Source organism: Astatotilapia calliptera, chromosome 3 (assembly GCF_900246225.1).
Source record: "Astatotilapia calliptera chromosome 3, fAstCal1.2, whole genome shotgun sequence".
Taxonomy (NCBI): domain Eukaryota; kingdom Metazoa; phylum Chordata; class Actinopteri; order Cichliformes; family Cichlidae; genus Astatotilapia; species Astatotilapia calliptera.
In genome coordinates this window covers 15,129,562-15,272,572 of record NC_039304.1, presented here as the reverse complement: position 1 = coordinate 15,272,572, position 143,011 = coordinate 15,129,562, and the positions used below count along the sequence as shown (strand labels likewise).

The 143,011-nt window shown below is 40.3% G+C and overlaps 8 protein-coding genes and 2 long non-coding RNA genes across 12 annotated transcripts; 2 read left to right on the top strand and 8 right to left on the bottom strand.

Annotated features, from left to right (window-relative positions):
• Positions 1–33,701: 33,701 nt before the first annotated feature.
• Positions 33,702–36,694, top strand: LOC113012871 (uncharacterized). The gene is made up of 2 exons (XM_026153283.1): positions 33,702–36,304; positions 36,514–36,694. Exons 1-2 carry the CDS (start codon positions 33,765–33,767, stop codon positions 36,692–36,694), a joined length of 2,721 nt encoding a protein of 906 aa, XP_026009068.1. The 5' UTR covers positions 33,702–33,764.
• A 5,326-nt stretch (positions 36,695–42,020) lies between these two features.
• LOC113018682 (uncharacterized) lies at positions 42,021–44,787 on the top strand. Of its 2 annotated transcripts, XR_003271840.1 has the most exons (5): positions 42,021–42,049; positions 42,197–42,430; positions 42,542–42,648; positions 44,324–44,528; positions 44,611–44,787. It is a non-coding gene; the product is annotated as an uncharacterized LOC113018682 (long non-coding RNA). The 2 variants fall into 2 exon arrangements; XR_003271841.1 differs by lacking the exons at positions 42,021–42,049; positions 42,197–42,430; positions 42,542–42,648 and adding an exon at positions 42,820–42,966 and having other exon boundaries at positions 44,140–44,528.
• Positions 44,788–64,057: 19,270 nt separating this feature from the next.
• Positions 64,058–66,556, bottom strand: LOC113012830 (probable serine/threonine-protein kinase clkA). The gene is made up of 3 exons (XM_026153202.1): positions 66,490–66,556; positions 64,646–65,902; positions 64,058–64,128 (listed from the first exon to the last, which is right to left on the bottom strand). The coding sequence occupies exons 1-3, from the start codon at positions 66,554–66,556 to the stop codon at positions 64,058–64,060; spliced, it is 1,395 nt and encodes a 464-aa protein (XP_026008987.1).
• Positions 66,557–67,515: 959 nt separating this feature from the next.
• LOC113012824 (putative mediator of RNA polymerase II transcription subunit 26) lies at positions 67,516–78,032 on the bottom strand. The gene is made up of 3 exons (XM_026153176.1): positions 77,985–78,032; positions 68,518–68,694; positions 67,516–67,941 (listed from the first exon to the last, which is right to left on the bottom strand). The coding sequence occupies exons 1-3, from the start codon at positions 78,030–78,032 to the stop codon at positions 67,552–67,554; spliced, it is 615 nt and encodes a 204-aa protein (XP_026008961.1). The 3' UTR covers positions 67,516–67,551.
• Positions 78,033–95,595: 17,563 nt separating this feature from the next.
• LOC113018677 (probable serine/threonine-protein kinase clkA) lies at positions 95,596–101,965 on the bottom strand. 2 transcript variants are annotated; one of them, XM_026161980.1, is made up of 8 exons: positions 100,183–101,878; positions 98,519–98,583; positions 98,280–98,428; positions 97,988–98,175; positions 97,760–97,821; positions 97,418–97,605; positions 96,930–97,298; positions 95,596–96,839 (listed from the first exon to the last, which is right to left on the bottom strand). In XM_026161980.1, the coding sequence occupies exons 1-8, from the start codon at positions 101,800–101,802 to the stop codon at positions 96,754–96,756; spliced, it is 2,727 nt and encodes a 908-aa protein (XP_026017765.1). In that variant the 5' UTR covers positions 101,803–101,878; the 3' UTR covers positions 95,596–96,753. The 2 variants fall into 2 exon arrangements, with proteins under 2 accessions (XP_026017765.1, XP_026017766.1); XM_026161981.1 differs by lacking the exons at positions 95,596–96,839; positions 96,930–97,298; positions 97,418–97,605; ... (2 more) ...; positions 98,280–98,428; positions 98,519–98,583 and adding an exon at positions 101,893–101,965 and having other exon boundaries at positions 100,288–101,108; positions 101,166–101,807.
• Positions 101,966–105,917: 3,952 nt separating this feature from the next.
• Positions 105,918–110,614, bottom strand: LOC113018680 (mucin-2-like). Its single transcript, XM_026161984.1, has 11 exons — positions 110,546–110,614; positions 109,942–110,002; positions 109,586–109,849; positions 109,280–109,486; positions 108,840–109,177; positions 108,301–108,362; positions 108,060–108,208; positions 107,626–107,963; positions 107,055–107,116; positions 106,785–106,933; positions 105,918–106,693 (listed from the first exon to the last, which is right to left on the bottom strand). The coding sequence occupies exons 2-11, from the start codon at positions 109,982–109,984 to the stop codon at positions 106,605–106,607; spliced, it is 1,701 nt and encodes a 566-aa protein (XP_026017769.1). The 5' UTR covers positions 109,985–110,002; positions 110,546–110,614; the 3' UTR covers positions 105,918–106,604.
• An 11,738-nt stretch (positions 110,615–122,352) lies between these two features.
• LOC113018678 (mucin-17-like) lies at positions 122,353–128,777 on the bottom strand. The gene is made up of 16 exons (XM_026161982.1): positions 128,666–128,777; positions 128,508–128,572; positions 128,191–128,384; positions 127,761–127,870; positions 127,604–127,665; positions 127,372–127,514; positions 126,955–127,277; positions 125,719–125,777; positions 125,466–125,614; positions 124,559–125,367; positions 124,406–124,464; positions 124,153–124,301; positions 123,813–124,069; positions 123,182–123,243; positions 122,951–123,096; positions 122,353–122,850 (listed from the first exon to the last, which is right to left on the bottom strand). The coding sequence occupies exons 5-16, from the start codon at positions 127,621–127,623 to the stop codon at positions 122,765–122,767; spliced, it is 2,262 nt and encodes a 753-aa protein (XP_026017767.1). The 5' UTR covers positions 127,624–127,665; positions 127,761–127,870; positions 128,191–128,384; positions 128,508–128,572; positions 128,666–128,777; the 3' UTR covers positions 122,353–122,764.
• A 1-nt stretch (position 128,778) lies between these two features.
• LOC113012801 (putative uncharacterized protein DDB_G0271606) lies at positions 128,779–129,447 on the bottom strand (the record flags this gene model as incomplete). Its single annotated transcript, XM_026153123.1, is given in 1 exon segment — positions 128,779–129,447. A coding segment is annotated over 1 exon segment (669 nt), but the record flags the coding sequence as incomplete, so codon positions are not given.
• Positions 129,448–129,519: 72 nt separating this feature from the next.
• LOC113012795 (putative cyclin-dependent serine/threonine-protein kinase DDB_G0272797/DDB_G0274007) lies at positions 129,520–130,257 on the bottom strand (the record flags this gene model as incomplete). The annotated part of the gene is given in 2 exon segments (XM_026153115.1): positions 129,520–130,005; positions 130,174–130,257. Coding segments are annotated over 2 exon segments (570 nt in total), but the record flags the coding sequence as incomplete, so codon positions are not given.
• Positions 130,258–131,208: 951 nt separating this feature from the next.
• LOC113018685 (uncharacterized) lies at positions 131,209–132,717 on the bottom strand. Its single transcript, XR_003271844.1, has 3 exons — positions 132,666–132,717; positions 131,406–131,454; positions 131,209–131,322 (listed from the first exon to the last, which is right to left on the bottom strand). It is a non-coding gene; the product is annotated as an uncharacterized LOC113018685 (long non-coding RNA).
• Between the last annotated feature and the right edge of the window lie 10,294 nt (positions 132,718–143,011).

The following is a 143,011-nucleotide window of genomic DNA, read 5'->3' as shown; positions in this document are numbered from 1 at the left end:
CCAGCAGCCATCTGGGTTTGGAGGAGAGAGACAGAGGCACAGAACTACCAAAAGTAGTATTGCTATGTTGGAAGTCCCCTTCTGCCCCATCCTGGGAAATCTGGATCAGAGACGTTCTGCATTTTAGCAAACTCGAAAAGATTAAATTCACCCTGCGCGGGTCTACGGCCAAATTTTTTAAGACCTGGCAACCCTTTTTTGACCATGTTCAGACTTTGCGGTCTCGCAATGCTCCCAATTAGCCAGCTCAGACTCTATCATATTTTATTTTTTCTTATCTTATGTTCAAGTAAGAGGCCTAAGTTTAAGTATATGGATTCTATTGTGCCTGCGTCCTATGATGGTATTTATTTAACTACTTTATACATATTTCTTTTCTCTAACAGAATTGATTTATCCCTATAACTAAGCTGACCACTTATCATGTGTGGGGTTTTTTTTTTGTTTTTTTTTTTGTTTGTTTGTGTGTTTTGGTTTTTATGTGTCTGTGTGGAGGTGGGGGTTTTGGATACTCTCCACATCTCCCTTGTACACTCAGGAACTGTTGTCTTGTACCCTAGGGTTTGTTACTAGTATTATTAGATTGGATTTTTTCCTTTTTCTGTTTGTACACCCACTGGTACTGCTATAATTATGAGGTGGGAGTGTATGTCTTATATTGCTTTATGTTCTTTAAAAAGAAAACGGCATATTGTTCAATTTGTCTTTTGTAAAAGTCGATGCAAAAACTTTAATAAAAATATCGGGAAAAAAAAAAAAAAGAACTACCAAAAGTATTTTTTATGTGATTGACTGTTGTTTTAATTCAAGCCCCGAGTGTAGAGCAGGTAAGATATAAAGTTGCATCCTAAATTCCATGCTCATGCAGAGTGTTTAGTTTATGACTTTTTCACCTGGTCATTTCTTGCTGAACGGATGGTTCGGTTGGATGATGTCTGCAACTGCAGCAAGTGTCTTGCTGACTGAATAATTTCATCTTGCATAATCTGAAACAAACACATAAAGACAGAAACAATTTATAAATTAACGTTCGATAAAATCTAAGAATTAATCATTTATTAGATACCAATATGAATATGTCTACCATAAAACTTGTGCGGAGCAAAGTTACATTCAATCAAGATGGTCTGGCATGCTGCAACTTTATAGTTGTTAAATTCTGGGTACAAGTATACATGCCCATCTTGTACGTGTTTCTCAATATTATTATTATTATTATTATTATTATTATTATTATTATTATCCTACCCAATTACATGTTTCTTTTAATCAGAGTATGCTGTTTTAATGACTTTACAATATAATTTACATTGTGTTCCTTACATTTATCCCTAATTGTATGTTATATTAATCCTATATTTCTGTTTTAATATTTACACCTAAATTTCCCCAACAAAGGATGTTTTAATTCACCACTATTTCAGTGAAACACGAGTCTCCCATCTTCCTGCTACCGGTCTGGAGTTTTTGTTCACCAAAGCACACACCAACTTCATACTGACGGACAGATCACTGCCCTTTTCCCGCCTTGTCTGACCGTGTTTTGTGGCTTTGGTTCACTTCACCTCACTCTTCCCCGTTCTTGTCATTAAATCAGGCCGTTCTGCAACCAAGGCAGCCATTCACTCTATGGCTTTATTCATGGTGTATTTTACCCCTTCACCAAATGCCATTCTTGTTTCCAACATTATATTTGCAGTGTTCGTCTATCTATCAATATCTGCGAAGTATGGTTTTGTACCGAGTATCCTATTTTCTAAAGCACAGCATGTAAAGCATAGGTGTCAAACTCTGGCCCACGGGCCAAATTTGGCCCGCAGCCTAATTACATTTGGCCCGCGAAGCCATACCAAATTACTATCAGAGATGGCCTTGTGGTATTATACAGCTAATATATATATATTGTTTAGTATTAAGCTTTGCTTGTTCCATATCCAGTTTTTCAGCAAAACGTGTTTGAGTCCATAAGAAAAGATTCATTCTCATATCTGGAGGAATAAATATATTTCAATAAATATTAACGTTAGCCCGCGACTTTGTTCCAGTTTTGAATTTTGGCCCACTGTGTATTTGAGTTGGACACCCCTGATGTAAAGGTTAGCTCGGTTAGCAGGATGCTAGCATGTAGCGCAAGGCGTGGATATTGTCTTTGAGTTAATCAAACATTTTCCTTAGTTCGAGTAGATAATAAAAGAAAAGAAAAATGAATGGGATTTTAAGTAGGACTAGGCGTTCTGTAATGATCTCTATTTAGGAGAAAAACGCACTCACCTTTAAACAGCTCTCTTTTAGGAGACACGCTGCTGGCTAACAGTGTCATGTGATCAAACAGCGTAATTTAATTGGCTGAGAGCCGCTCGACTCAATCTAGTGCTGATTGCTCTGGCTTGGATCATTCAAGTTAATCACTTTTGCAGGTGAATATGTGATGGTGAATTTTTTGCAGGTGAATTTTTGCAGGTGAATATTTAATGGTGAATTTTTTGCAGGTGAATTTTTGCAGGTGAATATTTTTGCAAGGAAATTTGGAGGATAAAAATTCTGTGTTATAAATTCAATATCTAAAAATAGTTGAATTATGATGATACTATATTTCTTCCATAGTATGAACTGATTCATCATTAACAGTACATTTGTATACGTCAAGGTTTATATACATGTCACTGCCAATTAGAAAACCTACTAAATGAGAGAAATTTACCTTGAAGCAATTCATGCATAGTTTTGTCACACAAATCCCCAGAATAAAAGCAAAAACACTGCTCACCATTTTAAGGTTTAATGTGCCACTGGCTGTTACATTTAATCTCATCTGACAATATGTCTGTGAAGGTTCTCAGTCATCCAGGTCATCGTAGTCAAAGGAGCTTGCAAAGAAAAGCGTCTGGACTTCTTTAAGTTGCTTGAAGACGTTTCACCTCTCATCCGAGAAGCTTCTTCAGTTCTAAGGTCAAATGGTGGAGAGTCCCAGATATAAACCTAGTGGGAGTAACCCCCCACAGAGGGACAAAAGGACCCCCTGATGATCCTCTAATTGCCTGAGCCAAGGTGTGAAACTGGGCGTGGGTGGCTGATTGGGACCCACACCCAGTTTCACACCTTGGCTCAGGCGTGGGAAGAAAACTTCTTTTTACAGCAAAAAAACCCCCCTAAACTTCCAAGCAAGTGTAGCAAGTACATAAGCTAAAATAATTTAAGTTGGTTAAGAGTAGTTGGGCTAATTCAGAAGATATCAGATTCGGCTCTAGGAGGTGAGTGAAGTACAATAAACATACAACCACAGATATTATGATTACAGTTATTATTTATAGTGAAAATAAAGTGCAATTACCAAATACCAATATTTATAAATTCTGCAGACAGGAAAAAGATAAAACATAATTCAAGCTTGTAAAATATCCGCTGCACAGCGGTGCAGCAACCTCCTCCAACCCCCGGCAGACAATGTCCATAAAGTTGCTATTTCATGATTGATATAAGTCCAACGCGTATGACAGTCTGTAACAGGTTGAAATTGGAAGTGTGATGATCAGAACTGAGATTCCAAGACTGAGATCTCGAAAGTGAGATTTGGGGGACTGAAAACCAGGGGGGAGAGTGTAGGCCGCAGCAGCCTCCTACCAGACCGCAGGAAGTTGTAGCTGGGGTTCTGGCTCGTTGGGCCTAGCTCGCCATCCAAAGTAGTGGTGTCGCTGTGGTCTCTCCAGGGCACCACTAGCCTGCACTATAATCACAGGACCACTATTAGCAAAATTCATCTAAATTTCCCAAGCTAGCTTTAGTTCCAGTGTACACAATAAAGTTCATGAGAAAATACAACAAATACATATCCAACCATTGTAATGAATTAAAATAAATGACAATCTCAAATAACAAAACTACAGCCACGTAAAGTGAGAGTAGTAGTAATGCAGTAAGCCTCAGCCTTAGCTATCCCATCAGCTAATAGCACTGGCATACTGATACAGGTTACAAATACAAACAAACATTCAGACTCAACTCACCATTCACTACGTGCGATGTCACATACGAGCCCCACGCATCTACCCGCGGCGGTATCAAAATACTGTTGAACGCAATCCACAATTAATTCAAAAACAAGTCAAGCTAGTAAACAGCGAAAAGCGCTCGCCCCACGTACCTGTTGCTTCCATCCGCTAACGCCTCTCCCCCGCGTCGTTTCGAGGTGACAACCCGGAAGGCATATATCGGTGCCTTGCGAATGTGATTGGTCACAACAGGCATGTGCAGACTCGCGGCGTGGCGTGCGTCACAACGCGTCGCGATGCCTTCACGGACACACTCCGGTTGAAATTTAAGATTCCAATTTAGTTATAAATGCAGTTCTTTTTATTTTTATGTGGGTTACACAAGCACCGAGTGCGCTACGACATAATGGGAAACTCACAGAGAAACTTGCGGATTCTTCCACTGACCGCTCCGGCACACCTGCACCAGGGTAAACCTCCGCCTACGCCACTCCTGCTTTACAGGTGAAAATAGAGCAACAGGACCGCTAGTCTTTGACTTTATTTATTTTCTGCTGTGTTTTACTTGCATCTATTTGAAAGAGTGAGTGTAAACACAAAAAATATTTTATTTTATGTGCTGGAATGGGCAGAAAATAGGTTTAAATGTTAAACTAATTTCTTCAAGTCAGAGAATGGGGCATATAATTAAATTTTTACTTGATGCATAAAGTTAAAAGATTAAAACTAACAAAACAAGTTTTAAAAAGACTTTTCCATTTGATTACATTATGTATGATGGATTATGCAGAAAAAGTAGAATTGGGGGGCTAGGAGGAGTGGGCCGTCCGACTGCGGTCTGGGGCCTCCCTGCTGCTGCGGAGTCGGGGTGGTCTGCCTCCCCCCACCGCAGGGAAAAGGGTAACACCACCTGGGTCTGGGTGCAGTTCCCCCCTCCAGGGGCAAGGGTACCTAGACCCGGTTAGTAGAGTACGCTTGGGGAGTGTGATCGTGTATACAGCGTCCCTTTATGTCTGTCTCCACGTCGGTTGAGTGTGAAGTACATATGAGAGCATGAGGGTGGGAATGGATGTTTGTGTCTGTGTGTGCCTGTATGTCTGTGTCTATATGTCAGGTTGGGTATCAGACGCCACCTCTCTGGGGACATCTCGGGCCCTCCAAGGTTTGGAGGCCTATCTCCACCCACCACCACTTCCACTGCCGGTGGCGGACTCCCTCAGGTATCGGTGCGTTGGTGGTTCTTTGTATCTGGGGGTGGGCGTCCGGGTACACACCGGCTCACTCCTTGGCGGCGGCTTATTGGGGCTCGCTCGGGCCACTTTGGAGGTGGGGTGCCCCCGGCCTCTCGGCCTGGGGCTCGGTCACTCAGGCACAGCTGGCTGCCGGCGGAGCTCACGGGCGCGTCACTGCAACTCCCCCTGGCTTCTGCTCCGCGGCTGCTGAATGAGCTCTCATCTGGGACTCTCCTTAGCTCTTACTGGGACAGTGGCGCGGCTGCCCCTCTGTGGGTCTTCCTTGGTCTCTTGTGTTCTGGGGGCCTCTGGATGTCTGGAGTTTTGATCTCCTCCATACCTGCTTGATACCATAGAGGACAGGGCTGTGGCTCCCCACACTCTCTAGCAGATCATTACATGGAGAAACCTTTGGAATGCAAGCATGCTGATCCACACAGGTATGCACACAGGTGTACACATGGGTATTCACAGATGCGGACTACAGCTTTCTTGGCTGCTGCCTCAAAGCACACTGTGCGCTGTCTATCTTGCGTGCTGCACAATATCGTTTATTATTTAGTAACTATTGATATCTAAGACTAGCTAGTTTATTGTGATGGTGCTTTTTTGTTTTTGTTATTATTATGTTGCTCTTTGTTGTTTGCTGTCTCCCCTGTTTTTTTTTGTTTTTCTTTCTCTCCATACAGGTGACCCAGGAGTTTTTTTTTTTTTTTGTTTTGTTTTTTTTCTCTCTTCCCCCCCTTCTCACCATCTCTTCTCCCCTTTGGTTTTCTTTCTTCCTCTCCCCCTCTTTCTTTCATTCTTTCCCCCTGTCCTATTAAAAAAAAAAAAAAAAAAAAAAAAAAAAAGGGATGACAAAGGATGAACTGAAGCTCCGCCATCACGTGATGTCACATGCTGCTGTTTCCAATGTCACTTCCAAGGAAAAAAAAACAAAACAAAAAAAACAAACAGAAAAAGTAGAATTGGGCTGAAAGATCTATCGCTTTATCACCTATTCAGGTTGTAAATCATGTTTTTAAAAAGTAACTAATTACTTTTGAAAATAAGTAATCAGTAAAGTAACCGGATTACCTTTTTGATGAAGTAATCAGTAATTAGTTACTGATTACTTTTTTCAAGTAACTTGACCAACACCGATGATATACAGTACTTACTTCTGAAGAAATTATGTTGGGACCCTGAAAAAAAATTACTATGTACAATAATGGATTTCTATACATGTGACATCAGATGAAAACTTTGGTTGTAAGATTCGAATAATTATTTGTTAAAAGCTAGACATTTTAAAATAGAATAAGAAAGAAATGTATTTTTTGTGCCCTCCTATTCCTTTTTTTTTTTTTTTCTAAATGACATCAGAAACAGCAGTATGCGACATTACGTGATGGCAGAGCTTCAGTTCATCCTTTGTCATTTTTTTTTTTTTTTTTTAATAAATAGGACAGGGGGAATGAATGAGAGAGAGAGGGGGAGAGAAAGAAAGAAAACCAAAGGGGAGAAGAGACGGTGAGAAAGGGGGGGAAGAGAGAGAAAAAAAAAAAAAACAACTCCTGGGTCACCTGTATGGAGAAAAAAAACAAAACAAACAAAAACAAACAGAGGAGACAGCAAACAACAAAGAGCAACATAATAGAGAAAACAAAGCACCATCACAATAAACTAGCTAGTCATAGATATCAGTATTTACTAAGTAATAAACGATATTGTGCAGCACGCAAGATAGACAGCGCACAGTGTGCTTTGAGGCAGCAGCCAAGAAAGCTTTAGTCCGCGTCTGTGAATACCCATGTGTGCATACCTGTGTGGATCAGCATGCTTGCATTCCAAAGGTTTCTCCATGTAATGATCTGCTAGGGAGTGTGGGGGGGCCACAGCCCCGTCCTCCAGGGTGTGAAGCGGGTATGGAGGAGATCAAAACTCCAGACATCCAGAGGCCCCCAGAACACAAGAGACCATGGAAGACCAACAGAGGGGCAGCCGCGCCACTGTCCCAGTAAGAGCTGAGGAGAGTCCCAGATGAGGGCTCGCCCAGCAGCCGCGGAGCAGAAGTCAGGGGGAGTTGCAGTGACGCGCCCGTGAGCTCCGCCGGCCCCCAGCTGCGCCTGAGTGACCGAGCCCTAGGCCGAGAGGCCGGGGGCACCCCACCTCCAAAGGGGCCCGAGCGAGCCCCAGGCCCCAGGCCCCGACAAGCGGCCGCCAAGGAGTGAGCCGGTGTGTACCCGGACGCCCACCCCCAGACACAAAGAACCACCAACACACCGACACCTGAGGGAGTCCGCCACCGGCAGGGGAAGTGGTGGTGGGTGGAGATAGGCCTCTAAACCTTGGAGGGCCTGAGGTGTCCCCAGAGAGGTGGCGTCTGATACCCAACCTGACATATAGACACAGACATACAGGCACACACAGACACAAACATCCATTCCCACCCTCATGCTCTCATATGCACTCACTCCACACTCAACCAACGTGGAGACAGACATAAAGAGACGCTGTACACACAATCACACTCCCCAAGCGTACTCTACAAACCGGGTCTAGGTACCCTTGCCCCTGGAGGGGGGAACTGCACCCAGACCCAGGTGGTGTTACCCTTTTCCCTGCGGTGGGGAGAGGCAGACCACCCCGACTCCGCAGCAGCAGGGAGGCCCCACACCCCAGACCGCAGTCGGACGGCCAACTCCTCCTACTAGCCCTCCCGCTCCAGCAGGCCGCAGAGAATGGGGGTGGGAGAAGACTCCAAACCTCCCTCCACCCGCTCATTGTAGTGTTGATGCATATGTGTTCTAAGGTGCAATTAAAACCCAGGAGGGCATGGAGCTACCTGCCAAGGAGCAGCAGGTAAGCGCATAGTCCCTCCTGCTAACCCTCAATGACTAAGTGTATTTAAAATTGAGAGGTGGGCAACGACGTCAGGGGTGAGGTATACACCCTGATGGTGATTTGGACTCCGTGATTGTGCCCACCCCCAAGATCCTATATGTATGTGTAATGAGAGTGTGAATAATGTGAATGTCTAAGTTGTGGGATAAAATTGAGGCAGAGGCAGCCAGAAGGGGACGGGGGGGGGGGGGGGGGGGTAGCCTCCTCTGCACCCTGGTGACATACCCCCACTCCAAGGCCCTGCATGTGTGGGTGGTTGTGGAGAAGCGGGAAGAGGGAGGCAGCTGGAGATGGGGAGGGAAGGAAGGGAGGGGCAGGTAACCCCTCCCTGGGGCCAGCTCCCCCGCTGACCCCAGTAGGCACTCCCACCCTCCGCGACCCGCCAGGGAAGGGGGGCCCAGGCCCATCAGACAGTGCAGTAGCGCCCCCCGGCTCCACAGAGCCCTGGACAGTCCACCCAACCCCACCACAGAGAAAACTGCACCCACCCCACCAACCACACATCTTCCAGACTACATAAGACGGTAAACGCCCAGGCTGAGATCTTCCTCCACCTCTCCTGTATCTCCCCCTCCTGCAGAGAGTTCCTGAGAGAAGAAAGCTCCTGCAAGATGTGACCATCCCCCCCACCAGTTGAAGAGCCCCCCAGGCGGCTCGATGCACCGGCGGCACCCTGCTCCAGGGCCGGGCCCCCATGCACCCACCCGCCCACAACCCCGGCAACACACCAACCAGGACCCGAGCCCCCGAGGCCCGGCCCGGGCCCCAGCCCAGAGACGGAGCGCCCCCAGAACCTCATGCCCTCCTATTCCTGTTAATGCCTTACCTGCCCCCTGCCAAAACTTTGCTTCACCAGCCCCTGCACAGTTAGCAGTAGTGATGTGCGGATCAATCCTGAAATATCGATTCCTCCGATACCAATCATTTATGTTCTAGAATCGATTCTCACATTAAAATATCGATATTTTAGTAATTTAGAGTAAATTTGTAGTTTATCATTATCAGGAACACAGTGGAAAGAAACTATAACATTCGGATTGTCTACATTCAAAGGAACTACTTCCTCTTCCGCCTTTCATAGTCATGTGCGAAATACGGCTGTATAAATGTCTCGCAGCGCCTTGGCGTGAGCACTCACAACAATGGCTGAGCGTAATTGTGCGGAAGTAATTTACCTCCACAAACAGCTGAGACGTGGTTTGAGATACATGTGGCAAAAAAGTGCTCCAAGAGTGAGGTGTTGTGGCCGTAGCCTACTAGGGAGACATTCAAAAGGTCTGTTGGGGGGGTGATAAATACATTTTACAGGGTTTATTTATCGGATAAAATACGTTAAATCACTGTTATTATTGGCCGGCCCGGAAACGGGTGTCCAAATTCAGAGGCTGCTTCCCCATACGGAAAAGAAATAGTAAAAACTTATATGTGATTACTCATGAAAGTGGCCACTTTCATGAGTAAATCAAATAAGGCTTACATGATTTACTCATGAAAGTGGCCACTTTCACATTACTTTCATACATTGTTTTAGTAAGTATCCAAAACATACAAGTTTCATTATATAATTTTTTAAGGGATCTTATATCTGTTTTCACACTTATATGCTTTTCATACAAGTTTCACACAAGACAGATACAAACTTTATAAGATTTATACATATCTTTTCCATATGGGTCCACCTGAAGACCTGGCCTTCGCGGTCTAAAGAAAGCCGGGTTGTACGTCACGAGCTCCCTCTGTGGAGGGTGAATACAACCGGGCGCTGACGTAAACTCTCGACCGTCTCACACTTCTGTTTGACGTTTATTCAGCTGTGTGAAAACCCCGGAGGAACCCTCCTGAGGGATTAATAAAGTTTAATCTAATCTAATAACTTTAATCTCAGCCAAACCGATTTACTCACGAACAAATAAAACACTGAAAAAGCCAAACAATAACATTTTTAAGTTATCAAAGTGACTTATATATCATGTTTAACCCGAGTAGCGAAAGACCGCGGGGGTTTGAAAACAATGTGTCAGTTGGCTCAGATATTTGAAGTTTACACAGCCACATTCTCACCTAAAAATATGTTAAAAGTTTTTTGCGACCCAGAAAGACAAATAAGAGTGATATTAAAACTAAGTAGCTGCCACCATTGTTGGAAACTGGAATTTTTTTTTCTCTGCCCGTTCTGTTGGTTTTTGTCTTTTGCCCTTCTCCCCCATCCCTCTTCTCAGCTGTTTCTCTTTCCCTCTTTCTTTCTCCCCTTCTTTCCCCCAGTCAAGTCTGTCCCGTATTCAGTAAGTGAAAATAAAATAAACAATAAAAGGTGAATCAAATGGACCATTACGGCAAGGCTGGGATGGTCAGTTTGGTAAAGTAAATCCGTTGGGCATCTTTCTTTGCCTTTAGACAACAATTCTGATGGCAAAAGAGCCAAACGGGACAGGCCAAAAAAACAAAAAACAAAAAAACAACCAAAACAAAAGGAAACTGGAATTGGCTGGGCCCGCTATGAATTCTGCGATATGGTTTTTCAGTTTTGTTGTCCGGGTGGAAAATCGGGAGAAATTCAGGAGAATGGTGGCGCCGGGAGATTTTCGGGAAGGGCACTGAAATTCGGTATTCTCCCGGAAAAATCGGGAGGGTTGGCATGTATGGTTGTGGCAACATCACTAACCTTGTCAAACACCTCAGAGTAAATCATATCGCAGAATATGAGGTGTGTATGTTGAGGCGAACTGAAGAGGAGGAGAGGGGCAGATGCTGCTAGGGCGAGACAGACCTCTCTCACGGAGTCCTTTAGTGCTGCAGGCAGGCAAGGTGTTCAAATAGGCACAACTTTAGTTTTTTTATTTCTATATGATGAACCCTGCATTATTAAGTGATAAGAATAAGTAATCTGATGCCCTGCAATCATTATGACGCTATAATTTGAGATACAATAAATAAAATAAAGTATCGGTATCGGATCAGTATCGTCGATACCACCCTGAATATTACTTGGTATCGGATCGGAAAGGAAATCAGTGGTATCGCACATCACTAGTTACCAGCTGTCCGCTACTTAGAAAAGGATCCTGCTGTTATTTGTCTCTCAGAAACAGTTCATAACTTCAACTCATTCATGTCACCTAAAAGGTAAACCTGTTTCTCCATCACCTGTTAAGCTCTGATAATTCAGTAAGGACATCTCCTGGTTTCATCTTCATGTTTCCCTCTCACCAGGATATTTAAGCCGATATCATGACCAACAGCTTTTACAGCTGTGGCTCCAACAAACATCAGCTGATACTAGAAAGTAATATTAAACAAATTCTAACAACAGCTGATCAAGCTTAAACGTGCTGCTGTTGTTTAATGCGACCTCCGCTGGTTTCCTCTTTCTGGCGCAAAGTGGGCAATAAACAAACAACAGAGACAGGACTTGCGGCAGAAATGCCGATCAGCTGATCATTTATAAGTTTCGTGATTGAAGTAGCAAAAGGAGAGAAAAAAAAAAAAAAAAAAAAAAAAGAGAGAAGAGGCAGCTGATAGCGTAAAGACACAGAATAACTCCAGCTTTGTGTCTTTTTTTTTTTCCCCATTCTAGCTGAAGTACGGGACAAATCGCCTTTGTTTTCAGCGCAATACGAAACGCGTAATATTAACTCTGAATACGAGAGGATTACGTTTTTTACGGGACAGTTGGCAACTCTACTAACTAACCTTATGAATAAAATAAAGTTCACTATCAGTAACATCATAGCCCCTGCCCAGCAGTATAGAAACTCCGTCATGCTAGCTAGTACACAGCACGAGTTATTGTCACTGACTGTAAAAAGTTAGCACAACGAAAATGAACTACACCAAAACTTGGTTCATATCTGACCCAGATAGACTGCAGGTCATAACTTCTTACCTGAAGTTCAGTTCACCTGACACTCGGACCGGCGGCCGCCTCGGGTCTCTCCTCCTCAGCCTCCCCTTTCCCTCATCCACCTGCTGGCCTCCACCACGTGCTAATTTTACTGAATCTGTGAAAGCTCCACCATAGCCAGTACCAAACAAGTGAGTTATTTTAACACATTTGCCAGCATCTGTCCAATCCACCATCTTTCACTGTTTTCACCTTTACGGGAAAAAAAAAACAAACAACAAAAAAACATCGGCCCATAAAAACGAAAGATTACCATTGGCCCACCGGGCAAATGCCCGGTATGCCCGATGGCCAGTCCAGCTATGATTGTCAGTTTGCAACAGATATAGTGTAATGTTCTTTTACAATCCAGGTGGTGGCAGTGCAAGAAAATAAAAAAAAAAAGCAATGTTTATTGTACAATGCTTTTGATAATTAGATTTTTGATTTCATCAGTTGTGTCACCCCTGAAAACAGGGGGGAAAGAATCACGAGTGTGATTTTGACTTTGCAATGAAAATGAACATAAATGTTTCACATTCTGTACTGCTTAATGTGACGTGGTGGAAGGGAAGACTAAATAATAAACCATAATACTAAAGTGCTTAATATACATGTATCGGAACATGTTTCCTCACCAAATGGATAATAATAGCCACAGTTCTAGCTCCTGCCGTTAGCTTAATGGCCGTTATACAGTACCAAATTGAGGCTCAAAACCGCTGTGTCTATGTGCACAAAACGACTATGATATGATTCGGCTCGAAGGACCAATTAAATGTCAGTGTGAATATTTATATATATTTCTATTTCTCGACCATTGCGCAGCATGCACGTATGATAGCCGCTAGTTCTGCACTCTGTGCTGAAAAAGAGGAAGTAAGGGCTTTCGCTTCTAAAACAGTAGGCTGCAGTGTACTAAAAATGTCTGGTCGGGGTTTCATTTTTTCAGTTAGCTTCTGCATACAGCTGTGTTCGGCACCATCTACTTCCGCAGGAAGGAGAGTGCTTGTCACAGTCAGGCAAAGCTAAAACTGCGCCTGTTTGCAGGGCAAGTTTTATGTCAATAAATGCTTTATCTGCCTCTGGTGTCCATTTTATTTCATCTTTCAGAGCTAAGTGTTTGCCATAGATCAGGTTTTGCAAAGGTTGGGCCAGCAGTGCATATTCAGGTATCCAACATCTGCAAAAGTTGCAGAGACCTAAATAACTCATCATTCTCTTACTTGGCTCTCGGTGAAGGCGGTCGCACTTTTCTCCTCTCCTCCTTCCCCTTATCTTCCCTGCTTAGCCTCTTGTGTCCTGTCTTGTCTCGCGTGCACTACTTTTCCCTTGAACAGTCTCTCACTGTCGTTCTCTAAAACCTAACAGAATTATGGATTTGATCAACTGGTCTCTGAACGCTATTGACACCCTCTTCTCAACGAGAAGTCTGGGCTCGGGAGAGCCCGAGTGCCCTGGAGGGACTTTCCCTGCCGGATACACGATGGATGGGTGGCAAACCTGGAGGATCTTGTGCCTGGCGGGACTGTCTATCGAGGACGCTGAGGATATTTACCTATTCGGAACCATGATAACAGGGTTCTTGCTGATCGGAGCTGGCTTGGCCCTGACTTATCGGAGAAATAAGAGAGCGGAACCAGCTGTTCAAACCCCCCCTAAGCTGACCGCTGGAATTGAAGCGATGGGACGAGGCGCGGCCTCCCACACCGAACGCAGCATGGGTAACACCTTGGAGACGCTTACAGCTGCCGTGAAGACTCAAACTAACACCATTGAGCGTATGATGGGATACATCAGAGAGGGGCCTGCTCACAATAACACCCTTGAGCGAAAGTTGGATAACATCGCAGAACGGCTCACTGTAGCTGTGGGGTCTCAGAACCAAAAGAATGATAACACCACGGAACAGAAGCTTGATACCATCATGGGGAGGCTCGCAGCGCTCCAACGGGAAATCGAGGCCCCAGTGTCAGAGTGCTAAATTCGCTGCTCGCATAAAGGAGAAATCAACAATATTCTACATTTGGACACCACGGCGCCAGCTGCTCCAAGGCTGGAGCCCACCAAAACAACTCCCTGATAACGACTGTGTGATGACTATTCTTCCCATCCCATGAAGGACACCTGGCTCGGCTGGAGGACTGTTTACTTAGCCTGATAGAGCGAAGGACACTGTCTCAGCTGAACTATGGACACGCACACACACACACTTACACTGATAAGCACGCACTCATCCCCCTCCCTTCCAAACGCCTTCGATGCTTGTTCCTGCGGGGGAAGGCAGCGAGTCTGCGTGCCGCGCTGAAATGATAGCATGGTGCAGGACGACTGCTGTGTTCCTTCGAATCACCCCCCACCCCCCTATCCATCCCCTGTGGCTTGTCATGTGCTCTGATGTTGTGATGTGGACATTAATGTGCTCTCTGTGCAGAGGAGTTTTTTTTGTTTCCTGTTCTCATGCTGTCCTCCCATAGGTTGCCCAGCGTGTGAAGAGGTCTCTTTTTTTCCTCTTGTACTTTTCCCAATGTTGTGTAATTTTTTCAGTGTTATTCTCCCAACGCTGCCGGTCTCCGACTGTATTCCCATGTGATGTCTTGTTGTTGTGTGTGTAAGTCGGGGGGGGTCCTATTCCTCTGTGGGGCAACCTGCATATGGCCAATAAAGCATTCATTCATTCATTTGTTGTTTGGTGACAGGCTTAGGAGCATTTTGTACAGCTACTTTTCTGCTGTCTAACAGCTGTCTGCCTAGTCCTGTCAGTCTGTGGCCAAGGTACGTTACTTCTTGGCTCCACAATTGCAATTTATGCTGTGAGACTTTATGGCCTTGCTCTGCTAGATGTTGCAAAACTGTGTGTGTTTGCTTTGCAATCCGTCTGTGTGTAGCCTGTAATCAAAATATCATCAACGTATAGCAGGAATTTACCTGGGGCAGGAAGCGTGCAAAATGACATGGATTTTCTCAGAGCTTTTCTGGAATCCCTGAGGCAACCCTATATAGGTAAACTTCTGGTTGTCAAAAGTGAATCCAAATAGCTTTTGTGAATCTTGATGTAATGGCACAGAGAAAAACGCGTTCGAAAGATCTATAACTGAGAACCATTGTTCTCTTGGTGTCACTTGATTTAAAATTGTGTGTGGATTTGCCACCACAGGTGGAATTTGTTCTGTTATGTCATTTATTGCTCTAAGGTCATGTACTAGTCGATATTTCCCCGTGTTTGCTTTTTTCACTGGGAAAATCGGAGTGTTACAGGTTGTTTCAGTTGTATTTACTAAAATGCCTGGTTTTTCCATATCTGCAATTACTGGCCTGATCCCTGTTTTTGCTTCTGTGCTTAAGGGATATTGTGGTTTAACTGGCCTGTAAGTTGTGGTAGTTTTTACTACAACTGGATCTGCTAGATCTGACAACAGAGTGTTTGTGTTCAGAGCCTAGAAGTAATCGTTCTAGGTTATACACGTCCGTGTTTCCATTGCTCTTTGCTTCTTCTTTTTTGTGTTTTTTTGTTCATTACGTTTATACCTGAGGCATTCCCAGATACCCCCTAGTTTTTCAAAGAATTCACACATCTTACATATTTCAACTTTGAAGTTAAAGTTTTCTTATTTTTATCTCTCATATATATACATACGTATGTACGTATATATACATACACATATATATATATATATACACATATATACATACACATATATACACACACATATATACACACACACATATATATATACATACACATATATATATACACACACACATATATATATATACACACACACATATATATATATACACACACACATATATATATATACACACACACATATATATATATACACACACACATATATATATATACATATATATATACATATATATATATATATATATATATATATATATATATATATATATATATATATATATATATATATATATATACACACACACACATATACACTTTGAATTGCTCACAGTTTACAGCTCTAAAACTGGGCATTTGTAAATCATGTACGTGAATTTGCATGTTGCTTTTGCAGTGTTTCAGACTCCTGCACAATTCTCCGCTTAAGCAGTCAGTTCTCTTTCCCAAATTTGCTAACTCAAACTTTAAGTTCCCACCTTATTAACAGCAACCCTTGTCCTCAGACACAAGTTAGGGCCCACTTGTCAGGTTTATGGAGACATGGCGCTGTGAACAATTCAACCAGAAACTTGCTTTGACATGTCCAGTCATGTTAACCTATAGGTTTCTTCCGACCGCTGCACCTGGAGAATTGGTCCAGGTCTGTTTTGCTCCTAAAGAAACACAACTAAGACATTTTCATTATTATCATGAGCACTTAAACTACCCGTTTCCCTCTCTCTGGTCAGAAATACCAACTCATGTTATGTGTATAAGTGTAAGCAGGTCTTCATTACTTTTCCTATGCATGTTAATGTTCAGTGAGTGTGAGCTGCTTCCTTCATTGCCTCTGTATGTTATTATCAGGTTTAATTCATGCATCTTTTCACTGATTTCTTAATTCAAAACCATCTCACTTCTGATTTTTTCAAAATAATTTCACATGTAACAATTTGTGTATGTGTGTTTCCTTATTCATTGATAGACAGCTCCCTGTGCTGTCCTCTATGCAGCTTCTGCTCTAAAAACAAATAAATAAAAATGTTTAATTCGCTCATTAGCTTAGTAGTGTCCACATATTTAAATCAGCTTCTCAATCTTGTAGCTTTAGCTGTTATCTACAGGGTTTGGCTTATTAGTTGTCATTATAAATGTGCTCTACATCTCAGTAATATTTATCTAGGCTAAATGACAAGTTTTCAAGCAGGTTAAGTGCCTCTATGCACCTAATTGGTTTAGATATTGCCTTTATTTTCTTCATCTCATATGTCATTATACTGAGTTTGAGCAAACCTTAAACTTGATGCAGACTACTTCATAACAATTATCCATCTCACATCATACTGACTAGGATACTTCTTGTCATTAATATTATATTTTTATTAATATTATCATCTTTTTCTTACTATATAATAACAACAGTATATTACAACATTTTATCAGTGTAAATCACTATACTACTACTCAGCCAATTTAATAGTTAGGATCATCTTACTCAGCAAACAGATAATTTAGAATTCATCCAATCTGTACAAATTTGCTTTTTCTCTTAACAGGTTTGTGCCTACTTTTTAGACTGGTCCTCTGTTTGCCTCATCTCAGATCCAACCTTCAGTCACATTCATTCTCTCTGTTGCATGCCGAAACAAGCAGTTTATTATTATTTTTATTTCTATATTTTATTTTGTATCCATCAAGGGCTTAGGGTGGGCTGCAGTCCCACCCTCACCCAGGCTGGAGACATTTACCTTTTCACACACTTTCCTTGGCTGAACAATGACACAGCCTTAATCTACCTTATGCATCTCTCTTTTTTATAGAAAAGGTTTTCATGTGAATGATTTCCTTTTATTTATTTTATACAATCTGGGCATGATCGTCATGCCAACTATATTTCATTGTTTAGTTCTGTTTGTAAGGTTCCTCTTAAAATAGTTACTGCAGAGGGACTGCAAACCATTTGGTTTCGTTTTGTAGAAGATTTCTTTACTAGGTATTTTATTGAGTTAAATATACAGACAGACCCGTGAAGCTGTCACTGGCACGAAGAATGAGATAAGTTATCAACATCAGGCTTCTACTTTCAAGCGATTCTTGAAAGCGATTGTCGATTTTACGTGATGACGCACAACTTAATTTCTCATTCAGCCAGTACGTGAGCTATCAACGGTAAACAATTCAGTGGAGTAGTTCAGCCACCTTAATGTGCTGTTAAATCAACTTACTCCACCAACAAAACAGTAAAAACAGTTTATGCGCGCAATTTCTATCCTATGTTAGTTGACACGTTCCGTACACTTATTTACTTTCCAGTAAAGTTAGACTTCCAGCCTTTTTTAACTGCGAAACGAGTGTCTATTGCACTACCAGTTTCGTCTTACAGGCGAGTCTCTTATTCAGACTACCAGCTTTTTTTTTTTAACCGCGAAACGAGTGTCTATTACACTGCCAGTTTCGTCTTACAAGCGAGTCTTAAAACTGCCAGTCCCCGTAGGACGAGTTTTCTTGGAACAGTGTCACCCTAAACACCGATAATTTTACGCAAGGTGTGTCAAATGTGAAATAATCACCTGGCTTCGCTGTTGCCGGCCTGTCGGGCGTCCACCTTCAAGCCCCAGCGCCGTGAGCCTGTATAACGTCGGCCAGGACCCGAATTTGTTAGGTGACGGCTGTGTGCGGACAGGGATAGGACCCAAGATGCAGACTCCAGAGAGAAACTTAAACCAAAACAGCTTTAATGCTGAACTCAAACATAACATAACTGGAAAAAGGTCAAAAATAAACTAACACCGGCGGATTGACAGAACACACAGCTAAGAAAACGGTAGATCGCAACACGGACACAGCGAAACACAGGGCTTAAATACACAGAAGGAGCAATCAGGGAATGAATAACAGGAGGGAAACACAGCTGGGGCAAATCAGAACTGACGAGACAAAAGGAAGCGTAAACTGAACACACTGAGATAAGACAGAGACCTTCAAAGTAAAACAGGAAACACATAACACAGACTCACATGCAGGCACTACAGAGGGAACAGAGACGTGGGACCAGGGCAGACACAAACACTGACTGAACACGGGGATATAGGAACTAAGGATACACAGAGACGCGAACTAGACAAGGGGATACAGGTGATAGGTACAGTAGTATGTCCATGGATAATAAGACCAGACTTAACAATCTGGTTAAAGTGGCGGGCAAGATTTCAGGGAGGTCTCAGGTCCAGCTTGTGGACTTTTATAACAGGCAGGTGCTGAGGAAGGCAACTTCTGTCCTGTTGTGCTCAGATCATCCTCTCTTTAACGATTTTCAACTGCTTCCATCAGGTCGTCGTTATAAAATGACTGCAGTGAAGACAAAGCGACACAAATTGTCGTTTGTACCTAGTGCTATTATCTTAATTAACAACACTAAATTGTAAGTGTTGTTGCCATTGCACATTGCACTTTTTTCGATGGAAAATCTAGGTTGTTTTATCAGGCTTATATTATATTATAGAATTTTTTTAATGAGTGTACGTGATGTGTTGGTTGTATGTTTGTTGTTTGTTTTGTTTTGACATACTGCGAATCAATTTCCCATCAGGGACAATAAAGTTACCATTGACCATTGACCATTGAGGGGAGACAGAGCAACTAAAGAAGACAGAGACATAAACCATAAGACAGAACTCAAAGAAACCAAAGACTAAAAAGTATAAATAATATAATAAACTCAAATACCCTGGGTCAACGACCCAGGCATCCTAACAGAATTTTAGCGTCCCTGGACTTTCAACCCTTACTGGAGGGCGCTCTGCAGAGACTTCGACGCAGGCTTGTCACGGCGTCGGGACTTGAGGAAGGATACCACTGTGAAATGGAGCATAATATTATTATTAATACCAGTCCATTAACGGCTTCGAAGGACCAATTAAATGTCAGAGATATTCAGTTAACAATAATCAACACTGAGATACTTGAGATATTTAACGTGCTGCACAGGTGAACTACTCAGAGAGCAATCACCCCGAACTGCAGTATTCGTTTATTTTTATAGGTTTCATCGTCAATATGCAAATATTATCACATTTCCTGTTACGCAGGTCCTGATGCTGTCTGTGTGCAAGCTGTGTGTGTGTGTGTGTCACAAAGTATGTGTGTTGCAGGTCAATTTCTAAGAATAATATAATGCAAGTCAACTTCTGCGGATATGTATTTCTGTACTGGTCTCTTGTCAGTGTCACAGGGTCAGCTTCCTGTTTCTACAGAAAACTGTCTGGTGAAATATGTATAACATAACTTTTGAAGCATAAGAAAATAAAACAATAAAAACTCCCTAACATTACCTATGAAATATCGTAACTTAACTATCTTAATATCCTAAATATTTTAGACCGCAAATATATAAACTTTTAAACACCTTTACCTGAAAATGGGGAAAAGAATCGCGAGGGTGACTTTCACTTGTTTCTCTCATGCAGTTGTTTATTGCAATGAGGAGAGCGCGCGAAAGCCCCCTAGTGGAGAATAGACTACTAATTACTAATCGATCCCAGAAAAGGCTTACTAGACGCAGAGGTCCCTCCGGCACACTGACCTCCAGGTCTGACTGAGCGGGTCCCTCCGGACCTCCGAGGTCCTCCGGTGGCAGGCTCGCCGATCTCCTGTTCCAGCTCGCCGAGCCCCTCCGACTGCGGTGCGGGCTCTCCCCGCTCGCCGAGCTCCTCCGGCAGCTGCGCTGGCTCCTCAGCTAGTCCATATGATGAATGGATTTCTTCAATCTCTGCTCCAATTACATCATAGGTATGGCTGCCTCTAATTCTCTTGCATGCTAGAGCGGCCTTGTTGCGTTGTAATGTGGAATTAATCCAGTGAACTGTTACACCCATAAAACTTTTATTATTTACCGTCCAGATGTCAGCAGTGGTGGAAACAAACTCTGCCTCTTCGAGTGTAGCCTTCAAGTTAGAGTTCATTTTGTCATATTCTCTCTCAAGGTATCCTACAAATGACTTTCTCTGGGGCAGCTTGACACCACTTTTAGTTGGTATTTTTTCTATGATGCGTCGGAATGATTCAGAGTCAACAGTGGAAATCGGCAACGTCCTCGACGATATAAGCAGCGACGAGCTTCTTCAGTTCAGCGGCACTAAGTCCTGTCGCTCTTACGTCTAGTTTAACCTGTTTAGCAGGAGTGGGTCCATCTGAGGTTTGCCCGGTGGAAGTAGATGTGGTAGCCACAGCGGTCACGTCAGTGAGGGGATCCTGGGGGTTTTCTGTCAATTTAACATTCTTGTGGCAGCGTGCTAGGTGCTTGCTCAGGTTGGAAGTGGAATTTTTCGACGTAGAAAAAAGTTTTCTTCCGATGCAGAGTGTACAACGTACGCTTATGTTTTTGTCGCTTTTTAAAGAGTCAAATTCAAAGTAATGTCGGTATTTCCAAGTATTAAATGCTGCACGATCGTATTCTATCCCTCGCTCCATGTTTTCTATTATTGACACACGAGCTACCACAGCCGTCGCACTCGCTTACGTCACTGTCATGAGACATTCTCGCAAAAAATCACGGTTTTTGTAACGCAGTAACGCAGCGTTCCTATGGGAAAGTAACGGTAATCCGTTTTTGCAATAGTAATCCCTTACTTTACTCGTTACTCGAAAAAGTAATCAGATTACAGTAACGCGTTACAAGTAACGCGTTGCCTCAGGCTTTAAAGATCTGTACGAAATCCAACAACTCAATTTGTATCATGTCATCTCAATGAGAACAATCTAATAAGAGTGGTTAGTTGCTGAACTCACGGAATTCACAACACCGCATAAGATTTCAAACTACAGGAAAATCACTGGAGTTATAAGAGGCAGACAACGACACACACACCCCATGCATGCTATTGCTATTTATTGTGGATTAACCTGTCAAGGGCAAGAACAAAAGAATTCTGCCTCAAATACAGGAAATCATGGCTTTCCTGTATTTCCTACATTGTTGGCATGCTGGTTAGTGCTGTTGCTTGACAATAAGAAGCTCCTGGGTGCAAATCCACAGTCTGGCTAGTTTGCAGTGGTTTCTCTCTGGGTATTCTGGTTTCCTGCCACAGTGAAAAGTCATGCAGTTATTAGAGCTAGGTTAATTGATGATTCTAAATTATCCATGAATGTAAGTGTAAACGGCTGTTTGTTTCTATCTGATAGACTGGTCAGCTGTCCGGGGTGTACCCTGCCTGGTAACCTGTCACTTCAGGGTTATTTCCCAGCCCTGCTGTAACCAGGATAAAGATAAGAGGATGGTAGTTGTTGTAGACCCCTTCAATTTTTATGGTAACAATGATCTAGACTTTCTTGAACCGCATGCAATATGAAGACAACATGTAGTATTTAAGTGACCAAGTAGTATTTGGATAAAAGTTACTGAATAGTGTTGAAATAAACTGACAGAATTGGGAAGGATTAAAATATTCCAGGAGCTCAACTTACTCCATCTGAACATGTTTCAATCGTGTTTTATGAACACAAAATGCACAGGTTTACTGAATATGAAAAGGTTGTGTTGATTTAACTCAGTTGTTTAAGTTTCTGCCAAAGCAAAACATTTGTGTGCAACCAGTGTCCACTATTGAATCAAGTAAATCCAACATGGTTTTTTTCAGTGCAAAAAGGAGTTACAATACCTGTATTCCTACACAATATTGTCCCGGGAGGGAGAAGGACTTTCTGGTAAAGTTTTGATTGATTTTTGGGGTTTTCTTGACACTAGGTTGATTTTATCAGTGAGGTTTGGATTGTTTTCTTTCTCTAAGAGAGAGAAAGATGGTTTTATGCTTGGACATGTTTGCAATGGGCCCCAGTATTGGTTATTATATGAGTATTTTATTGGTTACGTTTGTTTTTGCATTTGTTACAGTGCACTGAAATAAGAAAATCTGAGAGGTGTGATCCACCGGTGGTGATATTTTGGTATTTTGTGAGTTCCTGATTTAACAAATCAGCTCTTTAATCCAGGCCTGAGAGATTGAACTTTAAAGCGCTATAAAATATTCTTACTGGAAACAGTCGCAAAGTATTTTTCCCCATGATTATAATGGGCTTGGGAGAAATTCACTTATATGGGACATTGATCACATGAGAAGTCCTGAGCCTAAAAGGATTGCAGCGAGTCAATCCAGTCTAAAAAACAAGGAACTGTTTTCCTTTAAAATGATGACGTCATCTTGCTGGTGAGGAAGGCTCGAATAGGTTGCGCGTGAGACTCCATTATCAGCAATATCTGGTATGAATGTGTGTGGATTTATGCATGTGTCTGGATGGTGATGGACTGAGGACTAAAACTTTTAACTGACTTGATATTGAGACAAAAACGGTACTGACTTTAGAATTAGTAAATGTCCACAAACAATTCACCCAGCCTGTAAAAGAAGGGTGGATGTTTTGTCTTGCTTTGTTTTGTTTTTGCAAGAACAGAAGGATGACAGAGACTAAAGGGGGAGGCTGTAGCTTCACATGAGTGTGAACTGCAGACTTAACCCTTTGGTTGCTAATTTTGAGTTACTGAGGTCTGCATTAAGAAAATTGTGTTTTAGTAGCTGTGTTTCGATTAATGTATCACAGTATATTGTTGGGAATGTTAAATGCTAAAGGGAAGAAGAGGTTTGATTTCACTCATGACTGAACATTTTATTATTAACCATAGCAGGCCACTGTAAAGAGTCAATTAACTTTTATAGAGGAAAAAAAAAACTCTATTCCCTGTTATCCATGGATAACAGGGAAATGGTAGGCTTGTCACATTCAAAATGGAGATATGTAACAATAAACACTGGTCCCCGTCATTTAGGTCCTTTCATTGAAATAGTCAGCAATTTAAAAGCAGGATAGAACCGACAGGGACATGTGATAGGAGGTGGTGCTGCACAAGAACAAGAGCAAAATAAAGAAAAATTATTGTGTTTAGCTTTGATAAATTCAAATTAAAATGTACCATTACACTCAGAGGATCAATATGAAATTCAATATATGCTAATTTTGTATGAAGTACATGACTGATAACTGTTCTGTCCTGAGCTTTTGTTTTTACAGCTAACTTTCACTTATGGTCAAATTCTCAAAATTTGACCCCAAACTTGAAAATTCTTCAAACATTTAGAGACAGAGTGGATAAACATAATGTCGCAAACCACATAAGGATGGAGCATTTGAATCGATAAGATGGTGAAATAACACGCAGTAAAATGTTGATCATGTTGATTATGTTTATTCCAGGGTGCAGAGCAAGGTTATTATTATTAACGAAAAAAATGAAACAACGAAAACTAGAAGTGAAAAAACATTTTCGTTAACGGAAATAAAATAAAAACAAAAACAGGAAAACTAACTAAAACTGTAATGAGTGTTCACAAAACTAACTAAAATTAACTGAATTTATAGCAAAATATGTTTAGTTTCATTGATGTGTGTGTGTCCTACAATAGTCAAGGGTGAAAATGAAGTTTAGTTTCCAGATTTTTTCTTGCTGTCTCATTATGCCAGCAGGTGGCAGTACGTTAGTCGAGTCGTCTGTGTTGCTGCTCCGTCCACGCGCAGAATCATGTCAGGAAAAGTCGGGAGAAAGCGCCAGAGTCCAATTTGGGATTACTTTGAATATGACTCTGTTTTGGATAAAGCTAATGTCTGGTAGTGGAAAGAGACAAATTATGAGGGACATTTATAAAGGGAAAAATCCCACAAACTTTAAAGTGCACTTGAAAAGCTCACACAAGAAGGCTAACCTAGCTTACCTTGAAAAGGTAAGGGAGCACACTCAACCCTCATCCCCAGAAAACAGAAGCTAACCTCATGCAAGGCAGCGTGATGCACCCCGAGACAACAGGACGGGGACATCTACATAACTGTGTGAGTCAATTGCCTTCAAAAAGATTATCAATTCACTTGAACCAAAATTACGAACACCTGGGGCGGCAAGAGTTAATAGTCTCAATACCCAAGGATAAGCAGAAGAGCATGACTGATATGATGAAACTGGGATTTTGTTGCACTTGATTATTGCAAACACAACTAAAACTATAACTGACACTAATCGAAACTAAACTGAAACTAAGGATTTTCAGAAAATAAAAACTAGACTAAACTAGCAAACAATTGGTAAAAACTAATTACAACTGATATAAAATTGAAAATCTGAAGTCGAAGCTAAATAAAAATAAAAACTAATGAAAATTGCAAAACTATTAAAACCCTGGTGCAGAGATTGGCAAATCTGACCAGAAAATGTTATAAAATGGATTGTCGGAACAGTCAGCGTTAAAGTCACCTTTGACAGTCCAGACTAAGATGTCCGACGCCATGTTGGACATCTTCAGGGCAGAAAAGGGTTGGTGTGACCAAGGTGTGGTTTGGCTTGTTGTATGTATATTTCAAGATCATATGGCTCTGGATGGACCAGTTACCAGGGCATGGAAGGAGGACAGACTCATTAAATGGGGAGAAGGAATTTCCTGGGATTGAAGATCCTCTGGGTGAGTGGTTGACTGAAAGCATGCATAAAATAAAAGCTATTTTTCGTTATTGATTGGTAATACATTGATAATTGGCCACATTTACAACTGTATTGACTTGTTGTGGACGCAGTCTACTTCATGTTTAAGCACTCTAATTAACAGATTGAACATAGAGACATTAAAGGAAGAGTATGCAGCGCCACCCTGTCAGATGCCAGTCACGGTGGGGCTCAGTGATGAATCAGGTGAGCCGGATTCATGGCTGAAAATTCTCCTGGGCTGCTCGCATGGAAATTAACAAAATCAACATGAACATTGCGGATCCCCATCACGGCGCCAGCTGCACGCCCAAGGCTGGAGCTGAACAATCACTCCCTGATAACGACTGTGTTACGGCTATTCTTCCCATCCCATGCAAGGACACCTGGATTGGCTGGAGGACTGTTTACTTAGCCTGATAGGCCGAAGGACACTGTCTCAGCTGAACTATGGACACGCACACACATACACTTACACTGATAGGCACTCACTCATCCCCCCTCCCTTTCCAACACCTTCGATGCTTGTTTCCTGTGAGGGAACACGGCGGGTCTGTGTGCCGCGCTGGAATGGTAGCGCTGTGCAGGGCGGCTGCTGTGTTCGCTTCGGATTACTCCTCACCCCCCACCCACCCCTGTGGCTTGTCATGTCTTCACAATGTTGTGCTGTGGTCATTTATGTGCTTTTTTGTGCAGAGGAGTTTTTCTGTTTCCTGTTCTGATGCTGTCCTACCATGGAAGCACAGCATGAGTAGGGGTCTCTTTTTTTCCTCTTGTACTTTCCCCATTGTAGTGTACATTTCAATGTTTTTTTTCTCTGATTCTACCAATCTCCGACCTGTATCCCCATGTAATGTTTGTGCTATATGTGTAAGGTCGGGGGGGTGGGGTCCCATTTCACTGCAGGGCAACCTGCATGTGACAAATAAAGCTTTGATTGAATCAAGACAAAGATTCCCCTGCTGTGGTCAGTGAGGGAAAAGCAGGGGGAAATAAAATTTAAAAGAGGCATTTATAAACGTTTATGTGTCAAGTTTATAAACAGGATAAAAGGGGTGTTTTACTGTTATTTCAGCATCAGCATTATTGTTACATCAGAATCATATAACAAGCATTGCATTGATCATTTATTAAAGCTTTTGACATTATACTAACATTTGTGTTCCAGTGATTGTTATAACCTCAGGTTAATCTTCTATTTACGGGTGTCAGGATAATCATATGATCTTTCATTGCAGGTGTAACCATGATCATTTTTATACATATTGCAGTTTGTTGCTCATTATAGAGTTGTGCTCAAGTTAATAAGGGTTAAAAGCTACAGTCAACGCGATGTTTGGCTGATCTATGGACTGGAGTGACTTCGAGCATAGAAGGCCGCACGCACTTACATGACACTGATATCATGCTTTTCTTTGTGATCTTTTATTCAGTTATATCTTTTGCTGAGTTTTAAGTAGTGGCAGTTAATTAAACGACATTCATTTAATATTTCATACTTGATTCAGAGCATTACACACAGATCAACTTAACAATCTGCAAAACCTTGTGGCTGCATTGTTGTGTCTCCATAAGGGACAGTTGGCTCCAGGAGATAAGTGGGAGTCAGTGCCTGTCCTCGAGGAGGAGAGAATCTTCCTTTGCTGTCTCAGAAATAGTCAACAGGTTCATATTGAAGTGAAGTTCATATTATTACAGGTTTTGTTTCTTGGCAATTCTGCGGACGCAGGCTCTGGGCAGAGCCAGGAGTTGAACAGATCTAACATGACAATTAAAATGATTTCATTCTCTAACACAGGATGACAGGACTGGAGCAACGACACTGGATAGGAGAAAGTCTCATACTTTCTAAGATACGAGGTCACTAACCTTTTCTTTTAATTTTCTAACTCCGTTGATTTGACACATGGGAATGTGTTAAAAAAGGGGGGGAAGTTGAGTTTTAACATCAAACAAGGGTTATATGAACATTTTTATGACTTCATTTGTGTTTTAATAACTTAGGTATGGTAAAGCTTAAGCTAATAGTGACCCAAGAGGTTTCCGGACTTTTTTAGAGATCCAGTGAGAAGCATAAATCATTATTTCCATGTTTAAGCATTAATCATTGAAATGAACTGAATAGCGTTTAGAAGATAAAATGCCTGTGTTCATGAGAAGCTGAGTACCACACTGGAGTGGAAACCGTGGGACAGTAGGCGGAAGCAAACACATGATTTTTGGGGGGCAAATGTTAGGATTAAAAATGGCTAATTTGTTTTTGATGTCTTTTGTTAAAATGAGTGGTTTTAATAATTTTCAGACACACTTTGCAAATGTGCTTATAATGAGTTGGCACTTGGTCTTTTGAAGGTCATAAGCTTTGTTCGGCGTGATGGTCCGGACTGGGATATTGCAGGAAATGCCTTGAGTGCAGAGGGCTAAATGCAAACACGCTTACACACACATAGGAGATGATTAGAATAAGTCCCTGGGACATTCTGAATATTCTAAACCAATTCTGAATCACCACAAGGTCAGTAGATAACAACATTACATTATTAGAGCTAGGAAGAGAGGTGTTTTGGTTTTCTGTCTCTTACAGAGAAACGAACGGACACCAGACGAGGTCACAGATATACGAGGATCCTTCGCAGCAGAGACAGACGCAGTGACTGCCGAGACACCAACTGGGTTCAAGTGTCATGGCATTTGGGCTCCGATTAGTCACCTCAAAAGGATGGATCCCATAAACACAGCAATAACCATGAAGGGGTTGGCGGAAATCCAGGAACACCAGATCAACGAGGTTCGAGAGGCTCTTGGGCAAAAGGGGGACACGTTCCTGTTCCTTTTTCTGGGGGATACATAGGAAACACAGAACCCGAGGATACACAGATCGTTGTTTGAAATCGGGGCAGAATAATCCCTTGATCTGTGCAACGACTTAAGGGTTGTCTAACCCCTGAGGTTGAAGAAAGAAGAGCAGAGGATCATCCAACTGGAAGGCACTGGTAGCTGCAGCAATAAAATAAAGGCTAAAAGCTCCTTGGACAGAGGTTCTAGTCTGAGTACGTCTGAAGGGTATAAGGTAGCACCAAAATAAAGCTGTGGGAGAACTGGGGAGTGTCATCTGTACCTGCTATTGTTGTAATAATAGTTTTTCTTGCATCTGAACTGCGCAAACACAGAGGTCATCTCACATATGGTTCGCCCAACAGGGGGACAAAGGGCCTCAGGAGTGAGAAGAAATAAACTCAGCCACACTGGATTACAGGGTGTAGGTGAGCTCTTTATTCTAAAGAGCTCATCAGGGGGAGTGTGAGATTATAATATTATTTTATGCCGTGTTAGACCCCTAATTAAAGATTGTGAATTATTATGTAGTCTTAGTTTGCATTATTCTCCTGAATTAGAAGAAGGTGGTAACTATTGCATTTGTTAAACTGATTTGCATTACATTAGACTGCTGATTTATTGTGAATGAATGATATTGTTTTATGATGCATTATACTGCTGAGTTATAAGAAATACTGTTCGCAGAAAGTCATCGCCTTATTTGTCTGATTAGAAGAGAACAGAATATACTGGAGTTTTCTGCCCTATCTCAGCAGGAGCAGATAAACGGGGAGCCAAGGTCGTAGCTTAGGCGCCGTGTGAGAGAAAGCATGTGAATGTTTAAGCTTTTATGATAAGGTGGGGGCCACTAGAGGCTATAAGAGTTTGATCAATGCTCCACCATTTTGAGATCTGAGGCTGTCTGCGTACAGTGTCCATCTCCCACGCGTGTGATCATTAAAATCATTGTTTGACTCAACCCGGCAGGTGTTCTGGGAATTTCTCCTACCCCGTAAACCGTCCTACCCGTTGTTCCTGAGCATGTGCGCGCATGCGCACAACACAAAAAGGGAAGCTAAGCGCATCCGGCTGTGATTTCACGCTACTCCATTGTCATATTTGCAGGAGAATAGGTAAGTAGTAAGTATTAGTACTTTTTATTGACGTTGATACTTGATTTTTTAAGCCTTTGTGATTGTTTGTCAATATTAAAGTGAAGTCACTATCTGCTTTCTACACAAAACTGTCGAATTTGCAGATTCAGTGAAGTCTGCTGTCAAGTTACTGGACACGTGGTATTTGCACAACACTTTTGAGTCCGCAGCTTCAGTGTTTTAAGGCTGTTTCGGTAATGTCGTTATTTAATAAGTTAAATTATTTGCATTGTCAACTGCACATATTGAAGCTCATAAGAAAATGTTTACTGACATTCGTAGATATGGAGAAGAAGTGGGAAGAGATTTACGCGTTCATTTCTGCGGGCTCCTACCCTTCAGGATATGACAAGGCTCAGAGGCAAAACCTCAGAAGATATGCCTCAAAATTCAAACAAAAGGGTCAGTAATTTATTGTTAATACTAACAACTCATATATGTGGTTAAATTAATTTCTAAATATATATTGTTTTACTGATTAAGATGGCGCCGGTGAGGTCGGCTGCCGTCACGACTGCTCCGACCACTTTTTCTTTGTCTTTGTTTTTTAAGTTAGTTTTCAGCGTTTCTAAATCGGCAAAATCATCACTGTTGGAGCTATTTGTTCTTTATTTTTGTTTTTGTTCTTATTTTTGAAATTAGTTAAAGTTTGTTGTTAGTTTACTTATATTTTGGGGTTTATTTGTCGGTTAATATTTTGTTTTAAATGATTTGTTTTGTTTGTTGTTATTTTGTTAAATTAGTCAGTAAGAGCTGTAGGGCCATTTTGTTTCTATAAATAAAGAGACTGGTATAGGACCAGCATGCATTGGGGTGGGCCTATGGTTTTTTTTTACCAGAACAGGAGAAGCAGTAGGAAGGATCTTGTTATTGCTTGCCAAATGGATAAATAAACCAAAACCAAAACTCTCAACTAAAAGGTTTGGACAATGGACTTCTTTTGCCTGCGTACGAAATATTACCTCAGTGCAGCAGTGGCTTGTGGACTTTAAGTTGTGGGACGTTTGATCTTACAAAAGTAAAGGAATTGCCACTACACAAAGTAAAAAACCTTCCCGTGGACAAAGGAATAATCCTTCATTAATGGATATAAGGATTTCAAGGATCACCGTCAAACTCGAATAAAAGTTATTGGATCGTCTGGTGAGTAATCCAGACGGATTTGATGTTGAGGCCTGGATCAACATGTCACTCGTTCATCAAAGCTGGTGAGTGATAATATTGTTTAAGCCGTAAAGGAAAACGGTGAAGCTATTGGAGTTTAAAGACATAATTTCACTACAAAGACTGATGAACTGAGTTTTGACGTACTAAATTGGTGCATAATCGGATCGCTAATTGAAACATGCCAACGCCCTCTGTGGAAATGTTTGTCCGCTGCAAAAGGCAGGTAAATGGATGTCATGTTTGTACTTTAGGCTATGGACTCTCAGTGTGCTGTGCATCTTTATAAAGTTTGAAATAATCCAAGGGGACAATAAAAATGTCGGATATTAAGAGTAAACGAGAGGATGACACTGAGATGCAAGCAGAGAAAAGAAGCGTTAAATTTACGCCAAAAGGTTTGGATTTGTATATAAAGACATGCCAAGAAAAGCGCAGTTCAATGTGTAAGCAAGCATCTAAGTACATGGGGAAAATTTCTGCTTTAATGACCTCACATGGGAACGTTAAGGAAGTGTCTTCTGAATTTGGGACGTTTATTAAATGCTATCAAGATGCAAACGCTTTGCAAGAATCCTTTTTAAGTTTGCCACTGCCAGAAGATGAAGTGAAAAGGCAAGTTGCACATTTTCAGTCGAAGGTGACAGCATTCTCTGTTTTTATGGACAAAGTAAAGGTTTGGTTGCAGGAGGCGGGCGAGCCGTATACTGAACAAAACAATACTGTTCGCAATGATAAAGCTGTTGAAAGTTTGGATGAAATAAAACCTGAAGACAGTGTCTCTAATATCTCAAGTGTAAAACCACCTTCAAAAACCTTGTCACAGCAAAGTCGAATTTCATCAACATCTTCCGCATGCATTAAAGCTGCGGCTGACAAGGCAGCGCTCATGGAGCGACTCGCTGCATTAAAGAAAAAACATTCTATCGAAGCGCAAGAGGAAAAACTGAGAAAAGAAAAAGAGAAACTGAGAAAAGAAAAGGAGACATTATCCTTGGAAACAGAGCTGGCAGCCATTAATGCAAAGCTTCGTGTCTTAAAAATAAATTCAGTTTGTAGCTCTGAGCATTCTGATGGAATGAACTCTTATTTTGAAAGAGGGCACGTACAAGAAGCGCCTAGTTTAAATCCTTGTGCCGATACATTTGTTCCAACATCAAGAGATTACTCTGGTATAAATTCTGCATCTGAATCACAAGTAATCGTACCTAGACAAAGTCAAACCCAACATCAGGTTGATGATTCAGCTCAAGTGACGCAGCAAACACAGCCTCAGTCTCCTACTTTGACTGGGAATTGCACGAAGGAGATTGTAAATATTATGCAAAAACAAAATGACATCACTACTTTGCTTGTAAAACAAAACTTATCTTCTGTCCTCCCCGCCAGAAACATCCCTGTGTTTGATGGAGACCCTTTACAATACAGATCATTTATGAATGCCTTTGAAAATGGAGTGGAAGCTAAAACTGATAACTGGAGCGACTGTTTGCATTTTTTAGAGCAGTTCACTAGGGGGCAGCCTAGGGATTTGGTGCATAGTTGTCAGCACTTACCTCCTGAGCAGGGCTATTCCACAGCCAAAGATCTTCTTGAAGAACATTTTGGGAACGAAAATAAAATTGCCTCTGCATATATGGAGAGGATTGTGAGTTGGGTACCTATTAAAAGTGAGGATGTGAAAGGTCTACAGTCATTCTCTCTTTTTCGTCAAGGATGTTCGAATCTAACACAGCAAGTTGTTTATATGAAGGAGTTGGATTTGCCCTCAAATATGAGAATGGTTGTTATGAAACTTCCATACAAATTGAGGGAAAAATGGAGAGTTGTTGCCTATGAACTGCAGGAACAAAATGGTTACAGAGCAGTGTTCACTGATCTGGTTGCCTTTATAATAAAACAGGTAAAAGTAGCATCAGATCCAGTGTTTGGCAACATACAAGACTCACAATCTGGAAGCAGCTTTAAAGCTTCAAGTTCTACCAAGCAAAGGAGAAAAGGAAGTAGTTTTGCCACTAATGTCAGTACAGTGCCAGGAATCAAAACTCAATCAACTGGAAGCAGAACAACTTCCGCCGTTCTGCATAGTTGTTTGTTTTGTTCACACAGCAACCATTTACTAGAGAATTGTAAGCAGTTTAAAGCTAAAACGCATCAGGATAAGTTGACTTTTATCAAGGAAAGGGGAATTTGTTTTGGTTGTTTAAAAGTTGGTCACACAAGCAAAGACTGTAGGAGTCGTTTGGATTGCGACGTGTGTCACCAAAGGCACCCAGGGGTTCTTCATATAGAGCGAAAGGATCCAGGTGCGTCTTCGGAACAAACTCAACAGAGGACAAACTCTAATGTCAACTTTTCAACTGCAACCACTCAGACATGTGGGTATATTGGGGCTGGTCATGAAGTTGATGCAATTTTTTTCTATAGTTCCAGTTCAAGTTAAGAGCCAAAAGAGTAATAAAATTGTGCAAACTTATGCGTTTTTGGATTCTGGAAGTTCAGGTACATTCTGTACAGAAACTTTGGCAAAAAGGCTGAATGTAAAAGGTAAAAAGACCAATATCTTTTTGAGAACAATGAGTCAAGATAGGATTGTTAGTACACAAGTTCTGTCTGGTTTGGAAGTGTCTGGTTTGGAAGCAAATGATTTCATGCCATTGCCAGATGTTTTGACTCAAAAGACTATGCCAGTTTCTACAGTTAATATTCCCCAGCAAAGCGACATCGATCAGTGGCCTCATCTTAAACCTGTTAAACTTCACAACATTGATGCAGAGGTGGAGCTACTGATAGGCACTGATGCTTCCAATGTTTTGGAGCCATGGAAGGTGATAAACAGTGTGGGAGGTGGACCTTATGCTGTAAAAACAAAAGTTGGCTGGGTCATAAATGGTCCCCTGCGCACTGGAAGTAACAGTGGAAATAAAACCAACTGCACTGCTGTAACAGCCAATAGGATTTCTGTTGAGCGTCTTGAAGACATGTTGATTAAACAGTACAATCATGATTTTAATGAAAGATCATCAGAGGAGCAGACTGAAATGTCTAGAGAGGATCTGTGTTTCATGGATATTGTTAGTAGTTCAATAAAGTTTATTGGAAATCATTATCACATTGATTTGCCTTTCAGGAGAGAAGGTTCCAGTTTGCCAAATAACCTCTGTGTCGCGGAGCAGCGTCTCCAGAGTCTCAGATGGAGATTTGAAAAGGATACTCATTATAAGGACGAATACACTAAATGTGTAAACAACATGCTTGAACGAGGATATGCCGAGTTTGTGCCTGTAGATGAGTTGCACAAAGATGATGGAAAGGTGTGGTACATCCCTCATCATGGAGTGTATCATCCCACAAAGGGCAAATTAAGAGTTGTATTTGACTGTGGAACAACTTATAAAGGAGCATCATTGAACAGCCAGCTTCTACAGGGACCTGATCTCACAAACTCGCTGGTTGGGGTTCTGATCAGATTTAGACAAGAGCCTGTTGCATTAATGGCGGACATTGATTCCATGTTTCACCAAGTTCACGTCTCAGAAAAACATGTCAACTTTCTCCGTTTCCTGTGGTGGCAACATGGCAACACTTCAAGGTCTGCACAGGAATGCAGGATGAAAGTGCATTTGTTTGGAGCTGTATCTTCGCCAAGTTGTGCAAATTATGCTCTACAGAGAACTGCAGATGATAATGCACAACAGTTTCCAGCTGAAGTGGTTGATACAGTCAAAAGAAACTTTTATGTGGATGATTGTTTGAAATCTGTTGCTTCAGAAGAGGAGGCAGTGCACATGGTGAAGAGGCTGACAGATATCTGCGCTAAAGGAGGATTTAAGCTTTCAAAATGGATCAGCAACAGTCGCACAGTGCTCATGTCAATCCCAGAGGAAAGAAGAGCAAAGGAAATTAAGGATCTGGATTTGGACACAGATCAACTTCCAGTTGAGAGAGCACTGGGTTTACAGTGGTGCATAGCAACAGACAAGTTCCAGTTCAGAACCTCCCTGCAGGACCGTCCAACAACCAGAAGGGGAATTTTGTCTGTGGTCAGCTCACTGTATGATCCTTTGGGAATCTTGTCTCCCTTCAGTATGCCAGCTAAACTGTTGCTACAAGAGCTTTGCCGACAAAATTTGAAGTGGGATGAAGTTATTCCCCACTCTCTTTCCCAGCGGTGGCGTGATTGGCTGGAGGATCTCCAGCTGATTTCAAAGTTTAAAGTGGAACGTTGCATTAAACCAAATTGCTTTGGAAGACCAGATAGGGCACAACTTCATCATTTTTCTGATGCAAGTCAAGATGGGTATGGAACGGTGTCATATTTAAAGTTGGAAAAGAATAACGTCACGCATGTTGCTTTTATCCTGGGAAAGGCTAGAGTTGCTCCTCTCAAGCAAACTACAATTCCCAGGTTGGAATTGACGGCTGCAGTTCTTGCAGTTCGGGTGGACAGGCTTCTGCAAAAGGAGCTGCAAGTCAGGTTGGAAAAATCAGTTTTTTGGACTGATAGCACAACAGTACTGAAATACATCTCCAATGAAACCAGAAGATTCAATACTTTTGTTGCAAACAGAATTGCTGTTATTCGGGAAGCAACAGATGTGAATCAGTGGAGATACGTTTCTTCTAAGGAGAATCCTGCAGATGACGCATCCAGAGGTATGAGAGCTGGGGATCTCCTCAAATGTAGGAGATGGATAAAAGGGCCAGAATTTCTCTATGAGTCAGAAAAGGAATGGCCTAAACTGGATGTGGAGTACAGTGTAATTTCTGCAGATGACCCAGAGGTCAAAAGGGACCTGACAATGAATGCCATTGTGAGAGAATTACAAAATCCTACCAGCTATTTTATCCTCTACTTCTTGTCTTGGGCAAAACTTAAAATCTCTGTAGCCTGGCTTTTAAAGATGAAAGAGGTCTTGGTGTTGTTGGCACAGAAGAGGAAAGAGTTGCTTGCTGCAGGTTTGAATAAGAATGATCCGGAAGGTCAGAAAGAAGTGGAGATAAGAATGGAAAGATTTAAGACCACTTTGAAGAAAGGAAATCTCACTCCAGAAGACTTGGCAAAGGCAGAACAAGCTATTCTTCAATATGCACAACAACAGAAATTTACGACTGAAATGGCTTTAATCCGCAATGGCCTCAAAGGAGTCTCTAAGGGAAATTGTCTCTATAAACTTGATCCAGTGTTGGATGCAGGAATCCTCAGAGTGGGTGGCCGATTGAATAAAGCAGCCATGCCTATGGAATTAAAGCATCCTGTAATTTTGACAAAAGATATGCATGTGTCAACACTGATTTTACGCCATATCCATCAAAGGTTGGGACATGCAGGAAGAGCACACATGCTGTCAAAACTAAGACAAAATTACTGGATATTAAATGCAAATTCTGCTGCCAGGAAAATTATCTCTCGTTGTGTCACGTGTAGACGCAACAGAGGAAAGTTTGTTGAACAAAAGATGGCGGATCTGCCTGAAGAGAGAGTCCTGCCAGACATAGCCCCATTCACAAATGTTGGAGTGGACTATTTTGGACCTATAAGTGTTAAAAGAGGACGAAGTCTCCTTAAAAGGTATGGAGTTCTTTTTACTTGTTTCACCAGTCGTGCAGTACATCTGGAGATTGCATGTACACTTGATACAGACTCTTGTATAAATGCTGTGAGGAGGTTCATCTGTAGACGAGGCCCAGTTTCGACCATCAGATCTGATAATGCTACAAATTTTGTTGGGGCGAATCGAGAGTTGAAAGAAAGTTTGACTGAGCTGGACCATGCCAAAATTCAAAAGGCTTTTGTTCAGGATGGCATGAAATGGAACTTCAACATCCCAGCAGCTTCTCACCAAGGCGATGTGTGGGAGCGTCTCATTCGTTCAGTAAAGAATATTTTAGCCTCAGTTCTTGAGGAGCAAGTTCTGGATGATGAAGGACTCCACACAGTCTTCTGTGAGGTTGAAGCTATAATGAACGACAGACCCATTACTAAAGTTTCAGATGACTCAAATGATCTTGAACCACTGACACCCAATCACTTGTTGTTGCTGAAAAATAAACCAGTTTTTCCACCAGGACTGTTTCATCCAAGTGATTTGCATGTCAGGAAAAGGTGGAAACAGGTACAGTACATGGCAGAGTTGTTCTGGAAGAGATGGCTTTCTGAGTACCTACCTTTGATGCAAGAAAGACAAAAATGGATGAGGACTAAAAGATGTCTTATACCTGGAGATGTTGTTTTAATTGCAGACGCTACAGCTCCAAGAGGATCATGGATGATGGCGAAAGTCTTAAATGTAAACCAGGATGCAAAAGGCTTGGTGCGTTCTGTGAGACTACAAACAAGGACCAGTGTTTTGGAAAGGCCAGTGACAAAACTTATTTTGCTACTGGAAGCCTCATCGTGAAGAAAATCCTCAATGAAAATTAAGGATTTGTTTAAGGGAATAGCTCCTCCTTTTGGGACTTTAAAGTAATTGTGATTGTATGCACAATTAGGGGCCGGAGTGTTGGAGCTATTTGTTCTTTATTTTTGTTTTTGTTCTTATTTTTGAAATTAGTTAAAGTTTGTTGTTAGTTTACTTATATTTTGGGGTTTATTTGTCGGTTAATATTTTGTTTTAAATGATTTGTTTTGTTTGTTGTTATTTTGTTAAATTAGTCAGTAAGAGCTGTAGGGCCATTTTGTTTCTATAAATAAAGAGACTGGTATAGGACCAGCATGCATTGGGGTGGGCCTATGGTTTTTTTTTACCAGAACAGGAGAAGCAGTAGGAAGGATCTTGTTATTGCTTGCCAAATGGATAAATAAACCAAAACCAAAACTCTCAACTAAAAGGTTTGGACAATGGACTTCTTTTGCCTGCGTACGAAATATTACCTCAGTGCAGCAGTGGCTTGTGGACTTTAAGTTGTGGGACGTTTGATCTTACAAAAGTAAAGGAATTGCCACTACAATCACCATTGGGTACATTAGGTATGACAGTGACACTCTTGTTTCTATTGGTATACAATGTACTCACAATTCGAAGTTTTTAACTCCGGATCCGAGCTGGCCGAGTGAGATCTCGAGGGAGAACAAAGGGAAGCGGCGGCGGCCTAGAGGGAAGCGAGCCGGCGTCAGGAACAGGCTGAGAGCTCGTGCACACCGCACACCTCTGCCTAGCATCCTGCTCGCCAACGTCCAGTCACTGGAGAACAAGCTTGACGACCTCAGGGCCAGGATAAAGTTCCAGAGAGACATTCGGGACTGCAATCTCCTCTGCTTCACCGAGACATGGCTGAACCCAGCGGTGCCGGACCACGCCATCCAGCCGGCCGAGTTCTTCTCGGTTCACCGCATGGACAGGACACGGGACTCGGGGAAGTCAAGGGGAGGCGGCGTGTGTTTAATGGTGAACAACAACTGTTGCAACAGTGCGAACGTTGTTCCTCTCACACGCTCCTGCACACCAAATCTGGAACTACTGTCCATCATGTGTCGTCCTTTTTATCTACCTCGGGAATTTACATCGGTCATTGTAAGTGCCGTTTATATTCCACCACAAGCGGACATGGTCACCGCCTTATGCGAGCTGCATGAGGCACTCACACAGCACCAGACACAACACCGGGACGCTGCGCTTATTGTGACGGGGGACTTTAATAGCGCCAACCTCAAACGCGCAGCGCCGAACTTTTATCAACACATCACCTGCCCCACCAGGGGTGAAAGGACACTGGACCACTGCTACACTACGGTCAAGGACGGCTACAAGGCACAATCCCGCCCCCCGTTTGGCAAATCTGATCACGCCGCCATCTTCATGCCAAAATACAAACAAAGGCTGAAACAGGAAGTTCCGGTTCAGAGGAAGGTCGCGCGCTGGACAGATCAATCGGTGGCCACGTTACAGGACGCACTCGATGACGCAGACTGGGGCATGTTCAGAAACAGCTCCGACGATGACGTCAACGTGTTTACGGAAGCGGTTGTGGGATTCATCGGGAAACTAGCGGATGATACCGTGGAGACAAAGACTATCACAACGTTTCCCAACCAGAAGCCGTGGGTGGATAAAACCATCCGCGATGCTCTGAGATCCCGCACTGCTGCCTACAACACGGGACTCATGACGGGGGACATGGACCCGTACAAAGCCGCGTCATATAACGTGCGGAGGGCGGTGAAAGAGGCGAAGCAGCGCTACGGGAGGAAACTAGAGTCACAACTCCAACAGAGTGACTCTAGGAGCCTGTGGCGGGGACTAAGGACAATAACGGACTATAAAGCACCAACAACCGGTATGACGAACGCGGCCGTGACTTTGGCAGACGAGCTGAACACTTTCTATGCTCGCTTCGAGGCTGCAGCTAAGGTCTCCAACAATGCTAGTGTTAGCGGCGCTAACGGCTGCAGACAGGAAGATACTGCCAGCACCGGAAACGTGCTCGTCATCTCCGAGCATGAAGTAAGGAGACCCTTCAAGAGAGTGAACACCAGGAAAGCAGCAGGACCAGACGGCATCCCAGGTCGTATCCTAAGAGACTGCGCACACCAGCTAGCTCCTGTGTTCACTGAGATATTCAACATCTCTTTATCTCAGTCGGTGATCCCCACATGCTTCAAAGAGTCCATCATTGTTCCTGTCCCGAAGAAACCCCACCCTGCTTCTCTCAATGACTATCGCCCTGTAGCCCTCACCTCAGTAGTGATGAAGTGCTTTGAACGCCTGGTCAGAGACTTCATCATTTCTTCACTACCAGACACACTGGACCCACTACAGTTCGCTTACCGTCCAAATCGTTCCACAGACGATGCCATCTCTCATCTCCTCCACACATCACTCACTCACTTGGACACTAGAAGGGGGAATTATGTTAAAATGCTCTTCATAGACTACAGCTCTGCATTTAATACCATAATTCCCTCCACACTCACCACCAAGCTGGAGCATCTGGGACTCAGCTCATCTATGTGTCAGTGGATCTCCAACTTCCTAACTGGCAGACCACAGGCAGTAAGGATGGGCGGACATGTCTCAGCCTCCACCACTCTCAGCACTGGAGCCCCCCAGGGGTGTGTTCTGAGCCCCCTGCTGTACTCTTTGTACACATATGACTGTGTGGCCACTACCAGCTCCACCACCATCATCAAGTTTGCTGACGACACCGTCGTGGTGGGCCTGATCTCTGATAACAACGAGACGGCCTACGTGAAGGAGATTAGGAATCTGGAGAACTGGTGCCAGAGGAACAACCTCCTTCTAAACGTCAGTAAGACAAAGGAGCTGATAGTGGACTTCAGCACTAAGCAGGAGAGGAACTACCAGACCCCCGTCATCAACGAGTGCCCAGTGGAGAGAGTGGACAGCTTCAAATACCTCGGAGTTCACATCACGCAGGACCTGTCATGGTCCTGTCACATCAACACCGTGGTGAAAAAGGCCCGACAGCGTCTCTACCACCTCAGACGCTTGAGAGACTTCCAACTGCCCTCCAAGGTGCTCAGGAACTTTTACTCGTGCACCATAGAGAGCATCCTGGCGGGAAACATCTTAACCTGGTTCGGGAACAGCACCATGCAGGACAGACGAGCTCTACAGAGGGTTGTGCGGTCAGCTGAGCGCACCGTCCGCTCCGAGCTCCCTGACCTGCACTCAATCTACAGCAGGCGGTGCTGGACCAAGGCCAGGAAGATCGTGAAGGACCTCAGCCATCCCAACAACAGACTGTTCTCTCTGTTGAGGTCAGGAAAGCGATTCCGCTCCCTGAAGACCAACACAGAGAGACTGAGGAGGAGCTTCTTCCCGCAGGCGATACGGTCTCTCAATCACACCACCACACAGTACTGACCCACACATATGGTTCTTACACACACACTGGACATTCTGGACATTGTTTTTGCACAACACTGGTCACTATATTCTTCATTTCCAGTTAACCCTTTACAGCCGATCGGAGCGGGCACGCTCTGTTTTGCGTAACTATTTTTAAATCCCGGTAGCTCTGCAACCAAGTAAGCTAGCGCAATAATTTTTTTTGCATATGAAACCAGAGGAGTTGTACTTACATCTGATGCCATCAGCTTGTCCTAGGTCACAGTTTCCTTCCACATATAGCTTTGCAAAAACTGCATAAAAATCACTTGCAGCAACAAAAACATGATATTCCAGAAACACGCTTCGCCGATCCATCAGCTGTTTGTAACACTTCCTACGTCCATCAGCGCGAACTATCACATGACCGCATGACCTGCCCGAAACCGGAAGTGACGTCATTTTGCGGAAATGTAGTTTTTTACGATCGGGGCCTTATGAGCTTGTGTTTTACTTGTTATGTGTTTTGAAAAGTTATGTTTGACTTTATGACTTTCTGTGTCGTTTCTGGGATGCTTAAGACTCATATTGCACTGCTGGAAATAGTTTATTTTGATGCATATGCTGTTATTTTGCAAATTTGCACTATAATATTTATTTTCGTTTTTCCTGCAGTATATAAAAATTGGTGTATTTCAAAAATAAAACTATGAAGACACTCAAAATAAATTTCCTGTGGTGGGAAACTAGTTTGTGTAACTTTTTTGTATTTACAGTTTTGAGGGATAAGCCTCTTAAATTTCTCTAACTAGAAATATATGTTAAAAAAACAAAAACGATTTTCAATTTTTTTGTAGTTTATTGCACTTTTTTGCAATTTATGTAATTACTATGCACCTAATGCAGACATATTATTAAAGTTTGGGCTATAATGGTTGTATTGATGTATAGCAACTTGAAATGCTCCCAAAAATGGCTCCACAGCATGTAAAAATATAATATAAGCTCTGGCGAACTTGGTTCTATGGTAGGTCTTAAAGGGTTAATACTTGTACAGCTGCTGTTATTGTGTATATATTTATTTATATTTAGATTTCTTCATACATTCTTATATAGTTCTATATTGTGTATTGTGTATTTTGTTGTACAGTTATTTTATTTTCAACTTTAATTTATATATTTTATCTTATTCTTCCCAGTTAAATTTACCCTTCATTCTAATTTGTGTTGTACAGTTATTTCATTTTTAACCTTAATTTATATTTTATTCCTTCCTAGTTAAATTTACCCTTTTTAATTTTTCATATTTATTTCCTATCTTATTCATAGCCTTTTCCTTTTTTGTTTTCTTTAGGTCACGAGCAGTTGTCCAAGCATTTCACTACATATCGTACTGTGTATGACTGTGTACGTGACAAATAAAATTTGAATTTGAATTTGAATTTGAAATTTGCAGGTGGAGAACTCTTTGTTGGAACCAGAAGAGTAGTAAAAACCATGGATGATGCCAGGAAGATATTTCATGAGTTTCATTCATCTCCAATTGGAGGACACACTGGCACACACAAAACGCTAAATGCAGTGTGTTCCAGATTTTACTGGTTTGGTATGACAGTTGACATTAAAACATGGGTATGTATTAACTGTTTGTACTGTTGTTAAATAGTGTTTAAAATAAGCAAATTTTTTGATATCAGTTAAAAGAGAAACTGTACACTTGCAAAATATAAATAAATATGGTCAATTAGTGATATTGTAGTGAACCTGTAGGCCTGGCAGAGATTTGAAGACGCGCACACAAACTATTGTTGCTAAATAGTTTGTTCATTAGAGAATATGTCATTAAGTGTTTTTGTTTTTTACAAATGAGAATGTTGAACATTTACGTGAACTCCATAAATATTTTTACCTTAAAGATTCTGGAATGTGACCAGTGTCAAAAAGTTGGGAAACCACTAACTGCTGTGCAACCGTTGCAGTGTATTCAGGTAAATATTATGCCCCGTTTACCCATCAAACTATGCTTGTAGCTCATATTCATAAAGGCAGGAGGGTTTGCCAACTAATTTTAACCATCAATGTTAATGTGTACATTATACAAATTGTTATTCAAATTATTAATTTGTCCTTGATAGGTGTCTGAAGTGTGGGAACTTATTGGTATAGATCTTACTGGACCTCTTCCTAAAACTTCAAGCGGCTTCCAGTATATACTTACTGCAACTGACTACTTTTCAAAATGGGTTGAAGCTTTCCCATTAAAAACGAAATCTGCATCTGAGGTAGCCCAGCACTTGTGCTCCATTATATATAGACATGGCTGCCCCAAAAGGATTTTGTCAGACCAAGGCAGAGAGTTTGTGAATGAAGTAAGTGTTAAATAATTTTCAGTTACATTTGTTAACTTTACTTCACTGGGGTCAAAGATTTTTTCTTGTGTGCTTGTATAAGAAGTATAACCTTGTCCTTATCTGTTGAAGCTCAACTCTGATCTTTGCAAGTTATTGCAAATTGAAAGAAGTGTCACAGCACCATACCATCCACAGACCAATGGTCTAGATGAAAAGACCAATGACAACATAAAAAGGTATGCCTAATTTTTATCTATCAGTTTTTAATAACATTACTTATGTTATTCAAACTTAATTGTTACTTAATAATTTATTAATTTCTTTACTTCTAATTAAACTTTCTGTCTTACTTACTGTGTTTACATATTTCTATGCCTGCATTTAGAGCCCTCCGAAAACTGGTGAATGAACAGCAGAATAACTGGGATCTGTATCTAGAGCCCACCCTGTTTTCACTTCGGTCAAAAGTACATACCACAACAAAATACACACCTTTTTTTCTGATGTATGGAAGAGAGGCAGTATTTCCATCAGAAGTGCCTGCTCAAGTGCCGGTGAGTGTTTGTCAAATTCTTTCTATGTTAGAACTAAGAATTGAAACCATTTAAGAAAAAAACCCAGTAATGTCTTTATGAATATGATATCATCTTGTTTTAATTGCTAATATCTACAAAATTTTAGATTTCCAACATCATTGGTAAATGGTAAATGGCCTGTATTTATATAGCGCTTTACTAGTCCCTAAGGACCCCAAAGCGCTTTACATATCCAGTCATCCACCCATTCACACACACATTCACACACTGGTGATGGCAAGCTACATTGTAGCCACAGCCACCCTGGGACGCACTGACAGATCTGCCAGACGACAAAAGGTACAGTGACTATGTACAGTCTGAAAGTGAAGCACAACATGCAGTTAAAGAAACTGCACAAGAAAACATTGCGAAGTCACAAGACAAGCAAAAGGTTGCATACGCCAAGCGGGCCCTGAAAAAGTACAAAAATGTTGTGTACAATGTAGGGGATCAAATTCTGCTTCTAAATATGAGGAAACGTGGGCGAAAAGGAGGAAGACTTGAACCGGATTTTTCAGGTCCCTACACAATTGATGACTTCAGTGGAAAATGTGTTAGACTGAAAAACGCTGAGGGAAATACTTTAAAAAGTCTATACAGTATTGACCACATTAAACCCTATAGAAGAAGCCACCCTGTCCAAGTCTCAACTCCAACTGAATCTGTTGAGAGTAGCCCATCTTCTGAGATGTGGCCTTGCAGTCCTCAGCATCAACATGAAGCGCTGCAAAATAACAGATCCTCTGTCATTCAGTTTGCACCAAAAATAGCTCAGGTAAAATCAGTCCAAGCACCAGAAGAGCTTGTACCAGTGACCCCCCAGAAACCCAGCACGCAAGAAAAAGGTGGCATAGCTAAAAATCTCATTCTGACCGGTTGGTCAATTGTTGCCTGTTTGGCTAGTCAAATGGATAGAATGTTTTATTTTTTTCTCCCCTCTTGCTAATTTTGACCTGTTGGTCCAATTTTGGCTAATTTCTGATTTACATAAAGCTACTCCCCTCTGGCATGTTTATGTTGTTGGCCCGTTGGCCCTTGTCTGCTTGTGGCCCGTTGGCCCTTGTCTGCTTGTCGCCCGTTGGCCATTGACCGTGATTTTCAAATGGCAACTGTTATTACTAAAGAAACTTATCATATTTTGTTTTTTAGTGAAGTGGCTTTGGGCTGCAAAAGACACCGGGCGTGTGGAGGCAGTCGTTGGGCCATACAAATTGTATGACTCTTCTTTTCGCACACTGGAGGACAGTGGGTGGCTTTCTGATGAGGTAAGTGAAATAATCATTTTTGGTCCTAGTGGTGGTCTGTAAAAATAATCTTCTTTTAATCCAAACAGGTCATTGATGCATACCTGCACTGCCTCATTAGGAAACAAAAGGCAAGTAAGAACGTATGCCGGTTATTTCACAAAGGTATTTTATACAATTTTGTAATCTTTTTAAAAAAAAAAAAAATCTTGCATTTTTCAGAAACCCGTGTATCAGTTGTCTTGCGTTGTTGCAACCTCTCTGTTTTCTGGGAAGTTTAAATGTGTCAGCAAGGTAATGTAGAGGTTATATTGGTTATATAGTGTATGTTATGTAAATAAATCTAAACCTTTATAAACGTAAAAATATTCCACAGATGTTGTTTCCGGCTGAGGACATTTGGTTGTGCCTACTGAACTCTGGTGCACACTGGATCCTTGTGGTACATGTTCACACCTCATGTGTTTTTTCTCTTTTTTGTTTTACTGTTCTTTTTAGCAGCATATTCTTATTTTGAAAATGCTTACAATTGATTATGTTTACTTAAGTGAGTGTAATACGCATATTCTACTAAATACAATTTTAATTTTAGGTTGTCAAAATCTCCTCACAATCTATACTGCTGTTAGACCCTCTTGGAAATGAAGGTTGTTATGAAAGGAAAGTTATGCGTAACTGGAGGTATTCATCATTCATTAATTATCTGTTTTAGGTTGTGGGGTTTTTTTTCTTTTTATTTAGAGCAAAATGCTGGCTAAATTTTAAAAACTTGTTTTGTTTTTATTAGGAATTTTCTGAAGATGAAAGGAAAGGAAGAGTCCTGAGTGGATTGGAAAATGGAGACTCTGCCACACAACAAGCACATGGACTCCAGCAGTTGTGGAGTTTTAGTGTTGAAGGTATTTAATAACCAATTGTATTTAATGTATTTAACTAGAATTAAGTTAATCAATTGCAATTACTGTAGCATATTTTACAGTTTGCTGAACACTACCTTCTGAGTGGAGAGGTTACTAGGGTGCTGACCACTCCAGAAGCCATTGGGCTGCACCGCACTGAAATTGCTTGCGGACTGCTAGAACAACAAAGTAAGTTGAGTCATGTGCTTTTGTATTGCAATAGCACTTTCAGTTTTGTTTAAAACTGTTAGGTTGAATGTCAGTGTGTTTCTAGGTAATGCTGATGACTACTGTGTGGTTTGTTCCATGCTGGAAGCCGATCCTGAGTCCAGTATGATTGAAATGGTAAAACAAATAAACCACAAATGCAATATACAGTGGCTTGCAATAGTATTCGGCCCCCTTGAACTTTTCCACATTTTGTCACATTACAGCCACAAACACAAATCAATTTTAATTGGAATTCCACGTGAAAGACCAATACAAAGTGGTGTACACGTGAGAAGTGGAACAACAATCATACATGATTCCAAACAATTTTTACAAATGAATAACTGAAAAGTGGGGTGTGTGTAATTATTCAGCCCCCTGAGTCAATATTTTGTAGAACCACCTTTATCTGCAATTACAGCTGCCAGTCTTTTAGGGTATGTCTCTACCAGCTAGAGACTGGTAGAGACATTGGTCTTTCACGTGGAATTCCAATAAAATTGATTCATGTTTGTGAATGCAATCTGACAAAATGTGGAAAAGTTCACAGGGGCCGAATACTTTTGCAAGCCACTGTAGTAATAATTTTCTCATCAAATTCATAATGTTGGTTAACACACTTACACCCCCCCCCCCCCTTCTCCCTCTTCAGGTGCAGTGCGAGTTTTGTTCCAGATGGGTAGATTTTGGATGTGCTCAATATGACAGCAGCCTGGTCAAGTACCTGTGCGACAAATGTGCATAATTTGTACACTGTTTCTTTTTCAGTTCTTTCTCCCTGTGTTCTGTTGGATCTATAAATGTCAAATATATGTATCTGTAAATATATTCAGTAAATATATACTGTAACTATAATGGAGTGAGTTCATTGTCATAGTTTATATAGTCAGGTGTTCCAATCACTTCAGTGGTGACAGCTGTATAACTTAAGCACCTTGGCATGCAGACTGCTTCTACAAACAAGTGCCAAACCATGCTACTGTTGTTATTATAAACTAGAAGCATAATTCTGATGGGAAGAATTACGTGCCAAAACATGCTACCTTTGTTAAGAAGAGCAAGAAGCATAATTCTGACGGGAAGAATTACGTGCCAAAACATGCTACCTTTGTTAATAAGAGCAAGAAGCATAATTCTGACAGGAAGAATTGCGTGCCAAAACATGCTACCTTTGTTAATAAGAGCAAGAAGCATAATTCTGACGGGAAGAATTACGTGCCAAAACATGCTACCTTTGTTAATAAGAGCAAGAAGCATAATTCTGACAGGAAGAATTGCGTGCCAAAACATGCTACCTTTGTGAATGTGACCTACAAGCACACTTTAATGGGTAAAAAGAAGTGTCAAACCGAACTGCCTTTATGAATATCAGCTACAAACATACTCTGATGGGCAAAGTTAAGTGGCAAACAGTCATATCTACTTAAATTTGTGCTGGAATTATTGTTTGGCAGCAGAAATGTGCATAAATTACATACAGTAGGACATTTTGCCAAAGTAGGGCAGTTTGTCATATGGCAGCGTAAAATTATCCTACTGGTAGGACGGTTTGCCAAAGTAGGACTGTTTGTCAGGGGACACCGTAAAATTATCCTACGGGTAGGACGTTTTGCCAAAGTAGGATGGTTTGTCAGAACACCGGCCCAGTGTTGTTCTTTTGGTTTTTCCTCTTGTATCCATCCCCAATATTTGAATCCGTAACACATGTTAACTCTGCTTGCTTGTTGAGATGCAGATTATGCTGTAGGTAAGGCACCACAACCTTGAGAAATAACATGAATCAATTATTTAAAAATGATACTGTTTTGTAGTTTCAGACAAGCTCTAGCAACACTGGATTTTGTTAACGCCCTGGAACAGCATCCTTCACTCTTCTTCTCATCCATGTGCTACACCAAGACCAGGCTGACAGCTGATGTTCTAGAAAACATCTTCCATCCACCTGGCAGCACCAGGCGTCAGTCGAGAGTACTAAGCCACTGGCAAGACTACCTGCTTTCCGTAGAAGGTATTAAATTTGGTTGAAACTGTAGTAATGTGTATATTTATGTCAGCATAGTGTAATGGGACTTTTTTTCAGTTTATTCTCATTAGAAATAACTTTTTTTTCCTCCTTTTCCATCCTCAGAAAAAAGTGGAAATCTGTCCATATGTTTGCAACTGGACTGAGGGAAATTCCTCCAGCAGCAATTCTTATGCAAGGGGCTCCAGGTCTCAGATTTGACTTTTAATCTTTAATGATGCCATCACCTAACAATTCCTAAAAATTACTTTAATTACAAATTAAAATATTTTTGTTGTATTTATTGTGTTTACAGTGGTCCCTCATTTATTGCAGGAGTTACATTCTAAAAAATAACCCGCGATAAGTGAAATCTGCAAAGTAGCTAGCTATATTTTTTACAATTATTATAGATGTTCTAAGGTTGTAAAACCCCATAGACGTGGATGGGGTAGCGCATGTGCATGCGGTTTGTCTTTTCTGGTCAGGGAGTGGAGAATCACACTGCAAAGAGAGCTATAGGATGCTTCCTCCCACTGTTCACTGAATCGCCCATCCACAAGTTTTGCAGTGCTGGCTCAATCGTCGGCTGCCACACCACTAAGATTAGTATAATACTCTAACTCAGTAACAGACAACAGTTTGATAAAATGCTATGTAAAAAAAAAAGAAACCACAAGATTAGATTCTATAAGTTTCAAAGACATTTAGTTTATATTTTTTATATAATACAGTACATGTGTACGAATGACCGGCAATAATTCAGTCACTGAAATTATCCATGAAACTACACTCAACAAAAATATAAACGCAAGACCTTTGTTACTGCTCCCATTCCCCATGGGATGGACGTAGAGACCTAAAATTCATTCCAGATACACAATATAACCATCCCTCCCAAACAGTGGTCACAAATCAGTCCAAATGTGTGGTAGTGGGCACATCTGCTATATTGAGATAATCCATCCCACCTCACAGGTGTGCCACATCAGGATGCTGATCTGACATCATGAGTAGTGCACAGGTGTACCTCAGACTGCCCACAACAAAAGGCCACCCTGGAATGTGCAGTTTTGTCTCACAGCAAAATGCCACAGATGCCACAAGCAATGAGGGAGCGTGCAATTGGCATGCTGACAGCAGGAATGTCAACCAGATCTGTCGCCCGTGCATTGAATGTTCATTTCTCAACCATAAGCCGTCTCCACAGGCGTTTCAGAGAATATGGCAGCACATCCAACCCGCCTCACAACCGCAGACCTCGTGTAACCACACCAGCCCAGGACCTCCACATCCAGCAGGTTCACCTCCAAGATCGTCTGAGACCAGCCACCCAGACAGCTGCTGGAACAATTGGTTTGCACAACCAAACAATTTCTGCACAAACTGTCAGAAACCGTCTCAGGGACGCTCAACTGCATGCCCGTCGTCCTCATCGGGGTCTTGACCTGACTCCAGCTCGTCGCCGTAACAGACTTGTGTGGGCAAATGCTCACATTCGATGGCGTCTGGCACGTTGGAGAGGTGTGCGCTTCACGGATGAATCATGGTTCACATTGTTCAGGGCAGATGGCAGCTGAGAATGTCCCAGTTCTTGCATGGCCAGCATACTCACCGGACATGTCACCCATTGAGCATGTTCGGGATGTGCTTGACCGGTGTATACGACAGCGTGTACCAGTTCCCACAAATATCCAACAACCTCGCACAGCCATTGAAGTGGAGTGGACCAACATTCCACAGGCCACAATTGACAATCTGATAGACTCCATGCGACGATGTGTTGCACTGCATGAGGCAAATGGTGGTCACACCAGATACTGACCGGTTCTGGGTCCCCAGACCCCCAATAGCGCAAAAAACTGCACATTCCAGGGTGGCCTTTTGTTGTGGGCAGTCTGAGGTACACCTGTGCACTACTCATGATGTCAGATCAGCATCCTGATGTGGCACACCTGTGAGGTGGGATGGATTGTCTCAATATAGCAGATGTGCCCACTACCACACATTTGGACTGATTTGTGACCACTGTTTGGGAGGGATGGTTATATTGTGTATCTGGAATGAATTTTAGGTCTCTACGTCCATCCCATGGGGAATGGGAGCAGTAACAAAGGTCTTGCGTTTATATTTTTGTTGAGTGTAGCTAAGTAATTCCTTAATGCGTGTAGATTAAAGAAACGTATTTTACCTGGATAAGATTGTCTCTGATGAGTCTAAGGTACAAAACATGCCAGCGACGATGATTACCTTTTACTAGCTCCATGAGAATTAAAAATGTACAAAAAAAAATGGAGCGACATTTCTGGGTCCATTTTAAAGTTTTCACGCTGTGGCGATAGCAACCGGAAAAACAGCGACCCGAAGTAAGGGCAGACTTGAACGAAGGGTAGAAGGCTGTCCAATTTCACAGCCACTCACTTCCGTCCTAAACGGCCGTCGAAGCCCAAAGCCTGAGAACTGGCTTTGTAACCCTTTCCATACTGACAGATGGCAGTGACTTTGTTTCACAGGTGTTTTTTTAGATAGTGGCATGATGTGTTGCTTTTTGAGATCTCTTAGCCAGCTTCACTTTGTCAGACAAGTCTGTTTCAGTGATTCCTTCATTCAAAAGTTCTGCCAGTATTCAGGGTGTGTTTGTTGAAGTGGAAATAAGCTTTCCAAAAACTATGGTTAATGACACTTTCATTATCTGTTGTCAGATAATCAGTGTTGGGTGTAATGCATTACTAAGTAGTGCGTTACTGTAATTAAATTACTTTTCCACTGAAAAAGTAGAGTAACTAATTACTATTCATTTTTAGGTATTTTCATTACAGTTACTTACAATGTACTTGCGTTACATTGTAAAATAATTAAACTCACTGAATATCATTATTTAATTTCAATAATTTGTCTTCTAAACCTAGAAGTAAACTCTGCCGCTTTAACATCGCTGTAGTGCAGGTGCACGTCATTTTGCGCCAGTTTGCTGCATAGTCGTATTCGAAAGATGTCGGACTCGGATGAAGCGAGTGGCTGTTTTATGAAATGGACATATTCCCGTGTCTTCACTTTTCTGAAACAAGCAGACAAGAATATTACAGTAATATGTAACCTATGTCCTGGGGAGAAAAAACTATCGGCTGCTGTTAATAGCATGAGTAATCTACTGAAGCGCCTGACATGAGAGCATAGACGAACACTTCTGAGTGATCCTTGTTCATCATCCATGGATAACACCGCGGCAACTCCTGCTAAGCAGGCAAAACCTGATTTTACTTCAGCAGCACAGAAAGCGTCTGAAGGGGAGCTTAAAAACATGATTGCAGCCTATATTGTGGAAGAGATGCTACCGCTGCCTACTGTAGAGTCTCCGTCTTTAAAACAATTTATTTTTTATTTAAAGAGTTTAATTTCTATTGTTTGCCCACTCAAGGTTTATAGGGTTTATAGAGCCCGCGCCTTGATCCAGGCCTGACGACAGCGGCGGACCATCCGTTCAGCAGCAGGCACGTCGACCTCCGCTTCCTGATGGCTGAAGATAGGAGGATGAAAACCATGACAGACCTCAAAGGGCGAGAGACCGGTGGCGGAAGAGACGTGAAGGTTATGAGACAACTCAGCCCACACCAGGTAACAAGGCCAAAGCGACGGTTGGGCAGAGACGAAGCACCGTAAGAAGCGCCCCAACTGTTGATTGGTCCGTTCAACCTGCCCATTGGTCTGAGGGTGATAGCCGGACGAGAGGCTGGGAGACGCTCCAATCAGGCGGCAAAAGGCTTTCCAGAACCTGGCGGTGAACTGGGGCCCCCGATCGGAGACTATGTCCTTGGGGAATCCGTGAAGCCAGACGACATGGTCCAGGAGGAGCTCGGCCGTCCGTTTGGCGGAGGGGAGGCCGGCCAGGGCAACCAGGTGCACCGCCTTAGAAAACCGGTCCACAAAGGTGAGGATGGTGTCAAGACCGTCCACAGATGGGAGGCCGGTAACAAAGTCAAGGCCGACATGGGACCAGGGACGTCTCGGCACAGGGAGAGGGCGAAGGTCGCCAGCGGATGGCTGGGAGGAGGACTTGGCCCGAGCACAGGTGTCACAGGCGGAAACAAAGTCACGGACGTCCCGCGTCATGGAGGGCCACCAGAAGGCACGACGGAGGAGCTGGAGGGTCCTGTCGGGCCCTGGGTGACCAGAGAGCGGGGAGGAGTGAGCCCAGAGCAAGGCCTCCTGACGGCACCGGGATGGTACATAGAGCCTCCCAGCCGGGGTGTCAGGCGGAGGCGGTTCGGCGGTCAGGGCATCCCGGATAGAGTCCTCCAAGGGCCACCGAAGGGGGGCAGCAAAACAATGAGATGGTAGGATAGGTCCAGGGTCTGATGTGAGGCCGTCCTGGGCGAACTGCCTGGAGAGAGCGTCTGGCTTGGTGTTCTTGGAGCCAGGGCGGTAGGCGAGGTGGAAGTTGTAAGGTTCGAAGAATAAGGCCCAACGGGCCTGCCTTGGGTTGAGCTGCTTGGCAGAACGAATATGGATCAGGTTCTGGTGATCAGTCCAGATCAGAAACGGTTCTTTCGCTCCCAGGAGCCAATGCCGCCACTCTTCCAAGGCCCACTTGATGGCCAGGAGTTCTCGGTCGCCGACACCATACCGTCGCTGCGTGTCAGAGAATTTCCTCGAGAAATAGCAGCACGGGTGAAGTTTCCCATCCGGGCCGTGTTGAGAGAGGACGGCGCCAGCGCCAACATCGGAGGCATCCACCTCCACCACAAAATCTCTGGCAGGATCAGGGTGGAGCAGGACGGGAGCTGTAGCAAACCGGCGTATAAGGTCTCGGAATGCCTGTTTCGCACCAGGGGGGAGGCAGAAGGGCTTGGGCAGGTTAGCTGGTTTGGTGAGGGATGTCAGTGGGGCGACAATGGTGCTGAAATTGCGGATAAAGCGCCGATAGAAATTGGCAAAGCCCAGGAAGCTCTGTAGCTGCTTAAGGCTGGAGGGCTGAGGCCACTGGGTCACGGCTTGGACCTTTTGCGGGTCCATGGTCAGGCCATTGGAGGAGATGGTGAAGCCCAGGAAGGTAGTGGACCGCTGATGGAAGGCACACTTCTCCAGTTTGCAGAACAGCTGGTACTCGAGCAGCCTGCTCAGCACGGCCCGCACATGGCGAATATGGTCCACTTCGGTGCGGGAGTAAATCAAGATGTCATCCAGATAGGCAAACACCCACCGGCCCAGCATGTCCCGCAAGACATCGTTGATCAGATGTTGGAAGACAGCAGGGCTGTTGCAGAGGCCGAAGGGCATCACCAGATACTCCCAGTGTCCGTTAGGGGTGATGAAGGCCGTCTTCCATTCGTCCCCTTCCCTAATCCGCACCAAATTGTAGGTGCTGCGTAGGTCTAGTTTGGTGAAGATGCAGGCCTGGGAGAGGGAATCGAGTGCGGTGGATAGCAGAGGAAGAGGATGGCGGTTCTTAACAGTGATTTTATTCAAGCCCCGGTAGTCTATACAGGGGCGAAGCCCGCCGTCTTTCTTCTTGACAAAGAAGAATCCCGCAGCTGCAGGGGAGGTAGAAGGGCGAATGAAGCCCTGTTGGAGAGCCTCAGCGACGTACTCCTCCATGGCTTTGTTCTCTGCGGGTGACAGCGAGAAGAGGCGACCACGAGGAGGGACCGCTCCCGGGAGGAGCTCGATGGCCATGTCGTAGGAGCGATAAGGAGGGAGAGCAGAGGCTCGCCTCTTACTGAAGACCTCAGATAGGTCGTGGTAAGCCAGAGGGATCTTATCCAGATCAATGGGCTCCGGGGGTGACGCCTCTTCTGACTTTGAGTCCTTTCCAGTCCGGAAGAGAAGGCAGCGGCGTGAACACTGGGGACCCCAGTCCAGGATCCGGCAGGGAGACCAGGAGACGTGGGGGTCATGTTGACGGAACCAGGGGTAGCCGAGGATGAGAGGAGAGGAAGTGGCCGAGACTACTAAAAACCGGATCTCCTCCTGATGATCCCCGACAGACATGCGGACTGGCTGGGTCTGGAACTGGATCGGGTAGGGTTGGAGTGGTCGCCCGTCTACTGAGGTCACCGGGAGGAATCGGTCGACGGAAGTCAACGGAATGCGAAGCCGAGAGGCCAGTTTCTGATCGATGAAGTTCTCAGCGGCTCCGGTGTCCAGGAGGGCTTCAGATGAGAGCCGTTGGTGTTTCAGGTGAAAAGTTACCGGTAACAAAAAACGAGAGGGGTCAGAGGAGTGGGAAGGGCCAGTCTACCTGGCGTCATCGTTTCCCGGCCGTAGCGGGCACTGGGGACGACGGTGTCGAGCTGATCCACAGTAGGCGCAGAGGCCCTCACGCCAGCGTCTCTCTTTCTCCTCTTTGGGGAGTCCACCCAGCTGCATGGGCTCCTCGCTGGATGTGCTGCTTGGGCTAGCTGTGGCTCCATCAGAGGGGGGAGGAGGTCGCGAAGACGTGGTCCTCTGAGGCTGGAAGGGTTTGGAGGCCCGAGGGGTATGGCGAGGCCGCGACATCACACGTTGGTCAATCTTCAGCGCGAGGTCCACGGCCTCATCCAGGGTTTTAGGGGCCTCACGGCCGGTCATCTCGTCTCGGATGTAGTCAGCCAGTCCCTCCAGAAAAATAGAGCGCAGAGAAACGTCTCCCCACTGTAGCTTAGCGGCCAGGGTGCGGAATTGAGAGGCAAAGTGACAGACGGGTCGGCTGCCCTGGCGTAGATGAAGCAGCTGTGACTCCACTTCCACTTCGCTGCTCGGGGGAACAAACGTCTTCTTTAATTCCTCCACAAACAGGGCATAGTCATTGCAAGCTGCCGATTTATTGTAGTAGAGAGCCGCGGCCCATTCCTGAGCCTGGCCAGACAAGAGAAAGGGCAACCTGGGTGTTCATCTGAATAATAAACTGAACTGGAGCCACAACACTGATGCTCTTTACAGGAAGGATCAGAGCAGACTCTACCTGCTGAGGCGGCTGAGGTCATTTGGAGTACAGGGAGCGCTTTTAAAGACCTTCTATGACTCTGTGGTGGCATCCGTCATTTTTTACAGTGTTGTATGTTGGAGCAGCAGTTTATCGGCAGCTGAGAGGAAGAGGTTGGATAAACTCATCAGGAAGGCCAGCTCTGTTCTGGGATGCACCCTGGACCCAGTGCAGGTGGTGGGAGACAGAAGGACTCTGGCCAAAATAACATCTCTGATGGACAGAGTCTCCCACCCCATGCATGTAAATGTTGCTGAACTGCAGAGCTCCTTCAGTGACAGACTGCTACATCCTAGATGCATGAAGGAGCGTTTCTGTAGGTTCTTCCTCCCTGCAGCTGTCAGACTGTACAATCAAAACTGCTCCCAACAATCATAGATGTTTGCATCTGCGCTGTAACTGCAATAATTTAATCAACTGATTCACACTACAACCTGGTTTGCCTCTTATCTGAAGTTATTTTTATTTAATAACTGTACAGTACTCTCTGTATATAGTAACCACTGTCCTTAATGTAAATATGTAAGAAAAATTGTGTATGTTTCTGTTCTGTGTCCTGTGTACTGTTTGTTATATATGTGTCTTTCTGGCTGCTGTTACAACCAAATTTCCCCTTGTGGGACAATTAAAGGATTATTCTATTCTATATAAGAAATGCATGTGTTGGTTTATTTATATGTCTGTATGTAGACATGTGTATTTAAAGTGGCATAGAAGGTTGCTGAAATGGTATTACTAATTTTTTCAGTTTTTATTTTTGTGTATTCTTTATTCATCCTTAATTTTTTCTTTTTTCCTATTATTTATGACATTTTATTTATTATCATTATTATTTATTTATTTATTTATTTTAATGTTGATATTACAGTCCTACAAAGTAAGTTGGGATATCTCTTCTTGGTAGTCCCAGGAGGTGTACAACATAGCCATGTCACCAGGTCACTGACTGACTTCTACACACAACATTAGTCATATACAATTGTAAATAAATATGCCATTACCAATGAGTTATTATTTAATTACACCAGTTACGCAACAAACAGGCCCCCTGTGACAAAGTGGCTAGGACAGAATTCATTTGCCATTTGTCACTTGCGTATATTGTTATTTTGTGTTCTGTTATTTTACAGTCAGCCATAATGCTTTAATTTAGACATTGCTGGTGTAACTTCTCTTAACACACAATATCCCGGGTTTTGTTTGTGGTAGCAGTAGTTACATCCTTTACATCCATGCATGTGTTTTAAAGCAAACACTACTAACCATCAGATCATCTGAATTTTCTTCTGTTTACAGGCACATGTCTGGTAAATTATGTTTCTTTATGTTGCTTTGGTTATACTTACCATAGTGTCCATGTTGTGCATTCAGGTCCTATATGTGAGACAGGTGTATGGGAAGGGCCGCCCACTACTTCCTGTTTATATAGGGTCATGAGGTCAATGATTGCATCACTGGGTGCAACCAAATGGAGGGTTTTTCATTTTGTATAGTATTGTTTGTTTTCTTTAAAGTAGCCTTTTGAGTTATATTGCATGCAGTGTTTTACTTTACAAACTATTTAGTTGAGTAAATGAGTTTGTCAGTTTCATGCATGACTTTATTCCTGTTCTTTGTTTAGAATTTTATTATTTGGTTTGACCTATTTTGTTTCAATGGTAGGGACTAACGAGGTCAGGTGTGGGCAAAGTCTTGTATAAAGCCAGTGGGATTTTTGCATGCCTGAGTGATTGTTTTATGGTAAAAGGGAGATGCCAGCAATAAAGTATGCTTAAAAAGAACTTCAATTGTCTGCTAATTCTATTTACTTATCACCTTCCTTGCTGCTTAAGTTATGCTACATCACACCCCCTCACTGAAATACTGACAATGCTGAAAAGAAATGATGTTGGTTAAAAAGTAAGATGTAAGTAACATGTAAAACTAAGAATTTGATTTAATTATATGTGTATCAAAAATCTTTGATGGGAACCTAAAAGTCCCATGATAGTATTTCCTATTTGTTTTTCCTGATTTAAAAGAGAGAGAGAGAGAGAGAGAGAGAGAATAGCGGATTAAAGTGTGTTTAAAAATTAAGAGTCTTTAATTGAAGCTTCCTCAGTTTATCATGATAGACTTCAAAAGAACTTGCTTCAGAAGGAAAAAGGTGATATTAATGTTATTTTTTAATAACAATAGTATTTTAAATCATTTTAAATATCAGAATCACTTAGACTTAGATTTTTATCTGAATTATCCAATACAACACAAACATAATACATACAATACAAGAATAAGATACATACAACAAATATATTTAAATATTGACTGGTAAAAGTGACTGGTAATCATACAGGATATTTTCACACATCTTATATTTCCAGTATGCCAGGTGAGGTGATGCTATGTTGAGTATCACTTCTTTTCTTTCACAGTCAGATTCTTAAGCTGAGGAGATGCTTTATGGATAAAAAAAAAAAAAACTTTGTCTCACTGATATGTCTAACTTATATTATGACTTTATCTCTTACATTATAAATTGACACCCAATGACCTTCGTCAGAAATTATGTTCAAATCTATACTGATTGATTACATAAAGGTTCATTTTAGCTTTAGTTACTTCTAAATCATACTATGAGTGCTCTTCATCAGAAGTTCCTCGTGGATTTTCTGTTGTAAAAATCATTTTTCATACCCAGTCACAGGAGACATTTCCTCAAGTTATTTCACAAAAGCATCAGCGCAGATGTTATTGCTGGCCTGACAGAAGCCATGACAGCAGCACCATACAGGAGGCAGTGAGGAGACTGATCTTGTGGCTCACTCCATGTGACACTTTTGTAAATGTTGACAAAAAGAGAAAAAAAATGCATTGCTTTCAGAAACTGTTCTAAAATATAGAAACATGTTTGACATGATTGTATTAAATATATCTTACGTGTGCCGTTCACAAATATAGAACTGGTTTCAATGTCGAAGGGTGTTATCTTGGCTGCATCAATCAAAACTTGCGCAATCTCATTTGCATTAGGGACCAGTGACAATGCAAATCCAATGTCCATGTCATTGACAATGGACCCATTACTGCAAAAGAAATAACCCCAAACTTTTTTTTAACTTTATTTAGTTTAAATATTTGTGAAATCGTATACCATAAACAATATACCTGAATGCAGTCACAGTGATGAAGCGGAATGAAGGAAATCTTTCCTGGTAGAAAGGTTCAAGCTGCAGAAATATAAATAAACACACTGTAAGTATGTATGCATTGCTTTTTGGGCTTGTGCTCCTTCACTTCCATGTCATTTGTGATATGTTATTTGCACTATGTAATATCATAGTGCAATTAATATTTCATATTTTCTTTCTGTTCATCCAGCTGCCCATTTTTTGAATGGTTAGCACATAATGAATATGTCACAGGTCACATTTATGCTTTATCTTTTTTCTTTGATCTCTTAGAAATCATGGCATTCAGTTGGTAAAAATAGAAACCCCAGCAGTATTTACTGTGGAGTTTTAGCTCAGTTATATGGTGCAAATATTTTTCCACATTGTTTATTGGATATAATGTATATGATTTTTTTTTTTAGCTCAGTCTGTATAATATTAGTAACAACGGAAAAATTGTTGACTTTAGAAAGGAGACCTGAACTAGGGCTGGGTATCGTCACTGATTTCTAGAATCGATTCAATTCCGATTCACAAGGTCCCGAATCGATTCGATCCACAATTCGATTTAATTCGATTCTATTCAATTTGAATCTGGGAAATTTTGACAGAAATATTATAATTCAGATCAGTACATTTACATATTTTTGTATCTATAAAAAGGAAGCTGACACACGCAAGACTTTATCAAAGGTGTGAGCATCACAGCAGATGCCTTTGTGTCAAAGTAGCTGAAGATAAAACACAGAAAAACATGAAGGTGGTTTTCCTGGCCTGGGATTTTATAAAAATATTCTGCAGTACATCAGAAATGAAAGAAAACCATTAATCAACACATGCTGTGCATCGTGGTCGAAGCAAAATAGTGAAAGTAAGAGTGAATTCATGATGATGATGATGGATCTTCTTTTGCTGCTGGTTCGGTCAAACTAACAGCTTTAGAATCAGCGCCGACAGATCAGAATCAGCAAGCTGTCGGCTTTCAGCCCCGACCGTGAGAAAGGCGACATCTAACTGATTCTGATCCGCGGGTCGCGCTGTGTGTTTAAGTCTTTGTGCAGAATCCGTGTTCCTGCTCTCATTTACTGTCTTAGCTGTTTGGTGGTTGTTGAAATTTTGTGAGATTTCACCTGAGATTCTGGCATTTCGGGCAAAATAAATTTATATTAAAAAATCAATTCAGAATTTTAATGAATCGATTTTACGTTATCCAAGCCAGAATCGATTTTAATCGATAAATCGATTATAAAAACCCACCCCTAACCTGAACGCAGGGATAGAAAAAGGACTAGCATATCATTTGTTTGCTTTTTTAAGGTATGCCACAGAAATACTGTTATGTGACTTTATCTAAAAATTATGCAATTAATTAGAATACAGGCATTGTTCAACTTGAAGAAAACAAACTTACTGCTGTCCTTATCAGTGTAGCTCGTTGTTTAAACGCTGTGGATGATGAAGTCAGCAAGTCAGTCGTAAATATCCCTTTAACAGATCTGAATTTCACCGCCAGTATTTTGACTGGCTCAGCAGTTGTTACAGTTGTAGTGGTTGTAGGGTTCACAGTTGTAGTTGAAGCTGTAGTTGTATTTGTTACAGATGTGGTGATTGTAAGATTTGTTGTGGTTGCATTTGTAGGTGTAGTCACTGATGTTGTGGTGCTCACTGTAGTTGTAGTTGAAGCTGTTGTAAATGCCAATAAAGGAAACAAGGTGTTGCTTTAACAAACAGTTCTGAGACATCATGAGTTTTAAATATGATCTTATCAAATATTGTTTACCCAAATCACTGACTGAACGGTCTGTTGTTTTTTATACATATTAAATCTCATTTAAAGTGTATCGCATGAAATTGTTATCTTTGAGTTTTTTGAGAAAAATATTATATAAATAACTACATGGGTTTTTAATGTCACAAACAAAACTGTATAATAATCTATCCATCCATCCATCCATCCACTTCTCCTTTTTAGGGTTGCGGGGGGCGCTGGAGCCTATCCCAGCTGTCATAGGGCGAGAGGTGGGGTACACCCTGGACAGGTCGCCAGTCTGTCGCAGTGCCAACACACAGAGACAGACAACCATTCGCACTCACATTCACACCTAGTGAAAATTTGGATTTTCCAGTTAACCTATCCCCACAAGCTGCATGTATTTGGACCGTGGGAGGAAGCCGGAGTACCCGGAGGGAACCCACACAAACACGGGGAGAACATGCAAACTCCACACAGAAAGACCCCGGCCTGATGGTGGAATTGAACTCAGGACCTTCTTGCTGTGCGGCAACAGTGCTAACCACCGTGCCACTGTGCTGACTGTATATTAATAATAATAATAATAATATAGAAAATATATTGTTATTATTATTATTATGTATAATAATAATAATAATAACAATATATTTTATATGAGGGCACCTTTCTAAAACCCAAGGTCACCTTACAAAGAGAAAAATATATCAATAAAACAGTAGATTAAAATAGATTAAAATAAATTAAAATACAAAAAACAACAAATAAAAAGAAAAAACAAGATTTGACAGCAATTAAGATACGTATTAAAGCGAGTAAGCCGGTTTAAACATGTGGGTTTTCAACTGTGACTTAAATAAGAGAAGGTAATCTATATTTCTTAAGACTGAAGGAAGTGAGTTCCAGAGCCAAAGACCAGAGTGACTGAAAGCTCTGTTCCCCATAGTGATAAGACGAGCAGATGGAACAACAAGAGGAGTGGCAGATGAAGATCTGAGAGAGCAGGAAACAGTGATGATATGAAGCAGATCACAGAGATCTGAGAGTAATCGATCCGGGAAGTAATAAGACTATGGACAAGGATGGCAGCAGCATGGGGAGTAAGGAAGGGATGAAGTCGGTTAATGTTACGTAAGTGAAAGTATGCAGACCGGGTTACGTAATTAATGTGAGACTGAAATGAGAGAGTACTGTCGAATATGACACCCAAACTCTTTACCTGCGGGGAAGGAAGGATTGGGGAATTTTCAATATTATTGGAGAGACTGTGAGATTTGATTAAGATAGAGGTTATGCCAACGAGGAAAACTTCTGTTTTATTACTGTTAAGTTTGAGAAAATTGGATGAGAGCCATGATCTAATCTCCATAAGACAGTTTAGGGGAGATAGGTGGGAGCGATGAATTAATTATGTATATGATGTGAGAAATGAATCTGTGTATTGCCTTGTTCAAAATGAATCCTTCAGGAGTGACATGTGTGACTTCTGTTTACTTACTGTTTACTTGGGTTGCTACGACAGATGTGGCATTAATAGTTAATGTGAAGTTGTTGGGCTTAGACACAGCTTCTACTAAGGTTTTTGCAACATCTGCAGCCTGTGGGATTTCTGCAGGTGTTATCGTGTTGTTAAACACAACTTCCACTTCTGCTTCAGTATTAGATGCTCGTGTTCTGGTCCCAGCTTGTCTAAATGAAGAAAAAATTTTTTTAAATTTAATATCCTAAATGAACACTATTTTTAGTCATTGTCGATAATAAGATTAGTGTTGTTAAGAATGAACAAAAGTGAAAATCTTACCTAAATGCTATGACAATAACATGGCTGAAGAGTAAACCATATCGAGCTCTATAGATGAATTTATACTGTGCAAAACAAACAAGTAGAAAATTAATTAATTCAGATGTCGTTGTTTTAACAAAACTTGTGAATACATCTCAGTATTTAACTCACCATTACTACCACTTGTGCCTCAAGTGCCTTAAATTGTGGACTGGTTGTATTAGTGAGTGCATCTTCAAAGGGTGTAACCAAAACGGCTACTAGAATAAAAACTGGTCCACGGACCACTGCCATTGTTGCTGTCGTTGTTGTTGTTGTTGTTGACTTCGTTGTTGTTGTTGTTGGCGTTGTTGTTATTGTTGTTGGCTTTGTTGTTGTTGTTGTTGGCATTGCTGTTGTTGCTGTTGTTGTACTTGTTGGGTTGGTGTTTGTAAGATTTGTTGTGGTTGCATTTGTAGGTGTAGTCAGCATTGGTGTTGAAGTGTTCACAGGTGTAGTTGAAACTGTTGTAGGCCTTGTAGTTGTATTTGTTACAGTTGTGGTGTTTGTAAGATTTGTTGTGGTTGCGTTTGTAGGGCTAGTGATCATTGGTGTTGTAGCGTTCACAGGTGTAGTTGAAGCTGTTGTAGACACTGTAGTTGTATTTGTTACAGGTGTGGTGTTTGTAAGATTTTTTGTGATTGCGTTTGTAGCTCCTGTCAGCATTGATGGTGTAGTGTTCACAGGTGTAGTTGAAGCTGTTGTAAGCCCTGTAGTTGTAGTTGTTACAGGTGTGGTGTTTGTAAGATTTTTTGTGATTGCGTTTGTAGCTCCTGTCAGCATTGATGGTGTAGTGTTCACAGGTGTAGTTGAAGCTGTTGTAAGCCCTGTAGTTGTATTTGTTACAGGTGTGGTGTTTGTAAGATTTGTTGTGGTTGCATTTGTAGCTGTCGTCAGCATTGATGGTGTAGTGTTCACAGGTGTAGTTGAAGCTGTTGTAGACACTGTAGTTGTATTTGTTACAGGTGTGGTGTTTGTAAGATTTGTTGTGGTTGCATTTGTAGCTGTCGTCAGCATTGATGTTGTAGCATTCACAGGTGTAGTTGAAGCTGTTGTAGACACTGTAGTTGTATTTGTTACAGGTGTGGTGTTTGTAAGATTTGTTGTGGTTGCGTTTGTAGCTCCTGTCAGCATTGATGTTGTAGTGTTCACAGGTGTAGTTGAAGCTGTTGTAAGCCCTGTAGTTGTATTTGTAAGATTTGTTGTCTTTGCGTTTGTAGGGGTAGTGATCATTGGTGTTGTAGCGTTCACAGGTGTAGTTGAAGCTGTTGTAGACACTGTAGTTGTATTTGTTACAGGTGTGGTGTTTGTAAGATTTGTTGTGGTTGCGTTTGTAGCTGCTGTCAGCATTGATGTTGTAGTGTTCACAGGTGTAGTTGAAGATGTTGTAGGCCTTGTAGTTGTATTTGTAAGATTTGTTGTGGTTGCGTTTGTAGGGGTAGTGATCATTGGTATTGTAGCGTTCACAGGTGTAGTTGAAGCTGTTGTAGACACTGTAGTTGTATTTGTTACAGGTGTGGTGTTTGTAAGATTTGTTGTGGTTGCGTTTGTAGCTGCCGTCAGCATTGATGTTGTAGTGTTCACAGGTGTAGTTGAAGCTGTTGTAAGCCCTGTAGTTGTATTTGTTACCGGTGTGGTGTTTGTAAGATTTGTTGTGGTTGCGTTTGTAGCTGCAGTCAGCATTGATGTTGTAGTGTTCACAGGTGTAGTTGAAGCTGTTGTAGACACTGTATTTGTATTTGTAAGATTTGTTGTGGTTGCGTTTGTAGCTGCAGTCAGCATTGATGTTGTAGTTTTCACAGGTGTAGTTGAAGCTGTTGTAGACACTGTATTTGTATTTGTAAGATTTGTTGTGGTTGCGTTTGTAGCTCCTGTCAGCATTGACGTTGTAGTGTTCACAGGTGTAGTTGAAGCTGTTGTAGACACTGTAGTTGTGTTTGTTACAGGTGTGGTGTTTGTAAGATTTGCTGTGGTTGCATTTGTATCTGTAATCATTGATGTTGTAGTGCTCACAGTTGTAGTTGAAACCACTGTAAATGTAAAGAAAAGGAAACAGGTGTCACTTAAATGTCACAGTTCTGACATATTGTGAATTTAAAATATGATAATATTCAGTATTACTTACCAGGGTCACTGACAGTAACATTGGTAATGTTGAAGACCGTTATGTTTGGAGCTGCATTAATCAAAACATTTGCAATGTCAGTGTTATTAGGCACTGCTGTAGATGCAAACCGAATGTCAATATCAGTGATGATGGATCCGTTTCTGCAGAATGAATAAACCAAACATCGTTTTACTTGCATTAATTTATTATGTATTATATATTATATGGAATCTGCAAACAAAAAATAAATTACCGGAATCCAGTCACTATCATTGAGAGGTATGAAGGAAACGTTGTCTTATAGATAGGTTCAAGCTACAGAAACACACACAATCAAAGATCTGTCAGTACGAATCCATGCAATTAACCATTGCTTGACTTGAAGATCAAAACTTACTGTTGTCACTGTCATGGAGGATCTTTCTGTAAACGCTGGAGATGATGAGTTCAGCAAGTTGTCTGTAAATGCCTCTCCAATTGATGTGAACTTCAACTGCTTTGTTATAACTGGCTCAGCAGTTGTAGTTGTTACAAGTGTAGAAAACAAAGAGCAAGCAATTGACAACAAAGTAATTTTCATAAACACACAATGCTTTTTATATATATATACATTGTAAATCCCGTCAAAGGTAGCCTTTCTTATGAGTAGCACATTAAAAAATTAAGTGGGGGTCGGGGATTGGGGGGGGGGGGGGGGGGGGGGGCACACACATGATGATGTTAAATATAAATAGTTGTATTGACTTGTTTCAAAAATAATCTTTCAGGAGTGACAAGTGTGACTTCTGTTTACTCACTGTTTACTTGGGTTGCTACGACAAATGTTGTATCAACAGAGAGATTGAAAGTGTTGTTGGGATTAGACACAGCTGTGACTAACGTTTGTTCAACATCTTTAGCCTCTGGGATTTCTGCAGGTGTTATGGTGTTGTTAAACACAACCTCGACTTCTGCTTCAGTATCAGATGCTCGTGTTCTGGTCCCAGCTTGTCTGAATGAAAAAAAGAAAGAAAAAAACGTAAATTTTTTATTAAATATCCTAAATTAACACTATTTTTAGTCATTATTGATAATAAGATTAGTGTTGATATAAATGAACAAAAGTAAATACCTTACCTGAATGCTATGACAATAACATGGCTGAAGAGTAAACCATATCGAGCTCTATAGATGATTTCATACTGTGCAAAACAAACAAGTAGAAAATTAATTAATTCAGATGTCGTTGTAATCAGCTGGAAATTTAACAAAACTTGTGAATACATCTCAGTATTTAACTCAGTATTTATACTGTGCAAAGCAAAGTAGAAATTAATTAATTAATTCAAATGTAGTTATAATCAGCTGGAATTTTTAAAGCACTTGAAAATCATTCTTAGTATTTTACCCACCACTACAACCACTTGCACTGCAAGTGCCTGAAATTGTGGACTGGTTTTATCTTCGAGTTGAGGCACATAGGGTGTAACCAAAACTGCTGTAAGAACAACAACTGGTGCACGAACTACCGGCACTGCTGTTGTTGCTGCTGTTGTTGTTGGCTTTGTTGTTGTTGTTGTTGCTGTTGTTGTTGTTGGCTTTGTTGTTGTTAATGCTGCTCTTGTTGTTGTTGTTGTTGTTGCTGCTGTTGTTGTTGGCTTTGTTGTTGTTGTTGCTGTTGTTGTTGCTGCTGTTGTTGTTGGCTTTGTTGTTGTTGTTGCTGTTGTTGTTGGCTTTGTTGTTGTTGTTGCTGTTGTTGTTGCCGCTGTTGTTGTTGGCTTTGTTGTTGTTGTTGCTGTTGTTGTTGCCGCTGTTGTTGTTGGCTTTGTTGTTGTTGTTGCTGTTGTTGTTGTTGCTGCTGTTGTTGTTGCTGCTGTTGTTGTTGGTGTTGTTGTTGGCTGTGTTGTTGTTGTTGCTGTTGTTGTTGTTGCTGTTGTTGTTGGCTTTGTTGTTGTTGATGCTGTTGTTGTTGTTGTTGTTGTTGCTGCTGTTGTTGTTGGCTTTGTTGTTGGCTGTGTTGTTGTTGTTGCTGCTGTTGTTGTTGGCTTTGTTGTTGTTGTTGTTGCTGTTGTTGTTGGCTGTGTTGTTGTTGCTGCTGTTGTTGTTGGCTGTGTTGTTGTTGCTGCTGTTGTTGTTGGCTTTGTTGTTGTTGTTGCTGCTGTTGTTGTTGGCTTTGTTGTTGTTGTTGCTGTTGTTGTTGGCTGTGTTGTTGTTGTTGCTGTTGTTGTTGGCTGTGTTGTTGTTGCTGCTGTTGTTGTTGTTGGCTTTGTTGTTGTTGTTGCTGCTGTTGTTGTTGGCTTTGTTGTTGTTGTCGCCTTTGTTGTTGGCTTTGTTGTTGATTCCGCCGTTGTCGTTGGCTTTGTTGTTGTTGCTGCTGTTGTTGTTGGCTGTGTTGTTGTTGCTGCTGTTGTTGTTGGCTTTGTTGTTGTTGGCTTTGTTGTTGTTGCTGCTGTTGTTGTTGGCTTTGTTGTGTTTGTTGCTGTTGTTGTTGGCTGTGCTGTTGTTGTTGCTGTTGTTGTTGGCTGTGTAGTTGTTGTTGCTGCTGTCGTTGTTGGCTTTGTTGTTGTTGTTGTTATTGCTGTTGTTGTTGCTGTTGTTGTTGGCTTTGTTGTTGTTGCTGCTGTTGTTGTTGGCTTTGTTGTTGTTGTTGTTGTTGGCTGTGTTGTTGTTGTTGTTGCTGTGTTTGTTGGCTGTGTTGTTGTTGCTGCTGTCGTTGTTGGCTTTATTGTTGTTGCTGCTGTTGTCGTTGTATTTGTTGTTGTTGTTTTTGTTGCTATTGTTGTTGACTTTGTTCCTGTTACTGTGTCAGTTGTGGTGATAGCTGCAGTTAAACCTTCAGTTGTTGTTGAATCTGTAGTTGCTGTAGTTTCTGTAGTTGCAGTTGAACCTTCAGTTGTTGTTGATGTTGTACTTGTTGTTGTACCTTCAGTTGTTGTTGATGCTCTTAATTCTGTAGTTCCAGTTGAACCTTCAGTTGCTGTTGAGGTTGTAGTTCCAGTTGAACCTTCAGTTGTTGTTGATGCTGTGGTTGCTGTTGTTTCCGTAATTGAAGTTGATCCTACAGTTGTTGTTGAATCTGTAGCTGTAGTTGTACCTTCAGTAGTTGTTGAAGCTGTAGTTGCTTCAGAAACTGTTGTTGCTTTTGTTTCTATAGTTCCAGTCAAACCTTCAGTTGTTATTGATTCTGTTCTTGCAGTTGTACCTTCAGTAGTTGTTGATGGTGTATTTGCTGTTTTAACTTCAGTTGTTGTTAAGGCTGTGGTTGCTGTTGTACCTTCAGTTTTGGCTGATGCTGTAGCTGCTGTTGTTGAAGTTGTAACTTCCGTTGTTGTTGATGCTGAAGTTTCTTTTGTTTCTGAAGTTTCAGTTGTACTTTCAGTAGTTGTTGATGGCGTAGTCGCTGTTGTGCCTTCAGTTGTTGTAAAGGCTGTGGTTGCCATTGTAACTTCAGTTGTTGTTGACGCTCTAGTTGCTGTTGTTTCTGTAGTTGCACTTGAACCTTCAGTTGTTGTTGATGCTGTAGTTGCTGTTGTTTCTGTAGTTGCACTTGAACCCTCAGTTGTTGTTGATGCTCCCGTTTCTGTAGTTGTAGTTGAACCTTCAGTTGTCGTTGAATCTGTAGTTACTGTTTTTTCTGTAGTTCTAGTTGAACCTTCAGTTGTTGTGGATGCTGAAGTTGCTGTTGTTTCTCTACTTTCAGTTGTACCTTCAGTAGTTGTTGATGGTGTAGTTGCTGTTGGGCCTTCAGTTGTTGTTAAGGCTGCGGTTGCTGTTGTTTCTGTAATTGCAGTTGAACCTTCAGTTGTTGTTTGTGCCGTAATGACTGTTGTACCTTCAGTTGTTGTTGATTCTGTAGTTTCTTCAGATACTGTAGTTGGAGTTGTACCTTCAGTTGTTGTTGATGCTGTGGTTGCTGATGTACCTTCAGTTGCTGTTGTTTCTGTAGTTGCAGTTGAACCTTCAGCTGTTGTTGATGCTGTAGTTGCAGTTGAAACTTCAGGTTTTGTTGATGCTGTAGTTGCTGTTGTTTCTGCAGATTCAGTTGTACCTTCAGTAGTTGTCGATGCTGTTGTTTCTGTAGTTCTAGTTGAACCTTCAGTTGTTGTTTGTGCCGTAATGACTGTTGTACCTTCAGTTGTTGATGCTGTAGTTGCTGTTGTTTCTGTATTTGCTGTTGAACCTTCAGTTGTTGTTGATGCTGTAGTTGCTGTTGTTTCTGTAGTTGCACTTGAACCCTCAGTTGTTGTTGATGCTCCCGTTTCTGTAGTTGTAGTTGAAACCTCAGTTGTTGTTGAATCTGTAGTTACTGTTTTTTCTGTAGTTTCAGTTGTACCTTCAGTAGTTGTTGATGGTGTAGTTGCTGTTGTGCCTTCAGTTGTTGTTGATGCTGTAGTTGCTGTTGTTTCTGTAATTGCAGTTGAACCTTCAGTTGTTGTTAATGCTGTAGTTGCTGTTGTCTCTGTAGTTGCAGTTGAACCTTCAGTTGTTGTTTGTGCCGTAATGACTGTTGTACCTTCAGTTGTTGTTGATTCTGTAGTTTCTTCAGATACTGTAGTTGGAGTTGTACCTTCAGTTGTTGTTGATGCTGTAGTTGCTGTTGTTTCTGTAGTTGCAGTTGAACCTTCAGTTGTTGTTTGTGCCGTAATGACTGTTGTACCTTCAGTTGTTGATGCTGTAGTTGCTGTTGTTTCTGTATTTGCTGTTGAACCTTCAGTTGTTGTTGATGCTGTAGTTGCTGTTGTTTCTGTAGTTGCACTTGAACCCTCAGTTGTTGTTGATGCTCCCGTTTCTGTAGTTGTAGTTGAACCCTCAGTTGTTGTTGAATCTGTAGTTACTGTTTTTTCTGTAGTTTCAGTTGTACCTTCAGTAGTTGTTGATGGTGTAGTTGCTGTTGTACCTTCAGTTGTTGTTAAGGCTGTGGTTGCTGTTGTTTCTGTAATTGCAGTTGAACCTTCAGTTGTTGTTAATGCTGTAGTTGCTGTTGTCTCTGTAGTTGCAGTTGAACCTTCAGTTGTTGTTTGTGCTGTAATGACTGTTGTACCTTCAGTTGTTGTTGATTCTGTAGTTTCTTCAGATACTGTAGTTGGAGTTGTACCTTCAGTTGTTGTTGATGCTGTAGTTGCTGTTGTTTCTGTAGTTGCAGTTGAACCTTCAGTTGTTGTTAATGCTGTAGTTGCTGTTGTCTCTGTAGTTGCAGTTGAACCTTCAGTTGTTGTTTGTGCCGTAATGACTGTTGTACCTTCAGTTGTTATTGATTCTGTAGTTTCTTCAGATACTGTAGTTGGAGTTGTACCTTCAGTTGTTGTTGATGCTGTAGTTGCTGTTGTTTCTGTAGTTGCAGTTGAACCTTCAGTTGTTGTTGATGCTGTAGTTGCTGTTGTTTCTGTAGTTGCTGTTGAACCTTCAGTTGTTGTTGATGCTGTAGTTGCTGTTGTTTCTGTAGTTGCAGTTGAACCTTCAGTTGTTGTTTGTGCCGTAATGACTGTTGTACCTTCAGTTGTTGATGCTGTAGTTGCTGTTGTTTCTGTATTTGCTGTTGAACCTTCAGTAGTTGTTGATGCTGTAGTTGCTGTTGTTTCTGTAGTTGCACTTGAACCCTCAGTTGTTGTTGATGCTCCCGTTTCTGTAGTTGTAGTTGAAACCTCAGTTGTTGTTGAATCTGTAGTTACTGTTTTTTCTGTAGTTTCAGTTGTACCTTCAGTAGTTGTTGATGGTGTAGTTGCTGTTGTGCCTTCAGTTGTTGTTAAGGCTGTGGTTGCTGTTGTACCTTCAGTTGTTGTTAAGGCTGTGGTTGCTGTTGTTTCTGTAATTGCAGTTGAACCTTCAGTTGTTGTTAATGCTGTAGTTGCTGTTGTCTCTGTAGTTGCAGTTGAACCTTCAGTTGTTGTTTGTGCTGTAATGACTGTTGTACCTTCAGTTGTTGTTGATTCTGTAGTTTCTTCAGATACTGTAGTTGGAGTTGTACCTTCAGTTGTTGTTGATGCTGTAGTTGCTGTTGTTTCTGTAGTTGCAGTTGAACCTTCAGTTGTTGTTTGTGCCGTAATGACTGTTGTACCTTCAGTTGTTATTGATTCTGTAGTTTCTTCAGATACTGTAGTTGGAGTTGTACCTTCAGTTGTTGTTGATGCTGTTGTTGCTGTTGTTTCTGTAGTTGCAGTTGAACCTTCAGTTGTTGTTGATGCTGTAGTTGCTGTTGTTTCTTTAGTTGCAGTTGAACCCTCAGTTGTTATTGATGCTCCCGTTTCTGTAGTGTCAGTTGAACCTTCAGTTGTTGTTTGTGCCGTAATGACTGTTGTACCTTCAGTTGTTGTTGATTCTGTAGTTTCTTCAGATACTGTAGTTGGAGTTGTACCTTCAGTTGTTGTTGATGCTGTAGTTGCTGTTGTTTCTGTAGTTGCAGTTGAAACTTCAGTTGTTGATGCTGTAGTTGCTGTTGTTTCTGCAGTTTCAGTTGTACCTTCAGTAGTTGTCGATGCTGTTGTTTCTGTAGTTGCAGTTGAACCTTCAGTTGTTGTTTGTGCCGTAATGACTGTTGTTTCTGCAGTTTCAGTTGTACCTTCAGTAGTTGTCGATGCTGTTGTTTCTGTAGTTCTAGTTGAACCTTCAGTTGCTGTTTGTGCCGTAATGATTGTTGTTTCTGCAGTTTCAGTTGTACCTTCAGTAGTTGTCGATGCTGTTGTTTCTGTAGTTGCAGTTGAACCTTCAGTTGTTGTTTGTGCCGTAATGACTGTTGTATCTTCAATTGTTGATGTTGTAGTTTCTTCACATACTGTAGTTGGAGTTTTACCTTCACCTGTTGTTGATGCTGTAGTTGCTGTTGTTTCTGTATTTGCTGTTGAACCTTCAGTTGTTGATGATGCTCCCGTTTCTGTAGTTGTAGTTGAACCTTCAGTTGTTGTTGAATCTGTAGTTACTGTTTTTTCTGCAGTTGCAGTTGAACCTTCAGTAGTTGTTGATGGTGTAGTTGCTGTTGTGTCTTCAGTTGTTGTTAAGGCTGTGGTTGCCGTTGTACCTTCAGTTGTTGTTAAGGCTGTGGTTGCTGTTGTTTCTGTAATTACAGTTGAACCTTCAGTTGTTGTTAATGCTGTAGTTGCTGTTGTCTCTGTAGTTTCAGTTGTACTTTCAGTTGTTGATGCTGTAGTTGCAGTTGCTTCTGTAGTTTCAGTTATACCTTCAGTAGTTGTTGATGCTGTTGTTTCTGTAGTTCCAGTTGAACCTTCAGTTGTTGTTTGTGCCGTAATGACAGTTGTTGTTGATGCTGTAGTTTCTTCAGATGCTGTAGTTGCAGTTAAACCTCCAGTTGCTGTTGTTTCTGTAGTTGAAGTTGAACATTCAGTTGATGTTGATGTAGTTTCTTCAGATAATGTAGTTGCAGTTGTACCTTCAGAACCACAGTTTTGTGCAACAGTTGGTGTAGTAGCAAGCTCAATTGCCACTATTTGTGAAAAGTAGACAGATGATTACACTTAACACACATGCTACTGAAAACACATGCATATGTATGTATATATAGATATTTATGAATACATTTAGATAGATAGATAGATAGATAGATAGATAGATAGATAGATAGATAGATAGATAGATAGATAGATAGATAGATAGATAGATAGATAATCTATAATAGATAATAGATCATGCTACCATACGCCAAACTGATCAAGAAGAAGAAAAACACTTAAAAGAGGCTGTTAATCGACATGATATGAAAGCATGTTACTACACAATATGTTCAGATGTTACTAAAATATGACAAATTAAAATCTGAAAAGCTAATAACTGAAAAGTGTGGCATATTGTGTATGTATGTATTTTTATTTTATTTTATTTTTTTAAGAGCTGCATTCTAATTTTTGTAAAATAATCAGTTACTTACCCAGAATGGTTAACAAAACGGTCAATGTTCGACAAGCCCCCATTACAGCCTCATGTACCTGAAATATTTGAGAATATGAATGTTTGTTATTAATTGATGTGGAAGTATTTATGCATTGACATAGCTTTTATTTATACTCTCTCCCTCTTCAGATACACTCCCACTGCATGTTTGGAATCATCATCATGCTGAAAGTTGAAGTTGTTTCCAGTCAAATGCTCTTCACATTGATCTAAAACACCACAGCCCCTAAGCGTTTTTTTTTTTGTTGTTGTTGTTGTTGTTTTTGAAGCATGTCTTTTTTTAGGCCTGTAACCTATACTTTTGTCCTCCATTTTTTTTCCAAATGTTTAAAGAACACACGTCATACGATGCTCTTTGGAAATCACTTTTTTTGTTCAAAAGTACAATTAAAATTATCTTTGCCACCATTAGTAGATTCATTTTTTTTAAAAAGTACTTAATGGTACTTAATTATTTTTGTAATTGATAACACACTAGTTCCCACCAATGTAATTGAGCATTGTGTGGCACATCCGACATACTGTTTTACTTTTAGCACATGATTCTCCTTATGGGGACCTGATATGTTTAATATGCTGCTGAGAATATAGCCCAGAAGAAGCGTATAGTATAGCTTTTATTTTGGAGAGAGCAATTTCTCTGTAATAAACTCTCTTTTCCAAAGATGAGTGATTTCTCGATAGATAGATTTATTATTTTATCCCTTTGTTGTTTCAGCAACATTAAATTTAAAAACTGTACGTTTGAGTTAAAATATATATTTATAATCTTAATTAATGACAAATTAAAAAAGCATGAACATATATATCGGTCCATTTACAAATATTAATTAATTTATTCACTTAATTAATAACAATGTAATAATGCAATTATCAATTGCACTACGATGATGTCGGCGTAAATGTGCAGTCATATTCGTTGTGTTCCCGCTAGTGCTTTCAGGTTAATCTCGTTGAAATTACCTTAACGCCACAACACGGCAAATCTCCGTTAACGAGCTACCACCGATCACTCCGTGCATGGGGCTAGACGGCCAACACGTTAACGAGCTAACTGCGCTAACACACTAGTTCACACCAATGTAATTGAGCATTGCATGGCACATTCAACATACTGTTTTACTTTAGTCCATGACTCGCTTACCTTCAGGGTCATACGTCACATGAAAACCAAAATAATTCCAAACGCCAGATCTGAATGACGTTCAATTTGCCTGTTGCAAGGAGAGCTTAACTTCTGTCTCGCTAGCTTGCCCTGCCCTCTTCCTTCTGACGATGCTGTCTGTGTTGAGCGCTCAGTGGATCTGCGCTCGACAGTGCAGCCTAGGCGGAGTAGTCGAACACAGATTCACTGAGCGCTCAACACAGACAGCATCGTCAGAAGGAAAATTGATAAAATAAATTACAAATGTTGTATTGTTCGATACATATGCGTACCGAACCGAAAGCACTGTATCGAACGGTTCAATATCGATACGAATATCGTTGCAACCCTAATATATATATAGTTTAGTTCCAAAACTACTTGCTGCAAGCCTTATTCATGCCATCACAAATCTATACCTACCCAAGCACTGTTTCACAAAGACTTATGTAAATACACTTTTGGCAAGCTTGAATTCAATATCTTGCCCGGGGATAATTTGAAATACTTCGAAAAAGTTGACTTTTCACTCTTAAAAGTGAAAAAAAAGTACATTGATACTAATGTGAGACCAGACTGATAAAGAATGTGTCTTCAGGGACACAAAAACAAGAATGGAAAGTTTATATTGCAGAGACAAGAAAAAAAATAGTGTCCAAAAAAGCAAATCTGTATTCTAAAAGTTGTAACAGAACAACTTCAGTTTATGAATTTACTGTGCTTTTTCCGATTTTCTAACATTATAGCCATTTTTACTGGATACACTACTATAACATAGACAGTAGAAGTAATAATCATGCTTTTTTCTTTTTTTTTACCTTGATACATTTTTTTTCATCACTTTTAGGCAACAGCTAAAGTTGAAAACATTTAGGGTTAAATGTACTGTCTGCAGAGAAAAAAGTTTTCTACGGTGTGAAAAAATATCACAATAGAATATTATTTTTCATCATAGCTTCAGGTTAAGTGTAATAAATGACAATAACCATTACACAATAAATTGTAATACAAAACGCCTAGCACAAACTCAAACACTAAATTTACATATAGACCAAAGACCCTCACCCTAGAGCCGTAATTGACAGAATCCTTATTCAGCCTCCCTTGTGCTTGTCTGTTCTCTTGTGATGCCACCAGTTTGTTCGGGCATTATATACTTGCTTCACAAGTATGTGATGCCCACACACAATTCTATTGAAATGTTTTGAACTGCCAGTGGAAGATGCAAAGATAAAAAGATTTTTAAAAAAAAAGAAAACAACAACATTCCTGAACAACTTTTAAGTCAGTTTCATGGTCCAGTCATCAGCATTGTTAGTCAGCATTCCACTGATGTGAACAAATCAGATGTCAAAATATTATCTAACAAGCTGTATACTTTGAATTCAAATACTTATGATGAATAATCTGAAAATGCATAAAATACATAACAAGCATTTTGAGATTAACTATATATATTTCCATAAATCTTCAATAGATGTTTTTAATATCCTCTTCCTACTTTCCCACTGTGACAAAAAATACAGACAACCAGATGATGTCTGTCTTGTTGGCTTTCACTTTGGAAGAGTAACAAAAGACAAGTATTTAAAAATGTATTCATTGCAATGTTATCTTTTCATACAATCCACTGACTTTCAATGTGAGATCTATTTGCTCAAAATGAAACCACAAATGCACAGTGACAAGTTTTAAGGAGTATTTGTGTGCCACTCAGGGTAAATAAAGCTTAAAATGTCTTTCCAGGAAGTCACATTTATTCCGCTTGAGGTTGTATTGTACCAAATTTTCCATACAGCTACAACAGCAAGTCCACACGGAGTGACAAGACATGTATTGATTGATTGAGTGATATACATGAAAAAAAAAAACATTGTCTTCTACTATAACAGGTGCTCGAAAAGGAGTGGGAAGAAGTAGTACTTATATACTAACCGCCCTTCACATATTTAAAGCTCAGTTGTGTAGTTGTGCAGCTTTGTATTATTATTTGCATGATTTCCACCTGATCTGATTTCAGAACGCTTTTCCCAACAATCTGTTTTTTGCCAATCCTGTGTTTTTCTTTCAATCATTTCAGTATTCTCAATAAAGCTTTAGTAGTTGCTAAATTTACCCTATGAAACTTGACCAAGAAATTGGCCAAAAATCTAAGCAAAATCATATCAGAAAACATCAGAGTGACAGCCTGATGTAATCGAAAAAAAGAAAAAACATTTTAATATGCATGTGATGGATGATTAACGCCACAACACGGCAAATCTCCGTTAACGAGCTACCGCGGATCGCCCCGTGCGTGGGGCTGGACAGCCAACACGTTAATGAGCTAACTGCGCTAACACACTAGCTCCCACCAACGTAATTGAGCATTGCATGGCACATCCAACATACTGTTTTACTTTTGTCCATGACGCGCTTACCTTCAGGGTCATATGTCACATGAAAACCAAAATAGTTCCAAACGCCACATCTGAATGAGGGTGGGGGAGGTTCAATTTGCCATGTTGCAACGACAGCTTAACTTCTGTCTTGCTAGCTTGCCCTGCACTCAGTGAATCTGCGTTCGACTACTCCGCCTAGGCTGCACTGTCGAGCGCAGATCCTCTGAGTGCTCAAAACAGACAGCATCGTCAGAAGGAAAGGTGATAAAATTAATTAAAAATTTTGTATTGTTCGATACATTTGCTTACCGAACGGAAAGCACTGTATCGAACGATATTCGTATCGATATTGAACCGTGTCGATATTGAACAACAAAAACAACAAGCACGCATGCTACAAACTTTACCCGAGTCATTTAGACAGCCGTTAGCACATGATTCTCCTTATGGGGACCTGATATGTTTAAAATGCTGCTGAGAATATAGCCCAGAAGAAGCGTATAGTATAGCTTTTATTTTGGAAAGAGCCATTTCTCTGTAATAAACTCTCTTTTCCAAAGATGAGTGATTCCTCAATCAGATACAGGGCTCGCAAAATTTTTCCAGTCGGGCTACCAAAATCTATCTCTGCCCTGCCCATCGGGCTATCGCAGGAAGGAAAAATATATGTCAATGCTTTTACATTCTTTCGGAAATGTAGCTGGGTAATTATGTCATTGGCATTGGTGAGCCACTGTCAATATGTGACATATTGAAATCGCGTTTGAATTTGCGCTTGTTTTTTGCTTTCACTTTGCAATCGCGCGAACTGTGTATAGAGAGCGACAGCACTGATCTGTGAGTGATGATAATTTGCGCACCAATTCCTCTGACATCGTCTTATCAATCGTTAGCTTACTATGCAAACATGACAAGTGAAATCTACCGCAGCTTAAACATGTGAGAGGTTGATCTCACATGTGAGAGGATCGCTGAGCATTATGTGAGTGTGTGTGTAAAAACAGCAGGATATATATTTTAGTTCTGCTGAGCCAAATAAGACAGGTCAGGGTGAAGAAGTGACAGCCAAAGAAAAGCTTACCACAAAACGGAAAAGTTATGACAAATCAGACTATAAGGCAAAAAGAAAGTGCAGCTTTATGGTTTCATGGACAAAAGAATTTCTTGTGGCTGCAATATGACGAGCTAAATAACCAGGGCTGCACATAAGTGGTCCGCAGGTGCGCATTCGCTGTCAGACATCGCAGACATTTGTTTAGAACTCTTAAAGATGTCGAAGAAGCTCCTTTAAGCAATTACTTTGGTGTTCCTCCACCTCCAAAGAAATGTCAGAAGGAGTCCGAACCACAAAAGAAGCGCGTATTCTCGGAAAAGTAGTTGCAGGAGGTGAGCTGGCTTCAAACAAATGATGAACGCACAGAGATGTGGTGCAGAATGTGCCATGAAAATTTAATAAATGACAAATTAAAAAGGCATGAACATTTTTTTTGTATCGAAAAAATATCGAACCGTGACACCAAAGTATCGAACCGAACCGAACCGTGAATTTTGTGCATCGTTGCACCCCTAATATATATACCTATATATATATATATATATATATACCTATATATATATATATATATATATACCTATATATATATACCTATATATATATATATATATATACCTATATATATATATATATATACCTATATATATATATATATATATACCTATATATATATATATATATATACCTATATATATATATATATACCTATATATATATATATATATACCTATATATATATATATATACCTATATATATATATATATATATATATATATATATATATATATATATATATATATATATATATATATATATATATATATATAATATATATATATATATATAATATATATATATATATATATACCTATATATATATATATATATATATATATATATATATATATATATAAATATATATATATATCTCAGAGCTTGTTCTTGTGCTTCCATGATTAGTGCCTCTGAGCTGTCTTTCAGTCCAGCTTTGTCCAGCCACTGGTAGGATTTCTGGATATCAGCCACCACCTCTATCTGCCGGTGGTACATACCGTGCAGGGTCTTCCATGATGGTTCCTCGTCTCCGTCCTCTTTCTTGGGTTTCTGCTGCCGATACCAAGCTAAGATCCTGTGGGACTTCCAGATACAGACGGACAAAATGGTGGTGGCTAACCAACATAGTGGTGGTAGACAAACAGAAGAAGACGGCCGTAGTGATCGATGTAGCAGTTCCGAATGACAGCAATATCAGGAAGAAGGAACACGAGAAGCTGGAGAAATACCAAGGGCTCAGAGAAGAGCATGAGAGGATGTGGAGGGTGAAGGTAACAGTGGTCCCCGTGGTAATCGGAGCACTAGGTGCGGTGACTCCCAAGCTAGGCGAGTGGCTCCAGCAGATCCCGGGAACAACATCGGAGATCTCTGTCCAGAAGAGCGCAGTCCTGGGAACAGCTAAGATACTGCGCAGGACCCTCAAGCTCCCATGCCTCTGGTAGAGGACCCGAGCTTGAAGGATAAACCGCCCGCAGGGGCGTGCTGGGTGTTTATATATATATATATATACAGTCAGGTCCATAAATATTGGGACATCGACACAATTCTAACATTTTTGACTCTACCACCACAATGGATTTCAAATTAAACGATGTGCTTTAACTGCAGACTGTCAGCTCTTATTTGAGGGTATTTACATGCAAATCAGGTGAAAGGTGTAGGAATTAAAACAGTTTGTATATGTGCCTCCCACTTGTTAAGGGACCAAAAGTAATGGGACAATTGGCTTCTCAGCTGTCCGATGCCAGGTGTGTGGTATTCCCCTCATTATCCCAATTACAATGACCATATAAAAGGTCCAGAGTTCATTTCAAGTGTGCTATTTGCATTTGGAATCTGTTGCTGTCAGCTGACAAGATGAGATCCAAAGAGCTCTCACTATCAGTGAAGCAAGCCATCATTACGTTGAAAAAACAAAACAAACCCATCAGAGAGATAGCAAAAACATTATGCGTGGCAAAACAACTGTTTGGAACATTCTCGAAAAGAGGGAACGCACCGGTGAGTTCAGCAACACCAAAAGACCCGGAAGACAACGGAAAACAACTGTGGTGGGTGACTGAAAAATCCTTTCCCTGGTGAAGAAAACACAGTTCACAAAAGTTGGCCAGATCAAGAACACTCTCCAGGAGGTAGGTGTGTGTGTGTGTGTCAGTCAATAATCAAGAGAAGACTCCACCAGTGTGAATACAGAGGGTTCACCACAAGATGTAAACCATTGGTGAGCCCCCAAAACAGGAAGACCAGATTAGAGTTTGCCAAACGACATCTAAAAAAGCCTTCACAGTTCTGGAACAACATACTATGGACAGATGAGACCAAGATAAACTTGTACCAGAATGATGGGAAGAGAAGAGTATGGAGAAGGAAAGGAACTGCTCATGATCCTAAGCATACCACCTCATCAGTGAAGCATTGTGGTGGAAGTGTAATGGCGTGAGCATATATGGCTGCCAGTGGAACAGGTTCTCTTCTATTTATTGATGTGTGACTACCGACAAAAGCAGCACGATAAATTCTGAATGGTTTCAGGCAATATTATCTGCTCATATTCAGCCAAATGCTTCAGAACTCATTGGATGGGGTTTCACAGTGCAGATGACAATGACCCAAAGCATACTGCAAAAGCAACCAAAGAGTTTTTGAAGGTAAAGAAGTGGACTGTTTTGCAATGGCCAAGTCAATCACCTGACCGGAATCCAATTGAGTGTACATTTCACTTGCTGAAGACAAAATGAAGGGAAAATGCCCCAAGAGCAAGCAGGAAGTGAAGATGGTTAACTTATCTTTCTTGTAGAACTGTGCTCCAAATAAAGAACTTTGTGTTAAAAAAAAAGGTTGTTAATCATTTACAAATCAATATTGTCTGTATGTACAGCAATTTCCCCCCCAAAAAGTGAACATGCAAAACTGCGGCGTTAAGCAGTTGAAAAATTTGGGTGCGCCTAACTTTTGTGCTGGTACGGAAAAAAAAAAGAAAAGATAAGGAACCATGTTTAGTTACAGGCTCATGGGAATCTTTTCTGTTGATCAGTGATAATGCAGTCCTGTTCAACAACAATTCATTCTGTACTTCCTGATAATGACACAGAAGTCAGGCTGCTACATTACAAATACCTTAACTATGAAGTGGCACAGTTGGACACGGGAGCAGTCAACCAGGTGTATCACCTTGACCTCCTCAAAGCATAGAGAGAGGCTGAAATCACTTCTCTGGTGAGTCTGGTGAAGGAGAGAGATGAGTTTGGCCAGAGGTTCAAAATTTCATCATTAACCCCTCACTCCATTGTGATGATCATCTCACACAGGCCCACAGAGTGAATGTTTCTGCATTCCAATGTTGTTTTGCAGATGTGTTCTTCCAGCTGACCGTTCCTACTAATCTCATAGAACACTATTTGAAAGGTGGCCTTATGTGAAGGTGCATGACGTTACAGGTTACAGTGGGGCAAAAAAGTATTTAGTCAGCCACCGATTGTGCAAGTTCCCCCACTCAAAATGATGACAGAGGTCAGTAATTTGCACCAGAGGTACACTTCAACTGTGAGAGACAGAATGTGAAAAAAAAATCCATGAATCCACATGGTAGGATTTGTAAAGAATTTATACGTAAATTAGGGTGGAAAATAAGTATTTGGTCACCTCAAACAAGGAAAATCTCTGTATTCTGTATCTCTGTATCTCTGTAAAGTATTGTAGACCTGCACCAGACTGGGAAGAGTGAATCTACAATAGGCAAGCAGCTTGGTGTGAAAAAATCAACTGTGGGAGCAATCATCAGAAAATGGAAGACATACAAGACCACTGATAATCTCCTTCGATCTGGGGCTCCACGCAAGATCTCATCCCATGGGGTCAAAATGATCATGAGAACGGTGAGCAAAGATCCCAGAACCACACGGGGGGACCTGGTGAATGACCTGCAGAGAGCTGGGACCAAAGTAACAAAGGTCACCATCAGTAACACACTACAACGGCAGGGAATCAAATCCCGCAGTGCCAGACGTGTTCCGCTGCTGAAGCCAGTGCATGTCCAGGCCCGTCTGAAGTTTGCCAGAGAGCACATGGATGATACAGCAGAGGATTGGGAGAATGTCATGTGGTCAGATGAAACCAAAGTAGAACTTTTTGGTATAAACTCAACTCGTCGTGTTTGGAGGAAGAAGAATACTGAGTTGCATCCCAAGAACACCATACCTACTGTGAAGCATGGGGGTGGAAACATCATGCTATGGGGCTGTTTTTCTGCCAAGGGGACAGGACGACTGATCCGTGTTAAGGACAGAACGAATGGGGCCATGTATCGTGAGATTTTGAGCCAAAACCTCCTTCCATCAGTGAGAACTTTGAAGATGAAACGAGGCTGGGTCTTCCAACATGACAATGATCCAAAACACACCGCCCGGGCAACAAAGGAGTGGCTCCGTAAGAAGCATTTGAAAGTCCTGGAGTGGCCTAGCCAGTCTCCAGACCTCAACCCCATAGAAAATCTGTGGCAGGAGTTGAAAGTCCGTGTTGCTCGGCGACAGCCCCAAAACATCACTGCTCTCGAGAAGATCTGCATGGAGGAATGGGCCAAAATACCAGCTACTGTGTGTGCAAACCTGGTAAAGACCTATAGTAAACGTTTGACCTCTGTTATTGCCAACAAAGGTTATGTTACAAAGTATTGAGTTGTATTTTTGTTATTGACCAAATACTTATTTTCCACCCTGATTTACGAATAAATTCTTTACAAATCCTACCATGTGGATTCATGGATTTTTTTTTTTCCACATTCTGTCTCTCACAGTTGAAGTGTACCTCTGGTGCAAATTACTGACCTCTGTCATCATTTTAAGTGGGGGAACTTGCACAATCGGTGGCTGACTAAATACTTTTTTGCCCCACTGTATCTGAGAAAATTGTTTAAAAAGAATTGGCTGAAATGCTAAAAATGGGCGCGATAAAAGAGCCCCTTGATGCAGCCCCGTCACTAGGGTTATGTGTCCTGGATCCAAATGCTGGATCCACTCAGTCAACTACACCAGGGTCAACAACAACTGCTGGGTCAAAGATGACTTCTGAGTCAACTATGACTGTGACAACTATAAATACTGGGCCAACTACAACTGGGTCACCTAAAGCTGCTCAGTCAACTACAAGTGGGTCAACAACAGCTCCTGGGTCAACTACAACAGGGACAATAACAACCGCTGGGTCAACTACAACTGGATCAACAACAACTCCCGTTTCAACTACAACAGGGACAACTACAACTCAAGTTACCATGACTGTAAGTCGAAGAACATTAGGAACTTCACCTCCAGCTTCCACTTGTTGTTGTTATTGTTGCCCTAATTGTGTGACAAAAACAGAAGTTTAAGTGTCATTTAAAACTCATGAGACATTTACAAGCGATTTGCTGCTTATTTGCATTTAAACAACAAGTAAATCTGATAGTTGCAATAGTAAGTATCTTTCTTAAAGTCAAACAGCTTTTAAATATATACATTTGAAATAATTAGATTTCAAAAATTATAATGATACTATGTTCTTATAACAAGCTATATTTTCTTTTAACTCATATAGTCATAATTTAAAAATTATTAGATAGTAATTAATTATCAGATTGGAATTAGAAAATTAAAATTACATATACAATTAAAGAAATATCTAAAATAATCTGAAATTATGAAAGTAAGTGAAATCACAAAATTCTAACTAAATAGTGCAAGTCAAAGTTAGTGAATTTATTCAAACAGTAACTGGGAAGTTAAAAAGCATGAATCATTAAAACAAAATTACATTTCTACAGTCTATTTCATAGATAGATAGATAGATAGATAGATAGATAGATAGATAGATAGATAGATAGATAGATAGATAGATAGATAGATAGATAGATAGATAGATAGATAGATAGATAGATAGATAGATAGATAGATAGATAGATAGATAGATAGATAGATAGATAGATAGATAGATAGATAGATAGATAGATAGATAGATAGATAGATAGATAGATAGATAGATAGATAGATAGATAGATAGATAGATAGATAGATAGATAGACAGACAGACAGACAGACAGACAGACAGACAGACAGACAGACATCATATAAATATTAGAGATGTGCAAAGCAGCCGGTATTTGTATCTGTATTTGTATTTGTTGAGGGGGGAAAAGTATTTGTATTTGTATTCGTTGTCAAGTAAAATTCAAAATAGGCTTAAAAATCCTTTTTTATTTGCATTACACTTCTAATTAATATTAAGTATTCTTTAATTATATCCATTACAGTAATTGTGGACATGCAATATTAGTTGATGTTTTTCCATAGATCCAGCAATGAACATGTAACAAAAAAGGTCATTGAAAAGAAAATAACATAACAGCCATTGCATCATCCAAACCAACAACTAATAAAATACCATTGTGAACATAATGAACTCCACCACCACTCTAGCTTCTTGGAGGACGCTGAACAGACAACGAAACTGACTTGCAGAGGCAGAACATGGTTGTGATGATGAATTGGTGCTGGTGGGGGGAGTTGGCAGACAGTACCAGGAGAGGATGCTTTAAGTGCCTGTGATTGTGTATAGCAGATGTTGACACGTTTAATATGTGTGCCTCTGCTGATTTGACCTTTGCACACATTACATATCACTTTGGTTTCATCTGCAGCACCGACGGTAAAATGCTTCCAGACTGAACTTGATCAAGTTTTTTGTCTCATTTAGGATCAAGAGATGGCTCAGCAGCAGCAACACTCTTTTCTATTTGATTGCCCTAATCCATAAGTGACGGGAAACTATGCTAAGGTTAACTAGCCTATAATCTACATCTTGCTGTCTGCAAAAGACACAGTAACTTAAATATACCATACTGTATAACTCCCACAAGTGCATACAATTCGACACAACTACACAAGAATTGTTTTAACCTTTTAAACCAAATGTTAACGTTACTCTGTCAACAGCCTATTGTCTAAATTACCAAGCTAACAGAACTACGTAAACAGAGCGAACATGAGAGCACCCGAATGCAGACGTCATTAATGCAGTGCAATGGAATAATCTCCCGATCTTCGCAAAAGTTATAAACTGCCTCCAGAACACAGTTATGGGACAAAAAAAATCTATTCAACAAAAATAGTGATGCAGTTCAGCCTTTTTTCGCTCATCCGACCCTTCTCTCTTGCTGTGTGGAGCAGTTTTTCCTTGTTCCCAAATACAAATATTTTCTAGATAATAAAGATGCCATCATGCCTGATATGAATAACAACCTTCAATGGCTAAGATAGAGCTGTTTGAGAGATTAATATGTTCAGTACCTGAAGTACAAAAGGAGAAACAGAGCAACAGAAAGATATAGATTTTGTTTGTGATAGTAAAATTCCAAGTACAATGAAGTGCCACTTGAAATGTGTCTTAGTCATTTTAGACCTATTGATTTATTTATTTATTTTTTTTATCCGAGGAGATCCATCACATTCATATTAAAATGTTTTTCTTTTTTCAATTACATCAGGCTGTCAGTCTGATGTTTTCTGATATGATTTTGCTTAGATTTTTGGGCAATTTCGGGGTCATGTTACATAGACTAAATTTGGCAACTACTAAAGCTTTATTGAGAATACGGAAATGACTGGAAGAGAAAGTTAAGAGTGGCAAGAAACCATTCTGAAATCAGATCACTCACTACACAACTGAGCTATAAATATGTGAAGGGCAGTGAGTATGAGTATTACTTCTTCCCACTCCTTTTCGGGCACCTGTTGTACTACAAGACAATATTTTCGGGCCATTTGTTGTGGTGCATGTTCGGTTTCCTTTTCGGCAAATAGATCTCACATTGGAACTTTTGAAAAGATAACATTGCAATGTCTACAGATCACATTTTTAAAATACTTTTCTTTTGTTCCTCTTCCAAAGTGAAAGGCAAAGGTTAACTTACAAGACAGATGTCATCTGTTTGTCTGTATTTTTTGTTAATCACTGTAGGAAATTAGAAAAAGGAAATTAAAAAAAACTATAAAAGAATTGTGGAAATATATACTTTTATTCTCAAAATGCTTGTTGTATATTTTATGCATTTTTCCATTATTCATCAAAAGTATTTAAATTCAAAGTATTCAGTTTGTTAAATAATCCTATATGGAAAATAAATAGAAAAAACTTATAAAAGATTTGCATAAGATTTGGCTTACTTCATATAGTGAATCATATAAGGCTTACATGATTTACTCATGAAAGTGCCCACTTTCTCATTACTTTCATATATTGTTTTAATAAGTATCCAAAAGATACAAGTTTCAGTTATATAATTTTTCAAGGGATCTTATATCTATTTTCACTCTTGTATGCTTTTCATACAAGTTTCACGCAAGACAGATACAAACTTTATAAGATTTATATATATATCTTTTCCATACGGGATGTTATGACATCTGATCAGTTCACATCAGTGGAATGCGGACTTACAATGCTGATAGGAACCTCATGGCAAAGAATGACTAAAAGCAGCAAACAAGTAGCCTAAAAGGATTTAATGAAGAATTTATTTGTCAGAGAAAGAGAGCCAGAATTAAACTGTTTCTAGTTTAAAAAAAACAAAACAGTGATTTCTGTGATGGGAATGCTTTAAAAAGCTTTAAGGGGTTAAAAGAACATGGCCTAACAAATCAACATTTTGGAGGGTTTTACAAAATAGGCATTACAAAGAAAAAATATTTAAAAGTAAAATGTGGATAAGACTGAAACAGGCTATCTTAAGCACAGCATTTAGGCCAATTCAGTCAATATAAGGCATGAAGTGAAATGAAGAAAATGAAGAGTGGTTCAATTTGTTATGACATTTGCATTGGGGCTTTTAATTCACTGGATTTAAACAGCACTGCTTTTTTGATTTAGATAGATAGATAGATAGATAGATAGATAGATAGATAGATAGATAGATAGATAGATAGATAGATAGATAGATAGATAGATAGATAGATAGATAGATAGATAGATAGATAGATAGATAGATAGATAGATAGATAGATAGATAGATAGATAGATAGATAGATAGATAGATAGATAGATAGATAGATAGATAGATAGATAGATAGATAGATAGATAGATAGATAGATAGATAGATAGATAGATAGATAGATAGATAGATAGATAGATAGATAGATAGATAGATAGATAGATAGATAGATAGATAGATAGATAGATAGATAGATAGATAGATAGATCGATCGATCGATCGATCGATCGATCGATCGATCGATCGATCGATCGATCTTTATTAATCCCTCGGGTGGGTTCCTCTGGGAAATTCGATTTCCAAAAAAAGCACAGCACCGACAGAAGTTACAGAGTTACAGAATATTATATATATACACACACACACACACACACACACACACACACACACACACACACACACACACACACACACACACACACATATATAAATACAGAGACAATATAAATAGAATATACGAAGGGGATAAATAGAATAAATAGGAATAAAAAATAAAAATACAAGTGAATTGCACATTTCAAGTATTGAGGTCTATTGCACTGTTGACTATTTACAAAAGTATTGCACAAAAGGTATTGCACAGTGAGGTGAAGAGGCACTACAGCTTAGTTGTTCCCCCCTCCTTTGTCCTCCTGTTTCCCCTCCCTCTCCCCTCCAGAGAGGAGTTAAACAGTCTGATGGCGTGTGGGACAAAGGAGTTTTTAAGTCTGTTAGTTCTTGTCTTTGGGAGAAGCAACCTGTCACTGAACAGACTCTTCTGGTTGTTAATGGCCGTGTGCAGAGGATGCCTGGCATTGTCCATAATGTCCATCAGTTTCTTTAATGTCCTTTTCTCTGCCACTGTCACCAGAGTGTCCAGCTTCATGCCGACCACAGAGCTAGCCCTCCTGATCAGTTTCTCCAGCCTGGATGAGTCCTTCTTTGCTGTGCTGCTCCCCCAGCACACCACAGCATAGAAAAGTACTCCAGCAACCACCGACTGGTAAAACATCCTCAGGAGCTTCCTGCAGATGTTAAAAGACCTCAGCCTCCTGAGGAAGTACAGTCGGCTTTGGGCTTTTTTATACAGGTGCTCTGTGTTGCATGACCAGTCCAGTTTATTGTCCACCCACAGCCCGAGGTACTTGTACTTGTTGACCACCTCCACCTCCTCCCCCTCTATCTGAACCGGCAGTGGACCTGCTCTGGACCTCCCGAAGTCCACAACCAGTTCCTTAGTCTTTGAGGTGTTGAGTTGCAGGTGGTTTGTGTGACTCCATGCGACAAAGTTCCTCACCAGACTTCTGTACTCCTCTTCCTGATCATCCCAGATACACCCCATGATGGCTGTGTCATCTGCAAACTTCTGAATGTGGCATAATTCAGAGTTGTAGCCGAAGTCAGAGGTGTACAGGGTGAAGAGAAGAGGGGACAGCACAGTTCCCTGTGGTGCTCCTGTGCTGCTGACCACTGTGTCAGACGTGATGTCCTTCAGCCTGACGTACTGTGGTCTGTCGGTGAGGTAGTCGGAGATCCAAGCGACCAGGCAGGGGTCCACCTCCATCCTGTTCAGTTTTTCCTGAAGCATACAGGGCCGGATGGTATTAAAGGCACTGGAAAAGTCAAGAAACAGGATCCTGACCGTGCCTTTTCCCCCATCCAGGTGTGAGTGGGCTCTGTGTAGGAGGTACAGGATGGCATCCTCCACTCCGACACCCGCCTTGTATGCAAACTGTAGTGGGTCCTGGGCATGTTGTACCTGTGGTCAGAGGAGGTTGAGGAAGAGCCGCTCTAGAGTCTTCATAAGATGTGACGTCAGTGCCACCGGTCGGAAGTCATTCAGCTCATTGGGCCGGTTCTTTTTGGGGACCGGGACGATGCAGGATGTCTTCCATAGGGCGGGCACTCTCCCCAGTCGCAGACTGAGGTTGAAGACTCGTTGTAGCGGCGATTTAAACAGCACTGTTTTTTTCAAAAAGCAGTTCAATTCATAGGCCAGTGAATTTGTCTGCGAATAAATCTATCAGAGAAGACATAAGCTGAAAAAAATCACATGAGGACATTTTGATGCCTCATTGTTCTTTTATACTAATTATACACACAGCACATCATATGATCTGGAGCTCGATCTTGACTCAGGAAGTAACTACTGATGGGAAATTTTCATTGTCACGTTAGATTCGGGTAACATCTAGCATCAATGACGTTAGTTGAGTGTGTAAACACTATTGTTCTTTTGTGACAGGAAGAAGTAAAAATAATTCATGAATGTAACTTGAAGAACCTGACACACATTTTTAAGAGACACCAATGAAAAACAAACAGTGGTGTCTTTTATTTGGTGAAGACATATTTTTCATCCATGTCCTCATTGTTTCAAGCTGTGTGCCTGCCAAGTGAAACTAACAGTGTTAAAGATCAGTATCAGTATCAAAGATTAGGCAGCAAAATTTCCGTGGAAATTATGGTTCACTGAGTGCACCATAAAAGCTGAAATTAACATTAGAACTACATTTTTATATGTCAGGGTTTATATACATGCCACTACTTACTAAATGAGAGAAATTTACCCTGAACCAATTCATGCATAGTTTTGTCACACAAAGGTCATTCATCCCCAGAATAAAAGCAAAACACTGCTCACCATTTTAAGGTTTAATGTGCCACTGGCTGTTACATTTAATCTCATCTGACAATAATTTATGTAGATGTGAGACTCTACTTACCTACTTTTAAATAGAGTGTGTGTGTGTGTGTGTGTGTGTGTGTGTGTGTGTGTGTGTGTGTGTGTGTGTGTGTGTGTGTGTGTGTGTGTGTGTGTGTGTGTGTGTGTCTGTCTGTTTGTGTGCATGTAGGTGTTTGTGCTCACGTAGGTGTCACATGGATATGACTAATAGATTAAAACTGTGTCACACCCTCATAGCAGACAGCAATTATTAGACTGAATGACATCCACAACATTGTTTTCATATTTTTACTAAACCCCTAATTAACAGTTGGCATTTAGCAAAGCAATTCCTTTTACTATTAAAATGATTAATCTATTCTACTCAACTGCGAGTATGGGTCTTTTAGTCAGACTATAGAAGGTCAGCAAGATATGCACGAAAATTAATCTGCAGATAAACATAAATGTGAAGTCTGTGAGAATACAATTTACCTACTAGAAATGATGAGCACAGTCATAAAAGTCTCTTTTTACTGAAAGAAAACCACAAGTCTGAAGATTTCCTTCCAGCCCTGTAGTCACATCAATTAACTAACCATAAAGCTTCATTTGTTGATGCAATTCAGTGAGAAACAGTATTAGTGCACCTAAGCCCGCTTCCCCACTAGGAAACTAATTAGGCCAGTCCCCAAGCAAAATACAGGCTGGGTTATAATTGGTTTTTTGGGGGGTTTTTGGCCTGTTGTTAATTTTCACCCTAACTGTCTGCTTTTAAGAGCAAGACGGTGGCTCCACCCTGAAAACTTCAAGTTCCAGAAGCTCCTCTTTTATTGTTATCGGTTCAGCTGCGGTTCAGGACAAAAAGCCCATTGTTGTCAGTTTGCCACAAATATTGTGTAATGTTCTTTTGCAATTCAGATGGTGGCAGTGAAGGAAAATAAAACATTTGGTAACCACATGCTTATTGTACAGTGCTTTTGATTTTGATTCACAAATAAACAAACTTTACCTGGATTACTGGATTTTAAATCAACTATTACTGGCAACACTGAATTAACTGAAGCCTAGAGTCTAGCGTGTAGCTCCTGGCTTGTGGCAGTTTCTCTGAGCATTCTCTGTCTTTGGGATTATTCATTATTCATTCATGAGCAGCGAGACTTGCTTCTCTACACAGCTGATGTTTTTCTTTCTTTGGTATTGCATTAACACACACCTGAATACTCCAAACCAGTAAAACCCACAAATTGCTCTCTTAATAGAGGTAGTCACACTTACTTATTATCAGTTAATCAAGTGCATTTGATAACGTGATGGTTATGGCTGCCACTTACTCTTTTAATTCCGTAAGACTGGACTTAGTTTTTCACACAATGCTTCTGCATTTTTGCTTAGCCTTTCTTAAATAAATAATGCCTCTTTACATGCCTTTTTAAAGCTAATTTTAAGACCTGCTAATGATCAGGATAAATAAAGCTTTAGAATATGAAGAGAGTGTACTTGATATTTACCATGACTGTAAATGCTTCTTCGTCATCATCATCACCTTTATATATAAAGCACTTTAAAACAACCACAGCTGACACAAAGTGCTGTACGTTGGAAATGTAAAATAAAATTACATGAGATATGAATAAAAAACAAATAAAAGAAAACTAAAATAATTAATTAAATAACTACTTCAATTAAAAGAGAAACCAAGTCTCACTGAGATTAAAAGCCAAAGAATAAAAGTGGGTGAAAGACGTGATTTAAAAGTGGACAGTGAAGGGGCCTCTCTAACGTGCAAGGTGAGATTATTCCATAATTTAGGAGCCACGATAGAGAAGGCCCTGTCCCCTGTGAGTTTCCTCCTGGATCTCGGTACCTCCAGGAGCAGCTGGTCAGCTGACCTGAGAGACCAACAGGGTGTGTGGGGATGAAGAAGCTCAGAGACGTAAGGCGGGGCAAGACTGTGAAGGCATTTAAAAACAAACATGAGGATTTTAAAATGAACTCTAGAAGACACATTCTTCTTCTTAGTCTTCTTAATCAATAAATTGGCTCTACAAAGAAATCAGAGTTTTCAAAGACTTTTCTTCACCTTTTTAAAGGTATAAAAGGGGTTGCATACAACAGCTCATTGTTTTTCCTTAAGGCGATTCCCAAGGCCAATACTCTTCCTTGTTATTGTTGGCTGTAGTGGAAGGCGTCACTGACACCTAGTGGAGGTTTCTGTCTAATTAGCCACATTTTGGACTATTTCGTGGAAAATCCTGGCTGTTTAGGTTTCTGCTTTTACACGGTAACCTGGTCTGCACCTTGCCACTACAAACTTCCAGTAAATAAGTGCACATACACAGATTTTTAAAACCAATTTTATTTTACACTTTCTTTAAAATGTGGTTTCAACATCAGATGCATCAGAATGAAAAACCTACAGTACCTGCGGGGCTGGGCGTCACAAGACTTTAGGTGGCTCCACACTAAAAATTCCTTTAAATTTCATCAGTTGTGCTTACCTAAGAAAAGTAACTACCAAACAATGTAAATAAAAGCTTTAATTACATAAAGGCCTGAACAAACAAGCTGAAAGCCCTTTTGTCCTGTTAATACTAAGCAGCCTTTGTTAAAAGGTCATATGCAGGGATGAATCAGCAGCAAGTGACTTGCACCGGCTGTGGTTTATATAGTTATTTAGTCAGCTTTTGTCACTTTATTTATACAATATAAAACCATACACAAGATTGGTGTTTATAGGAACTAGCAGGGATTGTTCCTGTAAACAATCATTAAGCTAAAGAACATTGATAACATAGTTTTAAAGCTCTTACTAATCTATTTTAAGTAATAGTTCACATATTGAGCTTAAAGCAGCAAGTAAATCTCTTGAACCTGAACCAGTAATTGCAACCTAACACCACAACAAGTGGCTGAAATAGGAAGGATGCTGCAAGCTTTGCGATCACAAACTAAACCCTCACCCACAATAATTTCACCTTTGGAGCCACGGGATAATCTCGCCCTGTGTCCTCTACCACCCACTGAAGCTGAGCAACAGGAACAACTTCTTTCTGTCCCTGAAGTGTTCCAGAGTGAGCTGAATGAAGCCGGTGTGTTTTAACCCAGTGCTTGTTTAGTTTTTAAACAGCTCTCTGATACATATTTGTCAGATCATGCCAAGATAGCACATATTGTCAACCTACTTCGGGGCAGAGCTTTAAAACTGGCTCAAAATAAATAAATGATAAATAGAAATTGTAGTTTGACTTATGCTGATTTCATTAACAAGTAAAAATGTTTTTGATAAAGAATCTCATCCTGATGCTGATGCTCACAGCATTTTAGTCTCCTACAGGGAAGAAGTGTTGGTGATTATTCCATTGACTTTGGGATGGATGGATTTTGTCACTGGGCTGCTACCCTACTTAGTTAATACCACAGTGCTAACCATTATTAATTATTTCACTGAGGCTATCCACTTCATTGTTTTATCCAAATTATGCACTGGAGATCAGGAGACTGCGCAAACCCATAATCAACCAATGGCCTTCATCTCCATAGGATTCAGTAAAGGCTTCAATCAATCAATCAATGATGCACCAGGACAAACTCAGCAGTGTGTGAGGAAGATGAGGAGGAAGAGCCAGCACCAGCTGAGAGATGAGGAGAATAGACAGACTGTTCCCTCTTTGTGAAGGACTGTTAGAAAAGTAAAATAAGTGATTATCTGTCCTGAATAAGTCTTATTAGGTAATCTTAAAATAATTTTATCATTAGTGTTTTTAGTGTGGGAGAAACTATTCAAGCACTTCAAGTAAAAAGTTATATATTCAGAAATTAAATGATGTAAGTATCAGCACTTGAATGTACCTGAAAATAAATGTCCACAGGGCTGGGTATCATCATTGATTTCTATAATCAATTCAATTCCAATTCACAAAGTCCCAATTCGATTCGATTCAATTTGAATCGGGGAAATTTCAGAAATATTATAATTCTGATCATTTATCAGTACTGACAGTTGTGAGACTTCATCAGAGGTGGCAGCATCACAGCAGGTACCTTTGTCTCAAAGTGACTGAGAATAAAACACTGAAAAACATGAAGGCCTGGCTTTTTATAGCAGATAACCCCTTAAGAATATTCTGCAGTAGATCAAAAACTGAAGAAAACCATGAATCAACATATGAACATTATCTGATACTGCTGAAGTGAAGCAGAGCAATCTTACAGAGGTTTTATTAGAGACACAGCTAAGCATTTTGCAATTTGGTATAATTTTAAAAAGTTTAAATTTCATCGGTATTGAACAGCAGAAGTGAGGCTTTCTTGTCGCAGGTAATTTTTGAAAAAACAAAAAACGAAAAAAACAGCGGCAGACAGCACTGTACACAACGGTAGACTGGTGGGTATAAAGCAAGCAAATAATGCAGAAAACAGAGATTTGAGATGGGAAACTGTTCTTGAAGTACAATGGGAGAATAGAATAGAATAGAATAGAATAGAATAGAATAGAATAGAATAGAATAGCCTTTATTGTCATTGTACAGAGTACAACGAAATTGGAGTGCCACTCCCTTGGTGCAAGTTTCAATAATAAATATAAATGTAAAATATAAAAAGTACAAAAAAACAATCGTAAGTACTCAAACAATAGTATGTACAATATATACAGGATAGCAGCATTAATATAATGACAGTATGAATAGCAGCATAATATAATGGCAGTGACGGTATGGTATAGCTAAGCATGTTCAATTGTTTTTGTGCTTATTTACTACGGTGATAGCTCTGGGAAAGAAGCTATCCCTGAATCTGTTTGTCCTGGTTTTATGTGACCTGTACCGTCGGCCTGACGGTAATAGTTCAAACAGTTGATTGCTGGGGTGAGAGTGGTCCTTAATGATATTGCCAGCTCTGCTGAGGTACCGAGAGTTTGCAGTGACCTCCAGGCTGGGCAGAGAGCAGCCAGTGATCTTCTGGGCTGTGTTGATGACCCTCTGCAGTACTTTCCTGTCCGCAGCTGAGCACCCTGCATACCATGTTGTTATGCTGTACGTTAGGATGCTCTCTATGGTGGCTCTGTAAAATGTCACCAGCAGCCTCTCCTCCAGGTTGTTCCTCCTGAGCACTCTCAGAAAGTGGAGACGCTGCTGGGCCTTTTTAACCACCGCTGTAGTATTTGCAGTCCAGGAGAGGTCATCAGATATCTGCACGCCCAGAAACCTCATGGAGTGTACCCTCTCCACACAGCTCCCGTAAATGTAAAGTGGGGCCGGGTCTGCTCTGCCCTTCCTGAAGTCCAAGATAAGTTCTTTAGTTTTCGTGGTGTTCAGTTGGAGGTTGTTAACTGAACACCACTCAGTCAGTCTGTTGACCTCATCTCTGTAGTCCGACTCATCCCCCCTTGAGATGAGTCCAACCACTGTGGTGTCATCCGCAAACTTTATGATGGTGTTTGAGAGATGGGTAGGGGAGCAGTCAGATGTGTAGAGCGTAAACAGGAGGGGACTCAAAACACATCCTTGTGGAGACCCAGTGCTGAGTGTGATGGTGCTGGACCGGTGGGGGCCGAGTCTGACAGACTGTGGTCTATTTGTCAGGAAGTCCTTGATCCAGAGGCAGATGGGGGTGGAGAGAGCGAGAGAGAGCTGTGCAGGAAGTGTGATTTTATCGTGGTACACAACACTCAAAAAAGTGAAATTGCGTGGTTGTTACATTTACAAGAGTCTAACTTGTAATTTGAACAAAATAATTTTATGTTTTTGTGGTAAACGTAATTATATCATGTAGGATCTACATGAAATTTAATTTATTCTTGTTGAGATGATGTGATAATATCTAGCAAGAGTGGTGAGTTTCCTGGACTCGCAATATCACAAGAAAATAGAGGTTTCAAACCACAGGAGAATCACTGGGGTTATAAGAGGCGAAAAAGCCATGTGCACGCTATGGCACAAGGACAAAAATGTAAAAATAATTCTTTATCAAGCCTAGTAATCACAGCTTTCCTATTCTTTTTTAAGTATGGATTGACAGCTATGTGGTGCAGTGGTTTGCACTGTTGTCACACAGCAAGAAGGAACTTGAGGGGTTTGACTCCATCAACTAGCCGAGGCCTTTCTCTGTGGAGTTTGCATGTTCTCCCGGTGGTTGCATGAGTTCTCTGGCTTCCTCCCACCATCCAAAGACATGCTTTTAGCGTGGTTAGGTTAACTGGTGATTCTAAATTACCCATAATTGTGAATGTGAGTGCCTCTCTGCATTAGCCCTGTGCAGTGATGGGAATAACAGCGTTACAAGTAATGGCGTTACTTTTTTCAGTAACAAATAATCTAACTAATTACTATTTCTATCATTACAACGCAGTTACCGTTACTAACAACAAAATGCGGTACGGTCGCGTTACTATTTTTCAACAAACAGACGGTTGAAGCTGTCGTCAGTTTACCGCATCTTGTATGAGTTGCATGGAAGTAGCTGTAAGTAATCTGGGGGCTACAGCTTTAAGCAGGTGCGTGGGCTCCCTCGGGCGGCAATCACTTTCTGGCAAACAATCACTTTTTGGCACAACACCTGAAGCTAAGCGTGCAAAACAATCGCATGAGTGATGCCCTTTGACTGAGGAAGAATAAAGTAGTTGTGGTAAGCCAATCACACGGCCACTTTAAGATGACAAAGCAACAAGGTGATATAACCAGTTTTTAAATTGTGTTGATAGGCCACGTAAAACCACAGTCATAATAAACAATACAGTGGCCTGCAAAAGTATTCAGCCCCTTTGAACGTTTCCACATTTTGTCACATTACAGCCACAAACATGAATCAATTTTATTGGAATTCCACGTGAAAGACCAATACAAAGTGGTGTACACGTGAGAAGTGGAATGAAAATCATACATGATTCCAAACATTTTTTTACAAATAAATAACTGCAAAGTGGGGTGTGTGTAATTATTCAGCCCCCTGAGTCAATACTTTGTAGAACCACCTTTTGCTGCAATTACAGCTGCCAGTCTTTTAGGGTATGTCTCTACCAGCTTTGCACATCTAGAGACTGAAATTCTTGCACATTCTTCAAACAGGCAGCGCACACAGCAAGAGCTGTTTTTCAAAGCATTAATTTCTTATGATGTAAATGTATCTAAAACAGGTAGTAATGCATGTAAAACCCAAAATCAAAGTTAGGTTGCATGTGACGGAGTCACCCCGTCCCAGCTGATCTGGGCGCATACACGCACCACCACCATTAGTTTTTACAATTACCGGGGCTGCGCGGCTTTTCGGCGACCGGGCAGATAAACAAAAAGGGGTGAGAGGTATAGTTTGAGCAGCGCAGAAGGTGGCCAACGTATTTTCCCACTTACCTTCCATAAAGCCGGTCGCGGAGACTCGCTATGATCGCCGAATTATACGGGGGTTATGCAAGCCGATGGTATGGGGTTCCGGGGTTTAAATAGTGGGTTCGCGCGCGCTTGAAGAGTCACGTGAACTGCATAATTCTTTTGGTTTGTTTGGTGTTATTGTGAAACACTGTAGGCTGCCGGGAAGTGGCCATAAATGTCTGTATATACATATATGTATTGTAGGACTACAGCAGGAAATAAGCTGAGGGGGAAAGACGGTTTGATAATAATAAAGAGATGACTATTACGCCTAGTGGGAGGGGCTATGGGGTATAAGAGAAGGTGGTCAGGGCCCACCTGTTGCTTTTGCTTTCTTTCCAGTGAGCTGTTACAGAGAGGGTAACATGCAGACTGTGTTTTGTATATAGATATTTGTTTGTGCTGACTTAAGTCAGTTCTATTTCTTTGTAAATAACTTTTTGTGCACCTGGGAGGCCGGCAAAATAAATAAATTATCCACACTGAATGCTTCCCGACTACGCCTGTATTTGTTCGGAGGAAGTTTAGGAGAAGGAGCCCGCGACATTGCACTTTAAAGATATTTGTCTGATTTAGCAATTTAAATATTGGTGGAAAACCTGTTTATCAATAAACAATGTTCAGTTCATTATGATGAGCCCTCATTATTGAATTGACATTTAGTATAGACAAGTGAACACACACATGTAAATTATATGCATTAACAGATCATTAAAAGAGCGACATTAAAAGCAGTCATACTATGTAAGTAAGTAGTAAGTAAGTAAAGTTTATTTATTAAGCGCTTTTCACAGACAGGCAGTCACAAAGTGCTGTACACAAATATTAAAATAAACAATACAATCAATAGACATTATACACAATGTAAAAGATCAAATGTAAAGAATGTAAAGAATATAAAATACATAGATCAGCAAAAGGCTTGTTTGAACATAAATGTTTTTAACTGCTTTTTAAAACAATCCACAGAGTCAAGCAAACATAATTGTAGCGGTAAACTATTCCACAGCCTTGGTGCAACAGACTGAAAGGCTCTGTCCCCTTTTGTCTTCATTCGTGTACGGGGAACAACCAACAGACTCTGAGTCTGTGAGCGGAGATGACGAGCAGCAGTGTATTTTTATTTTTATTTTACTTTATTTTTTTAAGAAGCTTGGATAAATAATCTGGGGCCTGGCCATTTAGTGCTCTGTATGTTAAAACAAGAATTTTAAAGCGAATTCTAAACTCTATTGGAAGCCAATGTAAAGAATATAAGACCGGAGTAATGTGAACACGCTTGATAGAACGAGTTTGTCTGGCTGCTGCGTTTTGTATTGCCTGGAGGCGAGAGAGAGATATCCAAGGTAGTAAACAGGGACTTACAGTAATCTAAGCGTGATGACACAAATGCATGAATGAGTTTTTCCAGTTCAGCTGAATAGACCACATGTCGCAGTTTAAAGATGTTTCTTAAATGATAGAAACAGGAACGACACAAAGATTTTACATGGGAGTCAAGGCCCAGACAGGAGTCAAATATCACTATGCTATGATAACAACTTGTCAGACGTGAATTTACAAAGATAAGACCTCCATTGCTTTGGTGATTATTTTTCTATGAAGTGAGGAGCAGGAAATTTCATTTTTGTGTGCCGTAAGAGTCATCCCATGGTAGCTTTTAATACATCAGTTGGGGGAAAACTCTCCATTAATTTTAATATACTGTAACTAAGCATTTACGGTGAAAATAACGACGTTTTTGAATGCTGTCTAATTTAAATCATCTTTTGGTTCATCAAATGAGAGAAGGACTTTTATTAGTTAGAGTAACAACTGTCTGTTTCATAAGCATCACAGTTTACATTTTCCAAAACAAAGATGAACTGCACTTAAACATAGGTAATGGTAATTTTAAAATACGGGAATAAAAGACAGAAATGCCCCCCAGATATACCACTGTGTCTGTTAATGCAAGGCTAGATTTTCATGATGTTTCACGCAACAGTTAAGCCATTCAAGGATGCTGCATTTTTGATAACAATGGAATAAATGTAATTGTTTTCCTGCACTTGTATTTCAAATGTAAATTAGCTATTGATGGTTTGCAAATAGCCATGTCAACAACATGAGGCAGGAAGCAGTGTAGAGACTTGTCTTGTGGCTCAATCCTCCTGAAGCTGGAAATGAAGAGAAAAAGCAATGAGAAAATCTTAGCTGATTTAGCTGATTTAAATGTAACACTTATCATTTCAATTAGTCTATCTTACATGTGTTTCCAGATATACGTGCTTCAATAGTTGTTGTCGTTCTCACAGTGATTGTTGTTTCTGCAGTAGCTGCTGAAGAAGGAAGTCTTGCACTTTCCACTATTGTTGTTGTAGATGTGTATGACACCATGGTGGTTGCTGTAGGAGCCTGTGCCATAGTAGCCACAAAAGTGGCTGGTTCAAGTACTGTTGTTGCTGAAGTATTAGTTGTAGCAGATTTCACGGTCACTGCAGTTGTTGTTTGAATAGTTTTTTCTGTTGTCGTAGAAATTATGGTCGTAGTTGTCACAGTTATTGATGCTGGTTTTGAAGGGGTAGCAGTTGATGTCATAGTGCAATTAGGAGTTGGTGTAGCAGGTGTAACACTGACTGGAACAATAAAATATTTATCAAAAATAGATTAATATATATCTATGTACAACCTAAACTATTATCTTTATCCTTCATGAATGTCAAAATAACTTTTGGTTACATTTTCAAATACTCACCAGAAGTTACTGATATAGTGTCAGGAACTATGGCAATACTGAAATTGCTGCTGGAACTGTTAATAGCCTTTTTCATAGTTTGAATAATAGTAGTATTATTTGGGACTTGTGCATTGGGTGCTGTTTGATTGAACACAAGCTCCACCTGTGTCTCAGTTCTATCCACTCGTGTTTGGACTCTAAAAAGACTGTGCCATGAAACAAAGTGAGTCAGATGTTAGATAATGATTGCAGATTATTGAACGGTTTAACTATGGTGCATGGCACTTTTAACATTCAAAATTAAATTAAAATAATAATTTAGAGGAAAGTAACTTAATCACTGTTAAAAACATGTTTTACCTGAACCGAATGACAATGGCACGGATGAAGAAAATAAATTTTGATTTGTAGATTCTATCACACTGCAAAAAATTAACACAAAAAGAAAATTTAAACATGGTGAAACAACTTCAAAATTACATTGTCTAAAAATGCCTATTCAAATGAAATAAAATGTATGATTTCAGATTTGTTCTCTAGATAAAGTGTCAGTCATTAAAAGATATATTAAGTTGAAATATTACTCACCGTCTCTTCAACTCGTATTTTGCGATCTTGATATACACTGCTGGTGGGGTCTGTGAGTTCAGGTACATATGGTTCAAGGAACTGTAGAAACAGAAAAACTTGGACAGGTGCAGTCGGAGCTTTTGTAATTGCGATAGTTGTTGGAGTAGCTGTAGTCCCTGATGTTGTTGTGTTTGTTGTTGGGATCACTGTGGTAGATTTAAAATGAGGACAAAATGGACATAAAACATTTAACTAAGTCCTTCTAAAAACTTTGAGACTTTTTGATCAAACATCACGAAATGTTACTCACATGTGGCACTGACAGTGATGGAGGCCCTTTCGATGTCAAAGCCTGTCACGTTTGATGCTGTACTGATCAAAACATTTCTAATTTCAGTGTAATTTGGAGCAGATGAGTTTACAAACTTAAGTTCTATGGTGTTGATGACTGATCCTTGCCTGTAAATGCAGAGACAAAAAGGATAGTTTTGAATATTTAGGGCATTAGGTCAGTGCTCTTAACAGTATATGTCAAAATACTGAAATTACCTGAAGCTCACAACAGCCAAGGAGACAAAGGAAGAAGGGAACGAGTTTTTGTAAGCAGGTTCAATCTACAGACACAAAGCAGATTTTCTTAAAATCACATTTATCTGTTTGTGTACGTGATATATATTATATGTTAAAATACATTAACAGAAGATTATTTAAAGGAAAAAGCTGAGGTCTTGACCCTTACAGAGAGTAGCTCTGGTAGATCACAGAGCTAACACAGACAGAGACTGACAACCATTCACGCTCATATTCACAAATGTCATGGCAAAGACTGTCAATAAAGTTTTGTAATGTGTGTAGAATTTTGAGGTGAAAATGAATATAATCCATTTTGGAATAAGGCCGTAAAATGACAAATAAAATGGAACAAGTCAAGTGCTGTGAATCATTTCAAGATGCACAGTATGGGCAATTAAGAATCACCAGTTAATCTAATTGCACTAACATGTCTTTCTGTGGGAGGATGCCAGAGCACCTGGAGAAAACTCATGTTAAAATGGAGAAAACATGCAATTTCCACACAGAAAGACCCAAGATTCAAACTCAGGACCTTTTTGCCGTGAAATAACAGTGCTTACCACCAAGCTACCATTTTAAATTTAAGTAGTTAAATTACTGCGTGCAGTTTTGCAGTGATTCTTCCTTATTCGGTGAGATAAATTTAGTGTGTTTGGTGGAATAAGTGCTATAAACTCAGGTTCAATACATGAGGTGAAGATGCGAAAGACAGTAGACAGGTGAGTGAAAGAGAATCTGTATCTGGATTCATTAAACTTCATCACTGAAAATCTTTGTTCAAATATGAAGACATATTCAGTGAGAACAAGCCTTAAGGCCACTCTTAACAAAGTTTAAGAGCTTGTCTCCTTTGAGAGGAGAAAAAAAATCCAGCAATAATACTGACTTCAAGTAAAAAAGACTGTAGGTAAATGAGCTAAACACCGCTGGATGAATTATCCATCCCTGGATGTGTAAAGCTTGGCAAAAAGGTTTTCCAAGTTTTATAACCTTGGTAGCAAAAGTTCTCCTCTTGACTTGTTCCTGCTCTTAATCAGTCAAATTCTTGTACTTGTCTGAGTATTTAGGGTTTAAAAAAAATGTAAACTATATTCTTTAAACAGAATTCTTTCTTCTTTCTATTAGATAAGAACACGACTTTGCCTTCAACGTCAATGACAAATGCTTAGAAGTCCATTCTGCATTGTTCTTCCTTTAGTGAACCCTCATGAATTAGGGAATTTTGTTCAGTGTGAGCTGACAGTGAGAGCTGTGTTTGAAGTACTTAAAACACGTTTCTGCTGGAGCTGCATGTGCCTTTAAAAAATGCAGTGAACAATCAGTTCAAAAGCATATTGAAGTACTTTTAGCACCATATAGTGGCCTGATGCCTTGCATCAATTTGTCATGTAGCTGTAGTTTGAAATTCTAATTCATTCATTCATTCAGGACAGTTGTCCTGGCACTTAGTTCTCATGGGAATTTTTGCATTTTTTCCTAAGACTTTGCACTTATTCTATATAAATTAAGTTGTAATTTTTTACCACCTTCACGTGAAAAAAATGAGAAGAAATATGTATTTGAATATTTGCATTACCTTAATGATCAGATAAACTCTTGTACACTAACTTTATAGATTCTTGGGGAAAAGAAAGACTTACCTGCACCTTTATTGATGAAGATCGAGTTTGAAAAACTTCAGATGATGAATTCAACAAGTCTGCTGTAAAATTGCTTTGAATGGATCTGAAAACAACATATCTAATTGTCAGAGGTCCGGTGGTTGTGGCTGCAGATGTGGTTGTTTTTCCTGTTGTTGTGTTAGTTAGAGCAGGTGTGGGACTACTTAGAGCGGTTGTTGGAGGTGCTGTGGTATTTGTTGGAACTGCTGTGGTAGTTGTTGGAGCAGATGTTGTTGTGGGTACTACTATAGTAGTTGTAGCTGTGGTGGTAGTTGTGGGAGCAGATGTTGTTGTTGGTACTACTGTGGTAGTTGTAGCTGTGGCGGTAGTTGTGGGAGCGGATGTTGTTGTTGGAGCTGCTGTGGTAGTTGTTGGAGCAGATGTTGTTGTGGGCACTACTGTGGTAGTTGTAGCTGTGGCGGTAGTTGTGGAAGCGGATGTTGTTGTTGGAGCTGCTGTGGTAGTTGTGGGAGCAGACGTTGTTGTTGGTACTACTGTGGTAGTTGTAGCTGTGGCGGTAGTTGTGGGAGCGGATGTTGTTGTTGGAGCTGCTGTGGTAGTTGTTGGAGCAGATGTTGTTGTGGGCACTACTGTGGTAGTTGTAGCTGTGGCGGTAGTTGTGGGAGCGGATGTTGTTGTTGGAGCTGCTGTGGCAGTTGTTGGAGCAGTTGTTGTTGTGGGCACTACTGTGGTAGTTGTAGCTGTGGTGGTAGTTGTGGGAGCAGACGTTGTTGTTGGTACTACTGTGGTAGTTGTAGCTGTGGCGGTAGTTGTGGGAGCGGATGTTGTTGTTGGAGATGCTGTGGCAGTTGTTGGAGCAGATGTTGTTGTGGGCACTACTGTGGTAGTTGTAGCTGTGGCGGTAGTTGTGGGAGCGGATGTTGTTGTTGGAGCTGCTGTGGTAGTTGTAGCTGTGACGGTAGTTGTGGGAGCGGATTTTGTTGTTGGAGCTGCTGTGTTAGTTGTTGGAGCAGATGTTGTTGTGGGTACTACTGTGGTAGTTATTGCTGTGGCGGTAGTTGTGGGAGCGGATGTTGTTGTTGGAGCTGCTGTGGTAGTTGTTGGAGCAGATGTTGTTGTGGGCACTACTGTGGTAGTTGTAGCTGTGGTGGTACTTGTGGAAGGAGATGTTGTTGTTGGAGCTGCTGTGGTAGTTGTTGGAGCAGATGTTGTTGTGGGTACTACTGTGGTAGTTGTAGCTGTGGTGGTAGTTGTGGGAGCAGACGTTGTTGTTGGTACTACTGTGGTAGTTGTAGCTGTGGCGGTAGTTGTGGGAGCGGATGTTGTTGTTGGAGCTGCTGTGGCAGTTGTTGGAGCAGATGTTGTTGTGGGCCCTACTGTGGTAGTTGTAGCTGTGGTGGTAGTTGTGGAAGGAGATGTTGTTGTTGGAGCTGCTGTGGTAGTTGTTGGAGCAGATGTTGTTGTGAGCACTACTGTGGTAGTTGTAGCTGTGGTGGTAGTTGTGGGAGCAGATGTTGTTGTTGGAGCTGCTGTTATAGTTGTTGTTGGTGCTGCAGTGATAGTTGAAGCTGTTGTTGTTGGAGCTTCTGTGGTTGTGGTTGCAGCTCCTGTAATTGTCATTGGCGTAAAAATGGACATTGTTCCTGTATAGGTGTTAGATGTAAATGAAAAATCACAGGAATATCACAGGAATGATTGTTGCTATGTTTGTATATGCCGCCATCTTACCCATTAAAATCAAGGACATAGATATAAACCATTTAACAATCATTCTGCTTTCCATTTAACCTGTAAAATTAAACAGTACATTTATTCACCATGTGAAAACAATTCAACACATCAAATTTTAATCTATAACTCACATAATGTATTTATTTAAATAAAATAAATACTAATAAACTGGCTGCTCATTTATTCTCAGGAGATCACATAAAATCCTTTTAACATGAAATTCTTGATCACAAAAACGAAGAACACAAAAACTTTCATGCTGGATTGCACATATATGAATATATATAAGTTGTATCATAGAAACATCAATATCAGTTGATAATCTCATGCAAAGAGAGCAAAATTTGGGAGTTTCTAGATTGCGGCCCAACTCTAAATAAGTAATTTTCTTAAATATGTGAAATAATAAGAAATTTACTTACCTGAAATGAGAATATATATTGAAAAGTTACTGATTCGCATCTGATGTTTATCTATGATATGTCTATATTGCAACCCTTTTACCTTATGCAACAGTCCACATGGATATGTTGAATCGAAAAGCTGAAGGACCTTATTGAAGAACAAATATACTGCCTGTCAATATATATTGGCTTTGTCCATTACCATACACCCTTCTTTTGTTCTATGAGTCAGTGGTGAACTTTGTATCACAAAAGAACTTCTTTGTTAGTGATAATAAATATAAATAATTCTAACCTTGAGCTGTTATTCAAAGTAGTTATTTGTAAGTCATGCAAATCTATTTAAATACTGAATCCATTTCGGGTCAACAGGTAGTGAAGCTTGCTAAAATTCAATTTCAATGTTGGATTACGTTTCAAGGAAGTTTGTTTCAATGAGCAATTTTAAAATACTGTGCAATTTAAATCTTTTGTTCATCACATAAGAAAAAGGACTGTAATATGTTAGAACTACAACTAACTGCTTCACCAGCATCACAATTTACATTTTACATTTTCAAAACAAAGGCAAACTGCATTGAACCATGTTTAATAGTAATATAAGCAGATGAACTCGTAATATTCATATAAGGAGCAGATATATGTGCTTCGATAGTTGTTGTCGTTCTCACAGTGATTGTTGTTTCTGCACTAGAAGAAGGAAGAAGGAAGTGTTGCATTTGTTGCATTTTCCACTATTGTTGTTGTAGGTGTGTATAACATCATGGTGGTTGCTGTAGAAGCTTGTGCCATAGTAGTCACAAAATTTGCCGGTTCAAGTACAGTTGTTGCTGAAGTATTAGTTGTAGCAGCAGGTGTCACAGTTACTGCAGTTGTTGTTTGAATAGTTTTTTCTGTTGTCATTGTATTGGCGGTCATAGCTCTCACAGTTACTGATGCTGGTTTTGAAGGGGCAGCAGTTGTTGTCATAGTGCAATTGGCAGTTGGTGTCAGTGACGTTGTTGTGACAGTGACTGGAACCACTTTTTCAAAAATGGATTAACATATATATTTGTGTACAGATGATGTTTTATTAGCTAATAATGTCTTGAACTACTAGAAACTACCACAACTTTGTTACTGTAAAATACATCACTAACACTTACAAATGGTGGAGTCATCAATTGTCATCTTAGAGTAAAGGTGTATGTGTGTGCACCTGAAAATGACGGTGGAAAGCCACAATAACCACACAATAACCACAAGAAGCTCCCCAGAAGCCAGGGGTAGACAGAGATGTATCCAGGACAACCGGGCCATTGGCAGCCCCCAAGAGTACTGAGGACCTAAGGCCAAACATCATGGCGATATCAATGGTAAACCTTATGATTTTGTTCATTCGTGGAGACTTAAGAAAACCACTTAAGAATGAGGTCAGTAGGCTTTGATCTGGTAAGAGGCATAAAGATTCAAAGTGATCCAAAGATCCAAAGTGCCATCCATCCATTTTTTGCCAGTTATCAGTGTTCGGGTGGCAGGACTAGCAGTCTGAGAAGAAAAGCTCAGATTTCCCTCACCCCAGCAACCTCTTCCAGCTTATCTGGGGTGGGGGGGGGACCCCAAAGATGTTCTTGTGAGTCCTGAATCTGCCTGGTGCCTTCTCTTGGTAGGACGTCCCCAGAAGACCTCACCTAGGAGGCATCCTAATCAGATGCCTGAACCACCTCATACGGCTCCTTTTGATGAGAGGAACAACCTCTCTAGTCTTAGGCCTTTTCGAATGGCCTAGGTCTTCACCACATCTCTTAGGGAGAGCTCAGCCATTAAAAGAAAGGAACTAATTTCTGCCACTTGTTTTTCCAATCTCATTCTTTTGGTCACCAACCAGCGCTCATCAGTATAGATGAAGGTAGGAACAGAGACTGACCACTAAATCATCAGCGTCACTTTTACATTCAGCTCTCTTTTCACCACAATAGATCAGTAGATCAAGAGTGATTCCATTCAATACAATTTTAATTCAAGCTTAAAGGAGCTTCATGTTGTAAGGCAGACCCTACAGTAATACAGCAAAAATTCCAACAATCAAACCCCCTGTGAGCAAGGTCTTGGTGGGAAGTGGGAAGCAAAAACCCTCTTTTAACAGGAAGAAACCTCCTCTACCATGACCAGTTGGGGGTGAGGGGAGTGACACAGAACAAAGACACACTGTGGTACAGAGCCAGAGGCTAATATTAACTAATGCAAAGAAATTAGATGCAAAGAGCTGTATAAATACATACCAAGTAAAAGAAGGAAAGTGCATCATGGGAAACCCAGCAGCCTAGGCCTATAGCATTGTAAATAATGGAAGGGTCCCCTGATCCAGCTGTAACAATGTGCTTTATCAAAAAGGAAAGTTTTAAGCCCAACCTTAAAAGTAGAGGGTGTCTCTCTCCCTCACTCTCTCTAATCCAAACTTGGGGTTAGTACCACAGAAGAGAGGCCGGGCTCTGCCTTCCATTCTAATTTTAAATAACTTACCACAAGTAAGCCAGCAGTCTGAGAGTGCTCTAATGGAGTGATATGGTACTATGAGGACTTTAAGATAATATAGCGAGTGATTATTTAAGATGTATGTGAGGAAAAAGAATTTTAAATTCATGTCTGGATTTAACAATGACCCAGTGAAAGAAGCCAGAATCAGTGAAATATGCTCTCTCTTTCTAGTCACTGTCAGTAGTCTCAATGCAGCATTTTGGACTAACTGAAGGTTTTTCAGGGAATCTTTTGAGTTATTCCTGTCCATGCTGTGTCCTGCATTTGGGTCCAATCCTACCTGCCACGGCACCTCACATGCAGGGATTTGCTCAAGTCTATTCTCTGGTGTTAAGTTTGTGGTGTTCCAGTAATTTATTTACTATTTTAGTTTGTTATTTATTTCCCTAATGAGTTCTCAGTGGGACTGAAGGATAATTAGAGTAATGAAACACAGTTTAGTCAGGGCCTTGTCTTTGTGCTATGTGTTTATGAAGGTGTCTGTTTGTTACCTTTGTGTGTTCCCATGCCATTTGGGTTCCTTGTTGTTTTTGCCTCAAGGACTTCATACTGCTGGTACTACTTGTCTCCCACCATTAAAAAGTACACTTTAAGTTTATCTGCATGTTTAATTTTTAAATCATATTGATCTCTTCAGTGGTCTTTCATGCCATTTCTTGACTTTTCTTTAGTTTGATCATGATTTAGATGTCCCATTTCTCTCTTAAAAAATGGGAAAAAATATATATACATATCATCATAAAATGAAAATGACTGTTTCTGACCCCCTCGCTGTAGAGCGAAGTTCTCTGTTCTCAGTTACTAATCTTCCCTTTTTTGCTTTTTTACAACATACCTCTGCAGTTCACTTGATATCATGAGTGGTCTTCTTGCCCCATCCAAAAAAAGATAGCCTTGTGTTTGTGCTTGTTTTTGCTCTACAGTTGCCCTTAACTAAGCGATTTAAGGCAACTAATAGAAGGCCCTGAAGTCAATAATCAATAGTAATCTACAAAGCAGCATTACATGTCTGAATACTTTTGGGTGTATGTTTTATCTTTATCATCCTGAACAACACTGACAGTACTGAGTAGAGTTTAAATAAAGAGAAACAGAGCTCAATTCTCTGTATAAATCTTCAATTTGTTTAATGCAAGCAGTTTCAGTATATCATGACAGATTTTTTCTTTAGAAGGAAAAAGGAATTATTACATTGATGTAGTCTATACATTTTGGGGGTTTTTTATTCCTAATTTGCGTAACCTACTTGTATTTTTTATTATTACTATGCTGTATTATAATTATACAAAATAAATGCAAAGTTGCACACACTATCACACGATTTAAACATATGAAACATGATTGGGTAATCATACAGGGCGTTATTCACATAGCTTATGTTTCAGGAATGCCACAGTCAGTCAAACTGTCCATTTGATGGAGGAGCAGTGCGGTGACAAGGAGTGTGACGATTACATATCACAAATTCTTCGCCCGATTTCATAGGGTATTACTCATTAATGACACACGTTACACACATTACCCTTTCAGTGGATAAAGTTATTCCCATCATAGATGGGATTCCATCTCCTACTTAAATATGCAATCATGATGAAGTAGATGCATTTTTAAAAATATGCTTCATTATTATTGTGTGTGTTACCCAATTTAGTATCTAATTCTTGCGAAGCCATTCTTTGCACTTTACCAGAAGGTCCTCTTGGATTTTCAATGTGAACAACGTCCCTTTTTCATAGCCAATCACAGCAGACATTTCCAAAAGGAATTCCACAAGAGCATCAGGACATGTTATTGGTGGCCTGACATGAGCCATGACAGCAGCACCATACAGGATGCAGTGAGTAGACTGCTCTTGTGGATCACTCCACTATTTACCTCTGTAAATGGGAAGGGGGAGAAAAGTCTTTAACAAATGGTTCTAAGATATTGCAATTCCTTTTTAATATGATTGCATTAAAAATTGCTTACTTGTGCCATTGACAACAACACTGGTAGGGTCAATGTTGAAGGCTGTTATGTTTGAGGCAGCATTGATTAAAACAATTCCAATGTCAGTTATATTAGGGACCCCTGAAGATGGAAATCCAATGTTCATTTCATTGATAATTGATCCACTTCTGCAAAATGAATAAATAAAAATATTGTGTTATTTTCATAATTGTATTAATATTATTATTGTTGTTGTTGTTATTATTGTTGCATTTGTAAATTTCCATCCGTATATAAAACAGGAATTACCTGAATAAAGTCACTGTCAGTGACCGGAATGAGTTCAATCGTTGTATATAAAACGGTGTAAGCTGCAAAAACACAAAATATTCTCTGAATACATGTGCTATATTGTTAGGTTTTGCATTTATTTATTTTCCAAAACAAACACTGAATTATAATGCAATATGTAACTTTATGCAATAATATATAATTTTATCAACTGTTCATACAATTTCCATTTCGATGGTCACATATTGAATCCATTTCCCTTTTCATTTTACTGATAAAAGCAGACAGGACTTGTCAGAAGCACTCACATTTTTTAACATAGAAAATTAAATTTGTTTGCACATTTGTTTTTACTGTGAAGATCATGCAAATGTTTCTAATTTTCACTATCCAATCAGGTTCCAAACTATGATGGGAAATTTACTACACTTGTATTTCAAAAGAAAATTCTAAATATTTGTAAAGAAGATGAAAAATACAAAGAAATCTATCATTATGCACATATACTGCAATACTATAATAGCTCGTGTTTTCTTTTTTTTAATAATATGCATATGTTTGGGTATGACATTTTAAGATGGATACTTACTGTTGTTTCTATGAGCGTCCTTCGATTTCTAAATGCTGTAGATGTAGAATTCGCCAAGTCTTGTGTGAATGTTTCATTTGAGGTGAATGTAAGCTTTACTTCTGTTACTGGCTCAGCTGTTGTAATTGTTACAGGTGTAGTGGTTGTAGGAGTCGTTGTGGTTGTGGTTGTGTTTGTAGTATTCATTGTCGTTGCAGTGTTTACAGGTGTAGTTGAAGCTGTTGTAGGCACCGCAGATGTATTTGTAATAGGTGTGGTGTTTGTAACATTTGCTGTGATTGCATTTGTAACTGCAGTCATCATTGGTGTTGTAGCGCTCACAGTTGTAGTTGAAGCTACTGTTAAATGCCAAGAAAAGAAAACAAGCCGATGGTTTAACAAAAAGTTTTAAGATATTGTGAGTTTAAAGTATAATAACATGAAATATTGCTTACCTATTTCACGGACAACCACAGAGTTTGTGGTAATGTTGAAGGCTGTTATATTTGAGGCTGAATTGATCAAAACATTTGCAATATCAGTTGTATTCGGCACAGCTGAAGATCCAAACTCAATCCTTATGTCACTGATAATTGATCCACTCCTGCAAAATGAATAACCAAAAATATTGTTTTATTTTCATTACTGTATGACACATACTGTTAAAAATTAATCTGTATATAAAAAGGGAATTACCTGAATGAAGTCACTCTCAGTGACCGGAATGATTTAAATGTTGCCTTGTAAAAAGGTGTAAGCTGCAGAAAAACAAAATAATCTCGGAATATATGTGCTATATTTTTAGGGTTTGTGCTTCTTTATTTTCCAAAGCAAACATTGCATTTACGCTGCAATAAGTCATTTGCCAAGTTTGTTTACAATTCATAGAATTTCAGTTTCTTTGGTTACATATTGAATCTGTTTCTTTTTTAACTAAATATTTTTAATCTTTGAAAAAACTCAACAACACAGAAATGCTAATAAAAGCATACCAATTTGCAGGACTTTTCAAAAGCATTCAAATTTAAAACATGATCCAGTAATACAAAGTTATATGTGCATGCACATTTGTTTATACTGCTGTAATCATGTGAATAATTCCAATTGTCTCTTGCTTACTCTATGCAATCATATAGAGGTACATGTAATGTCACACTAAAATTACTTTTTTTTTTAAAGTTATGTGTGTATGTGCATGCATATGTTTGGGTATGAAACTTCAAAAGGATACTTACAGCTGTCTCTACAAGCGTGCTTCGACTTGCAAATTGTGGAGAGTTAGAATCCGCCAAGGCTGGTGTGAAGTTTTCATTTGAGGTGAATGTCAACAATAGTCCTGTTACTGGTTCAGCTGTTGTAGTTGTTACAGGTGTGGTGGTTGTAGGAGTCGTTGTGTTTGTGTTTGTAGGTGCAGTCATCATTGGTGTTGCAGTGTTTACAGGTGTAGTTGAAGCTGTTGTAGGCACCGCAGATGTGTTTGTTCCTGGTGTGGTGTTTGTAACATTTGCTGTGATTGTGTTTGTAACTGTAGTCATCATTGGTGTTGTAGCACTCACAGCTGTGTTTGAAGCCACTGTAAATGCCAAAAAAACAACAACAACAAAACAAGCCTATTTGAACAAACAGTGTTAAGGTATTGTGACTTTCAAGAACAATAACATGAAATATTGCTTACTGATTAAAGGTGTGGTTGTTGTAGGAGTCGTTGTGTTTGTAGGTGCAGTCATCATTGGTGTTGCAGTGTTTACAGGTGTAGTTGAAACTGTTGTAGGCACCGCAGATGTGTTTGTTGTAGGTGTGGTGTTTGTAACATTTGCTGTGATTGTGTTTGTAACTGTAGTCATCATTGGTGTTGTAGCGCTCACAGTTGTGTTTGAAACCACTGTAAATGCCAAAAAAAGAAAAAGAAAACAAGCCTGTTTGAACAAACAGTGTTAAGATATTGTGACTTTCAAGAACAATAACATGAAATATTGCTTACTGATTACAGGTGTGGTGGTTGTAGGAGTCGTTGTGTTTGTAGGTGCAGTCATCATTGGTGTTGCAGTGTTTACAGGTGTAGTTGAAACTGTTGTAGGCACCGCAGATGTGTTTGTTGTAGGTGTGGTGTTTGTAACATTTGCTGTGTTTGTGTTTGTAGATGCAGTCATCATTGGTGTTGTAGTGCTAGTAGTCGAATTTCCAGATGTTGTTGGAACTCCAGTTGTTGTGGCAGTAACTGCTGTGCTCACAAGCTTTATTACCACTGTATGCAAAAATCACAACAATAAAGGCTTTTTATAAAGCTTTCTTTTGTATTTGTATTTTATTTTATTTTTTAATAAAGGAGTAACTTACCTATAAATGTCAATAAAGCTTTAAAGATTTGTTTGTTACCCATTGTGGCTGGCTCTTGAACCTGTAGTATTTGACAGTACAAGTATTTACACAGCAATAAACAACAACAAAACAACAAACATATTAATGTACTTTCAAATCTATAGATATATTTATATTAGTTTTAAGCACATGTTAACCTTTTCCTTATTTAGGCTATTTGCAATTCAGTTTGCTTTTCGAAAATCAAAACTAATTTGTGCTGCTGTTTTGGACTATGTTGGTCAATGCTAAAAAGAAAGAATTAACATCACCAAAACCCTCAACTGCTATCATTAACTATAACACTACACTTATTTGCCCTGATTATGAAATCTAATCCTGTTACTGATAATTATTCACTTTTAAAATACTATTAAAGATACTGGTTCTGTTTTTCTGTAGCATGACTAGAACAAAAAAAAAAACTAAACAATTTCTTAAACTGCATTTCATAAAAAAGAAAAGAAAAGAAAAAATCATGAGCAAAAATAACATAAATAAATAGCAATAATCTGTTTTATAGATACAATTAGAAACACTTGCACTCCCTGTATATGGACTATATATGAAGCAATGCACTTACCCTGAGCAATGGTCTAATGTGAAAGCAGCTGCTTCGGGTGACTGCTCCCTGTTCTTGTATGATGCCACTAATTTATTCAGGTTTTATATCTGTTCCTCTGAGCTTATGACACGTCAGTGAAATATGAAACAAAAGCATTTACTTCCTGAATAACTGATTCATTGCCAATCCAGAGTTCTGTGGTTCATTCCTTTCACATGACTTAACCAGATGTCATTAGCTTAGCGGTTGAACAGGCAGGGCTGCAATTCTTCAAACTCAATCTGTTAGAGCAGGTTCTGCTCTTTGATTGTGTGATTTTCTTTTTCACACAGACGAGTGTAAACATCTATCATAAATTGAATTTTGATTTGAAATCCACTATGGGAGCAAAGCTGCAAAACTTGTTACTCCTTCCATTACATTCATGTGGTTCTGCTACGCCCACTGTCTACTGACATACACATCAAACCTGGTCTTTTCTTTTTCTTTGTTTCCTTTGGGTTTTTCCTTCTTTGCTCCTTGTTTACTGTGCATTAGTTTTGTTTTGTTTTTTGTCTTGTAGTATTTTATTATTTCAGTGGTGGGTGTGCCATTTACTTTAAAAAGATGACGCCACATGTGGAAAACTAATGCCACGTGTGGCGATGTGGAGACTACACTTTAGATGTTCCATTTGTTTGTGAATCAAACAAATATATATTGTGTACTCCAAACATGCCTGACATTTACCTGCATACTATTTGGTACTGCACCTCAGTTAGACACTTTTGAAGTCAAATTACAGGTCGCCTTTCACACTTTTTGAGCTGCTGGATGCCAGTGTACCTGTAACTCTATATCTCAGTCAGCTTATCATCAGTGCAAGGTCTACCTACTTATTTTCTCTGTACAGCTCTTACTATTCCTAAGAATGTCACCTGTTATGGTCCGTGGGAGTGGCAGGGTTTTTCCACTGTGTGTCATGTCTCCTCCTCTGTGCAGAGCTGTCCTTGTTCTCTCTCGTGAGCTGCACCTGGAGCTGATTAACGCAGCAGCATTTAAATCCAGCTTTGACAACTACCTTTCACCAGAACGTCAGCTAACCAGCGTTAGCATCAGGCGATTCATGTATTTTGCTATCTTTGTGCTTAGACTCACCTTGCTTTCTCTTGTCTCTAATTTTATCCACTGACATTCTCTCCACGAGTGCACAGTTCCTTTCAACCCGGTCGCTTGACCTACCTGCCCAATCTCAGCCATAGCTCTGGTAAGGTCTCGACTTACATTCTCACCTGCCTGCCTCCCTGTTGAACTCACGGATCATCTCAGATTGGATCAATTGCACACTCACTTGCACATTCTGTCAGGGGCTGGGTCTGTGACCCACCGTTTTATGTTGTTTTTTATTTTTTGTATTTTTCTGTATTAATATAATGTCACATTCATGTACTATTCTTTTTTTTATGTTTATTTATAAGATTTTAAGACAATTACATAAAATCACACCACACAAAGGAAGCAATGATATCTAAGCACGAAAAGAAAGACAAAAACTAAAACTAAAAAACACACACAAAAAAAACCAAAAAAACCCCAGAACAGAACAGAACAGGAAAACAATAGAATAGAATAGAATTAAAATAGAATTCAACTTTATTGTCATTGCACATGTTACAGGTACAGGGCAATGAAATGCAGTTTGCATCCATCCAGAAGTGCTTTAGCCATGATAGAGATATATTACAATATATATTAGAGATATTACAGATATGTAAGTATATTACAGAAATGAGTCTATTATGGTATGTTATAATGTACACGGTATGAAGTATGTTATGAATATTCTATAACTATAAGTATGTACAGGCTGTAGTGAGTACAAGCTATGTACAGGCTATGACCAGGATATAAATATGAAAAAAAAAACTATGCAGAATATGAAATTTAAAAAAAGAAATCTGAGATATACAGTTATACAGAAATGTGAACTATGCAGGTTATAAACAGTTGTGGGATTAAAAATTATTGTATGTAGAGAATGATTATTTACACAGAGCTATACAGTAGCAGTTAAGATAAGTGAGATATGTGGATAATTTCTACAGAGGCTATATAAAGTGCTAGTGGTTGTGAGTGGTGGTTCAGTCCATGTTATTATTTTGTGTTTGAGGGTACAGTTGTCCATTGTGTGTGTGTGTAGGTGGTTGTGGGTGTGTGTATGTCCAGTCCATGAGTTTAACGTGGGTCAGATGTCAGGAGGCAGAGTTCAGGAGTCTGACATCTGTGGGGAAGAAGCTGTTCCGGTACCTGGTGGTCTTGGGCTCCTGTAGCGCCTCCCAGAGGGCAGGAGGGTGAAGAGTCCATGTGATGGGAGACTGGGGTCTTTGATGATTTTCCCAGCCCTTTTCAGACACCGCTTCCTGTAGATGTCCTTTATGGCAGGAAGTGGTGTTCCGGCAATGCTCTGGGCAGTCCACGATGAGCTCCTTAGTCTTCTCGGTGTTAAGCAGCAGGTTGTTTGTGTCGCACCACTCAAACAAGACAAGAAAATAAAAATGACAGTCCAAATCAAAAGTTCAAGAGAAATGCTAGTGTCCAAAGAAGATGATCTTTTGTGTGAGGTTATTGTCATAGTTACTCTCATACTCCTGCTCAAAATCATATTCATGTCTTTTGTCATAGTTGTCTAGCTTTTCCCAGTTTAGATTTTAATTTTAGTTTTGCCTCTGTTCATTTTTGCCTTTTGTTTTGTATTCATGTTTCTCGGTCAAGTCAACAGTACGTTGTTTGTTAAGATTAAATTCCGTGTCTGGGACTTCCGGTTGAGCTTTGATGGACTAGGACACGAGTTTGGGAACTCCCGTCGACTTTGATTAAATTGTTATTCATTCTTGCATAATCCTAGTCCTGTTTTAGTCTGTAGTTTGTTGTGTTGAGAAGTTTTACTTGGGCCTGCGTAAAATGGCAGCAAAAAATATTAAAACTCGCAGTACTATTCAAACATCACTAAGGTCTAGTTTGCAAACCACATCCACATCCTCGAGTGAGCCGTTGTCTCCTGTAAAGCCCCCCTTGTGCCAAGCTAATCCTGATATTGAAGCTCTCAAGGTCGAGTTGCTGGCTTCGCTGAGGAAAGATATCACCAATATTTTTTAAAAAGAACTTCAGGTTACTCTTGGTGATGCTTTGTCTACCATTAAGTTTTACCAGCAAGCGCAGCTGGCAATCGATAAAACTTCTAATGACGCTACCGTGTCCAAGCTAAAAGGTACGGTCAGGGAGATGGAGCACGCGGTTACTGTTTGCTCTGATAATATAGCTGAGATGAAAAACACTATGAAGGGCCTCCCAGCTAACGTAGCCAAGCTGGAAAATAAATGTGAAGAGTTGGAGTCTAGGACGCAGTGTAACAATGTTAGGATAGTGGGAGTGCCGGAGGGCCCTGACACATGCACCAATGCTGCCGTAGCCTCCTTGCTAAAGGAAGCATTTGATCTGGGGAAGAAGGTACTTTTGGATCGGTCCCACAGGAACCTCCAACCCAGACCTAAGCCTGGCGACCGTCCACGAGCCATTGTATGCAGGCTTCATTACCACACTGACTGTGTTGACATTTTACGACATGCTAGAGAACGCCGACAGATTAAAGTTGGAGACCTGACCATCTCAGTCTTCCCCGACTATACTGCTATGGTAGCATGGGCTTGTGCTGCATTCAACACGGTCAGGCAGCAATTCCATGGCATTGAAGGTGTTCGGTATGGCCTGTTTCATCTAGTGCGACTTCTCATCACACATAAGGGTGTTGAGAAGGACTTTGTTTCAGCGGAGGAAGCCAGTAATTATGTCAAAACTTTGATCTCTGGGTGAGCTTCAATAGCCATTCAGTTTGGTACTGTAATGCTACTAAGGGTTTACGCTCTCGTTAGGTTTAACGCTTCCTGTGCATCATTTTCTTAGGGCGTTGCGCTAGTTATTGTACTGTTGGTCTGCTGTTTCATTTTATTTTCATTGTTATATAATGAGACTAAATCCTATGTTATACTCATGTACTTCGGATCAGTCCAGCACAATATTTTCTAAGCTTACTGCATTGATTTGCACAGGACTCGTTTTGTTTTGTTTTTTTATGCACTTCTGTTGTAGTTGTTTTTTGTTAAATGTTCAGCAACAACGGGGGTGTTTTGTTTTGTTTTGTACATGTTTATTGTTGTGCGCACACTGTTATACAGTAGGGAAGGTGGCGGGAGTGTTTTTCTCTCTTGTTTTTACTTTTATTCAGGCTCCAGTTAGTCCAGTCACTTTGGTGAATCATTTTTGCTACTTTGGGGTACACTGCTGTCTCCTTTGTTCTGTTCTGTGGAGACCTGTGTTAGGATGCCTGGGTCGTTGACCCAGGGTTTTTGAGTTTATTATAGTATTTATAATTTCTAGTCTTTGGTTTCTTTGAGTTCTGTCTTATGGTTTATGTCTCTGTCTTCTCTAGTTGCTCTGTCTCCCCTGTCAGCTGTATCCCTTGTCTAGTTCATGTCTCTGTGTATCCTTAGTTGCTATATCCCCGTGTCCAGTCAGTGTCTGTGTCTGCCCTGGTCCCACGTCTCTGTTCCCTCTGTTGTAGTGCCTGCATGTGAGTCTGTGTCTTTTGTTCAGTCTGTGTTATGGGTTTCCTGTTTTACTTTGAAAGTCCATGTCTGATGTTAATGTGTCTGGTTTTGCTTCCCCTTGTCTCGTTAGGCCTGATTTGCCTCAGCTGTGTTTCCCTCCTGTTACCCATTCCCTGATTGCTCCCTCTGTGTATTTAAGCCCTGTGTTTCTCTGTGTCTGTGTCGTGATCTACCGTTTACCTAGCTGTGTGTTCTGGCAGTCCTCTGGTTTAAGTTTATTTTGATTTTTTTTTCCCCAGTTATGTTATATTTTGAGGTTTACATTAAAGCTGTTTTGAGTTCACGACTGTCTCCGGAGTCTGCACCTTGGGTCCTATTCCTGTCTGCACACAGCCACACATAACAGAAGATCGCGACCAGAACATGGACCCCGCAGACTCTTTTTCCTCGGAGTACAACACTGAGATGGAGCGGATGGTGAGCCTGCTCGACCGCATCGCCCAGTCCCCGGATTTAAGGACCATGGCAGTTGGGCTGAGTGCGGTGGAGGCCATTATTCAATATAACCCCCGGCTTAGCCAGTTTGCTAAGGACACTGAGTTGGGGAACACCATAACTGCCTGGAGAGAGCAAGTCAGGGCTGGTGAGCTTGCTCTCTCACTCACTACATCTTCCCCACCGCCGCCCCAGGACAACGCACACTCTGCCTCATCGCCACTGCAGGCTTCCTCTCCTTCCCCACACCAGCCGGGACCTTGTTCGCCTGTCCATTCGCCTGCCTTTTTCCTGGCGGCTGTGTGGTCGGAGGATGAGGAGGAGGTCTCCATTTCTCCACCGGTTCCCGGTCCCTCGTCTAGAAGGAAGCGACGCCACCGTCGCTCCTCTCCTCGGTCATCCGTCCAGCAACCTGCCTCCGCTGGAGCGTCCGAGGGGCCCGTCCAGCCTCCTGCCTCCGCTGGAGGGTCCGAGGGACCGCTTCAGCCGTCTGTTCCCGCTGGAGGGTCCGAGGAACCGCTCCAGCCGTCTCCTGTCTTTGCTGGAGGGTCCGAGGGGCCCGTTCAGCCTCCTATCTCCGCTGGAGGGTCCGAGGGGCCCGTTCAGCCTCCTGTCTTCGCTGGAGGGTCCGAGGGGCCCGTTCAGCCTCCTGTCTTCGCTGGAGGGTCCGAGGGGCCCGTTCAGCCTCTTGCCTCGTCAGCTGGGGGTCCGGGACGACCCAGCCAGCACATCCCAGTGTCTGCTGATGGTTCTGGCTAGGCCATTCAGCCACCACCGGCTCCACCGCCTGCAGCCTCTGCAGCCCCGCCTGATCCAGCCTCTGCAGCCCCGCCTGGTCCAGCCTCTGCAGCTCCGCCTGGTCCAGCCTCTGCAGCTCCGCCTGGTCCAGCCTCCGAGTGTTCAGCTTCGTCTGCACCTGAGGTCCCCATGCCGTCTTGGCCTGCTCGGCCTGCTCGTTCCGTCCGGCCTGCTCGGCCTGCTCGGGCCTGCACGTCCCGTCCGGCCTGCTCGTCCTGCACGTCCCGTCCGGCCTGTCCGGCCTGCACGTCCTGTCTGGCCTGCTCGTCCTGGACGTTGTTGCCGTCATGGACGGCCCCCTGAACTACGCCGGTGCCTCCCGCCCGGCCGGCCTCCTGACCTGCTCCGTCGCCGCCGGTGCCTCCCGCCTGCCCGGCCCCCTGAACTGTTTTCTGGGCTCTTGGGCCGTCAGCCTCTGGGCCGCCCACCTGACCTGCCCGGGTTTGGACTGTTGTGCCTCAGCCTCCAGGCCGGCCCCCTGAACTTTTTGTGAACAATTTTTCCTGGCCGCCTGCCCCTGTCGTGAGCCTGTTTTTTGTTCTGTTGCATTCCGGGCTCCGGTGTTTGCACTTTTTTTTTTGTTTGTTTCTGGCTCCTTGTTTGGGAGCCAGCCCTTTAGGAAGGGGTGTTGTTAGGATGCCTGGGTCGTTGACCCAGGGTTTTTGAGTTTATTATGTTATTTATAATTTCTAGTTTTTGGTTTCTTTGAGTTCTGTCTTATGGTTTATGTCTCTGTCTTCTCTAGTTGCTCTGTCTCCCCTGTCAGCTGTATCCCTTGTCTAGTTCATGTCTCTGTGTATCCTTAGTTGCTATATCCCCGTGTCCAGTCAGTGTCTGTGTCTGCCCTGGTCCCACGTCTCTGTTCCCTCTGTTGTAGTGCCTGCATGTGAGTCTGTGTCTTTTGTTCAGTCTGTGTTATAGGTTTCCTGTTTTACTTTGAAAGTCCATGTCTGATGTTAATGTGTCTGGTTTTGCTTCCCCTTGTCTCGTTAGGCCTGATTTGCCCCAGCTGTGTTTCCCTCCTGTTACCCATTCCCTGATTGCTTCCTCTGTGTATTTAAGCCCTGTGTTTCTCTGTGTCTGTGTCGCGATCTACTGTTTATTTGGCTGTGTGTTCTGTCAGTCCTCTGGTTTAAGTTTATTTTGATTTTTTTTTTCCCCAGTTATGTTATATTTTGAGTTTTACATTAAAGCTGTTTTGAGTTCACGACTGTCTCCGGAGTCTGCACCTTGGGTCCTATTCCTGTCTGCACACAGCCACACATAACAACCTGGGGTGTATTTGTTTCCAGGGTTATTGGGGGGGGCTGTCTCTTTTCGGCTCTTTACGGCCACTGGCATTTTAGTTGTTGTTGTGTTTTGTTTATTTATTCTTCTTTATGAATGGCTAATGGCAATATACACCCCAGCATTGTTGGGTCAAGCATAGGGATGGGTACCGGTATCCGGTGCCATAATGGCACCGGTTCTGACATAAACAGTAGTAACCAGACCAAAAAGCAGCGCACATTTCGGTGCTTTTTTTTTTCCTGAGATGTCATACACTTTGGATTCCAGCCAATCATTCTACGTTTGTGAGCGTAGTAGGTGGGCCCAGGTACGTACGTTCTTTTAGAGCAGAGCTACAGATTAAAAATGCCCAAAGCAAAGCGGTCAAAGTCTGGCTGTACTTTACAGCAAAAGATGCAAACTCAGCAGCCTGCAACAAGTGCTTTAAGGTGATACTGTGCAAAGGAGGTAACTCCTCGAATCTGATGAAACGCCTGGCGACGTATAGCATTTTGTTAAAAGCTGAGAAATGCGCCGTATTTGATAGCTTGCAGCGAGACCTCACACCATGCACATCTACTGCGGGTGGGTTGCCTGTTATCTGACCCGGAGTTAGCAACATCCCCCAAAAACCCGAAGAGTAGAGTCCTGGCCCCTAGCCCTGGCAGTGTAGCAGAAATGATGACAGATGATGATGGCAGCAGCAGCAGTTATTCTCTGCGTGAGTAGCTTAATGTTGTTCGTGTGTAATTTACGTTGAGTAGGCTAACCTCGTTATTAAATTATTGCATGTAAGGTGAACTAGCAAACATCATCATAGCTACATGCGGCTGTCTTCTTGTTTGATGGCAGATACTCCCTTCACCCTGGCCAAAAAGGCTAAAATGACCAAAGAAAAAGTGGAAAACAGCTAAATATGAGAGGTTTTTGGACAAAGTTTATTTTTTCCATTGTTTAAGCACTGCTTCCAGCCAAGAGTGATGCAACATATCCCCTATAGCTGCAGAAAAGGTTAACATTGTTATCTTTTTACAAAAAAAAAGCAGCTGAACATGAGAGGTTTTTGGACCAATTTTGTGTTCTCCATTCTTTAAGCACCGGCACCGTTTCAAAAGTACCGGTTTGGTACTGGTATCGGATAAAACCTAAACGATACCCATCCCTAGTTAAGCATGCCTCTTAGATTTATTAGTTGGAATATTAGAGGTATGGGCAACCCTGTTAAGTGATCTAAGGTTTTCACTCACTTGAAACATCAAAATTCTGATATAGCATTTTTACAGGAGACTCATCTTCGCATTAAAGATCGTTATAGGTTCGAAACACCGAGGAGACCGAGCTTTCGCGGTTGTGGCCCCCAAACTATGGAACAAACTGCCCCTCCATATTAGGCAGGCCCCAACACTTGAAATGTTTAAATCACTTTTAAAAACACACTTTTTTTCAAAGGCCTTCTAGGAGTGTTATCAGAGCCAGTTTGTAGTCAATTTTTAGTCAGCTGTTGGTCATTCTTAATCTTTTTACTTTGTTAATCTTATTCATTGTATATCTTATTGTTTATTCTACTCATGTTGATTTATTTTTATCTTCTTTTTCAATTATATATTTGTTTTGTTTATTGATTTCATTGTATGCTTAAAGTATGGTTTTAACTGCTACCTCTGTTTTATTATTGGAAAGCACTTTGGTCAACTTTGTTGTTTTTAAAAGTGCTATATAAATAAAGTTGGATTGGATTGGATTGGATAGGTTATATTGCCCTTGGGTGGGTCAGCTCTTTCACTCAAATTTTAATTGAAAAGCTAGAGGAGTGGCCATTCTCATTAATAAGAAAGTTCAATTCTCTTTGTTATCACTGATAGGAATGGTAGATACATCATTGTTGCTGGTACTCTAATGCAGAAAAAGATTTTGTTGGTAAATGTATATGCCCCGAATTTTGATGATGCTGAATTTGCTAATACATTGCTGAGTAACATCCCCTTTTTGAATACTCATTTTGTTAGGTCTGTGTTTCCACAAGCCCCGCTGGTTCAGAAACTTATTCTCGTTAACGACAAAAGCAAGACGAACATCTTTTACTAGCTAGCAAGGGAGGCCCCAGCCGGTGTCTCAGAAAGCACTCTGAATCCTACCGCAATAACCCCAACGACGGCCTCGCTTGCTGCCTTTTATTGGGAAAACAGTTCACACAATACACATCACAGTAAAGCAACGCCCACCATAAAACCCCCCAAATGGTTCTAAGACAAGGCACTATGTGTGTGTATGTGTAAACATCTGTATGCATGTGAGAATGTGTGTGTGTATGTGAGAATGTGTGTGTGTGGAACAACATTTAGTATGATGATCTGGGAACAACACCAGCACGACGATATCAGATCGTGCATTCCGTTACTCCCCAACACTGGCTATGGTTTGAAAATACACCCCACCCCTAACGGATGCGCCTCCCGAAAAATTTTGTCAGGGCTCTTATCTCACTTCTTTATTTCAAACAATCAACAGAAAATTTCACAGTCATATTTTTATATAAGGTTTTTAAGGCGTTGGTGTTAATTTTTAAGTAACATGAGCCCAGCGGCAGCAGCAACGCTAGGCTAACACTAACAAGCTAGCAAGATTATAAACCTGGTGCTAAACTAAGAGAAGCCAAAAAATCTGTTTGAATAAGAGTAAACATTTACTCACCAAGTCAGTGTATCAGGTAAAGATCCACAGCAATGACAACAATAATATCTTGAGCTGACGCTTTTCCAGGTTTGCTCAACATATTCCAGAAAAAAGTGCTGGCACCATGAACATGCGGACTGATCCATGATAGGGAGGAGGACGGTAGTGACGGGGCATTTTCAAAATACATCTTTCATCCTTCCGCACTGAGAAGCAAAACTTCCAGCTTACTTAGTTTTTCTAAGTTAAGACAACTCAAATAAATTGAGTTGATCAGCGTTTTTGCATAAAAAGTACTGGTAACTTACTTAAATTGAGTTCTAATAACAAATTGATTAAAAATTGAGTTCAGCCTACTTAATATTTTTAATTAAACACAATATTAGATTTTACAGTAATTACACAGTTATTACTAATTAGTTATTATTTAATTATGTCAATCACATACAACAAATAAACAGGCCACCTTCCCATGGTCTGAAGGGTGTTTTTATGGTGGTAATGCTGTGAGCTGGTTCCCTCAGATAAGGTTTGGGGGTAACTCAGAGCTGGCAAACCACAGTTTATGGAAAAATTATGATGGGTTATCCAATTTTGAAGTCACCAACTGCTTTACTTAGACTAACATAATTCTTGACTTGGACTATCCCACCTTAAGAAGTCCTTATATTCTCCTAACAAATTCCCTCTCTGCTTTTTAATAATATTGGCTTAAATTACTTACTTTCATTTACAGTCAATAGTTAAGCAACTATACACAAGAGATTTGTATCCATACATTCATTTCATTTCTGTTTCTCATGTATGGATGGCTGTTTGTATATGTTTGTGACAGTGTATAATTTTGCATCCTTGTATGCACAGGTACATCCATCCATCCATCCATTCACTTCCGCTTATCCTTTTCAGGGTCGCGGGGGGTGCTGGAGCCTATCCCAGCTGTCATAGGGCGAGAGGCGGGGTACACCCTGCACAGGTCGCCAGTCTGTCGCAGGGCCAACACACAGGGACAGACAACCATTTGCACTCACATTCATTCGAACATTCACACCTAGTGACAATTTGGATTATCCAATCAACCTATCCCCACAAGCTGCATGTCTTTGGACGGTGGGAGGAAGCCAGAGTACCCGGAGGGAACCCACGCAAACATGGGGAGAACATGCAAACTCCACACAGAAAGACCCTGGCCTGATGGTGGAATTGAACTCAGGACTCAGTTCGGCTGGAGCCTATCTCCACCGAAATGGAGTACACTGTGGACAGATAGGCACATAAACCTGAATTTAGATTAGATTAGAATTAAACTAGCATTTGTGCGAGGAAGCTGCAGTACCATCACATCACACCAGTAGATGAAAATTCAGCTGTGTTTGTTTGGTGTAATTTGATCCAAATTCAGCCCAAGATCAATGTCTCTTTTGAACATGTATAGGTCTAATACAGCTCTCAAAATATCATGTCACTTACCTCACTGAACTCATTAAAAATGCTGAAAAATGTTGGTTGAAAAATAAAATATGTAGAGGTCGTTTTTTAGACTGAGGTCCATATTCTTTCACCAAAAAAATACTTCTAATTCAATGTGTAAACCTAAAATTAAAAGAGAATTATTAGAATTAGATTTAGTTTTACTTGTATCAAAAATCTATGAAGGGGTCTTAAGAGTGCTATGATAGTATTTCCTAATCAATTTTTTGAAAAGAAAAATTAGAGTAGTTGATTAGAGTAGTATATTTAAAAATCAAGATAGGCAGGGTTTGTTCAATGTCTTTAATTGACGCTTCTTTAGTTTATCATGATAGACTTGTGAAGAACCTGCTTCAGAAAGAAAAAGGTGATATTAATATTATATTTTTTTATAGGGACAGTTCTTTAAATAATTTTAAATGTGTGTATCAGGATCACTTAGAATTTTTACCATAATTATCCAATACAATACAAACAGAATACATACAATAATAGAATACAATATATACAAGAAATATATTTAAATATTGACTGGTAAAGGTGACCAAAGAGGACATTTTCACACATCTTATATTTCATGAATGCCAGGTGAGGTGATGATTTCCTGATTATCACTTTCATTTTTTTTCACTCTCAGAGTCAGAAGCTGAGGAGATGCTTCATGGATTAAAACTTGATCTCATTGATATTAATAACTTACAGTATGACTTTATCACAGGACTTACATTATAAATTGACAACCAATGACACCTTTGTTGGAAATTATGTTAAAGTTTATATTGATAGATAACATAAAGGTTAATTTCAGTTTTAGCTACTTCTAAATCATGGTATGATTGCTCTTCATCAGAAGCTCCTCGTGGATTTTCAGTTGGAACAAAGTCCTTTTTCATACCCAGTCACAGGAGACATTTCCTCAAGTTATTTCACAAGAGCATCAGCGCAGATGTTATTGCTGGCCTGACAGGAGCCATGACAGCAGCACCATACAGGAAGCAGTGAGGAGACTGATCTTGTGGCTCACTCCATGTGACACTTTTGTAAATGTTGAGAAAAAGAAAAAAAGGCATTTCTTTCAGAAACTGTTCTGTAATATAGTAATATGTTTGACATGATTGAATTAAATATATCTTACATATGCCGTCCACAAGAATAGAACTGATATCAATGTCGAAGGGTGTTATCTTGGCTGCATCAATCAAAACTTGTGCAATCTCTTTTGCATTAGGGACCAGTGACATTGCAAATCCAATGTCCATGTTATTGATAATGGATCCCTTACTGTGAAAGGAAAAACCGAAAACTTAGTTTTGTTTCCTTTATTTACTTGAAATATTTGTAAAATTATATACCATAAACAATTTACCTGAATGCAGTCACATTGATGGAGCGGAATGAAGGAAATCTGGCCAGGTAGAAAGGTTTAAGCTGCAGAAAAATGAGTAAACACACTGTAAGTATGTATGCTTTGCTTTTTGGGATTGTGCTTCTTTACTACAATGTCAATTGGGACATATTATTAGGACTATGTAATATCATAGTGCAACATATATACATAATAGTGTTTGGGGGGTTCTGGTCACCCAGCTACCCATTTCTTGAATGGCTAGCATAATACAGGTTACAGGTCACCTTTATGTTTTATCTTTTTTCTTTAAACACTTGCAAAAGTATGGCAATGAGTTGGAAAAAAATAGAAACACAGTATTTACTGTGGAATTTTAGTTCAGTTTATATCATGGTGGAAATGTTTTTGATATATAGTTTATTGCATATAGTGTATATCATTTTTGTTTATCTCAATTTGTATAATCTTATAAACAATGGAGAAATTGTTGACTTTAGGAGGGGATTCATAAATGTATGGATAGAAAAGATGGCCATACATTTTTTTTAATGGTATCAAAATACTGTTATATGACAATATAAGTATATACTCTGCAATTATTCACAATACATACACTTAAGTATTATTTAACTACTAGAAGAAAACTTACTGCTGTCTCTATCAGTGAAGCTCGTTCTTTAAAAGCTGTGGATGATGATGTCAGCAAGTCAGTTATAAATATCCCATTAACAGATCTGAATTGCACTGCCTTTTTTTGTACTGGCTCAGCAGTTGTAGTTGTTACAGCTTTAGTGGTTGTGGGAGTTGCTGTAGTTGCAGTTGCTGCAGTTGTAGTTGCTGCAGTTGTAGTGGTTGTAGGAGTCGCTGTAGTTGTAGTTGTTGCAGTCAAAGTGGTTGTAGGAGTCGCTGTAGTTAAGGAAGTGTTGCTTGAACAAACAGTTCTGGGATATTATGAATTTTAAAATATGAGAATATCAAATATTGCTTACCTGGGTCACTGACAATAACAGACTCTTTGCTAATGTTGAAGGTCGTTATGTTTGAAACTGCATTGATCAAAACATTTTCAATCTCAGTGTTATTAGGCACTGATATAGATGCAAAGTCAATATTAACGTCACTGATGATGGATCCATTTCTGCAAAATAGAAAAAATTGTTTACTTGCATTCAGTTATCGCAAATATTTATAACTATCATAAAACATTTGGTATATTGCATCAGTATGTAAAAAATAAATTGCCTGAATCTGATCACTCTCATTGAGCGGAATGAAGGAAATGTCTTGTAGAAAGGTTCGAGCTGCAGAAACACACACAATCACTGATCTTTGAGTGTCTATGCATAAGTGAGTGCAAACATTTAAATATTGCTTGACTTCAACAGCAAAACTTACTGTTAACACTGTCTGTCTGGCTCTTTCTGTAAATGCTGAAGATGATGAGTTCTCTAAGTCAGGTGTAAATGTTGCTCCAACATCTCTGAACTGCAACTGCTTTGTTGTAACAGCCTCAATAGTTGTAGTTCTTACAGCTGTAGTGGTTGTAGGAGTAACTGTGGATGCGTTTGTTGGGGTAGTGATGATTGGTGTTGTAGCATTCACAGGTGTAGTTGAAGCTGTTGTAGACACTGTAGTTGTATTTGTTCCTGGTGTGGTGTTTGTAAGATTTGCTATGGTTGCGTTTGTAGGGGTAGTCATCATTGGTGTTGTAGCATTCACAGGTGTAGTTGAAGCTGTTGTAGACACTGTAGTTGTATTTGTTCCTGGTGTGGTGTTTGTAAGATTTGCTATGGTTGCGTTTGTAGGGGTAGTCATCATTGGTGTTGTAGCATTCACAGGTGTAGTTGAAGCTGTTGTAGAAACTGTAGTTGTATTTGTTCCTGGTGTGGTGTTTGTAAGATTTGCTGTGGTTGCGTTTGTAGGGGTAGTCATCATTGGTGTTGTAGCATTCACAGGTGTAGTTGAAGCTGTTGTAGACACTGTAGTTGTATTTGTTCCTGGTGTGGTGTTTGTAAGATTTGCTGTGGTTGCGTTTGTAGGGGTAGTCATCATTGGTGTTATAGCATTCACAGGTGTAGTTGAAGCTGTTGTAGACACTGTAGTTGTATTTGTTCCTGGTGTGGTGTTTGTAAGAGTTGCTATGGTTGCGTTTGTAGGGGTAGTCATCATTGGTGTTGTAGTGCTCACAGTTGTAGGTAAAACCACTGTAAATGCCAAAAAAAATGAAAAGAGGTGTTGCTTGAACAAAACAGTTCTGAGATATTATGAATTAAAAAATATGATAATATTAAATAGTGCTTACCTGGGTCACTGACAATAACAGACTCTGTGCTAATGTTGAAGGTCGTTATGTTTGGAGCTGCATTGATCAAAACATTTTCAATCTCAGTGTTATTAGGCACTGATATAGATGCAAAGTCAATATCAACGTCACTGATGATGGATCCATTTCTGCAAAATAGAAAACATTGTTTACTTGCATTCAGTTATCGCAAATATTTATAACTATCATAAAATATTTGGTATATTGCATCAGTATGTAAAAAATAAATTGCCTGAATCTGATCACTCTCATTGAGCGGAATGAAGGAAATGTCTTGTAGAAAGGTTCGAGCTGCAGAAACACACACAATCACTGATCTTTGAGTGTGTATGCATAAGTGAGTGTAAACATTTAAATATTGCTTGACTTCAACAGCAAAACTTACTGTTAACACTGTCTGTCTGGCTCTTTCTGTAAATGCTGAAGATGATGAGTTCTCTAAGTCAGGTGTAAATGTTGCTCCAACATCTCTGAACTGCAACTGCTTTGTTGTAACAGCCTCAATAGTTGTAGTTCTTACAGTTGTAGTGGTTGTAGGAGTAACTGTGGATGCGTTTGTTGGGGTAGTGATGATTGGTGTTGTAGCATTCACAGGTGTAGTTGAAGCTGTTGTAGACACTGTAGTTGTATTTGTTCCTGGTGTGGTGTTTGTAAGATTTGCTGTGGTTGCGTTTGTAGGGGTAGTCATCATTGGTGTTGTAGCATTCACAGGTGTAGTTGAAGCTGTTGTAGACACTGTAGTTGTATTTGTTCCTGGTGTGGTGTTTGTAAGATTTGCTGTGGTTGCGTTTGTAAGGGTAGTCATCATTGGTGTTATAGCATTCACAGGTGTAGTTGAAGCTGTTGTAGACACTGTACTTGTATTTGTTCCTGGTGTGGTGTTTGTTAGATTTGCTATGGTTGCGTTTGTAGGGGTAGTCATCATTGGTGTTGTAGTGCTCACAGTTGTAGGTAAAACCACTGTAAATGCCAAAAAAAATGAAAAGAGGTGTTGCTTGAACAAAACAGTTCTGAGATATTATGAATTAAAAAAATATGATAATATTAAATAGTGCTTACCTGGGTCACTGACAATAACAGACTCTTTGCTAATGTTGAAGGTCGTTATGTTTGGAGCTGCATTGATCAAAACATTTGCAATCTCAGTGTTATTAGGCACTGATATAGATGCAAAGTCAATATCAACGTCACTGATGATGGATCCATTTCTGCAAAATAGAAAACATTGTTTACTTGCATTCAGTTATCGCAAATATTTATAACTATCATAAAACATTTGGTATATTGCATCAGTATGTAAAAAATAAATTGCCTGAATCTGATCACTCTCATTGAGCGGAATGAAGGAAATGTTGTCTTGTAGAAAGGTTCGAGCTGCAGAAACACACACAATCACTGATCTTTGAGTGTCTATGCATAAGTGAGTGCAAACATTTAAATATTGCTTGACTTCAACAGCAAAACTTACTGTTAACACTGTCTGTCTGGCTCTTTCTGTAAATGCTGAAGATGATGAGTTCTCTAAGTCAGGTGTAAATGTTGCTCCAACATCTCTGAACTGCAACTGCTTTGTTGTAACAGCCTCAACAATTGTAGTTGTTACAGTTGTAGTGGTTGTAGGAGAAACTGTGGTTGCGTTTGTTGGGGTAGTGATGATTGGTGTTGTAGCGTTCACAGGTGTACTTGAAGCTGTTGTAGACACTGTAGTTGTATTTGTTCCTGGTGTGGTGTTTGTAAGGTTTGCTGTGGTTGCGTTTGTAGGTGCAGTCATTGTTGTTGTAGTTGAAGCCACTGTAAATGCCAAGAAAAGGAAACAAAGTGTTGCTTTAACAAACAGTTCTGAGATAATATGAATTAAAATGTGATAGTATTAAATAGCGCTTACCTGGGTCACTGACAACAACATTGGTAATGTTGAAGGCTGTTATGTTTGGAGCTGCATTGATCAGAACATTTTCAATGTCAGTGTTATTTGGCGCTGATGTAGATGCAAACTGAATGTAGATGTCAGTGATGATGGATCCATTTCTGCAAAATCAAGCCAAATATTGTTTTACTTGCATTAATTCTTTGTGTATTATGTATTATATGTAGTCATCAAACAAAAAATAAATTACCGGAATCCAGTCACTTCCATTGAGTTGTATGAAGAAAATGTTTTATTGTAGATCGGTTCAAGCTGCAGAAACACAAACAATCAAAGATATGTGAGTCCATATGCTAAAGTGAATGCATGCATTTAACCACTTTTTGACTTCAAGAGAGAAAACTTACTGTTGTCACTATCAGTGATGATCTATTTTTAAATGCTGGAGATGATGAGATCAGCAAGTCAGCTGTAAATGTCTCTCCAACCGATGCGAACCGCAACAGCTTTGTAAAAACTGGCTCAGCAGTTGCAGTTGTTACAGGTGTAGAAAACAAAGAGGAAGAAAAAAGCAGTTAAAAACAAAGTCATTTTTCATGATGCTCTCTTGTTTCTATACATTGGTAAATCTAATTTAAAGTACTCTTTCTGCTGTTTAGCACATTAAATAATTATGTTTATTTCATCATTCTCTGAGAATGATGAAATAAATAACTACACAGACTATATATCAAACTATATCAAATTGAATGTGATATATTAAATATGAATAGCTATATTGCTTTGTTTAAAAAAAAAATCCTTTGGGAATCACATGTGTGATTTCTGTTTACTCACTGTTTATTTGGGTTGCTACGACAGATGCTGGACTGATACTGATGTTGAAAGTGTTGTTGGGGTTAGACACCGCTTCAACTAAGGTTTGTTGAACAGCTTCAGCTTCTGGGATTTGTGCAGGTGTTATTGTGTTGTTAAACACAACCTGCACTTCTGCTTCAGTATCAGATGCTCGTGTTCTGGTCCCAGCTTGTCTAAAGAAAAAGAAGAAGAAAACACTCAATTCTTAATGAAATATGTTAAATTAACATTAATTATTTGCAATTACTGTTAATAAGATTAGTGTTGTCATAAATGAACAAAAGTAAAAATCTTACCTGAATGCTATGACAATAACACGGCTGAAAAGCAAACCATATCGAGCTCTATAGATGACTTCATACTGTGTGGAGCAAAGAAGTAGAAATTAATTAATTAATTCAAATCAGCTGGAATCTTAACAACACTTCAAAATGAATCTCAGTATTTTACTCACCACTACTACCACTTCTGTCGCAAGTGCTATAAATTCTGGACTAGTTTTATCTTTGAGTTGAGGCACAAAGGGTTTAACCAAAACTGCTGCAAGAACAACAACTGGTGTACGAACTACCGCCACTGCTGCTGCTGTTGTTGTTGTTGTTGTTGTTGTTGTTGTTGTTGTTGTTGTTGTTGTTGTTGTTGTTGTTGTTGTTCTCGTCGTCGTCGTCGTCATCGTCGTTTTTTCTGTTGTTGCCACAGTTGAACCATTTGTTGTTACTGCTGCTGTTGAACCAGTTGTTGTTGCTGGTGTTGAACCATTTGTTGTTGTTGCCGCAGATTGTGTTGTCGTTGCCGCAGTTGAAACAGTAGTTGTTAATCCAGGTGTTGTTATTGAAGCAGGTGTTGTTGTTGCTGGTGTTGAACCAGTTGTCGTTGAAACAGGTGTTGTTGTTGCCGCTGTTGAACCAGTTGTTGTTACTGTTGTTGAACCAGTTGTTGTTGCTGGTGTTGAACCAGTTGTTGTTGAAACAAGTGTTGTGTTTGTTGGAGTTGAACCAGTTGTTGTTGAACCAGGCGTTGTTGCCGCAGTTGAACCAGTTGTTGTTGCTGTTGTTGAACCAGTTGTTGTTGCTGCTGTTGAACCAGTTGTTTTTGAAACAGGCGTTGTTGTTGAAGCAGTTGAACCAGTTGTTGTTGAAACAGGCGTTGTTGTTGCCGCAGTTGAACCAGTTGTTGTTACTGTTGTTGAACTATTTGTTGTTGTTGCCGCAGATTGTGTTGTCGTTTCCGCAGTTGAAACAGTAGTTGTTGATCCAGGTGTTGTTATTGAAGCAGGTGTTGTTGTTGCCGCAGTTGAACCAGTTGTTGTTACTGTTGTTGAACCAGTTGTTGTTGCTGGTGTTGAACCAGTTGTTGTTGAAACAAGTGTTGTGTTTTTTGGAGTTGAACCAGTTGTTGTTGATCCAGTTGTTGTTGTTGAACCAGGTGTTGTTGTTGCCGCTGTTGAACCAGTTGTTGTTGATCCAGGTGTTGTTGTTGAACCAGGTGTTGTTGCTGCTGCTGTTGAACCAGGTGTTGTTGTTGCCGCTGTTGACCCAGTTGTTGTTGCCGCAGATTCTGTTGGTGTTGCTGCAGTTGAACCAGTTGTTGTTGAGCCAGGTGTTTTTGTTGAACCAGGTGTTGTTGTTGCTGCTGTTGAACCAGTTGTCGCTGAACCAGGTGTTTTTGTTGATACAGTTTCTGGTATTGTTGTTGATGCAGTTGAACCAGTTGTTGTTGTTGCCGCAGTTTCTGTTGTCGTTGCCGCAGTTGAACCAGTTGTTGTTGATCCAGGTGTTCTTGATGATCCGGTTTCTGGTGTTGTTGACGCAGTTGAACCAGTTGTTGTTACTATTGTTGAACCACTTGTTGTTGTTGCCACAGATTCTGTTGTCGTTTCCGCAGTTGAACCAGTTGTTGTTGATCCAGGTGTTGTTGTTGCATTAGGTGTTATTGTTGCTGCTGTTGAACCAGTTGTTGTTGCTGTTTTTGATCCAGGTGTTGTTGTTGAACCAGGTGTTGTTGTTGCAGTTGAACCAGTTGTTGTTACTGTTGTTGAACCAGTTGTTGTTGTTGCCGCAGTTGAACCAGGTGTTGTTACTGCCGCAGTTGAACCAGTTGTTGTTGCTGCTGTTGAAGCAGGTGTTGTTGAACCAGTTGTTGTTGCTGCAGCTTCTGTTGTTGTTGCTGCAGTTGAACCAGTTGTTGTTGCCGCAGTTTCTGTTGTTATTGATGCAGTTGAACCAGTTGTTGTAGACGCAGTTTCTGTTACTGTTGGGGCAGTTGAACCAGTTATTGTTGCCGCAGTTTCTGTTGTTGTTGCTGCAGTTGAACCAGTTGTCGTTGCCGCAGTTGAAGCAGGTGTTGTTGAACCAGTTGTTGTTGCTGCAGATTCTGTTGTTGTTGCCGCAGTTTCTGTTGTTGCTGCTGCAGTTGAACCAGTTGTTGTTGTTGCCGCAGTTGAAGCAGGTGTTGTTGAACCAGTTGTTGTTGTTGCTGCAGATTCTGTTGTTGTTGCCGCAGTTTCTGTTGTTGTTATTGCAGTTGAACCAGTTGTTGTTGCCGCAGTTTCTGTTGTTATTGATGCAGTTGAACCAGTTGTTGTAGCCGCAGTTTCTGTTGTTGTTACTGCAGTTGAACCAGTTGTTGTCGCCGCAGTTTCTGTTGTTGTTGCCGCAGTTTCTGTTGTTGTTATTGCAGTTGAACCAGTTGTTGTTGCCACAGTTTCTGTTGTTATTGATGCAGTTGAACCAGTTGTTGTAGCCGCAGTTTCTGTTGTTGTTGTTGCCGCAGTTTCTGTTGTCGTTACTGCAGTTGAACCAGTTGTTGTTGCCGCAGTTTCTGTTGTTGTTACTGCAGTTGAACCAGTTGTTGTCGATGCAGTTTCTGTTGTTGTTGTTGCTGCAGTTTCTGTTGTTGTTACTGCTGTTGAACCAGTTGTTGTAGCCGCAGTTTCTGTTGTTATTGATGCAGTTGAACCAGTTGTTGTAGCCGCAGTTTCTGTTGTTGTTGTTGTTGCCGCAGTTTCTGTTGTTGTTACTGCAGTTGAACCAGTTGTTGGAGCCGCAGTTTCTGTTGTCGTTGCCGTAGTTTCTGTTGTCGTTGCCATAGTTTCTGCTTTTGCAACAGCAACTGAGCATATGGACAATAACATTTCGTTTTTCCTCTTTCTGAGACCTGTATTATGATTTTTTGTAATGTATTCAGTTACTTACCCAAAATGGTTAACAAAACAGTCAAGCCTCGACCAGCACTCATTGTGGCCTGAAATATTTGACAATGTGCATATTTGTTATAAATTGCAAGTTGTTATTATTGATAAGTGTGTATTCATGGACTTGCTGTTTATTTTTCTCTTTCCAGGCACTTTGCCAATGCATGTTTGGGATCAGTGTCACGGTGAAAAATTAAACTGTTGCCAATCAGACACTTTCCAGATGGTATTGCGTGATTGATCAAAATCTGATAGTACTTTTCTGCATTCATAATTTCATAGGTTTTGACATGATCTCAAACACCATTCACCTGAAATGGACTCAGGTGGATAGGCATAAGTCAAATTGTCTTTGGCATTTTTAGAATATTAAAGAAAATGGAACAAATTTTATTTATTTATTTATTATTTGACAGTAACAAAGTCATTTATACTCCTAGATAAATCTGCCTACATAAGAAGTAGTTGTCTGTTACGCACTGCCTCCACTAACCCCTGCAACCCCCAAAAGTGGAAAATTGTGTACATGGATCTCCAAAAGTTGATTCTGTTCATCTGGACATAGCGTTTTGTGGGAGAAACGTTTCGTCACTCATCCAAGTGACTTCTTCAGTTTCAGCTGACTGCAGGTTTCCCCAATCTTATAAACAGTACATTTGCATAATGACTGACTTTTGGAGATTTACTGTCCTGGATGATTGAGAATGCATCAGGATGTGTACATGGATATTAAAGTGAGACTGGGCTGATGAAAATATGTGTTCTGGGACACAAAAAGAAGGTTGGAAAGTTTCTAATTCAGAAATTTGTGACCAGAAAACAAATCTATATTCTAAAAGTTGTGATATAACAGAAAACAAAGCAACTTCAGTTTATTAATTTAACTTGTTGTTAATTTAAATTGTTTTTTCTAATAATATTATATATTTTGTAGTATATACTATGTCATACAAACTGGAAATAATAATCATGCAATTTTTTTAAACTTTTACAAGGTACTATTTAGATCATTATTAGGAGCCAGTGAAGTAAATTTTTAAGGCTTGGTTTAAGTTTAAAAACACTACCTGCAGTGAGCTTGTATGTAAAAAAAAAAAAAAAAAAAAACCCAAATCACAATAGAACTTTTTTTCCATTATTATTTTAGGTTAAATGTAATAAATGAAAATAAATGACAATAACTAATGCACAATCAATTTCAAATCAAAATGCCTAGCACAAACTCATTACATATAGATCATAGACATAAAAATGTCCTTACCCCAGGGCTGTAATTCTTAGAATCCTTATTATGCCTCCCCTGTGCCTTTCTGATCTCTTCTGTTGCCAACCGTTTGTTCAGGTGTTATATATTTGCTTCACAAGTATGTGATGTGTACGCACAATTCTATTGAAACGTTTTGAACCAGCAGTTGAAGATGAAAAGATTAAAAAAAAAAATTTTTAACATTCCCGAACAGCATTAAGTCAGGTTCATGAGCCAGTCAGCAGCGTTGTTAGTCACCTTTCCACTGACGTGAACTAATCAGATGTCATAACATTATGTCTTTCACAGACTGACCTCTGATCCTTTGAATTAAAATATTTTGGCTCAATAATCCGAAAAGGCATAAAATATATAACAAGACTTCTGAGGTTAACCGTATATATTTCCACAAATCTTTAACAGAATGCTTCATTAAATTAAAGACAAGCAGACAAGCAGATGATATCTATCTTATAACTTCATCTTTGGCTTTCACCTTGGAACAGTAGACAAGTATTTTCAAAATGCATTCAGTACACATTGCAATGTTATCTTTTTAAACAATCCACTGACTATCAATGTGAGATCTACTGGCCAAAAATGAAACCAGAAATGCACAAAATCCCTGTCTTTATGTTTGTCTGTTTCTCTTCATGTTCACCTCCTTGGGAGCTGAACATCTAAGTCTCTCAAACAGCTACATCTTATCCCTGGAAGGTTCCTATTCATATCAGACATGATGGCATCTTCATTATGTAGAGCTATAGGTATTTTATGCACCTAGAACACCCTATAAAAGCATCATACCATTTTCATTTGATGACAATAGTATCACATTTATATACACAAAACAGGATTTTTTTATATATATATATATATATATATATTGGATATATTACAATGCAACACATTGCCTGGCATTCACCTTACTATAGACTAAAATGACAGTCTATAGTGTTTGCGTGGGTTCCCTCCGGGTACTCCGGCTTCCTCCCACCGTCCAAAGACATGCAGCTTGTGGGGATAGGTTAATTGGATAATCCAAATTGCCACTAGGTGTGAATGTGAGTGTGAATGGTTGTCTGTCCCTATGTGTTAGCCCTGCGACAGACTGGCGACCTGTCCAGGGTGTACCCCGCCTTTCGCCCTATGACAGCTGGGATAGGTTCCAGCGCCCCCCGCGACCCTGAAAAGGATAAGCGGAAGCGAATGGATGGATGGATGGATGGATGGATGGATGGATGGATGGATCTTGCTTTTCCCAGTTCTAGCTTCACTTGGTTCTGGTTAGTACCCCTGTTTTCCATCCCCTATTAGTTTGAACCCTCCTGTTACATTCTGATCTTTCTCGGTGTGTTTGTTACTCTGCTGTCAGTTCAGCTCAGGAAGTCATAGAATTCATCCTAGGCACCTTATTTAACATAATTGTTTAACATTTTGTTTATTTTTCATGTAGAGTGCTGTGTGGCAGGCAGAAGGGAGGTGGACCCAAAATGCAGGACTCTTGGAGACAGGACTTAAACTCAAAACACAGATTTATTGCTGGAAATCACCCTACATAAGAATGTATTTCACAAAAGAAAAACAAAACCTCAAACACGAAACTAGACTTGACTGGACTGGAGAAACAAAAACTAGAAAAAACAACCAGGACCATAACAAGACCACACAGCAAAATGAGAGCACAATACGATAAAGGGCAAAGGCAAACGCAGGGCTTAAATACACAGTGGAGTAAGCAGGGAATTGGAGACAGGAGGGAAACACAGCAGGGAGAAATTAGAGCTAACGAGACAAGGGAAACAAAACTAGACACACTGAAACGAGACAGGCTTTCAAAGTAAAACAGGAAACATGACAAGCACAGACTTGACACTGAACTAAACCTGCACTAAACACAAGGGCACAAGAACAAAACCTAACTCTACCTAACTAAACTCTTAACCAGAATTGAACTGAAACATAAAATAGTAGTAATCAAAACAGCACAACTAGGGAATCAGAGCATAAATCATATAGAATAATATCAAAATATCAAGAAACTGAAAATGCTGAGTCATAATGAACCAGAACCATGGAAATTTTGTTTATTAGGTTTGTTGTTTTATGAAATAAAACCAAATCATTACTACAGCCACACAAACAATATTTCAAATTCATGTTGTCATTTTTAACAGTTGTCAAAAGTGAAACAAAATAAATATATTTTTAAGGGGTTTTTGTAAGCCAGTTTAACTGGAATCTTGTATTATCTGTTTTGGTAAGCTCCATTCTTCCACAGACCTGTACAAAACTGTTCATTGATTTAACTGGTTCTTGCTTTGGATAATAAAAATCTTCTTGTAGAGTATTCATATCTATCTATACTGAAATCTATTTTTTTATACAAAATGACTGGACTCTTTGTAATAATAATATTTCTAATAAATACAAAGAATAAATCAATCTGTATTTTACAATCAACCAATTAAGACATGTATGCATTCTGACAATATTAGTTCATTCATGCTGCTCTGTTTTGTACCATTTGCAATTTCTTAATCTGTTCCATTGTACCACCAGGCCATACTGGGCAATAATCAGGATTAGACAAAATCAGTGGCTGAACTAATTGCCACTAACAAATTGTTATTCCTTTTTTCTATAAACCTATATCAATGTTAACTTGTGTTGCTAAGTCTGTCATCAAGATGCTTATATTTTAATTTTCATTCATAATCTGTTAATGAAAGGCTCGACATTTATCGCAATTTATATTTGCCATTGTATATATCTCAAGAAAAATCTCAAGAAAAATACCTCAAGAAAAATTCCTAAAGACGACTTAAAGACTACTTAATGAAATTTCCGGAAAACTCGGCTAAGAGAAATTTAGGTTCTGTTGTTGTCATACCAGACATTGATTTTCAAGCTCAATGTACATCTTTTTGCCTCATATACTGTATTTCTTTTTAGGTTTGTACATCTTTCAATAAATCACTACACATGTTATAGTGATATTTTATGGTTGTCATTTGTACTTAGAAACATATAATCAATAATGCTTAGAAATATATAATCGATTGTATATTGATAGAATGTCTCATCCTTAGTAGTCTGCACTCTGTGTGCTTTCCAGAGTGTTCTGGCATACAACAAATGTCCAAGAGAGGTCGTACCTTCTCGTTCTATTTTTTGCTCGTCCCCGTTTTGTGAGTGTGGACGCTTCCTCTCTTTGCTCTTTAAATGCTTTGCTTCTTTTGTTGATTTTTATTGATTTTCATGCTGATTTTTTCCCCATATGAGCTTACCTGCGATAGCTTCTGGACACTTATAGATCATTAGGACTAAAGTGTTCTTTCTTTCTTTTTTTGTCCATTTGATTGACCTTTATTATAATTATGAATTTATTTTATATTCTGTTGCTACAAATGGGACAGACATGACTGGGGGATAGGACAGGGAGAAAGAATGAAAGAAAGAGAGGGAGAGAAAGAAAACCAAAGGGGAGAAGAGACGGTGAGAAATGGGGGGAAGAAAGAAAAAGAAAAAGAAAAACAAACAAAACACCTGGATCACCTGTATGGAGAAAAAAAACAGAAGAGAAAGCAAACAACAAAGAGCAACATAATAAAAAAAGAAAAAAAAAACAGAAGAGAAAGCAAACAAAAAAAAGAGCAACATAATAAAAAAAACAGCACCATCACAATAAACTAGCTAGCAGTAGATATCAGTAGATACTAAATAATAAACGATATTGTGCAGCACGCAAGATAGACAGCGCACAATGTGCTTTGAGGCAGCAGCCAAGAAAGGTGTAGTCTGCGTCTGTGAACACCCGTGTGTACACCTGTGTGCATACCTGTGTGGATCAGCATGCTTGTATTCCAAAGGTTTCTCCATGTAACGATCTGCTAGGGAGTATTGGGAGCCATAGCCCCGTCCACCAGGGTATGAAGCAGGTATGGAGGAGATCCAGGCCCCAGATATCCAGAGGCCCCAGAGTACAAGGACCCGAGGAGGACCACCAAAGGGGGGGGAACCACCCTCCTGGGAAGAGCTGAGTAGAGCCCCAAAGGAGAGGTCACCCGGCAGCTACGGAGCAGAGGCCAGAGGGGGTTGCAGTGGCGTGCCCGCGAGCTCTGCCGGAAGCCAGCTGTGCCAGAGAGGACCGAGCTTCAGGCCCAGAGGCCAGAGGCCTGAGGGCATCCCACCCCCCGGAAGGAGCCCAGCCGGGCCACAGGCGCCAGGAGTGAGCTGGTACATACATGAGCGCCCAGCCCCAGACGACAAGGACCACCAACACACCAACGTCTGAGGGCATCAGCCACCGGCAGGGAGTGTGGTGAGGGGAGATAGGCCTCCGTACTTTAGAGGGCCTGAGATGTACCCAGAGAGGTTGAGTCTAAGACCCAACCTGACATATAGACACAGACGAACAGGCACACGCAGACACAGACGTGCATTCCCACCCCATATGCACAACCAAATACTCGGCACTCACCCAACGTGTAGACAGACACAAATAGACACTGCACAGACAGTCGCACTCCCCAAACATACTCTATATCCCAGGTCCAGGTATCCCCGCCCTCAGAGGGGCAAGCCGCAGCTATACCCAGGAGATGTAACCCTTCTCTCTGGGGTGGAGGCAAGCGGACCACCTCCTTATCTGCAGTAGCAGGGAGGCCCCGCATCCCAGACCCCAGTCTGACGGCCAGCACCTCCTCCCAGCCTAAAGGACTGACTATCTAGGACTAGGACTAAAGTGTTCTTAACAGAAACAGCAATAATTTTATAGTTACCTTATCGTCAGCGCTCCCTGTGTCTGTGGCCTACACACAGCTGAAGCCTGATTACATCGTCTGGGCACCAAACAGCCTCAATAGCCTGGAAAGGTGCTAACCACTAGGCTAACTAGCAACAAGATGCCTTCCCTCTCCACAGATGACTACCACAGCCTCCTGCAGAAGATTGTAGTACTGGAGACAAAAATTCATCGCTTAGAAGTAAACGTGGAGGTAAATGGACTGTGTGGAAATGAAACAACCTTGCCTTTGATTCAAAACAATGGCGATGAGCAAGCTAGTACACAGCTAAGGAGCACAGATAACATGACCAAGAAAGTAGACTCTGTGCATTATTATAAATCCTCAAGTGATAATCCCCCCTTGGACTGTCTTGGTGCAAAACCAAGACATAAATCATGTCTCCTGGAAGGGGGAGGACGTATCACGGGCAGAGCACAGCGAGCTGAAATCTCTGAAACCGACTGGCCTTCACTTCCTACGAGACAGAGAAGCTCTTCTACCCCTGTATACGAGAGGAAACAGGACTGGACAACCGTGAATAGGAAGGTTAACAACAAACCTCAAAACCACTGAATGTGAAACTGCAGAACAGATTTGCTCCACTATAAAGGGACCCTGGATCTTCATGATTTGGACAACTACGGGGGATGATTACACTGTTGCGGTCAGACGGCAGAAGGTCTGTTATGATGTGTTTGCTAACAACTAGCCGAACTTATTCAATGAAAGACACTATTTCTGACTGTAGGAGGGGGGAAATGGCAAGGTATGAGACAGTAGACTGGAAGAGTATTACTGTGAAGCTGCAGGTGGATATGGAACTGGGACCGACGGTGTTACAATTATGCGCGAAGACGAGATATAGATCTGAGCCGCAGTTATGTATGGATCGGAAAGAACTGTATAGCTATGAGTGGTTTTTCAAAATATGTTGTGAAATACTTGGGTATGTCATAAGGATAACAGACATTCAAAGAATACTCAATCACAATGACTGAAGATTCGGATTACAAATTACATGATTTTGAAAATAATATCGATCCAGAAAGGAATGTGCTTAATGCAATTAATGTTACATGCGAGTATTATACTGAGAATCAATTTAGGGATAATGTTGACCTAGGCAATACATTTTCATTAATTCATTTCAACTGTAGAAGTCTCTATAAAAGTTTTGTTCTGATCTATGATTTTTTGAATAGTCTGAAAGGCAAGTTTAAAGTGATAGCACTATCAGAAACATGGATAGATGAGGAAAGGGGTTGGGACTTTCACATTGATGGGTATGAATTACATCATATAAATAGATCTAATAAGAAGGCAGGAGGTGTGGCACTTTTTGTTGATAGTGATTTGAAATGTAAACAGGTTGAATATATGTCTGTGGCTATTGATGATTTAATGGAGTCTGTGACAGTAGAAATAGAAAGGGAAAGAAAGAGTAATATAATTGTTACTTGTATGTATAGAAGGCCTGGGACACTGATACAAACATTCACAGATGTAGTAGAAGATTTATTGAACAAGGTAAAGGGAAATAAGACATTATGTATTTGCGGTGATTATAATATTGATTTTTTTAAAATGTCCAATCATAAGGCATCATCAGATTTTTTTGAGTTATTATTTGGAAGAGGGTTTTACCCTCTGATTACTAAACCTAGTAGAATAACTGAAAAGTCAGCTACTTTAATCGATCACATTTTCATTAATTGCTTGGAAAGCAACATTATAAGTGGACTTGTCATAAATGACATAAGTGATCATTTACCTGTTTTTGTTACTTTAGATTATAAAATGACACAAAAGGAGGAAGTGTGTGTGGACAGATATATAAGAATTAGAAATGATGATGCAATAAATGAGTTCAGGCAAGATCTTATGAAAGAAGATTGGAATGAGTTTTATGTAAATGACGTTAATGCTGCATACGAGGCATTCTTAAATACTTATTTGGTTTTGTATGAAAATCACTGTCCACTGGTATTATATAAGCAAAAGAAAAAGAAAACTACTGGTAAACCATGGATGACAAAAGGACTAGAAAATGCATGTAAAAAGAAAAATAAATTGTATAGAGATTATATAAAACTTAGAACAAAGCCTGCTGAAATGAAATATAAAGATTATAAAAATAAGTTAGTATTAATTATCAGAAAGGCTAAGAAAGAGTATTATAATAAATTATTTTACAAAAACAAAAATAATGTTAAGGGTACGTGGAATATCTTAAAAAACGTATTGGGTAATAAAAAATACATCTTTAAATGTACCTACTTACTTTAATAAGAAAAATAAGGTCGTACGTGATATGAATGAAGTGGTAAATGAATTTAATTCTTTTTTTGTAAATATTGGGCCTAACCTGGCAAACTTAGTTAGAAAACAGGATGATTCGGAATGGAAAGGAGACAGCAGAGTGGTACGGTCTATGTTTTTAGGGGAAATCACTGAAAAAGAAATCATAGCTATTGTAGCAGAATCTAAAAACAAGACATCCACTGACTGTGATGGGTTAGACATGGTCATTGTAAAAAAGACCTTGGATTGTATAACCAGACCTCTCTGTTATATTTTTAATCTCTCATTTTATTCGGGTGTATTTCCTGACCAAATGAAAGTGGCAAAAGTTATCCCTCTTTATAAATCGGGAGACAGACATAGTTTTAATAATTATAGACCAATATCATTGCTATCACAGTTTTCTAAAGTGCTTGAAAAACTCTTTGCACAAAGATTTGATAATTTCATTGAAAAACATCAACTGTTAAGCGAAAGTCAGTACGGATTTCGACGGAACAGATCAACAGCAATAGCATTAATGAATACTATTGAAGACATTTCATCAGCAACACATCATAATAAATAAACTATATGGGTATTCATTGATTTAAAAAAAGCTTTTGACACTCTGAAACACTCCATCTTGATTTCTAAGTTAAGAACTTATGGTTTGAGAGGAATAGTATTGAACTGGTTAAGCAGCTATTTAGATAATAGGTTTCAGTATGTACAGTGTTTAGGCAATTCATCTGATAGAATGAAAATAGAATGTGGGGTCCCTCAAGGTTCTGTTTTAGGACCAAAACTTTTTAATTTATATATAAATGACATTTGTGATGTGTCAAAAATGTTGAATTTTGTTTTGTTTGCAGACGATACAAATTTTTATTGTTCCGGAGAGAACTTGAAAGAATTGGCTAAAATTATGGTTATTGAAATGAAAAAAATTAAAAAATGGTTTGATGTAAATGAGTTATCACTGAATCTGGAAAAAACAACGTTTATGATATTCGGAAACCGTGTAAAGGAGGAAGAGATAGCATTATCTGTACAGGGAGTATTAATTGAAAGAGTGACAGAATTCCGTTTTCTGGGTGTAATAGTGGACGACAAGTTAACATGGAAATCACATATTGAACATGTTAAAAAAAAAGTTGGCTAAAAGTATTTATATCCTGGGTAATGTTAGACATATATTAGATTACAAGACAATGAGAATATTATATTTTTCATTGTTTCTACCCTATCTGAGCTATTGTGTTGAAGTATGGGGGAATACATACGTGACTAATATGAAACCATTATATTTATTACAGAAGAGAGCGCTTCGAATTATGCATAATGTTAAATATAGAGAACATACTAATAGTTTGTTTATAAAATCTAAATTGTTAAAACTAGAAGACATAGTGAAATTACAGACTTTAACTATTATGTTTAGGGCAAAAATTAAAACACTACCTCTTAAGTTACAAAGTTTATTTGTATTGTGTTCAGAGAATGGGGATGGCAGAAGGAAGTTTTATTTTAAGCACCGGTTTGCTCGAACCACACAAAGGCAAATGTGTCCAACAGTCATAGGCATTAGAAACTGGAATTCTCTCAGTGATCATCTTAAGTGTTGTATAAATGTTTCTCAATTTAAAATCTGCTATAAGAATAAAATGATAAACCAAGATGAAGAAGTTGAAAAGAATAGAATTTAATTGTAGAAAAATGGTCCTTTTAGTTTGATACTTAGTGGTATTGTTCATTGTTGAGTATATTGTTCTGTTTGCTTTGTTTTGTTTTGTTATGTGCAGAAAATTGTCATAGTGTAATTTTGGTTGCCTACTTGTATTACCACAGATAGGGGGCAGGTATCAATAAGAATTTATTCTTCTTCCTGCTCCTTTTCATGCATGGAAACAGTGTTACTTTAATTGAAAGGAAGGTTGTGTATGGGAATGCATTACTGCTGTACCATGTGTGAAACAAAAAAATAAATAAATAAATAAATATCGGACAACCATCCATCTAAAAGTAGCAAAGTAAGGTCTGAATATCTGTTGAAAAGTAAAAGGCCACAGGGAAAGCTAAAGGCTCTGCCTGAAACTCTGATTGTGGGTGACTCTGCTGTAAAGGATGTACAAAGGATGTGCGGTAAGAACACTAAAGTCCTCTGCTTTCCTAAGGATATGGTCAACAACCTGAAGGAGAGAATTCTTCAAATTGCAGATGAATATCCAACTGTGACAAACATTGTTCTGCATACAGGATCAAACAATGTGTCCAAACAACAGTCGGAGGTTCTGAGACGGGACTTTACTGGATTATTAAATACTGTAAACTCTCTGAATGCAGCTGTATTCGTCAGTGGACCTGTACAGCCCGTCAGAGGAGGAGACGAGAGATTCAGCAGGTTGTTTGCACTGAATAAATGCCTTATATCAGCATGTACTGACCACTCAATTTTTCATAAACAATTTTAATATTTTTTGGGAACGCAGGCATCTGTTTAAAGCAAATGATTTAATTTTAACAAGTCAGGGGTGAAACTGTTCACCTCTAACTTGTTTTATTCCATACGTCATCCATCTGTGCTTGGTGCCAAGACTGAGATAAATGAGGAGTTATCTCATAAAGAGGAACAAACAGTACTGCAAGAACAGACAAAGCCCAGCAGAAACCTTGAGGAGGAGCCTCATCTGCCCCCACCCGGGAAGAGCCTCAGAAAGGAGAGACATCTGAGGCAAGAAGAGGGTTCCCTATTTGCCTCCAACTCTCTCAACAACACCAACGACCAGGACCAGGACCAGGGACCACGATCTTCCCCAGTCCCCCAAACCCCTGACAGGCCATCACCCTCCTCCACCTCCCTTTCTCCCTCCTCCCCACACCTGAAATTCACTGAGAAGATGATGGAGCGGGTCAATGCTGGGATCAGATCTCCCCCCCGGCCCAATCCCTTTTTGTCCCCCATAAACCCCCCACCCGAGCAGCCAAAGGTTTGCCATCGAGCCCCATCCTCAACAGAGCAATCGAAGTCACATTGCCCAGCCTCGCCCCCCTTAGTTCCTCCTTACCACCTTCATGCTCTGTCTCCGCAGTCTGATGTGTGATTATGGCAGTGGGGACTTTTCCCAGGAGAAGCTGGGACCCTGTTTACTAGAAGGTTTTAAAATTTCTGTACTTTTAGGTGACAGAAGGAGACATGTGGCCTGGTCAAAAAACAGAGAGCTGCACTCTAAAAGACCTTTAAACATACCTTGTGTGCCACAGACTGCTCCCAAACACGAGGGGACAAAT

What these genes read in the sequence shown, in the direction of transcription:
- LOC113012871 (XM_026153283.1), top strand. Translation starts at nt 33,765, where the DNA reads ATGGCGGACATTGATTCCATGTTTCACCAAGTTCACGTCTCAGAAAAA. An exon ending in CCACTGACACCCAATCACTT is followed by an intron (nt 36,305 to 36,513) that starts GTTGTTGCTGAA and finishes TTTTAATTGCAG; the next exon opens with ACGCTACAGCTCCAAGAGGA.
- LOC113012830 (XM_026153202.1), bottom strand. Translation starts at nt 66,556, where the DNA reads ATGGCAACCACAGCCTTTACAACAACTGAAGGCACAACAGCGACTACG. An exon ending in GCCATCAACAACTACTGAAA is followed by an intron (nt 65,903 to 66,489) that starts GTACAACTGAAA and finishes ACAGGAACAAAG; the next exon opens with TCAACAACAATAGCAACAAA. An exon ending in CAGCAACAACAGCAGTGCCG is followed by an intron (nt 64,129 to 64,645) that starts GTAGTTCGTGCA and finishes TTTTTCATTCAG; the next exon opens with ACAAGCTGGGACCAGAACAC.
- LOC113012824 (XM_026153176.1), bottom strand. Translation starts at nt 78,032, where the DNA reads ATGAGCAGTTCCTTTCCTTCTCCATACTCTTCTCTTCCCATCATTCTG. An exon ending in CTTCTCTTCCCATCATTCTG is followed by an intron (nt 68,695 to 77,984) that starts GTACAAGTTTAT and finishes GTGCAACTACAG; the next exon opens with AAACAACAGCAACTACAGCA. An exon ending in AGCATCAACAACAACTGAAG is followed by an intron (nt 67,942 to 68,517) that starts GTTCAACAGCAA and finishes CAGTAACTACAG; the next exon opens with ATTCAACAACAACTGAGGGT.
- LOC113018677 (XM_026161980.1), bottom strand. Translation starts at nt 101,802, where the DNA reads ATGTCCATTTTTACGCCAATGACAATTACAGGAGCTGCAACCACAACC. An exon ending in CATCACTGTCAGTGCCACAT is followed by an intron (nt 98,176 to 98,279) that starts GTGAGTAACATT and finishes AATCTACCACAG; the next exon opens with TGATCCCAACAACAAACACA. An exon ending in AAATACGAGTTGAAGAGACG is followed by an intron (nt 97,822 to 97,987) that starts GTGAGTAATATT and finishes AATTTTTTGCAG; the next exon opens with TGTGATAGAATCTACAAATC.
- LOC113018680 (XM_026161984.1), bottom strand. Translation starts at nt 109,984, where the DNA reads ATGGGTAACAAACAAATCTTTAAAGCTTTATTGACATTTATAG. An exon ending in AGCTTTATTGACATTTATAG is followed by an intron (nt 109,850 to 109,941) that starts GTAAGTTACTCC and finishes TTTTGCATACAG; the next exon opens with TGGTAATAAAGCTTGTGAGC. An exon ending in CTGACAGTGACTTTATTCAG is followed by an intron (nt 106,934 to 107,054) that starts GTAATTCCTGTT and finishes TTCATTTTGCAG; the next exon opens with AAGTGGATCAATTATCAATG.
- LOC113018678 (XM_026161982.1), bottom strand. Translation starts at nt 127,623, where the DNA reads ATGGAAGTGACTGGATTCCG. An exon ending in TGTTGTTGTCAGTGACCCAG is followed by an intron (nt 127,278 to 127,371) that starts GTAAGCGCTATT and finishes TGGCATTTACAG; the next exon opens with TGGCTTCAACTACAACAACA. An exon ending in ATGAGAGTGATCAGATTCAG is followed by an intron (nt 125,615 to 125,718) that starts GCAATTTATTTT and finishes TCTATTTTGCAG; the next exon opens with AAATGGATCCATCATCAGTG.